Source organism: Suncus etruscus, chromosome 3 (genome assembly GCF_024139225.1).
Source record: "Suncus etruscus isolate mSunEtr1 chromosome 3, mSunEtr1.pri.cur, whole genome shotgun sequence".
Classification (NCBI taxonomy): Eukaryota; Metazoa; Chordata; class Mammalia; order Eulipotyphla; family Soricidae; genus Suncus; species Suncus etruscus.
This window is the reverse complement of record NC_064850.1, coordinates 114,585,904-114,730,082: the sequence shown is the minus strand read 5'-3', so window position 1 is coordinate 114,730,082 and position 144,179 is coordinate 114,585,904. Positions and strand designations below refer to the sequence as shown.

The 144,179-nt window shown below is 39.1% G+C and overlaps 1 protein-coding gene across 1 annotated transcript; it reads left to right on the top strand.

The window, feature by feature from the left end:
- The first annotated feature begins 78,406 nt into the window (after window positions 1-78,406).
- On the top strand, window positions 78,407-143,100 carry EDNRA (endothelin receptor type A). Its single transcript, XM_049770089.1, has 8 exons — window positions 78,407-78,478; window positions 84,039-84,528; window positions 116,974-117,101; window positions 129,800-129,998; window positions 133,789-133,941; window positions 140,049-140,182; window positions 140,597-140,705; window positions 142,842-143,100. Exons 2-8 carry the CDS (start codon window positions 84,106-84,108, stop codon window positions 142,980-142,982), a joined length of 1,287 nt encoding a protein of 428 aa, XP_049626046.1. The 5' UTR covers window positions 78,407-78,478; window positions 84,039-84,105; the 3' UTR covers window positions 142,983-143,100.
- The last annotated feature ends 1,079 nt before the right edge of the window (window positions 143,101-144,179 follow it).

Here is a 144,179-nt window from a genome sequence, read left to right as displayed (position 1 = left end):
TATAGACAGTTACAAAAAGCAGGCAGATTCACATAGAAAGCTATGATCATTTTATTACATCATTATCTAAAAAAGATTTTATTTCAAGCACAATATTCTCTATATCAGGACTTATTTTTTATTGGTTTGCCTTTAATCCTTTTTATAGAAAAAAGGAGTAAAATATTTGGCTTTATTTACATTTTCTTAGATTTCTGTCAATTTTTGTCACTGAACAGACAGAAGTATAGCTTTAGTCACTGTTGTTCATGTATTTTACATTTATTTATTCTTTTTGCCTTATTTCATATTGCTTTGTATCATGTAGGCCCCAAAGATGCCTTTTTCAGCATCCTGGAGAACTTATGTTATAGTCCTTTATAATATTATTGCTATGTGTCCTTTGCTTTGACTTTGGCATCTTGAGTTGACAGTTGGCATCTGGTTCTATTTTTTTCATAACAAAAAAAATTTTGTTTTGTTTTTCGGATCACACCTGGCAGCGCTCAGGGGTTACTCCTAGCTCTGTGTTCAGAAACCGCTTCTGGCAGGCACAGGAGGACCATATGGGATGTCAGGCTATGAACCACGGTTCATCCTGGAATAGCTTCGTGCAAGGTAAACGCCTTTCTGCTGTGCTATCTCTCTGGCTCCAGCAAAAATTATTTTTAATATTTTTAGTTCATCTACCTTTTTCTTCTCAGAAATGCACTAGTTATAACTATGGCTTAGTGTCTTAATTCATCAATATTTTAATTGAGAGGCTACTGAAAACATTAAAAAATACAACCATGGAAGCATTGGCCAAGGAACAAGTCCTAAATGCTCACCTACCCCACTCTCTTCTTGTTCTTCTCAACTTGGTCTGATAATCGCTGCACTAGGAATTACCCACAAGGAACCACAACATGAAAATAGAGAAATAGCTTCAAATAGTTTTTAATTGCCAGACTAAAACAAAAATATTAAACAACTTACAAGACTGCCAGCTCTTTTCAATTATGACTTCCGATAAGCCTACCAACCACCATTGCTTTGCTATAATCGCTGATTTATGATATTTTAAAAGCATAAAATAATATTTTCTGTTTTAGAACATATACTGTCATTCTTAATTAGTATTTTAATTGAATCACCATGTTATACAGTTACACAATTGAGTTTCAGTCACACAATGTTCCAACACCTATCCACCAGCACATTTTCAGCCACCAATGTCCCCAGTTTCCCCTCTGTCCTCCCCCCACATGCCTCTCTTCTATACAGATCTCTCTCTCTCTCTCTCTCTCTCTCTCTCTCTCTCTCTCTCTCTCTCTCTCTCTCTCTCTCTCTCTCTCTCTCTCTCTCTCTCTCTCTCCTAGGCACTGTGGTCTGCAATACTGTTGTTATATGCTGCGACACATATACTAAAGTATATGCGATACTGCATATCACTTTAACATTTTCAGCCACCAATGTCCCTAGTTTCCCTCCTGACCTCCCCCCACCTGCCTCTATACAGACCTGCCTCTATACAAACATCTCTCTCCTCTCTCCTCTCCTCTCCTTTTCTCTCTCCTTTCCCCTCCCCTCCCTTCTTCTCTCCTCTCCTTTTGTTTCTCTTTTGGGACCACTCCCAGCAGCATTCCTACTGCTCAGAAATCAGTTCTAACAGGTTCAGGGGATCGAATCCATGTCCAATCCAGAGAGCAGGATGCAGATGCATATACGTCGAACCCATCACCACCAACTGGGTTGTCTTCGGATAGTTTCCCAGGCAGACTCCTCCAGCTAAAAAAAAAAAAAAAAAAAACCAAGGGGAGGGTCTCAGAACAGCTTAGCTCCAAAGGAAATGAACTGGACCATTGAAGCTGGTTATTGAGGATGTGACCAGAAGGGGTAAGGGTTACAGAGATCAAAGAGCTACAGCTACAGAGGATGTGAGGTGGGTCAAATGGAGCCCCTTTTGGCAAGTCTGAGATGAGTAATTTTGTTACTGCTCTTTATTTCTATGAGTTGTGGATAAAGAAGGAAAAATAAATGCCATAATACAAAATCTTCCATCTTTTTTTTTTCTGTTGTCTTGGCTTTGTTTAAAAAAGACCCTGATACCTGAAAATCAACAAAGAAGGGGCATTTACTGAGAAGAGGGAGGAGAGTAGGTGGGAGGAGATTGGGAGGATTTCCAGCCCAGCTGTGGGAATAACTGCCCAAAGCTTTTTTTTTTTTAATTAATAATTTTTATTTTGATCAAAGTGGATTACAAATCATTCACAGTAGTATTTTAGACACACAGTGACATTGAATCAGGGGCATTCCCACCACCAATGTTGTCCTTCCTCCACCCCTGTTCCCAGCATGCATCCCATATCGACCCTCCTTTTAAGGAGCTCTAACAATGTGGCTTTAATTGTATAAGATGAGGGGAAGACCTATCAGATAGAAATTTAAAATGGATTTATTTTCACCAAGTTTCACTTTATAAATTAGACTGCAACTCTATGAGGTTCCAATTGGTACACAAATATGCAAATTGAGAATTTCTCCAGCATTGATTGGTTGGGCTTTTATCCTGGGCGGGGTTTGTGTTCTTTTCCTCTTGAAGATGGAAGGTCTGGTCATACCTAAGCAGGCTGGGGCTTTGTCTAGATGGGTCTGGGACGGGGGTGGGGGTGGGGTGTCGGGAGGCATGTGTCCTACCCTTAATAGCCCCATTACTCTGCTGGCTTCAAGCAGACCTAGATTGCTCCCTTTTGTTTTTCTATCTTCATTTTCTATTTCTATTAGGTTTCTTTGATAGTTTAGCAATTCTTTTCCTATTCTGTTTCCTATCTTGATCCCAAAAGTAGTCTTAAGAAATTGTTTCTATGTCTATTTAATATACACATATAATATATGTATTAATATACATCATTATGTATCAATGCATTATGTATATATTATTATGTATTGATATATTTACATATTAATATATATTAAATATAGAAAATAGAAACAAAATTAGAATGTGAAGATCCAGTAAAAGAAGAACACAGAGCTAAAATTTGGTCAAGTGACTGGTCAGCTTTCTGTTTTAGGTTATCATTCTTGGAAAATTCAGAGCTTCTTGTTATAACATGTGGCATATTCATCAATGCAGCTTTCCTCTCTGTCAGTTAGCTGTTGCTCCTATAATATTAGTGATTAATGGTAATTAATGGGGTCATTGCTAACCTCTGATCTGTCATCCTTTATTTTCCTACTTTGTCAAATGCTTTGAAATGTCCATGTTCTTACACTTACTCTTATTAATTCAACAGTATACTCTTTTTTAGTAATAATTCTTACTGGGTTCTTATTGTGTAGTACTACAACACTACTAGGGTATATTTGTGACATTGAGTGAACCAACATTTATTCATTATTATCTGCTTACATTCACAATCTTTATTAAGGTATCTCTCTTTTTGGCTCAGTAATGCTTTTTGTTGGTCTGTTCTAGGAGTCCACCTAGGAGACCAGATTAGGTTGTCACCATTGATCTTGTGTTCTCTTTGTGTTTAACAGTGTCTCAGATAAGCCCTGTTTGGGAGAAACTTAGTACTTCTGAAAAGTATTGCACAAAAACCTTTTAGAGTGTCCTTACTCTGTGTGGAATTCTTGTGTCTGTCCAAATCTTATCTATTGAAGTCCTAGTCTCTTTGAAGGCAAGACCCATTAGGAGGTAATAAAAGTTAAATTAGGCCTTAGTTTTAACACAAAGAGGGTAGTATTCAAAATATGAAGAAACTCTAGTGTCAGAAAAAATGTAAGGGATGAAGGGACTTACTCTGCACACAGACACTCAATGCCCACATTTAATGCCTGGCATGATATATGGCATCTTGAACACTGCCAGAAGAGATCCCTGTGCACAGAGCTAGTAATATGCCCTAAGCATCACCAGATATGGTCCAAAAAGAGGAAAATAAAAAATAGGAACCTAAGGTTCTCACTGCACAGTTGCAAAGCCCTCAGCAAAAATTCTTTATGGTGGGCTTCTAGTCTGAAGAACAGGGAACTTATTTTAGAAAAGTGTTTATCCTAGAGACCACATTTTCATATCTTTTCACAGTTACATATAGAATTTGAGGATAATTGTCCATGTTTAACTCATAGAAATCTTTTCTTTTTCCTTCCTTTTTAAATAATTACTTCTTTATTTCTTGTTCTTACTTGGGTTGTATCAATTTTATAGTCATTTAACTTGATGACCATATAATGATGACCAGGAGAGACAGTTCAATGAATTTCTACAGACAGTACAAAAGTTTGCCTTGCATGGGCCCTGACCCAATTCCCAACCTCAGTGGGGCCCCAAAAGTTACTTAGTAAGTTTTTTAACTGAGTTACTTAAGTAACTTAGTTACTTAATAGGTCTTTAAGTATGTCTTTAATATTTTATTCTGCCTTGCTCTGTACCAATTCTGCAACTCATCGTTTAATTTAATCTATAAACTGGGAATAAAATTAAAGCTTCTATTTCAAATATTCTCCACAAACATTTCTATACTTACTTTACTATTTTTGTCAAGCATGACAAGTTTTTTTAATAAATCATATCACTCTTTTGCTGTTAGCCACTATTTTGAACATTTTAATTTTGGTCTTGAGCTTTATGTTATTAAGTTTGTATTTTGGTTGCATCAGCATCTTCTTTTGCTATTGCAGGGGAAGTTCTACACCATTTTAGACATCACTTCTACAACCTCCAAAAGAAGGGTGTCAAATACCAGGTAATATAGACTCATACAGTTTTGCCTCTTTTTCTGTGAGAGTCGATTAATCTGTCATATTGTATGAAAATTAATGTACCCAAGGTGCTGATCAAACACCCTGAAATAGCATACAGTGGTGAAAGTAAGTAGTTCATCACTGCCCATTTATTGTTCATCTTCTATAACTGCAAAATCCTCCCAGATATAAAGGGAAACATCAGGATAGGTAAAAGATTTCCAAGGAACGTTGGCAGGTCAGTGGCAGAAGTGCTCCCCTGATATGCACGAGACATTTCCCTGCCACCAGGTGAGCAGCCCCTGACAAGCACTACAACCAAATATGTGTGCATCATAACTAGGTGTGCATGTATGTGACCTTGATTCTCACAACAGAAAAATGAGGGAAGGTTGGGGAAATGGATAGTTGCGTTAGGTCTATGCCTTTCATTTAATCACTTACTCAAGATTTATATTGGGAACCAGTAACTAGTCTGATGCTCAACTCTGACTCCTATCAGTCTGCTCACCATCAGTGGGGCAAGACTTCCATTAAATTCCCACTTCCAGGTGTGACTCACACACTCGGCACAGCCAACTGCTCCAGCTTTAAAGAACTTCCTTTCCTCCTCAGGCTTGCAGACTCTAATGAGATCTCCAGATGTTCGATTGCAAAATTTTTGCAGCTCTTTCCACACTTTCATCATGGGCTTGTAAACACCTCTCCTTTCATCTTCAAAGAGCCTCCCCAGTCTCAAAGTTTATTCCTTTTAAAAATAAAAAAGAAAGAAAGAAGAAAGAAAAGAAAGGAAGAAAGAAGAAAAAGAAAGAAAAAAGAGAGAAAAAAGAATAAAGAAAAGAAAAAAAGAAAGGGGGCCAGAGAGAGATAGCATGGAGGTAGAGCATTTGCCTTGCATGCAGGAGGACAGTAGTTTGAACCCCAGCATTCCATATGGTCCCACGAGCCTGCCAGGAGCGATTTTTGAGCATAGAGTCAGAAATAACCCCTGAGAGCCACTGGGTGTGACCCAAAAACCAAAAGAAGAAGAAGAAGAAGAAGAAGAAGAAGAAGAAGAAGAAGAAGAAGAAGAAGAAGAAGAAGAAGAAGAAGAAGAAGAAGAAGAAGAAGGAGGAGGAGGAGGAGGAGGAGGAGGAGGAGGAGGAGGAGGAGGAGGAGGAGGAGGAGGAAAGGAAGAAAGACAACAGAAGGATAGAAAGAAAAAGAAGAAAGAAAGAAAGAAAGAAAGAAAGAAAGAAAGAAAGAAAGAAAGAAAGAAAGAAAGAAAGAAAGAAAGAAAGAAAGAAAGAAAGAAAGAAAGAAAGAAAGAAAGAAAGAAAGAAAGAAAGAAAGAGAGAAAGAAAGAGAGAAAGAAAGAGAGAAAGAAAGAGAGAAAGAGAGAAAAAGAGAGAGAAAGAGAGAGAAAGAGAAAGAGAAAGAAAGAAAGAGAGAAAGGAAGGAAGGAAGGGAGAGAGGGAGAAAGAAAGAAAGAGAGGAAGGAAGGAAGGAAGGAAGGAAGGAAGGAAGGAAGGAAGGAAGGAAGGAAGGAAGGAAGGAAGGAAGGAAGGAAGGAAGGAAGGAAGGAAGGAAGGAAGGAAGGAAGGAAGGAAGGAAGATTTAACTCTACTATTCTAGAGGATTCTATATTTTTGACTCCAAGCCAGTTAGCTTGGGTCTTTTTGAGGAACTTTATTTTGTACCCTGAAGACATCTTCCGTGTACATTTACACTGACTTCCCAGCTGACAGGTCCTGTCAAAGAGAACAAGTTATCAATCTGACAAATCTTCGCCCAAAAAATATGAGGCTATTCTCACCAGAGTCCATGAACCTACTTGGTTCTATTACTGTGCTGTCTGATATGAGGTAGAATAAACAATCAAAAATTCATACAATAGAAAGTTTTTATTTATGACAGCATAGACACATGTTTGAAGTAGATTCCTGGGTTTTAAACTACCACCACACAACATTGGAAGCATAGATATGCACCAGGGGGGATTGCTTTAAAATAAATGTTAGTTAGGACTACAAAAATGTAGCTTCAGCTAAGTTCACAGTGCCTGAAGGGCATGAGCCTAATTCTAATCATCTTTGCATTCTCTTCCCCTTTGGACTCTCATGGACCTATCCCTGCCAAAGGCTAATCTACATCGGACCTCCTTGGAAACTTAAAATAGACACCTCTTCTTCATGAAAGAGTGTGTAAGTCTCTATAATAAATATTTCTGCTATAACAACACCAACAAATGTGCACACATTTTTTATAAAATAAAATAATAATGGGGCCGGAGAGATAGCTCGGAGGTAGGGCGCTTGCCTTGCATGCAAGGAGAGTGATTCGAATCCCAGTATCCCATATGGTCCTCCAAGCCTGCCAGGAGCAATTTCTGAGTGTAGAGCCAGGTGTAACCCCTGAGCAGTGCTGGGTGTGACCCCAAAACAAAACAAAAATAATAAACTTGGAATAACACAAAAGTTAATGATGTAATCACAATAATCCAGATACATGGACTGGCATAATGGTACAGCTGGTAGGATGTTTGCCTTGTACACAGCCAACCCAAGTTTGATCCCCAGCATCCTCTATGGTAGCCTTCAGATACCAACAAATAATCATGATGTCAACTAAATATTATTATTCATGTAAATAAGCAGATCTTGCTCTTTCTTGGCAAATAATTGTATCTTCCTCATAACAATACAGCAATTTCAAATTTTATTTGTAACAGTCTTATTCTATAGAAAAGATTTTTTTGCAATTTGGGGGCATGGCTTTTTTGTCATTTGATAGAACTTTAATTCACATTTAATAAGTTTGTGATTTGAGAATAAATTCTCCACTGGCATTGATAAAGAATTAAATGTTTACCAAGAGTCAAATAAGTATTTGGAATTGTGTGCACTAAATTAAAATGGCTTGATAACTCATTTAATAAGTTGTTCCTTAATACCTTCAGTAGTTCATTTCTTTCAATTTTATTTCTTCAAACATTCACCTTAAATATGTTCTTAGATTTCAAGTACAAAACAATAGGCTACAAGTCTGATGCGATCCACCATCTTTTTTTGCATGCATATAAGCCAAAAATAGATTTTTCATTTTCAAATGATTATCAAAGAATGGAAGTAATAGCTCCTGGCATGACATTTTTATGGAATTTATAGTTTAACATTCATTATGTGTTACTGGAACACAGTCATGAAATATTCCTTTGTCTATGGTGACTTTGACACTAATGACATAATTAAGCAACTAGAGACTCTGTGGTCCAATTAGCCAAAACTATTTACTATCTGATTCAGAACTCTAAAAAGACTAACATACATTTAACATTAAAATTTTTGAACATAATAATATTGTATCATAATGTAATATAATAATGTAATACTAGAAATAGCCATGGTGTTATGAGTTTATACATTAATATATATATTATCTAAGCTGTATTTTAAAATAGCTGTTTATTTTGATTGTTATAGGTTCATTAATGGTACATTATCTCTACCTATATATTTAGATATTTACCTATATATTTAGGTATCTTTAAAGGACATTTTGTTGAAGTACTCTTATTTAAATAGCAATACAAAGGTTTCAATGTACAATATTAAATCATTGCCTGTGTCTATTATGTTATATTTACCCCTAGAGCCTTGTTTCCAAAATCTTAAGACAGTACTATGGATTCCTCTAACCTTGCTTATTCAGCCCCCTTCCCCATTCCTTGTGGTAATCATTTTTTTCTTCTAGTCTAAGAAGTTTTTTCAATGATTATTGGTTACTTTTTTTTATCTTCCACTGCTTCTCTATGTCTTTAAAAATAATATTCTCTAGCTCTATCTATGTTGTTGCAAATGACAGGGGTTCGTTTTTGGTGGCTGAATAGTATTCCATTATGTATCTACCACATCTGTACTCACTCAGCCACCAGTGAGCACTCATGCTGGTGATGCTGAATTGCATCACCAGCAATTTCTTAATGAGCATAATACACTACTTCTAGTTTGGATTTTTACAAGTATAATCTCATTGATTTCCCACTACATATTTGACAAGGTGTGCTTTTTAATTTTTATATATGTTTTAATGTAGTACATTTTTTTCAGATAATACTTGGCAAGCTCTCTTAGAATGTATTTAAAATTCAACCATGTCAAAATATGACTGTATTGTTAACAATCAAATTTAAAGAACATACAAGTTAAGAAATAGAGGCTCTATGTGTAACCTGTTAAGATATAGAGATATACATATTCATATGTATATCTAGACCTTAAAATTATTCTTCCTTTGTTATTTTTAAGTAGTCTAGTCCAGAAAAAGTGGATAGATTTTTTCATTTTACAAGGCATAATTCCAGCTTCACATAGTTGGCATAAAATTGTTACTTTAAATATGCCTCTCACCCCTTTAATTGTGAAGTTATTTTTAAGTGCTATCACATCAAATCTGGAATATCCAACTTCTTCATTGACTTTGAATAATAATTAAAAGTTAAGATTTTCTAGGCAACATCACTATAGTCTTTCAGGTTGAAGACATAGTACAGTACGTAGGTAGGTAGGGTGTTTGTCTTGCATAACCCAACCCAGGTTTGATCTGCAGCACCCCATTTGGTCTCTGAGCACACCAGGAATAATCCCTGAGTAGAGAGTCATGAATAAATCCTGAACACAGCTAAGTGTTACCCAGAGCAAAACAAAACAAAATAAAAACCAATATAATCTTTTAAGCTCACAGAACTCCTTTAAAAATGTGAAAGATTGAATAACTGTATTGATTACACGGGAACAGATGTGTTGTAATGGTGAGAGGGGCACCTCTAAGATTCTAAGAAGTGATCAGTTTTGATGGTGAGACATCAGTGGTTCAGTGAGAAGAACAGTAAAAGATAATGTTTCCACAAGCACAAATTTGATTTCTTTTTTAAAAGCATTTGCAGTATTTATACAAGAACCTGCTAGAAATATACAGATCAATCCTATACTTCTAGACCATGTTAAATACTATGACATGTGTATCCCACATACACATATAATGGAGCTTACTCTCCTTTTAAAGTTGATGACTTGGCAAGTCACAAGAGAACCACAATGGTAGCAAAGGATAGTGATTGTATTGGGCAAGTGCACTTTTAGACTGGATAGAAGGGAGGCAGCTTAATGAAGACATTTCAGCATAGCCCTGAAGAAGGCAAAAGATTGAGTCCTATAAATTCTGGGAATATCATCCAGATGAAAGAATTGCCTTATAGGAGGACCAATGGTTGAAAGAATAACCTATTTATTTAACAGTGTGGTGCCAATCATGGTGGACAGAGAGGAGTTTGATTTAAAGGAGACATGAATGAGACCAAATGAGAGATTCAGTCACATGAGGGCTTCATCTCCCAGGGAGAAATAAAAATAATCAAAGGTGTGAACAGAGAAATGATAAGGAGTAAAAGTAGACTCAGGAGAAGCAAAGATAAAATATGAAATCAGTCTCCAAATTCTGGATTATAGATTATAGGGACTCAGACCAGGACCATCACAGATAAGATGGTCTTATGAACTGACATATGGAGAGCTAAATGACTTAACAACTTCCAAGTGCCTGTGAGATGTCAAGTGCTGTGCCCAGCCAAGCCCTTACATAAGCAAGCACACTGGACTGTCTTCATCAGCATGCCCAAACTATTGAAACAGAGAGCTGCCTTTTCCAAAGCTTTTCTCTTCACTATTTTCAGGTCAAAATAACCTCCTGGGTTCTGTTTCCAGACCAGTTCAAGCTGTGTTTCTTGACACAACCTGTTTCATCATCAGCAATACTGTGAAAAACCACAGAGATGAAAACTTTCACCATCCACTTAGAAGTGTGTACCTAGCTCTTCCAGACACCCAAGGTCAGACAGAGTGTGCATAGAGAGTAGCCCTGAGAGATGAAACAAAAATAGTAGGTCTACTTCTGCAGTGACAACCAAGTAATATTTGGACTTGGTCCTCTAGGATCATGCTAATAGCACATATATTCTGTGTCTTGCTTTTAAATCAGTGTAGCAATTTGTACTATACAATCAGCCTTCATTCTCCTCTCCCCTTGCAGGGAAGACTCAATAGACAATGAACTCAAGGGATTTGCCTTGATTGGCCAACAGAGTGAGGGTCATCTAGGAGAAGAGACTAAGCTGGTTCCAACTCAGGATTTAGAAGCATGATGATACTCAGTCATGTATATCATTTTTCAATTTTATATTTTACTATGAGAAAAAATTTCCCCAGGGGCAATATGAATTATACAGCAGGTAAAATTTTTGCCTTGCATATACATGACCATGGTCACTGGCATCCCAAATGGTTTCCCAATCACCTCAAGGAGTGATTCCTGAGCACAGAGCCAATAAAAAAAAACCCTAAGCACTTCTGGATGTGCCCCTAAACAAAAACAAAAAATAAAAATGTTTTCCTATAAAGCTTCTAGTCCTAGTATAAGGAGAGACATTAAGCAGAGCTAAGGCCCAAGCAGAAATCCAAACCAGTGCCTAGATCTGAAATCAGACAACTCATAACCAATTGAAGGCCACCATAGCCAATGATGCATGTAGCCAACTCATGTTCAATCCCCAGAACCACATATGCCCTGAACCCCAACAGAGATCATCCATCCCTGATATAGAGGAAGGAAGGAAGGAAGGAAGGAAGGAAGGAAGGAAGGAAGGAAGGAAGGAAGGAAGGAAGGAAGGAAGGGAGGGAGGGAGGGAGGGAGGGAGGGAGGGAGGGAGGGAGGGAGGAGGGAAAAAGGAGGAAGGGAGGGAGGGAGGGAGGGAGGGAGGGAGGGAGGGAGGGAGGAGAAAGAAGAAAGAAAGAAGAGAAAGAAAGAAAGAAAGAAAGAAAGAAAGAAAGAAAGAAAGAAAGAAAGAAAGAAAGAAAGAAAGAAAGAAAGAAAGAAAGAAAGAAAGAAAGAAAGAAAGAAAGAAAGAAAGAAAGAAAGAAAGAAAGAAAGAAAGAAAGAAAGAAAGAAAGAAAGAAAGAAAGAAAGAAAGAGAAAGAGAAAGAAAAAGATGTAGTTTTTAAATCTACAAATATTTGATATTGTGGGATCATGATGGAAGCAAGATGCTATTGATACAATATTGATACAATCAGAAAAACTACCAGTACGGGTATATTTATTTATTTGAGTGCTCATATACATACTCACACTATAAAGATATACATACATATTATATTTATAGAAGATATAAATAGACTATAACTTATACAAATTATAAATTAATATAATTCAACAAAATATAAACTAAAATGTAAAAGGTGAAAATTAGTTCAGAGTGAAGTTCTGATAATTTTTTTTCACACCCCCATGATGGTCCTAAGCATTACTTAGAATGGTGGATCCAAATTTGTTAACACTTGTGTTTAACCTATCAGATTTTATTGCTTAAACAAAATAAAAATAAACAGTATTTTTCACTGGCTTGATTCTAGAAACTAGAAAAGACCTAAAATAAAAAGTCAAGGTCACTGGCCTCAAAGAAAGTTTATGATCAGGAAAGAACAAAAAAGCATTAAGTGATACTACTTTATGAGGATGGTGATAATGTTTTTGAAACCTACCAAGAGAAGGCTTTGGGGATAACAATAAGAATGGAAGGGGAAAGAATAGCAAGGCATAAAAGTTTGGAAATAGTTTGACAAAACCCTCCAGCTTTGGAAAATTTACCTAACAAACTTTAGCAAAATATCACAATTAAGTAATAGCTTTATATATTTTTATTTGCATTCTACTATACTTTATTTAATCTAATTACTTTTAACAATAACCTTTAAGGTTGATAGTAATAGTCTCTCTGGGTAAATGAAGAAAACCAACACTCAAATACTTCTTTCCTTATATCTAAAAGGACACAGAAAAATCCTTATTCTCTCTGGACTGGGAACTGATGTTTGCCATAGAGTGAGGACCTTCATCCTGCATTTTGAAAGATTCAGCTGATCTGTATGATAAACTTTTCTGAAGAGCAACCAGCCAAAACTGTTGTCTTAGTAAAACTTAAGTCCACACAAGAGAGGTAGATCATTTGGAAAAAAAAAAAAACATATATGACATTGAAGATCTTTTGCCTTTTGTCTACCATAGCCTTCATGAGCATCAGGAATACATCTCTGAGTGTTTCATACAGACTACTCTTCCTAAGAAAGAAAGATATGTCTGTAGTGCAGGTATGTCTGTAGTGTTTTATTAAATGTGAAGACCATATCAAAATTTTCCAGTTCAAATCAAGAGAAACTATACTTAGAAATTATATTCAAGTATCTGAATGAATTAAAAAATAAGAAAATAGAATCCAGTGCCTCTGGATGAGAACAAGGCCATATCAGCTATAGCTACAGGGAATGTCATAAGTTCAAGAGCAAAAGTTGCCCAATGAAGAAGCACAGAAACTCTTACACCTTTATCCTCAAAGATTAACCAATCTTTGAAAGGTTCATGACAATCAATGAAAAAGTGCTTTGAAAATATATGTCGTCAGGGGCCGTAGCAATAGCATAGCAGTTAGGGCATTTGCCTTCCACGCGATCTATCTAGGACCGACCTTGATTCAATTTTCTGGCATCCCATATGTTCCCCCAAGCTAGGATCAAATTCTGAGCATATGCCCAGCCCTGAGCATCACAGTGTGTGGCCCAAAAAGTAAAAAGAAATGAAAAGAAAATATATGTCTTTCAACCAAGAAATAATTGTGATTACTGATATGACATGTAAACAATATATAGAGTGCCACTGTTCTCGTGGAGCTTATAGTCTTTTTTCCAAAAATTGGTCTTTTAAATGACTTACATGTGCTCTGAGCTGGACCCAAAGGATAGTGATAATTTTGATTCTGCCCCTCCACTGGCTATATTTGATGTGCTTAGAGTGCTGGAGAAATGGGACAAGTACTAATATACAAGTTACAAATTTGAGTGGAGAAGGGGGCCACCTCTATATCTCTTAATAGGAGATGGAGTGCATTTAAAGACCCCTGTGGGTAACTGAAGTGATGGAGAATATGGTGGCCTAAACATATTGTTTTATTCTTGACACGTGTCAATAACACTTAACTTCAATGTAGGCATAGTGAGAGAAAAACAATAATAACCATGAACCAAAGAAAACTCCAACCACATACTGTCATAAAAGTTTTGTGCATGTAGTCTCACTGGTATGCTTTTTCTCTCTGAGTCTCTCAAAATAGCTCATTGAAGGTCATGTTTTCAGGCTGCAGCCAACCTCAGGCAACTATGGAAACCAGTAACAAAGAGCCAGGGAGATATTGTTTAGGAATTTTACTTCCACTGAAAGACCTACATTGGTCTCACCTCTGATGGTGAAGAGGAGGAAACACCTTGAAGGAGAAGAGGCAACAGTAAAGCTTTTCAACTGGAACAATCAATGCAGAGGCAGGAAAGGTCAATTTTATGAATGGGGACAGAGAATGAATCATAAGAATTGCAATCTAGAATCATCTTGGCATCACTTTAGGTGTTTCTCACTTTATGCTAGCAACAGTGGAACTAAGTCATAGTGTCAAGTGGTGGTGGTAAATGTTGAATTATATGTCTTTCTTTGTGAAGGTCAGAGACCTTTAAAACCTTTTTTGTAAAGGTTGTAATGTAGGTATCTGGTCAAAATATTGGGAGGCAGAAATGATAGAAAAGATAGAAAAATTTTAGGTTAGGGCCAGAGAAATGATACAGAGGGAAAACTCTTTTCTTGCATGCAACTGACCATGGCTTATTGAAATCACCAGCAACACATTAGATACCCCCCAAACCCTGTAAGGAGCCCTAAGCACTTCAACATAAACATTTTTTAAAGATTTTTTTAAAAATTCTTTTAATAGTATTGTAGTATTGTAGGTAGTGATAGTATTGTAGGTAGTGTGTTTACCTTATACACAACAATCAGTATTCAGTACTCCACACTATACCACATAAAGTGATCCCAAATAACAGAGAGCTTAGAGTAAGCCCTAAGCACTGCTATTGTAGTCTAAAAACCAAAATATAAAAAGGCTGAGATCAATGAACAGTCAGAACTAGAAGTCACGATATTCGGGACTGGGTGGGAAAGGTTATGTAAAGAAGAGTTATAAAAGCCTTAAATGACAGCACTTACATGATAATTTGGACATAAAAAGTATTTCTGATGGAAGCATTAAGAGCAAACAGCTTGTTTTACTTAGGAAGCTGGATCTGGTTGTGCTCTTGACTGAGATGGAATTCCACCCTCATAGTCCTATGTGTCATCTTCTACTGTCCATTGTAATATTTAGATAAGGCCTCCAAATCTCATAAATTATTTACAGCAGTGCATCATTGTCTTAGTTCTTTCAGTCTGTTATTATGAAATACCCGAGTGGATAGTATAAACAGAAAATACCTTTTTCTCATAGTTCTAGCAATTCCAAGACCAAAGCACTGCCAGATTTTCTGGGTGTGGAGGACTCATTTTCTGGTTCATTGACAACTCTCTTCTCACATGATCTTCACAGAACAAAGGGGTGAGAGATTTTCCTGAAATCACTTTCCTAAAATCACCAATTCCATTCATGAGATCTCCATCTAGTCAACCTCCCAAAGGCCCCACTTCCTAATGCAAAGACAAGGAATTTTGAAAGAACACAAATATCCCATCCACAATGAGTAATCTTTAAGAAGGGGATATATCCATTTCCATGTGAATCTCAGAGTTCCTGGCCTAGGTGAGATTTTAAGGCCAGTGTTGAAGGACCTGTTACATTTGTATAATTTACCAAATACAGGAACTTCTTACTCTAACTCACTTTTCCTAGGAGTTTAGAGTTAGTTGATTTCTCTTCAGACAAACATAGCTTGAAGAACTGCTAGAAACTTCTAAAATAAAGAGCTACTAATAGAGAATATTACACTCAGGTTCCAGAGAGGATTATTTCCAGATATTTCCACCTATCTCTATTTGTGAGGTTGATGTTTTCACAATAAATAGTGTGTGTTAATTAGTATATTTATTTATTTTTGTTATAGTTTTTTAAATATACTTATTTAAAACTGTGATTACAATCATGACTACAGTTGGGTTTCAGTCACAAAATGAACAATCCCCTTCACCAGTGCAACATTCCCACCACCAATGCCCCCATCTCCCTCCTCCCACACCCCCTGCCTGTATTTGAGACAGACATTCTACTTCTCTCACTCATTAACATCGTCATGGTAGTTGTTAGTGTATTATTTCTCTAACTGCACTCACCCCTCTTTGAGGTGAGCTTCATATCATGAGCCAGTCTTTCCACAATAATGTCTTTTATTTTTCTTAAAAGCCATAGATAAGTGAGACTATTTTGTGTGTGTCTCTCTCTCCCTCTGACTTATTTCACTCAGCATAATAGTTTTCACGTCCATCCATGTATAGGAAAATTCCATAACTTCAACCCTCCTGATGGCTGCATAATATTTCATTGTATATATGTACCATAGTTTCTTTAGCCATTCATCTGTTGAAAGGCATCTTGGTTGTTTCCAAATTCTGGCTATTGTAAATAGTGCTGCAATGAATATTGGTGTAAGAAAGGGATTTTTTTGTATTGCGTTTTTGTTTTTTATATTCCTAGGGTATATCCCTAGGAGTGGTATAGCTGGATCATATGGGAGCTCAATTTCCAGTTTTTAAGGAATCTCTATATTGTTTTCTATAAAGGTTGGACCAGACAGCATTTCCACCAGCAGTGAATGAGAGTTCCTTTCTCCTGACATCCCTACTAGCACTGATTGTTCTTGTTCTTTGTGATGTGTGTCAGTCTCTGTGGTGTGAGATGGTACCTCATTGTTGTTTTGATTTGCATCTCCCTGATAATTAGTGATGTGGGACATTTTTACATATGCCTTTTGGATATTTGTATTTCTTCTTTGAGAAATTTTCTGTTCATTTATTCTCCTCATTTTTGATGGGGTTAGGTATTTTTTCTTATAGTATATTCTTTTGAAAATAATGTATAACTATGTTTGACCTTTCATAACCAAAATTTGGAGGTAGCAAAACAAAACTTATCTATTGCATAATGATTGTTAAGAAACATCTTGACTAATTTCTAAAATGAAAATCCATCCTAATAAAAAGTTAGAGAACAAAGAGATAGTAGAGAGGTTGAACACGTCCTTTCATGCAGCCAATTCCAGTCTGATTCCTAACACTACATATGGTTCCCTAAGCACAGAGCCAGAAGTAGAACCTGAATACCACATGACATGCTATTCCCATACCCCAAACAAAAAGAGTTATCAGGCCAAAGGGAACTACAGGAGAAAAGGCTGTTGGATTGCAAGTGGCCAACCCCACCTTGATTCCCCCACATCATATAATCTTTCAAGCACTGACCTAGTCAGTCTTGAACACAGAGCCAGGAGTAAGTCTGAACATTGCTATCTATGTTCCAAATCCTCCTTTCCACACACAAAAAAGAAAAAGTTAGATATACCCAAGGTTTTGTTATTAAAATGTAAAATTAATTTTAAGCTTATTTTTTAAAGCACAGAAGAGGTAAAACTTAAAGACAGAGAAAAGCTTTCTTTCCATACCAAAGACCACACAAGAAATGAAATAGTAATAATCAGATAAATTTATATAGAATACTAGTAAGTTATTGCTTTTTTACTGACTTCTATAAACCAGGCTTTATGTATAATCAAGTTTAAACTCACAACATTTCCCAATAGGTCGTATTGTTATTTTACCAGTGTTGTAAGAGTCTCTTCAGCAAGTGTGAAGAGAGTTGTTGTCTTTGCTCACAGAGATATCCAGGCCTGTATGTTTGTCTTAGCCCCTGCCATGCCACTGTACAGAATCTACCAAAATGTCACCAAACATTATATGTTGGACTATAGTTCTATAGTGTTTCACCTTGGACATTACAAAATGATGCTTCACCGAAGAGTCAAAGAGTTGGGGCACTAGAGGTAGGGCACTTGCCTAGCACAGGGTCAACTCAGATTTGATCCCCAGCATCATGTATGGTCCTCTAAGCCTTCCAGGTGTAATTCTTGATCACAGAGCCAGGCTTGAGCCTTGAGCATCATAGAGTACATATGGCCCCTCCCCAGCCAAATAATAAAAAATAAAGTGTCAAAAGTTGAATTGCTTCACCAAACGCAAAGAAATGGATTTTACAATGGAGAGTTGAACATTTAACATAAATAGGCATTTTATAAACTGGTAATTAAATGAAATAAGCAAAAGATATAAATATTTTAATAAAATATCTTTTTGATCATTTCAAGGTATTAAATACATCTTTTACAAGGCCCAACATTCTTTTTTAATTTATTTATTTTTATTGCTTTTTTTTATTTGGGGGAGAAGAAGCCACACCTGGCAGCACTCAGGGGTTACACCTTGCTCTGTACTCATAAATTACTGCTGGCAGGCTCAGGGGCCTATATAGGATGCTGGGGATTGAACCTGGGTTGGCTGCATGCAAGGTAAACAACACTCTACCAGCTATATCATGGCTCTGGCCCCAAAACGCTATGCTTTCTAAATAAATTTAGCAAGAGCAGAGAGAAAGATGTATGTTGCTACTTTAAGAAATAAAAAAATATGGGCTCAGAGAAATAGCATGGAGGTAGGGTGTTTGCCTTGCATGCAGAAAGATGATGGTTTGAATCCGGCATCTCATTTAGTCTCCCAAGCCTGCCAGGAGCTATTTCTGAGCTCAGAGTCAGGAGTAACCCCTGAGTGCTGCCGGGTGTGACCCAAAAGTAAAACAAAAAAATAAAAGAAAAGAAAAAAGTGAAAACACGGATTACTCTCTAAACTTTGTAGTAAAAAAAAAAATCTATATGATCCATCAGTGTAGCTCAAGAAGTAAGGTACATAGTTTTCATGTGTGAGACCCTGGGGTTCAATCATCAGTACCACATATACTCCCTTCCTAATCCAGCACTGCCAACACTGCCTTCCAAAACACTATAAAAAGGTCTACATAAAAATCAAGTAATTTAGTATTCCTGAAAAACAGTCCTCTTAAGCCCAAGATTTATGCAGTTAATTGAATATACAGTAGTCCAACTTTCATTACTCTGAACTTCTCTCTACAGGACTAGTAAGAACCTGACTTCCTAGGACATGTCCATACTCGAACTTTCTTGGCCCCTCATCTATGTCTCACTAGCCTCAAAGATTTAGTGGCAATTCCATCACGAGAAGATGAGTCACCCCATTGATGTTACAGATTCTACAAAATTCTTGAGCAAGCTGTGCTAAGCCTTATGTTATCTTTGGCCAGGCCAACTTGGCTCAAGGACACACATAAAGTTCATGGTGCTAAGAAACCACCTACTCTTCTCTGAGCTTTCTTATGGTGATATTACTTGTTTTCTTGACTTTGTCCCTATTCTCTCCCACATGGTCAAACCCAAAGACTGCCTGCCTGAGGCATAATTTTTTTTATTAACTCATTTCCATGAGAGAAAGAAAAACAGGCTGATTGTTTTCCATTGAGCCAGAGAAACTACCAATGGTATTGATTTTTGACTCCAACTATTTCAGTTGATGTTCTATTAAAAAGATCACAGGGAGTAAATGATGTTTGTTCTAATAAAGAGCAATTCCACTTTGCTATCTTCTCTATCTGGGTCAGTTGCTCTCACATTCAGGGCTTGTTTTTATTTGTCATTCATCACTCAGCCATCACTCAGGGCACCTTAGAAATTCTTCCTCCAGTCACCCCATTAGGCACACTCAATTCATGATGATTCACTCCTTCCCTCTGTTGCTATCTGTTCTTCATGGTACTTTTTGTTGGGGAGAGGTTGGGGCCATATCCAGAATCTCTCAGGGGTTACTCCTTCCTCTGCAATCAGAAATTGCTCCTGTTGGGCATGAAGGAGCATATAGGATGCTGTGGATCAAACTCCTGGTCTGTTCAGGGTCAGCTGCATACAATCCAAATGTGCCCTACCACTATGCTATCTCCAGCCCCTTCGTGGTATTTTCCAATATCTTAAATAATGTTTTTTTCTGTCTCACCCATCCTCATAACAGGCATCCTAAAATCAAGAACCCTATATGTTTTATTCATCTATACCTCTAAAGAATTGAAGGCATGCCTAGCAGGTGTATTCAATGACTATTGGCTGCATAAAAGAATTAATGCATGAATAAACATTGATAGAAGGATTTATATGTAAGTTGTAACAAAGCCACCATATCACACATAGCCAAGAGTAGAAGAAATCAATCATCTTCTATAATGGAGATAAGTAACTATGAGAAATCAATATTCTTCTACATCAAGAATGAGAGATCAATGATTTTCAGTGAAGATAAGTAACTATAGGAGCAATGTTCCTCATACTCAATGTTCATTTCTCTGTTTAGCTAAAATCCAACAAATAAAATATTGAGAAATTTCTTTCCTTTTATTGTTGTGTCTGGGGTTTCTCTCTTTATTTTTCAAAAGACAGTATTCCTGACTCGAAGCCCATAATTAGAAATCCACTGCAAAGTAAAGGGAGCCTGGGTAGTTTCCTGATACACAAGTCCAGAGTAGTAGCTCATTCTCAAACCCTCACATTTAACTACCAGCTTAGTTGGCCAAGCATTGCCAGAATTGGCCCTGGGCTTCCTGAACATACTTAGGAAACACCTCCTCCTCCCCCCCACCAAAAAAAAATCACATACCTAAAGTGACATAATAATCCCCCTTACCAAAAGTCATCTATGTCTACATTCCCTCAAAAGTAAAAAAATACATATATACATGCATACACACATTTACACATATTTATACATATATATACACATACACTTAAAACAGGGTCAAGTATTGAAATTTAAGACCAACAGCATATTGATGGGACCATATTCCAGCAGGGAGATTTCCACCCCATGTAAATATATAACACCTTTTCTTTAAAAAGGATTCAGGGACCGGAGCAGTGGCAAAGCAGTAAGGTGTCTGCCTTGCCCAAGCTAGCCTAGGACAGACCACGGTTCAATTCTCTGGCGTCCCATATGGTCCCCCAAGCCAGGAGCGATTTCTGAGCGCATAGCCAGGAATAGCCCTTGAGTGTCATAGGTGTGGCCAAACAAACAAACAAACAAACAAACAAATAAATAAATAAAAAGAATTCAGTTGATATCTGCTTGTTGTGGAATTTATGTAAAGATGCTAAAAGGGAACTCCAGAAAGTCAAAAACTGTTGAGATTGCTGTTGTCTCTAGTCAAAAGAGAATTTCTTGGATACACACTTCTGTTGTTGACCAGTCTCTAAGAGATAAAACAGTACCTCTAGAAGTAGAGTCAATTTTCATGAATAATTCTAATTTCACTGAGGTTGACAGAACTGTGGATGATTCAGGCTGTGGGTTTTACAAACATGTGCTAACAAAACATATCTCTTGCAAGTGATTTTGCTGCCAATTCCATTTCTCTTTTTTGACATCAGGAATCAGTTCACAAAGGCTCACCTCCATGAAGAGGACATGCATTCAAAAGAATAAGTGCAATAATTAAATAGGCAAGTAAAAATATTTTTTACTATCTTTGTTTTGGAATTATTTCTGGCTTGGTGCTCAATTATCATTTCTGGCATACTTAGGGAACCATATGAGGTTTCAGGATGCTAACTCTACTTGCAAGGCTAACACCTTCTAGACTGTATTATCTCTCTGGTTCTTAAATTATTCTTCAAAGTGAAATCTCAGCCTAAAGTTTAAACTTACATAACGTCTAAGGCTATGATCCAAAATTTTTTCAATACTTCACAAAATTTTATGCTTTGGAAATTTACCCTAAGTTCATTGAATTTAGTGTGAAGAGGGGAAGTGTAAGTGATAGCTGTTCTTTCTCATAGACCAGGTGATTTTTATGAGCAGATATCACAAAAATGCCAGTCCATTGAGAGCACCACCACCATGTTGTGGTTTCAGATGGTGCACTGGGCTGGGAAGTGTGGTGCACAGATGTACGTTCTGTTGGGAATTTGCTCTGTTTTAAGTTCAGTCTGACTGAGCAATAAGACAGAAGCCTCTGTCCCCAAATTATATATTTCTGTGGGAGAGGACTTTAGAGACCTAGATCTCTGGGACTCTTACCAATATTCTCATGCTTGTGTGACTGTGTTTTGATGCACATTCTACCACCTCTCTGATTTTTGCATCCTAAGGTTTTTAGAAAAATGTTATAGTAATTCAGACTGCGTTTCCACTAAAATTAAGAATTTGGACCTTCCACTTTATTGAGTGTTTGGTGTTTTTGAGTTCTTCTCACAATGGTGAGTGAGCTATATAGAGTCTTAAGCTTATAGAGATTATAAAAAGAAGAGTTTTTAAAAAGCATTATAGGGATCTAGATAAGGCATCCATATGTGAGCACATCGGGAATGATTCCTGAGTGTAAAACCAGAAATAACCCCTGAATATGTCCCAAAACAAAACAAAACAAAAAATGCATTATGTTTCTTCCCAAATAGGTTTTCATTATAAGGTATTTTCTTTCTTATATCTTTAAGATCACTTTTAGTTGCGAATTAAAGAATGTATTGGCCAGGAAAAATAACATGAAACTACCTAACATTGAGGGGGGAAAAGTGGTCTCTGAGGTTGTACTCACAAAGGGCACAGTCATTTGACTAAAGAACTTTTAATATCTCATTCAGTATTTTTCCAATATTTTAAACTATATTTCTAGACACGGAGTAGGCAAAATTGAAGTAGACAGCATGGAATCCCAATTATCCCAACTGGGAGATAATTAAAATAGTAGCAACTCATCACACATTCTACTCCTGCCCTTCTCTTCATTTTGTATTCCTACATTGGCCACTGTCCCATTCATTAATTCATTTATTCAGACAAGAAAACTTTTAGTATTGTGCTAAACCCAAAGAATTCTCCAAATGAGTATTATGGCTAAGAACCCCTTTCTGGTTTTCAAAACATATCCCTTTGGTATAAACTGGGAAGAAGCTTTTATTTATTGGTTCATGAACTTATGAAGAAAGGGATATGGTGAATGAAGGACTGTAGGGGTGATTTCTCATCTTCCTTTCTAGAAAAGTTTAGCGAAGCTTGTTCTTTATTATTATGTAATACAATACACATGAAAAGTGCCAAAGATTTAAAAAATGATTAAAATTACTCTACAACAAACACTAGTTTGTTGTGACAGTTAAAACATACAATTCTTAATCAACTCCATCATTTACCCAAATGAAAAATTTAAATATTTATGGTACTCATTTTCTTGGGTTTTTTTTTTATAGTCTAATCACACAAGTATATATTACTAAGCAGCATATTTTGGGGATCTTATAAATATGGCCTTATACTGTGTATTGTTTAGTGATTATAGATTCTTTAGTTCAATATAATTCTGGGTAATTTTTATAGTACCTAATCCAACTGAAGTTCTTTCATTTTCTTTGATATTATTGTTCTGTGTAAATATCTATATTGAGTCTAGTCTTCTTTTACTAGAAAGTTAGGATAATGCTTCCTTCTGTTGTGATCATAATAAATTTAGCTACATTCATTTCAATAAGTGTAAAATGCAAAATCAGAGACCACAGTTTCTTCTATTAAAAAATATATATAATTTGCAAAATCTATTTTGCAAGTTTTTTTTTCATTTTAACCACTAGTAACTAGTTTATTTTACTTTATATTGATAATTTTTTGATTTTTAATGAGATTGATCACATTTTAATATGGTTTTTAGATACATAATTTTAAATTCTTTTAAAATTATCTTCAGATCTTTTATGTGGTGTTCTGTGTTTTTTTTATTGATTTAGGGATCTTCAGGTGTAAGTCCTACTTGTATGCAAAGCATGTTGTTTAAATGTGTTGCAAATATCTTAACACATTCAGTGCTTTGTCACTTTCTGTTTCTTCTTTTGTGAAGCTTATATCATAAAGAGAAGTTTAAAAATGGAGTACAAAATCAAGATGAAAAGTAGTTCCTGAACACTTCTAGGTGTGACCCCAAAATAAAGCAAAGAATGAAAGAGAAGAGGGCCCTTTTGCTCTTTTAAAGAGACACATGTTAAAAATAAAGACTTAGTGACCCAAGAGATAGTACAAGAATTTAGGAGTTTGCCTTGAATACATCTCACTCACGTTTCATTCCCAGCACCACCATTTAGTTCCCCTGTGCTGCTTTGATCACAGAGCCAGGAGCAGCATGAGCACCACCAAATATGTCCCAACCCCCACAAAAATAAAAAGAAAATGAAGGCATAGGAAGCACCACCAGATGTGGCTCAGACAATCCCAAAATAACAAGATACACAAAATATTTAGAAGTAGAAGGTTGGAAAAACATACGGTTCAGTACACCAACACATAAAAGAGTTGGTGTAGTTTTACTGAAAACAGACACAGAAGAGTTGGAGACAAGGTATAGTACCAGAGGCAAAAATAAAGGCTCCTAAAATGACATGCATATTATAAAAGGGCAATACATACAAAAAGAAAATGAACACAAAGCTAACAGAACCAAAGGATAAATAAGTAAAACTGTTTATTCTAGTGGTAAATATCATTGCTTCAGTTTTAGTTAGTAATTTTTTTAAAAGAGGAAAAAAAACTGGGAAGTGAGTATTTAGTAAACTGGCATTTCTTTTTTTGTTTGTTCTTGTGCTATGTTTCTGTTTGGGGGTTACCTAGCATGCTCAGGTGTTACTTCTGGCTCTGTGATCTAGCAGGCTCTGGGGGCCATATGGGATTCTGGGAATCAAATCTGAGTCGGCCACATGCAAGGCAAGTGCCCTGCCCACTGTACTATCTCTTTAGCCCTAAACTGGCATTTCTGGACCACAGAACATATATTCAAGTATGTTTACGAGATTTGTCTATTTCTACCTAATCCATATACACTTTGCTACTCGTTGAATGGAATTCTTCGAATGTAGCACCTTTGATCGGTTGTGAAACCAGATGGTCCCACTTTTCAGGTGTGACATTTTCCCTCAGATAAAATGCTTGGTTGAAAAGGAAAAAGCCTTTCGTTTTAGGATCACCTGAGTACTGGCTGTTTGGAGCGATGTGGCGGAAGAGGAGTGAAGGGTAACTTGGGGAACTCCTTAAAAGCCTTTCCTTTTTATGTATGTGTGAATTATTTTCCAGACCAACTTCTGATTCCAGACCCGTGTCTCGCCAGTGTTCCATGGTTGGAACCCGAGGAATTAATCAAATATACAAGTACACAGCCATTCCAAGTCAGCACCACTATTAAGCTATTTCAAGCCAGAGCACTCTGTCCCCAGTTGGTCAGGAAAGTCCTATTTCAGAAATGTTTAAAAGGAATTCATTAGTAACAAAAATCATCCACCACTGGTAAGGATGTGAGCAAGAAAGCCCAGAGAAGGAGAAAGGGTGACTCAGGGTTATATAATGTCCTCAGATTCCCCAGAGGCCCAGGGGAGCCCAAAGCCTTAGCCTATTCATGCTTCTCATTCCAGCTCAGGCTGACCAGTGTCCAGGCCTGGCCAGGGTGAGCAGCCATCAGTGGGTGAGAGATAACAGGCCTGAATCTGGTCTGCAGTAATCAGGAAAGAAAAAGCCAAACCTGATTGAACACTTCGTGTATGCTGAGGTTTGCACCCCACAGTATGCCAAAGTAAGAAGTGGGGCAATAGGGGCCGGAGAAATAGCATGGAGGTAAGGCGTTTGCCTTTCATGCAGGAGGTCATCAGTTCGAATCCCGGCGTCCCATATGGTCCCCCGTGCCTGCCAGGAGCAATTTCTGAGCATGGAGCCAGGAATAACCCCTGAGCAGTGCCGTGTGTGACCCAAAAACCAAAAAAAAAAAAAAAAAAAAGAAGTGGGGCAATAACACAACGGGTAGAGCATTTGCATTGCATGTGGCCGACCCATGTTCGATCTCCAGCATCGCATATGGCAGAGCCTGCCAGGAGTGATTTCTGAGCGCAGAGCCAGGAGTAACACCCAAGCACTGCTGGGTGTGGCCCCAAAGCAAAACAAAATGAACAAGCGAAAAGAAAAAAGTGGCAGCAGGTGGGAGGAGGGTTTGAAGGTCTAGATAAGGTCAGCTCTCCTTAGATGAGCTACTCTGAGCAAGCAGTTCCCTTGGTTCATCTATAAGATCTAAGTCTTCAGGTCTCATAAAGGTTAGTGTGAGAGAGGCAGTACTGAAGGTATGCTACTCACCTTGAATCCAAATGACCACTTCTTGTTCCCTGCACTCCATATGGTTCTCCAAGGATCTCCTGTAGTGATTCCTGCAGTCATTGTCAAGAGCAAGCCCTGACAACACCAGGTGTGTAGTCCCTAAACAAATAGAGACCAGCTTTATGGGTGTGTTACAGAAGAGGGAGTAAGAAACTTGCTTTGTAGACTGTTGATCCTGGTTCCATCTCCAGCACCACATTTGGTTCCCTGAGCATCACCATAAGTGATCCCCTGAGCACAGAGCTAGAAATGAGTACTGTGAACAGCCATGTGTGGCCAAAAATAACATAAATAACAACCATAATAAATAAATAACTGTAAATAACATAAAGCCATAAATAACAAACACAACAGTAATAGTAAATGTCCCTGCCAACAGGAAGCATCTCAGTGGCCGCCAGATTTCAGGGCTCTGTCTTTAAATTCAGCAATCTCTAGAGGGCCAAATACAAGTCTCCCAGTTCTTTTCCTTCCCATTTTGATTGATGCTGTTGTTATACTAGCACATAACAGTCTGTGAGGCTCACACATAATCAACTATGAAGCACACTCATATCCAGGTATGGGTCTCACCAGACATAGCACCTGAGATTGAGGTGCTTGTATACTGGGAAAGATACTCATCAAGGCTTGTGGCATTTGCACACATGCTCACTACTGATGCCACTACTGGCTTTGTCACTTGTATGTCTTTTTAGTTGTGGTGCTCACTGCATGTCCTACCCCCTTTTGTGTTTATATATAATATATGTACATATGTATGTATATAAACAGCAGAATATGATCAACTTGGAAACCCTGGGCATTGCCAGGGACAGCAGGCAGCATGTTCAGATGTTCAAACATCTAAACTGCTATGTTTATGCTAAGCATATGTGGGGCACAAGAAATTTGAACTCATGACCACATATTTGCAAGATAGACATATTACATTTTTAGGGACTTTCTACATAGAGTTCTGAAGGTGGGATTCATCCCAATAGCGTCTTACGTCAAGTTTCATTGCACTGGCACCGAAGGTCCCAGCTGGTATCAAGTGAAACATTCCCATCTCAGAACTGGAATGTTGGACTCCTTCTTACTAGGAGTCTACATTGCCTCTGAATGTTTCATCAGTGACAGGACAGTTGAAACATAAACCCATTTTTAGAACAAAATTGGAATTGGCCTTTCATGGTGACTCAAAGCAGACCGATAGTATCTACAATTATTTGGTTCTCTGCATTTATGGAATTACAGCTCCCCAAAGCAGGTGGCCTGTAGTAAACTGTACCAGCTGCTTCCAGAATGATCCATATTTGTACATGCACTCCTCATACACTAGTATTCCCCTGCCCTTGAAAAAAAATCTAGCAGAATCTAAAAAGAAACAGGCATATGTCCAGAATAGTCAGTGATGAATTCACGTTGGACTATGATAAACCCAATATTCTATTCTGTTTAACTAAATGGATGGAGAGGGGAAGGAATAAAAGAGGGGAAGATGTTTTGGTTCATACCCAGCAGTGCTCAGAATTTACTGTTAACTCTGTGTTTAGGGATCATTCCTGGCAGGTTTTGGGGGATCTATGGGATGCCTGGGATTAAAGTCAGGTGAGTTGCCTGCAAAGCAAGTGTCTCTGTGCTACTGTTCTGGCCTTAGTGGAATATTTTTAATTCTCATCTCCCTGACTTTTTTAATGCTTTCTGGGGCGCTGACATGGCTGTGCCTTGGAAACTTGGTGGCTTATTTGTAAACAGTCTTATCCTTGCTCTCTGATGCATGTGCTCTCCTGGTTCTCTTGGCACCTCTTGGCTCCCCTGTCTCTTCCTCTTTGCCTTTGCACCCTCTCACTCATCTTGTGGGTCTCCTGGTAAGCCACACCTCCAGGAAGTGGAGAAGTTCGGTATTCATGCTGAACACATTTAATGGGGAAAGTCAATCAATAAGAACATTCCTGAAAGCATCTAAAAAATAACTGTCAAAATACCTTTACAGTGTTCATATGCCCTCCTACAATAATTCAAGTTCCACATATTAGAAATACATTGAGTATTCATTTTAAGCCATGTTCCATTAAAAATATAATTTGACGGGGCCAGCGAGGTGGCCCTAGAGGTAAGATGTCTGTCTTGCAAGCGCTAGCCAAGGAAGGACCGCGGTTCGATCCCCTGGCATCCCATATGGTCCCCCCAAGCCAGGAGCAATTTCTGAGTGCTTAGCCAGGAGTGACCCCTAAGCGTCAAATGGGTGTGGCCCCAAAACAAACAAACAAAAAAAACCCAAGAAAAAAATATATAATTTGACATAGCCAGCAATTGAGAACAACCTAAATAGTTAATGAGCTCTATTATGACCAAACAGCAACATTTTAAGTCATTAAAATATTTTTACACGACAGAGCTGAAAATTAATAGAACCAAAGAGATAGGCTGAATATGTATGTGCTTTAGTTAAAAAAGAATTTGGATTTGATCTCTAGCATTTGACAGTCCTCTAACACTGCCAGGAGAGCTCCCATAACACAGATGGGCGTGGTTCCAAATGTTAAAAGTATATATATGTATTCACAGCACAAATTTAATATACATTTATTTGTTTGATCCTATATATATATACATATAGAAACAACAAGGAAAAATTAAAAGACACAGCAAGAATTAATACTAATTATTTGTGGGATTAAGAAAATAGATTAATAAAATTTGTATTTCTTTGGCCTTTTGCCCACTAAAATAGCATGGATTACTATTTTAGAGAAAATTAAGTTTTAGGAAAATATCTCCAAGGAGAAAGAGGTCACATTAATAAACATGATAGAAACCATTCACCTAGAATACTGATTGGTAGCTCTATTAAGAAAGAGTCACAATATTATTTTTTTATCCAGATAAGTGGGAGGGAAACTGAGAGAATAGTGGTGGGAAATGTGCTCTGGTGAAGAGGTGATTGGACATTGTATGACTGAAACTAAATCATGAACAACTTTGTAACTATCTCACAGTGATTCAATTTAAAAGTTTATTTAAAAATCAAAATTAAAAAAAAAAGAAAGCCTAAATACTACTGTGAAAGATATGTAAGCCAATATGGTCAATATAAAAATTAAAAAAATAAAAATGAAAGAAGGAAAGAAAGAAAGAAGGAAGGAAAGAAAGAAAGAAAGAAAGAAAGAAAGAAAGAAAGAAAGAAAGAAAGAAAGAAAGAAAGAAAGAAAGAAAGAAAGAAAGAAAGAAAGAAAGAAAGAAAGAAAGAGAGAGAGAGAGAGAGCGAGAGGGAGGGAGGGAGGGAGGGAGGTAGGGAGGGAGGGAGAGAGAGAGAGAGAGAGAAAGAAAGAAAGAAAGGAAAGGAAAGAAAGGAAAGAAGAAGAAAAGAAAGAAAGAAAAGAAAGAAAGAAAGAAAGAAAGAAAGAAAGAAAGAAAGAAAGAAAGAAAGAAAGAAAGAAAGAAAGAAAGAAAGAGAGAGAGAGAGAGAGAGAGAAAGAGAGAAAGAGAGAAAGGAAGAAAGAAAGAGAGAAAGAAAGAAAGAAAGAGAGAAAGAAAGAAAGAAAGAAAGAAAGAAAGAAAGAAAGAAAGAAAGAAAGAAAGAAAGAAAGAAAGAAAGAAAGAAAGAAAGAAAGAAAGAAAGAAAGAAAGAAAGAAAAGAAAGAAATAAAGAAGAAAGAGAGAGAAAGAAAGAGAGAGAAAGAAAGAGAGAAAGGAGAGAAAGAGAGAAAGAGAGAAAGAGAGAGAAGGAAAGAAAGAAAGAAAGAAAGAAAGAAAGAAAGAAAGAAAGAAAGAAAGAAAGAAAGAAAGAAAGAAAGAAAGAAAGAAAGAAAGAAAGAAAGAAAGAAAGAAAGAAAGAAAGAAAGAAAGAAAGAAAGAAAGAAAGAAAGAAAGAAAGAAAGAAAGAAAGAAAAAGTAAAGTCACCCTGAGACTCAAGAGAAGAAATTCCAGAATGAAATACCTTGGATTAAACAATCGTTAAATTCTGCTTGAGACTAGTCTTAGGATAAACATCTATGTGAGAAATGTCAGTTTTCCCAACTCTGTGCAACTGACTCTAGACAGTGGAGAGAGATATAAACAGGGAGACAAACAGACAGACATGATTCTCCAAATCCTTTCCTGAACTAGAATTTACATCTTTACCTTCTATAGCAGTTATCTTCTTTTTCTTCCAGGACAACTCACTCTTTGATTACCAAACACTCTTACAAAGACAAAAACAATATAATTACAGAATTATAATTTGCCCTAAAAGCATATAGACCCTCTCTATAGGAAGTTGCCCATATACAAATAAACAAAGACAAAGCATTTGATGCTTCCTGAATTAATTACTTTTTCTCCTGCCAGAGGATACAATCATTACAACTTAAATGTTATAAATATGTAGATATACACTAAGACAACTGCCACAGTACCAATATTTCAGGAAAGAGTAATAAAATTCATATGTTCAGAAATGATAAGCCTAATACCTTGGAATGATACTGAATTTGAAGATGGAACCTTTCAAGGAGTAAGTACATTAAAATGGGGTCTTTTGAGAGAAACCTAATCCAAACTGAGCCGTGTTCTTATTAGAAATGGAGGTTAGGGCAGAGTGAGGGAAACATCAGATATATATGCACATAGGATAGGTGGGTGGCTCAAAACATACATCAAGAAGGCAACAAACTTACAAGTCAGAAAAAGATGTAGGAGAGCCCTAGAGCTAGAGCAGGAGCTAGGCACTTGCATTGCATGGAGCCAACCCAGGTTTGATCCCCAAAGCTACATATGATTCTCCTACTCTCCAGGAGTGATCCCTGAGCATAGAGCCAAGAGTAAGACCTGAGCAGCACCAGGTGTGACCCAAACCCTTTGTCCACAGAAATAAAATTGGGAAAATAGCTCAAGTGTTAAAGCACCTATCATGTCTCAAATTTATGAAGCCTTGAGTTTGATCTGACCCTGGATGGCCTCTAAGTACCACTGGCTATGGCCTATATTTGAAAAAAAAAAATAAAGAAAGAAAATGAAAGGATGATTCAGTGGGAGGAATCTGCTGACACCTTGATCTCAGTCTTCAGATCTCCAGACAGTCAGGAATAAGCTCTGCCTTATAAACTAGTCTGTCTCTGGGTTCTTGTTAATGCAACCCTATCAATCTAATAGGTGTCTCTTTTCAAAGATGGGACTTCCCCCCAATATTGCACCTTGAATGTGGACCAAACAGGAATTTGCTCCCAAAGATAACAGAAGAGAAGAACAGTAATTTAGCAGTGGAGAAACCTGGCAAACATGACAGGAACAGAGTTACAAAGCTGATATCCTCAGTGGTTAGTCATATAGATAATCTGCCCCTAATAGGATTCCATAGAAAAGGTGCTTCAGACAGACACCTGGTCTCCAGGCTATCTCTCCTGGCCTCATTTTATCCCTTTAATTACATCTTTTATTTAATCTTCTTTTTTTTTTTTTAAGAAACTTCTTTTCCTTTAGATATGTGTGAGCATATATATTCTTAGTTTTTGTTGGGAGTCTGTTTTCTTTTCTCTCCATTCCCCAAATCCATTAGCAATATAATGTAGCACCACTTCCTCCTGCAAAGACATATTAAACAAAGGGGAAATTGTACTTATAAAAACAAGCTCTTATCTACTAGGGATAAGAACTCATACTTGTTTACAACACAGGGACATCTCCCACCCTGAATGTATGTCATGTGGAAGCAACCTAGGCTCCAGGGAACTAGACATTGACCGTTCAGCCTTAACTCCTGGATCCCAGACATAGAAACGACAGAGTTCTCCACAACAGCTCCAGGAACCAAATCCCCTCCAGGGCATTTACAATGCTACTCTGACACCAACATGTGCCATTTCTAAATTGATAACCTGACAATGAGGAAATGGGAATAACTTGATCTAAGAGCAAGTTGTCCTTCCTTATCAGCTATCGATAAGACAAAATCAGAAAGCATGTCACCCTATGATCTGTGCAAAAGCCAAGATCGTTATATACAGACAACTGGTTGTTGCAACCAAGACTGGACAGTACGCATCCAGGGACCAACAACAACAGCAACAAAAAGCTCTAGCCTAGCTTTTGGTCTACGATCTGTTCAACAAACAAGAGCTCCAATTCCAGAAGTCTGACTGAGACAACCGCAACTGAAGAGGTCTTCCGGAAACATAAAGAAAGACTTTATCCCAGGCTCCATTCTAGGAGCGACCAAGAACACCAACTACAGAAGATGGATTAAAACGACACTGAAGAAGCAGAACTGCTAGAACCACAAAGAAAGACTTCATAAGCTCCTTTCCCTGAGCTGCATAGCCACCAAGATCTCTAGATACAGAGGTCTGATTTTACCATCCAAGACAAAACAGAAGTCTTCTACACACCACGAAAGCAACAAGGGGAGAGTAAATGAGCATGCAAGGAGTCTAGAGTTAATCCCATGACAGTATACTTCAGGGGTGGAGAAACCCTGTATCTCCTAGGTAAAGACTATTCCCTCTACAATATCCCCAATAGTTACTGTGCCTATGCAGGGGGAAAAAGAAAAGGGGGAAAAAAAGCACAAAACAATCATTTTTCCACATGTTTATTTATCGATTGATCAATTTTTTGACGTCTTTATTTTGGTGTGGAGATTAAGGTTGATGTCTCCAATATTATTTTATTTTGTCTTGTCTTTCTCTTTCTTTTTGCACTCGAGCATGATTTGATTTCAGAACCGAGACTATTGTGTGGTGCCTGTCTTTATTGCTGTAGTGTTCACTAGTTATTTAATTCGATATTTCTTTCTGTATTGTTGTGGTGTTTCAATTACCTTTGTCACATCCTCTCTCAAACTGAGGTTGGAAGCCTCTAGAGGGACTCCGCCCATTTTCAGCATATTTGACTTTGACTTATTTTTTATTTTTTCCCTCTTATTTTGTACCCCAATCTATTGCTTTTCTTTCCTTCAAACAAAACCACATACCTCTATTTATCTAGCTCTGCCTCTTAAATAGAGGAGGAAACAAGGGAGGGTCCCAGGATCAAACAGATATGTGATCACTAATAGTAAGCCAGACAAAGAGGGGTCCACCTACTCTAACAGCCCGGGGGGTGATGGTGGGGTATATGGGTTGTAGAAAGGAAACTGGAATGGGGGGAGGACGTATTTGGTGATGGGTATTCCCCTGATTCAATGTTAATATGTACCTAAAATACTACTGTGAAAGATATGTAACCCATTATGGAAAAAAAAATTGTGTTTTTAATCAGAAACCTTCTTTGACTTACATGTATTATTTTTATATCAATTATATTATATGTTATGTTATGTTACTATATTATGTTATATTAGTTTACCTCATTATGTTAATCAATTTTGTCTCTTGAATAAATTCTTACAATAAAAAACAAAAAAAGAAAAGGTGCTTCAGTTCTATGAAATTCCCCCAAAGCCTGGCACCAGAGTCAGAGGAGCAAACATCTGCCAAAACCAAAGTGAGGGATACTATGAAAATGATTGGCCAGTTCTGGCCAAAACTGTCAAGATCAGGGAAAAGAAAAAAAGATAAAATCTGTCACATATAATACCAGATTAAAAAAAAAGTATGAAGATTGGGTACAATATGGCGCCCTGAATTATAATTTAAAACAGAAAAGAAGGCTGGAAAGGTAATACAGTTCAGTCCCCAGCATCTCATATGGTCCCTTGTCAAGACTAATCCCTAAACCAGAGCCAGGAGTAAGCCCTGAGCAGAGCTGGATGTAACCCCAAAACAAGCAAACAAAATAAATGCCCCCAAAGCTGAGAAGGAAACTAAAGATAAACTTGTGAAATAAAGGACAGAATTACAAAAATACAACAATGTTGATTTAGTTGTGACAAACGTATCATACACCATGGTAATGTAAAATGTTCTATGGGAGATAATGTAGCTTTTTAGGAATCTGAAACTATTTTAAATGCAACATGTTTAATGAACAAGGAGAATAAGTAAGCAATTTATTACAGTAATGTAAATGACCAAAAGTCTATGAAACCTATATTAAAAAATAAAATATAATTATAAGAAATGCCAGTAGAAAGAGCTGTCATTGTTCTCCACATGTGAATAACAATGATTTACATAAGTAATAATACACAATATAGGGGCCAGAGAGATAGCGTGGAGGTAATGTGTTTGCCTTGCATGCAGAAGGATGATGATTCGAATCCCGGCATCTCATATGATCCCCTGAGCCTGCCAGGAGCAATTTCTGAGCTCAGAGCCAGGAGTAACCCCTGAGCGCTGCAGGGTGTGACCCAAAAACTGATAATAATAATAATAGTAATAATAATAATAATAATAATAATACACAATGTTTTTTCAAATAATTGGAGGGTCAGAGAGATAGTATTAGGGGCAGACTCTTTCCTTGCAACTTGCCAACTTTGATTAGATTTCCAGCACCTCATATGATCCCCAAGTATCCTCATAATTGATCTCTCACACAGAGAAAGAAATAAGCCCTGAGCACCCTCAAGTGTAGCCCAAAAGCCAAAAGAAGGAAAAATAAAACATTAAGGCTAGAGTAAAATTCAGCAATATAAATCTTTTGTTGATATAAAAAGATAATAAGGGGCTCAAGCAGTGGCACAAACAGTAGGGCGTCTGCCTTGCCCATGCTATCCTAGGATGGACTGTGGTTTGATCCCCCGGAGTCCCATATGGTCCCCCAAGCCAGGAGTGATATCTGAGCACATAGCCAGGAGTAACTCCTAAGCATCATTGGGTGTGGCCCCAAAACAAAACAAAACAAAAAGATAATAATAAAGTTCACATTTAGAGTATGTCATTTAAGCTAGACATTGTTCTTAAACATTTTCTGAATTTCATTTGCTACTTACACCAGTCATGAAATATGATTTTAAATTCCCACCTATAATTTGTTCTCTATTATTCCCATTTCCTTGTAAATGAGAACAATGGCTGCAGTTCATTGAACAACTTTCTCAAGGTCATAGAGCCCTTAGTTGGCAAGGCTGAAGGTCAGCTAATAGTCTAACCTCCCAGTAGTCAAAGTTCCATTTTCCTAACCACAGTATTATGCTCTCTGTTTCCCAAATATAGTTTTAGTTGAAAAGCTCATGTCACGAAAAGATCATGACCAGCATGATGGCATTTTGACAACAGGTAAAGAAAAAAAATGGGAGCATTTTTTTAGCATCAGTTCCTTCTGACTGGTAAGATTATGACTGACTTATTTTCTTCTATTTTTTTCCTGTATTTTCTAGTACATTTTAATGCAAATTCACAACTTCAAGCCATAAAATATTTTTGAAAGGAAGTTGGTCTATGTGCCATATTTTAAAATAATAATAATTTGAATTCACAAATACTATAAATTCTCATGTGACCTGATGAAGATTAAATTTAAATGATTAAATAGTTCAAATACTTAGTTTATCCTTTCATCAAGTGGCCATATTTAAATGTTAATTTTCAGTGTACTGAAGTTCTGGCAATGATACATTTTTTATTAACTCTCCTGGAACACAATGGACACACCTTGTGCCTGATCCTGAATTTGGCAATAATGCCAAAAAGAATTGTATGATAAGGAAACAAACAATTAAAAGTTCTTTATGGTATCAACAAATTGAAGAAATGTAAAGTTCAGGAACAAGAAAACAGTTTAATGCATACTACATTATCCACTCGACGAAAAAAGAATAGTCATTATGAATTCTGTTTTCAGAAAATATTTGATGACATGCATGATCCCCTATTGCTTTATTGTTCATTATTTATAAAGTAGAATCTGACATGGTAAGAAGTCATTACTCTTCATTTGCAAGTAAATATGTGTATTTATATATCTGTGAATACAAATGTGTCCCCCAAAAAGATTTCCCCCCACAAAATAGATATGAAATACACACCAAAAATTGTACCATTTTCTTGGGGGGGGGTTATATTTCACATAATGGCCATGGTCTTCTGAAGACTTGCCAACTGCTGAAGTGAGTCAGTGTTAGAATTAGTGGCTAGTGCTCAGCATAATAGATTCTATGAATATCCATGTATAAAAAGATCTTATGATTTCATCTCTCCTGATGGCTGCATAACATTCCATTGTATATATGTACCACACATAAGTCAGAGGAAGAGAGATAGACACAGAATAGTCTCACTCATCTATGGATTTTAAGAAAAATTAAAGACATGATTGTAATAATGCCCAGATACAATATAGATGAGGGCCAGAAGAACTAGCTCACAATATGAAGCTCGCCACAAAGAGTGGTGAGTGCAGTTAAGGAAATAACTACACTAACGACTAGCATGACAATGTTAATAAGTGGGAGAAGTAGAATGCCTGTCTCGAATACAGGCGGGGTAGGGGAGCATTGGTGGTGAGAATGTTGCACTGGTGAAGGGAGTGTTCTGTTTATGACTGCAACCCAACTACAATCATGCTTGTAATCATGGTGCTTAAATAAAGATTTTATTAAAAATAAATAGTGGGGGCCCGGAGAGATAGCACAGTGGTGTTTGCCTTGCAAGCAGCCGATCCAGGACCAAAGGTGGTTGGTTCGAATCCCGGTGTCCCATATGGTCCCCCGTGCCTGCCAGGAGCTATTTCTGAGCAGACAGCCAGGAGTAACCCCTGAGCACTGCCGGGTGTGGCCCGAAAACCAAAAAAAAAAAAAAAAAGCATAAAAAAAATAAATAGTGCATAGTGAAAAGCACCAAAATTAGTCACCATACAGGCCTGGATCTCTGGCAAGTTCTGGGTTGGAGCCACTTTTGTACACATGACTCTCAGCTCAATGATGGTTGCCAATGGATCACATGCTGGGGAAACTTTACTAAGAGTGATTGAATCCGTGGTCCATCTGGAGATCTTACAGCCCCACCATCTCAAGAAAAATAGCAAATCTCATGGTGTTATGCAAGGTCAGGAGAGTCAGATAGACAGTAGATTCCTATCAAGCTGGGAGTATCTTTGAAAAGGGCTTCCCCAGCAATGCCCCCTGAGTCTGCACAGTAGTGTTTGGAAGGCCATGCTGTGAGGGGAACAAGCCCAGAGCTCTCTGTGTAGCCAGCATCTGCTACAGCAGTCCATGAACATCTACTTAAGTTATGTTAACACTTAAGTAATTTTGGAATTGGACCAATTACATAATTTCAGCCTCAGTATCAGCTACTGGTAGCAGAGAAATGCAACATCTGGGATAATATTTTCCCCAAATCAATTGAAAAGAGGTCAAGTGCTATGCATGATACCCCTTCAATAACAATCTTGCTTGAGGAAATACAATGGTTTAATAGAGGTTGCCTAGATTACTCTTGGCCCTAGATTACAGTAAGAAGAAGGAAAGAAATAGACTAGAGGGGAGAAAAACAGATGTGAAATAACTGGACAGGGGCCAGGTGAAGGAGACACGGAGCATTGATGGAGTTCAGGAAAGACAAAGCTAATATTTAAACCATGGAGTCAACAACTAAAATCATGAGGCCCAAACTTTTACAATTAAACTTAAAAAGGTGCCTGTCAAGATGACAGGCTAGGAGGGTGAGGTATGAAAAGGAACGTGGGAACATTGGTGGAGGGAAGTTGATACTTGTGGTGGGATCAGTGCTGGAATATTGCTTGTCTAAAACTTAACTCTGAATAACTTTGTAAATCATTGTGCTTTAACTTAAATTTTAAGTTAAATTTTCAAAAATCCTATTTGCATTTAACTTTAAAAAAAAAGTTTAAATAAGGGCCAGAGTGATAGCACAGCAGTAGGGCATTTGCCTTACATGCAGTCGATCCATGATACCGATCAATGACAGACCTGGGTTTGATCCCTGGAGTCCCATATGGTCTCCCAAAGCCAGGAGATATTTCTGAGTACATATCTAGGAGTAGTAGCCCCTGAGCATCACCGGGTGTAGCCCTCCAAAAAGAATCAAGAAAAAAAGTTTAAATAAACTAAATGAATATTAAATATATGGTAACTGTTTACATCTATTATATAGAATTAGATTCTTATATTCCAGGCATACCTAACCAACCAAGGTCCCTCGAATTCTTTGTGAAAATGTCAAGACTACCTATCTTCACCTGAATTTTTATATAGAATCATAATATACAGATTGCAAGGTTACTAGATATATCTATTTAGCAGGTTCTGTTACTTGGAAGAGGCCCAAAATATTTAGGCCAAAACAAACATAGCTATTTAAAGATATGGAAGCAACTCAAATGTCCAAGGACAGATAGTTAAATGCAGGAGCTCTGGCATATCAACATAATGAAGGATTATTCCACTAGGAACAAATAAAATCTTTTGCTTTTCTGCAAGTTGGATAAAATTTGAAGGTAATATGAAAAACAAAATAAGTCAAAGGGAGGACAAACACTGAATAATCTCACTCATCTAAGCTTTAGAGTCAAAACAAGAACATAGACAGCATCTAACTATGATAAGTCCTTGGTTATGGGTTTCAAAATTACCCAAAATAAAAGGGTGAGAGATATGAGAAAAAGCAATGAACTAGAAGCAACATAAAGGGATTGGTGGACATTGGAGGCATGTTGGTGGTGGTGAGGTGCAGTAACTCTGCACATTAAAATCATAAACATTAACACTATTGTAACCTTGCTGTCTAAGCTATAATACTATCTAATACTGATAAAGAAAAGAAATCCAAAACAAGCACTGATATTTAAATGATTTTTAAGTAGAACTTAAAATTCATTCCCTCAGTTACGTGAGTGCATCTTAATTCTCCATAGCTATATGTGGCTAATACCCAGTATGTATATTGGAGAGTATGAAAGGTCCTCACTATTACCACAAGAGTTGTAAGGAACTGCTCTGGATCAGAGATTGTTCTGTCATCACACAAAAATTTGAAAATAAGGCATCTTTCACTTTAAATTGAGTCAAAGGGTACAATTTGAAATTACTATGTAAAATTCTAGTCCTCTGTACTCAGAAAAGCAAAGGAGGTCAGGACAACTCTGTTTATGACTGAAACCCAACTACAAACATGCTTGTAATCATGGTGTTTAAATAAAGAGATATATAAAAAATAACTAAGCTAAAAAAATAAATTAAAAAATAAAAGAGATAACTGATTTCCAAAAGAAAAAAAAAAACATTAATAAAGATGCTTATATTCCTTTTTCCCAGAAAAGTTCAGTACCACTTAACTTCAAACTAAATGTGACTTTAAGGGGTAAAGAGAGAACAAAGAGTAACAGAGCATCTGAAGCTTGGCCCCAAAGGCCCCATGTTCCCAAACCACTGCCATTTCCCTTGACTCTCATAGCCAAGTTGATCTACTGGGAAAGTGACGGGGAGCTCATTTTATGTTTCACTTCTATCTGTAGTACTCCATCCTAACTATTCAATATAACCAATTCTCCCCCCCCCCAAAAAAAATAAAATCAAAAGAACAATTGAGACAGTCAGTCACATGTGTATCTAGACATAGGTGTGGATATCAGTACTGAAACATTTTCATTTACTTTAAGGAATTGGTTCATACAATTTTGAGGTTGGCATATCTGGATCTGCCAAGTAGGAAAGCCAAGATGGCAGTGTAGGGCAGAACATTACTGTATTTTTGAGTCTGGGGTAAATTTTTACAGCCTGGATATCAAATTTCTCTTCTTTCAGGGTACTCAGTCTTTTTTTCTTTTTTCTTTTTTTCTTTTTTTCTTTTTTTTTTTTTTTTTGGTTTTTCGGGCCACACCCGTTTGATGCTCAGGGGTTACTCCTGACTAAGCGCTCAGAAATTGCCCCTGGCTTGGGGGGACCTTATGGGACGCCAGGGGATCGAACGGCGGTCCTTCCTTGGCTAGCGCTTGCAAGGCAGACACCTTACCTCTAGCGCCACCTCGCCGGCCCCTCGATCTTTTATTTTAAGACCTTCACCTGATTGGATAAGACCAATCCAGGTTCTGAAAATTATGTGCTTTCCTCCATCTACTGCTTGAAAATTTCCATCCTGTCTAAAAGATTTCAAGACAGCAGCAATCTACTGCCTCTACTAACCTAAGCCAAGTTGACACAGAAAATGAAATATTATAGAAGAATGAAGGTAATTAGAACCTGAAGACTCAAAACCTAGTACTGGAGCCTCCCTGCCAGCTCCTTTTCTTGCTTCTCTTGTCAAAGTTGACAACTGCACCTGAAGTGATGGTAATTGTAGGACCACTGTAACAGTGTAAAACTTAACTGAGGTGCCCTCCAGTCAACTGTCCTACTTCAAACCTGTTGAAAAAACACAAAGCCACTCTGTGTTTGGGCAATGGGTGGTTCATGTCAGTACCAAGATTGTTCTGGGATGAGCAGGGGGCAGGGAGCATAGATCTTTCTCTCTTGTCAAACTCTCCTGGTTGCAATATTTGTCAACTTCTTGGAGCATCTCAAAAACCTAAGACAAGCACTAATGGCTGGGACCAGAGAGATATCTTAAATAGCTTCACAGGTAAGGTACTTGTCTTACATAGATTTGATCCCTGGCATTCCATATAGTTCCCCCAAAATAAAAAGAATATTTCCAGGCATCTAAACCCACTGTAAATGTCTCCCTGAGTCTGGAATGGAACATAAAAGAGATGGAAACTTTCTTGTTTTCTAGAAAAACAATTTTTTAGATCATTTGCTTACTTTCTAGAAAAATAGTTCTTTCAGGCCATGGTTCATGAGAGGAATTAGTTTATACTTCCGCTTTACAAGGCTTCTTCTGCCTCTGGCTATTCCTAATTCTACATGCATAACTGGTGAATATATAGCCTGCAGTGGTGTAACTTGAACAAGAAGAAATTAAGTTATAAAGCTACAGAAAGCTTTCCTCCTACCAGGATATTAAATATGCAGATAACAGGCTGGTGTACTGATTTCCTGCACCACTTATTTCAAAGTCTAACATGAACTGTAGGTATTACAGAGAGCAAGAGTCCACTATGTTTTCTCCCTTTGTCTCCACAGAGTTCCTGAGGCATTTTTTCCCTAAACATCAGATCCCAAGTCCTGCTTTGTAACATGACACCTCTTCGGAGTCCTGCACACCCAACATTCACCAACACACTGGTAGTGAATGATTACCAGCAGCTCCCAGGTCGTCACTATAAATAAATGATCAAAAGTGCAGTTATGATGATCTTTAGCAGACACAGGTGGAGGGTGTGGTGCTAGAATACGTGATGCATGAAACCCTACTATTAACCATTTTATAAATCAGAGTGCCGACATATTTTTTACTTTTTTAGATAATCATTTAAGAGCTTGCTAATTAATCTTTTTAAAATGGAAACCTAGTCTTGACATCTTTCCTAGTACATATTTTTCTACATCTCTAAAACAAAACCCAAAAAAGAAATCATACAGCTATTTGAATTCATAGATGCAGAAGTTTACTTGAATCAATAAAGTTATTTATGTCTTAGATATAGACTTTAAAAGTCTGCAAGACCAAATCCCATCATAATTGGATTTCATAGAGAGGTAAAGATTTGTATAAAGCTGAGTGACTTCGTTTTTGATAGACAGTGTAAATTTAGAAAACTGAATTAGAAAACTCATTTGGGGGGCCGGAAAGATAGCACAGTGGTGTTTGCCTTGCAAGCAGCATATCCAGGACCTAAGGTGGTTGGTTAGAATCCCGGTGTCCCATATGGTCCCCTGTGCCTGCCAGGAGCTATTTCTGAACAGATAGCCAGGAGTAACCCCTGAGCACTGCTGGGTGTGGTCCCCCCCCCCAAAAAAAACAAAAACAAACAAAGAAAACTCATTTGGGAGTGGTGAAAAAAAGTAAAATCAGGATATATCCTGTTTATAAAGAAAGAAAATAATACAAGTTTACAGTTGACCTCTGTCCACCTTAAGACACCTTCTAATGTCCTCACCTACCCTGTCTTATATCCCATCTGTTCAAATGCATCTCTTCCCTTGAATTAATTCAGTTTATCCCCATTTTCAGACCTATCAAAAGTCATATTTACAAAGAATTTACCACCCACCCACTCATCTTCCAAAAGTCCTGCCAGAATTAATGGCTTGGCCCTTCTCTGGACTTCCAGAATTCATTGTCTCTACCCTAATTAAAACTTTGATCGCATTTGAGGCAGGGGGTGGTAGTGTTTTCTGTAAATCCTGAGATGTAACTCAAACATGTACTTATTGTGTATCATTTTTCTTTTCTTTTTTTTTTTTTTTTTTTGCTTTCTTTCCTTGCCAGAACCTAATGCATACCACATGCACAAATAAATGTTTAAAATGAAAGGGGGTGGAAAGGAATAGAAGGAGCATGTCCCCATCTGTTCAAATCCATGAGAACACTTCAGCTGCTAGTAGAGCTTCGAAGGTGCTGGGATTCTGTAAAAGGCAGCATTGCTTTCCATCCTTGCAGGGTGGAAGAAAGTCTTTAGAGAAGGGGCTGAAATTGTAAAGATGAGAGAAGACTTCAGCATGCATGTTTAAAGGAACATCTTGAGCATGCTCCTCTCCCAGATTGCAGTAAAAATGGCATCTTGGGGCTATCTCAATTTTTCTGTATGTTTGTTTTTATAGTCTCAGTATCATGTTGTTAATGTTCATGGGCTTCATTAACTTAAGTCACTTCTTGGACTACATTAGCATTTTTAATGAGCTAATATTGACTTTGATCAATGTGTATAGTTCAGGAGGATTTTCTACACCTCTTCAACTCATCACAGTACACTCAACACCAGAGTGCCACCATAGCCAGTTATTGGGGTGCACCCAGCACCCACCCACCTCACATTGCAGAAGCAGCTACACTCACACTCTTGCCAGACTGAGGTTCCGGCCGTGACTGTTTACTATTTCTACTGCAAACATGTTGGGGTGGAGGTAGGAAGTGCAGCAAATAGCTCCAGATGTGGAGGCCAGGAAGAAAAGTAGAGCAAAGCAGAGCAAAAGGAGTGGAAAGAAACATAAATTAAACCCTGGGTGTTGGGTTTCCTGTGTCAGGGAAACTCAGAAGCTTAGAATGTTTTTCTCTACAAGCAGAAACTTTATGATTCTTTTATTCCTTTTTTTTTTTTTTTTAGGTTTTTGGGCCACACCCGGTAACGCTCAGGGGTTACTCTTGGCTATGTGCTCAGAAGTTGCTCCTGGCTTGGGGGACCATATGGGACGCCGGGGGATCGAACCGAGGTCCGTCCTAGGCTAGCGCTGGCAAGGCAGGCACCTTACCTCTAGCGCCACCACGCCAGCCCCCTGATTATTTTATTCTTTTAAACACTGTGGTCTACATAGTTGCTCATAATACACTTGTTTCTGACACCAGGCCCACCACCCATGTAAAATTCCCTCCACCACTGTCCCTGGGTTCCCACATACCCCCAAAATTGCTCCATTGGAAAGCAAGAAATAATTACTTTATATTGTTTGTTTACAACTAAGTGATAATAAAATTAATTTTTCTAAACTACAGCAAAAAAATTTTGTGAATATTATAGTATCTCACAATGGGATCATTAAGTCATTGTCTGGAGGATTACTGAGTTTTTTGTTGGCTGGTAAGTCATTTTGTTTTTGGTTTTCTTTGTTAAACTTAGGTGGCTTCCATGATCTTCATCTAATTTGATGTGCTCTTACAGGTGTGTCAGTACTGAAAAATGTGGAGGTGTCAGAATTTTCCAAGAAATTCCACATTCTTTGGTTGACATGGTGACCATGGGGTATGTCTGTGGCTGCTAGGGCTTCAGGAAGTATGAAAAGGCAGGGAGAAGCTACCTGCACTCCAACAAAACCCTGGAGATCTCAATCCAATACCGGCATAACTGGAGTTTTGGCGTCTCTTCAGAGATCAGTGATAAGACAGTGAATTTTGGCCATTGGTAAGGCACTTATTTGAGTTGTGGGTACAATGGCTGTGGCTGAAGCAGGGAGGGGATTTGGCCTGTACCTCTTCCCCAAGAGTGCCCTAGTTTTCAGCCATGAGACTGATGTACTCATTGTATTTCATGACTTGGTTTATATCTCTTTCAAGAATAAAAGGAGTTACGGAACTCTCTGATGAACTGGCCATGACAGAAGCTGTGGGGCATGTCTACTTTACAATTATAAGATGTAAAGTTCTTTAAGTATATTGGTGACAGTAAATACATAACATCATCCACAGAATCTTGGAAATTGCCACTGCAAGCTAAATGCTCTCTACGCAAAGCCATCCTGAAATAATTGTGTTTCATGTTGCCTGAAATTACCTTTTCTCACCTACATTCTAAGGAAGTGACATTGAATAAAATGATATGATTTGAGGGTCCACTCAGGTGAAAATGATGGAGGTCAGGTGAAAAGACAGCAGTCTTTTCTGGGGTGTAGACAAGTGTGTACCCCCTAGAAACTCCACAGTAGTCATTGTCCAATGAGAACAGAGACTAGACATCAGTTCTTGGGGGGTAAAAAAAAGACACCATAGTTCTTTAAACTGCATTTTAAACTGCATTTGAGAGAAACTCAACCTTAACCTAAAAGATCCAAAATTTCCTCCATAGCCACCATCTCTGGGCAAGATTCTGCTGACAAGTATGACTAATTAAAGTTATGATTCTTCATGGGAATTATCCAAATTCAATGATTCTAGGTTAATGAGAGGATGAATCAGACAAATGTTTCAAAGTGCAAGGCAAGGGAGTTTGTGAAAATGTTTGACACTGAAATGGCTCAAAGAGCTCATCACATACTTTACAATCTGAAGACCAGAGTTCAATACCTAACACTGCAGGGGTGACTGCTAAGCAGAGAGCCCAAAGCAATCCCTAACCATTAAAAACAAAGCAACATTTTTAACTCTAGCATCTGGTAAGTACTGAGGGGTGGGGTCAGGAGGAAGCCCATGTAAATTAAGCCCATTTGGAATAAACTATAATTGATTCAGTTGATAACATGAGAATGTTATTTCCACACAAGATTTCTAGTGTTGTTAATTTTCCACATGAGTGAAAGAAAAGAAGACAGAAGGTAAAATAAAAGAAGACCTCAAGAAAGCCTGAGGTTGACAGAAATAAAAAACCAAGGCAAAATGATAGCAAGAGTTGAATGAGAACTGGGGAAAGGGGACTATCTCTGAAATTTTTTCATTAAATTCTTAAAGTCCACTTCAAAATACAAATATACAGTCATACATTTATTTTAGATATTCTTCCAATCTGCTTCACTAGCTCTAAAATATACCTCTCAAATTAAATTTTAAGTAACAACTGTTAAAATATATTTTATGAGGCCAAAGCAAAAATCACAGTGGTAGGGCATTTGCCTTCCACTCAGCTAACCCAGGATGGTCCTGGGTTCGATCCCAGGCATTCCATATGGTCCTCCAAGCCAGGAGCAATTTTCTGAGCACATAACCAGAAGTAACCCCTGAGTGTGACTGAGTATGGCCCAAAAACCAAAAACAAAATATATAGATATATATGTTTTGTGTATTTAACATATACATTTATATATACATGAAGATGTAAGTCTACAAGCAATATTTAAATTTAGATGACTTTAATAATATTTTATACTTTTATATTTGCTATATTCTATATATAAATTAAATTGAACTGGACAATTGTGAAGTTTAGACAACACTGATGTTTGAAATAGGTATTATATGTGATGTACATAATGTATAATAATATAAAATGCACACTATGTATTTTATATAAGTAAAAATCTAAATATATGTTTCTAAAAGAAAATCACTAAGGCTAGAAAAGGGTGAGAAAGACAGTAGAGCAAGAAGAGGAATTGCTTTATATGTTGCAGACCCAGGTAAATTCTCTGAGCACCACCAACAATGATTCTTGAGAACAGGGCCAGAAATAAGCTCAATCTGATACCTTAGCTAAAGAGTTTAATTATTAAGAATAATAAAATAAGTCGCTATAAGAATTTTCTCCAGGCTAGTTCAGAATAAAAGATTTCAGAGATGATGGTAAATGGAATCTTGCCCTATTCCCTCGCCCCACCTCCACTCCTCCCTATTCCAGCTCCCTTCTGTCAGGCCCTAAGAAGTGACCTAGAAAGAGTTCAGCCTTTGGATTCTCAAGAGGGGCCTTTGAAAGGTGAAAAGCTGTCGTTAATTAAAAAAGCCAAGCAGGAAAACCACACTATGTCCTTTCTGAGAATGGAAGAAATCAAAAACTGTGGGCCGGAGCAATGGCACAGCAGTAGGGCATTTGCGTTGCACAGGGCTGACCTAGGAGGGACCGCAATTTGATCTCTCAAGTCCCATATGGTCCCCCAAGCCAGGAGTGATCATTAAGCATCACCAGGTGTGCCCCCTTCCAAGAAAAAACTGTGTTACATGGTTAACATATCCATCTATGTTCTAATATAGAATTCAAAGACTAGGGCTAGAAAGATAAAACAGAGTACAGGGGACTTGCTTTGCATGAAGTTAGCCTGGGTTCAATTCCTGGAACCCAATATGGTCTCTGACACATTATCAGGAGTAATCCCTGAGCCAGGAGTAAGCCCGAGAATATCTAGGTGTGGCTAAAAACAAAACAGCAACGAAAATTAGTTACTCAAAGATAATTAGAATCTACAAGCAAATTTTTGAGTATGGACAAATGGAGTATGAAATTGTACATGATGTTATTTAATATTACTTCTTGCCTATTAGAAAGAAGATGGAATGGAATTCTATATAGATTTCTGTTAGTTGGGCATAAAGTAATAGCCTGAAACTCAAAGTTAAAAATCAACAAAGGAGAAAGAAAGAAATATCCTAACCACAAAAGATAATAGTCACTGTGACTGATTCTTACCCTCAACCTAGCTGCTTGGCAGTGAAGCCAAAAACGAAAACCTGGTGAATAAAGAAAGTGGGAGGAACCTTTGTTTCTGATAATAAATTTTCAAAAAAGCATTCATAACTAGTTGAACAGTAATTGATAACAGCTGAAGTCTCATAGGAGTTGCTTACGCATGTACTTCTTAAAATATTCTATTGTTTCTTGGTATGAATTGATTATTAAACTTTTACTTCTGAGCACTTAGATGTATTTTAGTGATGTTGCCATTTTACTACTGTAGAGTTGTGAATGCCTAAGAAAAATGGATTAGAGCATGGACAATAAGTTGCTTTTCTTTCTAATCATTTTACTTTCTAATAGTTATTTATAAGCAAGCTTTCCCATTTTAATCAAGACCAGATGCCTGTCCATGGTGGCGTCCAGTAGAATCAGTTTTAATCTTCAAAGCTGTTTGGGAATATGTGGCATTAGCTCTAGATTTATAAATAAGCGAGAATTTCTCCTAAGAATAATAATGTCAGTGGGATTGAGGAGAAATTGGTTATTTTTTTATATCTCATAGCCTATTGGAATACACTACATTTGTTTTAGTATCAGAAGAAGGATGACTTTATTCTTCTCTCTTGAAAAAATAGCAAGAGTGTCTGCAAAAACATTAATCATAATGGAACATGGATAAACGTTATGGAAAAGAATAAGAAGTAGAAGATTGAATATAAGATGTCTTATACAAACAAGGATGTTTTGGTACTAGTATATACTATATGCCAACCAACACTTATAAAAGACAAAAATAATATTTGTGAGTTAAAGGTGAATGCTCTAAGGCAATTGATAAAAGTAGTGTTTTAAAAGTAGAACTCAGAAACAAATAGGAAGAAAAAAGCTACAGGACTACAGAAATTCTGGAGATTCAGGGGTTACTTAGAGTACAAGAAGTACGTGTAATTCTAGAATATATAATCTATCAACCTTAGGTAATGAAAAAACAAAATAATTGTATGCACATGAAAACTGAAAGCCTGTAACCATTGCTAGCATACCACAAGGAAGAGAAGAGAAACTTCTCATACAGATCCAAGGAAAGAACAGAGAGAAGAGATGAAAAGCAGCTGCAAATACAGAGGGGCATTGTAGAGTTGCAGTCACTTAGATCTTAATCAATCCCTTTTTACTACTTATTGGCTGTATGATATGGAAACATGTGGCAAACCTTCTCTGAGTCTGTTCATTTGTTTTTGTTTTGTTTTTAGTAAAATAGAGATACCAACAGAATTGTGAGGAAAGTTAAATGAAATAACCTGAAAGTACCTAGTCCAGTGTCTTCCATAAAAAATATTGATGCCTTTATAAGAGAGTCAGAGAAGACAAGAGTGAATGGCAGCAAGAAGGAAGGAAGGAAGGAAGGAAGGAAGGAAGGAAGGAAGGAAGGAAGGAAGGAAGGAAGGAAGGAAGGAAGGAAGGAAGGAAGGAAGGAAGGAAGGAAGGAAGGAAGGAAGGAAGGAAGGAAGGAAGGAAGGAAGGAAGGAAGGAAGGAAGAAGGAAGGAGGAAGGAAGGAAGGAAGGAAGGAAGGAAGGAAGGAAGGAAGGAAGGAAGGAAGGAAGGAAGGGAGGGAGGGAGGGAGGGAGGGAGGGAGGAGGGAAGGAGGGAACGAAAGAGGGAGGGAAGGAGGGAACGAAGAGAGGGAGGATGGGAGGGAGAAAGGGAGAAGAGGGAGGGAAGGAAGGAAGGGAGGGGAGGGAGGGAGGGAAGGGAGGGAAGGAAGGAAGGGAAAAAGAAGAAGGAAGGATGGAGGGAGGGAAGGGGGGAGGAAGGAAGGGAAGGGAGGGAGGGAGGAGAGTGAGGGAAGGAGGGAGATAGGGAGAAGAGGCCAGGAAGGAAAGGAGGAAGAAAGGGAAGGCCAGGAAGGAAAGGGGAATGGAGATAAGGAGATGGGAGCAAAGGAGGGAAGAGAGAAAGGAAAGAAACCCTGGCTTTTATAAATTATTTGGATGTCTTAGAATAAAAAAAAAAACCCTTGAAGATTGTGATATATAATTTCAAGTCTAGAGATAATTAAACTAAGACCCAGAATGGTACCAATTCATGGTCATGGTGCAAGTTTAAAATCAATCTATTCTCTAGATGGTGAGGATTGTTATGCTTGTTTTAGAAAAGAAAATTAACAGTAGGCCAGATCGGGGTTATTTATTTATGGCCATGAATAAAAGATGAGTATTAGTCCTGGCTAACCTAAGTTTTCTAAATGCATGACTTAAATTTTTACTTGCCTATGGCCTAGTCACTTGAAGGCACTCTCCTCAGTTTAATGTTTAGGATTTCATTTTTTAATTCAATATAAGCCTAAAGAATCTATTGAACTTTGGTTCATTATAAGATGCCAAGACTGAGCATGTAGCTCTTTGGAGTAAATAATTATTACCTCGCTGTTGCTTTAACCACTGACTCTGATGGCAGTTCAGTCCAGACATGTCAATTAAGACTAGAATCATTAGTTCTTGGCAGCCAGTGCCCCTTGATGCCTTCTCCATTCTTCTAGCCAAATCCTAGCAGCTATAATCGCAAAGATCTTTTTCTAGGCCCTACAACCTGGTTGTTAGTTTTAAATTGTAGCCAGAAAACAAAGGATTTCTCAAAGAAATTTTTTCCCCTTAGAGAAAGAAACAATATTCTCCAGCCAAGCAGGCATATTGTTGCATATTTGTAAAGTGCAAGTGTACATTTTAATTCTTTCATTGTATCAAATCTAAACCACATACACACACAAAAAAAAATACTCGAAGTGGGACTTTTCTTTTGTTTACTTCTTCATATTCACATATATCATTAAGTTTCTCATTAAAAAATGGTGGAGATGGGGCCAAAGAGATAGTACAGTAAATAGGGTGCTTGCTTTGGTGCAGCCAACCTGGATTTGATCCCTGTTACAACATATGGTCTCCTGAATCTTGTCAGGAGTGATCCCTGGAGTCAGGAGTAAGCCCTAAGCACTAGCAGGAATGACCCAACACCAAAATATAAAATAAAATAAAGCAAAATGACTAAGATACTTGGACCAGATTTAGTGACTTATTCCCATCAACTTCATTTCAGTGCACAAGTACTACCTTCAAGATGTTTTTTAAAGTCTCCACAGAAGAAAGTCAAGAAGATTCCCCTATCTTGAAAAAGCTTGGCATATAAAAGAGAATACTTAGATGGTCTACAATGTAAATACAACAACAGAATAGTTATAACAACTACTAAATGAGTAATTTACCCAATAAAAGTTGAGATAAGAGGATAGCTACAAGATGATCAGAGAAAAGTTATATTATCACATAACATCATGTAAATGCATCATCAAGCGTATTATCATTAACATCACTACCACCATATTTATCATAATATCACCATCACCATCCTCATTATCGCCATTTTCACATTACTATCAATATCTCTTAATGCCATTATGTAACATACATATTAAAATCTTATCACATGCCACAAACTAGATTAAATAATTGGTTTTGTTCTATTTGGGGGGGGGGGAAATCACACCGGCAGTATTCAGGATTTACTCCTGGCTCTGTAGTCAGGGCTTACTCTTGATGGGACTCAGTGACCATATAGAATACAAGGGGTTGAATGAGTGTAAGAGAAGTAAGTGCCTTTCCTGCTGTACCTCTAGTCTAGACTATCTTCCTCCTCCTAGGTTAAATATATTTCGGGCAGCAACTTATTGAATGTCAACAAAAACCTGTGGTCTGGGTTTATATTCTCATTTACAAATAAAGCCATTGAAACATTAAGTAACTTCCAAAACTCAGTACTTAACAGTGTTGAAATTGAAAACCATACATTTGAGTTCCAGACCATACACTCAAAGAAAGACTTAAAGAAATAGGATTTTATCTGGGGCTAGAAAGATTAATAATATTCAATAACTGCAGAGGAGATTGATGGGAAGGGATCTAAGTAAAAATCAAAGTATGGGAGGACAATCACTATTTTCCTGGAATGGAAGGATAAAAAATTGGAATGATTGGCTATTTATGTGAAGAACAAAATCATTGGGACTTATTAACCTAAAATAGATAAATCAAAGTTATAATTTATAAAAATAAAACTGACAAATATAAAAAAGTTGATTTAAGTAACCAGGGTACTAGTGATCGGACCTTTGTAATAAACCAGATTTACAATGAACAAGTGATAATGGAAAAGAAAAAAAGAAATATCATAACTGACAGATTTTACCATGGAGGGATCAGAAAACAATGAAGAACAAAAATTATCTCTGTAGATAACCCATAAATATGCCATAATAAATAAATAAATAAATGCATAAGCATTTATTTAAAGCATATAAAAACATTAGTCTGATACATATATGTGCATCCTTATATTCACAGAAGCATTGTTGACAATAGCTAAGACATGAACAAACTAACTTCCCATCATAAATACTGGATAAACGAGATGTGACATAGTTCTGGAATACTACTACTTTGATATTTAAAATGCTAAAATCTTGCCTCTTGAAACAACACGGATTAAGCTTGCTATGATTACACTAAATGCCATATTTGGAATGTAAATAACCAACACAAAGGAAAACAAGCCACAACAAAAATTATCCTTAGATTCTGAAAAAATAAAGTTGATTACTAAAGATTAAAAGAATGAGCAGAAATTTCAATTGATAGTAAGAATAGCACTGGAACATTGGTGACAAATGAGTGAGGTTATACACATACAGGGTGTGAAGTTGTAATCCCTCAATTTATAGAGTATTGTAAACTAATGATGGGAATGTAATTTTAATTAAAATAAGTAAATCTTTGAAAATAAAACAAACTAAAATTTAGTACACAAAAGCATTTTATCTTAAAATTAAAAGTACTCATGTATTTTCAGGGAGTACCAAACCTGTTAGTGCTCAGGAATTACTCCTGGTTCTACTCTTAGAAATGACCCCTGGCTAGCTCGGGCACTATATGGAAAGATGGTGATCAAACCCAAGTCAAACACATGCAAACAAGCATCCTACCCACTGTGCTATATCGCTGCAGTCCCACATGCATCTATTTTTTGAGTACCAAAGTATTCTCGATAAAATATCAAAATGTCAAATCACTTAGATGAAATTTTGGTTGAATTTTCTTTTTGTTTAACTATGCTTCCAAGATTTCTACTGAAACTGAATCACTTGTGGAAGCTGAAGTTATTAAAAGAAAAGAAAACCCAAGTAGATGACAATAAACCTATACAGTTAAAAAAAAACGATATTACTATTGGCAGAAAATTATAGGGTTGATATCATAAGACAATAATAAATTTAATTGATCACTTTCTTGAAGTCATCAGTTTTGCACAAATTGTGCTCCATTGCCATTGTGTTTTTCAAGGTTTAATCTTTGTCTTTCTTGTTTTCCATCCTTTGTCCTTATCCAGCACATTCATTTTCACTGCTATCATGTCATATTTCTATTCATCATTCTTTTTTTTTTTTTTTTTTTTTTTGGTTTTTGGGCCACACCCGGTGACGCTCAGGGGTTACTCCTGGCTATGCGCTCAGAAGTCACTCCTGGCTTGGGGGACCATATGGGATGCCGGGGGATCGAACCGCGGTCCGTCTCCTAGGCTAGCGCAGGTAAGGCAGGCACCTTACCTCGAGCGCCACCGCCCGGCCCCTATTCATCATTCTTAAATCCCATTTCAATCTCCAGTTGCAATCTGTAAATTTTATCTCTAGTCTAGTGAGCTAAGGTTTCTCAGTGGAGACGCATCCACCATTCATAGTTGTACACCCTCAACTAGTAGTAAAGTAATGGCACAATGAATGGGCAATGAAGTTGAAAAGTCAAGATCTTACCAGCTCATATATACAAAAGATTTTGATCTAAGAATATTAAAATAAACCAATTAGAGTCACTTAAAATTGCCCATGGTCATTCTATACTCCAAAGTATATTGCAGAGGGTCATGACCTTCTTGCTTAAAAGCTTCCATGTGTCCTTCTTTTCTCAACCAAAGTTAAGAATTATTAGCTTGAGCAATAGAGCTATAACTCAAGGTCTATAAAATGGAAATACAATAATGGAGTTAGATTGCAAAATAGGGCTAGGTTTCTTGTAAAAAGCAAATATAGCCAATGTCATGAAGTGCTAGGAATAGTAAAGCTCCCCTATATTGAACTATAGAAATGGACCATTGAGCCCAATACTGGTACATAGAACAAGAAAGTAATGAGATAACAATGTGAATGAATGAGGGAAGTAAAAAGCCTGTCTAGAGTGCAGGCGGAGTGGGGTGGGGAGGAGGGAGATTTGGGACATTGGTGATGGAAATGTTGCACTGGTGAAGGGGGGTGTTCTTTACATGACTGAAACCCAACTACAATCATGTTTGTAATCAAGGTGTTTAAATAAAGATATTAATTAAAAACAAAAAGAAAGTAATGAGAAAGAGAAGAGGCATTATGCTGTTCCTAGTTCAATCGCAGACACCACATCTGGTCCCCAAACCATTACCAGGAGTTATACTTAAGTGTAGAGCCAGGAGTAAACCTAAGTATAGTCAAATGCTGGGTGTGGCCCAAATTTCTCCATTCCAACCCCCAAATTAACTTGAGACAAAATGGTAAAGCTAAATAGTGATATTTTAACAACAGGTGGGTACATCATAGGAATTTCATCATTAGGCAAGTGTATGGCATATTCTTCCATAAGCTTAGAAGATATTGCCTGCACTGATTGTTCTCATTCTTTGTGATGTATGCCAATATCAATGGTGTGAGGTGGTATCTCATCGTTGTTTTGATTTGCATCTCCCTGATGATTAGTGACGAGGAGCATATTTTCATATGCCTTTTGGCCATTTGTATTTCTTTTTTTTTTTTTCAAACTGTCTGTTCATTTCTTCTCCCCATTTTTTGATGGGATTAGATGTTTTTTTCTTGTAAAGTTCTGTCACTGCCCTTATATTTTGGATATTAGCTCCTTATCTGATGGGTGTTGGGTGAATAGTTTCTCCCACTCGGTGCTGGCAGGGATGTGGAGAGAAAGGAACTCTTCTCCACTGCTGGTGGGAATGCCGTCTAGTCCAACTCTATGGAAAGCGATATGGAGATTTCTTCAAAATCTGGAAATTGAGCTCCCATTTGACCCAGCTATTCCACTCCTAGGGATATACCCTAAGAACACAAGAATACAATACAAAAATCCCTTCCTCACACCTATATTTATTGCAGCACTATTCACAATAGCCAGGCTCTGGAAACATCCAAGATGCCCTTCAATAGACGAATGGCTAAAGAAACTATGGTATATATACACAATGGAATATTATGAAGCCGTCAGGAGAGATGAAGTCATGAAATTTTCCTATACATGGATATACATGGAATCTATCATGCTGAGTGAAATAAGTCAGAGGAAGAGAGAGAGATGCAGAATAGTCTCACTCATCTATGGATTTTAAGAAAAATAAAAGTCATTTTTGCAACAATCCTCAGAGACACTGAGAGGAGGGCTGGAACTTCCAGCTCACTTCATGAAGCTCACCACAAAGAGTGGTGAGTGCAGTTATAGAAATAACTACACAGAGAACTACCATAATCATGTGAATAAATGAGGGAACTAGAAAGCCTGTCTGGAGTACAGGTGGGGGTGGGGTGGGATGGAGGGAGATTTGGGACATTGGTGGTGGGAATGTTGCACTGGTGAAGGGGGTGTTCTTTACATGACTGAAACCTAATCACAATCATATTTGTAATCAAGATGTTTAAATAAAGAAAAAAGTGAAAAAAAAATAAATTTAGATTGTTTAAAAAAAAAAGAAGATATTTCCTAATGCACACGTGGGTGATATACAAAGACCACTCTTCTATATGTGGACTGTCATTGAAGGAGCATCTGGCTTATAGACTTGAAATCACATAAACAAAGCTTCTTAAAGAGAAAACCAGTCTAAAAATAGCATCACTTGGGAACTTGTTAGGTTCTCCAGCTCTACTCCTCTCTCCTGAATCAAAAACTCCGAGGGAGAGACTAGCAATCTCCCTTTTAACATTCCTCCAGAAGGTTCTACAACTGCTAAAGATGGTAATGTCCACACTATACAAGAAGTGACATTTTGGTTAGTTGACTGATTCCTCAAGTAAGACCAAGGTTCTTGCTGATAATGAATACAAGAACGACTTGAATGGATGGCATTAGTGATAGTCATAGTAATGCCACTTGTAAGGGTGATGGTATAAAAGTCAAGTTTTCGATTTTTAGCCGGCACGGGTGGGCAGCTGGCAGGCCTCCACATGTGCCAGCGGCCTGTTGGCTAGGCCTAGGGTAGGGGGGCCTGGACCTGGGTCACCCGACCCCCCTCTCCCCCATTCCTCCGGATCTCCAGGTGGGTTCCTGGAAGGAGTTGACGGGACACCCTGGGTTTTCCCCACTCCCAGGCCGGGTCTGTCCGGAGACTGGCCTAGGGTGGGGCTGAGGGGGTGGAGTTTGATCTGGTGGGTGGCAGATAGCAGCTCAGCTATACTCAGGCTGTCACTGGCAATTTCATACCAGTCTACATTTTGCAAACTGCGCGGGGGCACTAGCCCCCGCGGGAACATATGCTCCTCCCAACCATCAGTACCCAGATTTACCCTTCTTAACTTCAGTAACACACAGTTCTAATCTCTGACCTAAGACGTACAGTAGATCTAACACATCCTAGAACTATTTAGAAGGACACAAATTGAACACATATTGAACACATATATTTTTTGTATATTTTATGGGTATTTTCTTTAACTGATATAACTCTCTATATATTCTTCTACCATGATGTTTCTATCCACTTTTCATCTTGTCTTTTCTTTGTAAGCTGTTCAGTAAGGATTGTTGTTGGAACTGTCCCTCAGTTTGATGCCTATGATTGAACTATGTCATGGAATTTGCTGGTCTTGTTCCTATTGCCTCCAGATGCACCAATAACGCTTGATGGCATTGATCCTTGTTTGCATAGACACATTAAAATGGGAAAACACCATACATACAGATGTTCTTATCTAATAAATCTCAGTACAATGTACCTTACACCCTGAACATTGATATAACGACCTGGCACAGGCCTCAGAAGAATGGGCATCCTCCATTCACGCCAGAACCAGGCAAGCTATCTACGAAACATCCAAGAGCTTATATAGCAACAGCTGGAAGCAGTCCTCTACCAGGAAAGACACTACCAAGGGTCTGACATCGACCTCCTAAAAAGAGACTTCCGTTTACACTGAGAAGACTTGACAACAACAATGACCTGCTCTACAGGACATGGTTCTCTCTATTGCCCCTTAAGTGTGAGGTGAAACGAGAGGATGCTCTGCACCATCCTGACTGCAATATGGGATATGCAGACTCCAGGATCTTTAATACAGAAGCATGATACCAACAACAGAGACTATGTGAGGAATGGAGGTGTATTGCCACTACAGACGATGACTTGAATCGGACAAACTAGTTTGCCTGGAGCCTAGAGTCAGTCCTGTGCCAGGAAACTTCAGGGGTAGGGTCTCCTTGTATTTAGAGCATAATTTGTCTTTCCATGTCCCTTATGTTTTGGTGGGCCTATGCAAACAAATGCCACTTTAATACCATTTTTTACTATGTTCCCTTGACTCCAATCCTTAAGAAAAACAACCCACTAAAACTTTTGAGGTTAACTTAAACTAGTAAGCATGTGCATGGAACTAGAGAAATGTACTTTGCCCTCAATGTTTAAGGAGTTACATAAGTCTAATGTCTTTAGATTATATTGTGTGCTGCTAAGAAATAGTATGTACTACAACTGGGGATTTGAGGGACAAAGTAATTGTATTGTACATGGGTTCAGTTTTGTTTTTCTTAATGTTCTTTAGCTGAAAGTTCAAGGCTGGGATATCATCGATGGGACTACCGAGAATTCTGTTTATGGGTGATTGGGCTTCCACTGTAACTTTACCCTGTCCTCTTTCTTTGCATCTTTGTTGTCATAATTAAAATAAAGTAAAAAAAAGAAACAAAAAAAATACAAAAAAGTCAAGTTTTCCCTACAGACTGTACACTGGAGTATGGTATCCTTGCCAAGATGTCTGATGGGACCTGTATTCTACATAGAATTCCGGTGATTTAAAAGGAATTTCTACAATATCTTCACATTTGACTCTCTTGTTTCCTCCTGTGCCCCCTTGTCAGCTCAGAAAGGTTGAGCATTTGCTCTGCAATTTGCCATTCTTACAATAGCATGATAGTGAGAAGGTAGAGGTAATCCAAACCCTACTTGCCTCTCTTGGAAGTTACCTTAACATGCCATGAAGAATTTTGGCTGGGCTTGTTGACACTAGGTGCATTTAAGAAAGAGTGGAAAGAAGGAGATAGGGGAGACAATGAGTAAAAATACAGTTTTCAAGGAAGTTTGTAAATGAGCTGGAGGCTGGAGCTATAGCACAGTGGTAGGGCATTTGCCTTGCATGCAGACAATCCAGGAAGGACCCAGGTTCAATCTTCAGCATCCCATATGGTCCCCTGAGAGGAATAACCCCTAAGTGCTACTGGGAGTGGCCCAAAAACAAGCAAACGAATTAACAAAAAGTTTATAAATGAGAAGAGATATTTTGATCCAAAACTAGTGAGAAAAAAGAAAGTTAACAAGGATTTTTCCATCCATTTCTCTAAGTAGTAAATAAAAGAATCCTCCTATGGCTTCTCCTTTAAAGTTTTTTTTTTAACTATTCTGCCATACTGTGAAAAATATCCCAAAGGGTGGGAAAATGGAATGGGTATGTTCAGAAAAACAAAAAAAAGTAAATTAAGGTGTTTTAAATTAATTCACAGTCTTAATTTATTCTACTCCACATCTGAATGCTGCACATATGCCATCTATTTACCAACCCGAAGAGCTTGGCAAATTAGGAAGTACACTTAGACTAATAAAATCAGTTTTTAAATGGCTAGCATTTTAGCCACTGGAAAACAGTCTGATCTTTCCATTCAGCATCTGTTATTCTGTTCCACTTCTCTGAACACCATTCCCCTTCACCCGCTACAAACAAAATTTCAACAGTATTTGTTCTCTGGAGTGTTTTTTCTTTTTCCGTAACTGCAGGTCACAAGAAGGTTGCATGGAAGAGATGGGTTATTGTAATGAATTCTTCTCTTTTCCAAGGCTTAATCCTGATCCATTAGAATGCTTTATTTTTCTCCTGCAAGAAATATACCCCAAGGTTATTTTCCCTGCTGAATTAGCTGGGCACAGATTATTCCTGAGTTTTCATGGCCTGACTTCAACAACTTTTTCTTTTATAATTCCCTGCCTGGCAGAATGCTTAAGTTAAAGACTGACTCATGCATACTATCAGGTTTTGATTAAAAGATGAGTCTCTTCAACTGACACTGATTATTCTAAGGCACTAACCACGGCAAGGTTAATTCTGATACCTATTCTAGAGAAACAATTTAGCCAGCCAAAATGAATTAGGTGCATGGAGACCCAGCACATTCCTAATATTTCCCACCCACTCTCCAGATGTTTCTTTAAAGACATTTCCAAATTGGCTTCTCTTGGGAAGCATAATTTGGAAATACTGATGAACAGCAACCTCCATTTTCATTAGAACAAATTAATTGCTCTACTATCTTGAAGAATTTATTCTTCTAATGTTTTTTTTTCCCAGTGGTACAAAGGGCTTATTTCTGACTTTGTGCTTAAGGATCGCTCCTGCCAGTGCTCAGAGAACTGTATGGGATGCCAGGGATTGAGCCTGAGTTGACCGCATTCTAGGCAAATGCTCTAACTATTGTATTGTAGCTCTGGTCCAAGAATTTATTTCTTCTGTTATTGTTTTTTGCTCATGCAAAAATAAAAAGTGACTCATTTCAATAATGTAACTTATTAATATTTGAATTAAAATTGCCTTCATCACTAAAGAAGTCAAAAAGTCTCTAAATTCTTTTTCTTCTAATTTTTGTCTAATATGAATCACTGGTAAAGTGTGAGCATACTTAGCACAATTTTACATTTCCCTAATTTTTTTTCCTTAAAGGGCTTTCTTGTTCCTTCTTTTAAAGCCTCTGAGATTGATTGGGCCAGGCATATTTTATTGTTATAATTTTTCAGAATATAATGTTGAGTTCAGACAGTTAAGATCAATATCTAACAAGTCTAAAAGCGAAACTAATCACTGGGCCTCAAAGTTCTAAGCCAATAATTCTTTCAAACTATCACTTACAATGTATCTGAGAAGTAATAGGAAACAGTGAATCTACAAATACAATTCCTTCTCCAAAAATTCACCTAACCACCGTTTCTCAATTGATTTTTTAGAAAATAAAAACATGCCAAATTTTTTTTGCAAAAATAAAATTAGATTCAGGGTAGGGCTCTAAAGGGAAAAAAGCAGCTTTGAAAGAAAGGCCCATGGTAGCCATGAATTGAAGACATTCCCCAGGGAAAGCAAATCCACGGTAAAGGCAGAACCTTTGTTTTACTGTGCCTTTCTTTGGTGACCTCCTAAATGACCTTGCAGATACCCTCGGGTTAACTAAGTTACCTAAACACAGTATCTTCTGACCTGGTGGAGGGTTACTCAAATGAAAAACTTGCTAGGTCCTTAATATATATTCAGGAAATATACATATGATTAGTAAGCTAGTATTATTAGTATACATGTTATTAGTAAAATTTTCTTCTTTTATCAATTGGCCTCATGGCTGTTTGTTCAACCTCTCTAGAATACAGAAAAGTACAGAAGGGATTTTTTAGCATTTCAATAGTTTCATGTTTAAATTCACAAAAGGTGAGCCAAAACTCCATAAAGTTTTATTAAAGAGAGAAGTATCTCAGCATTAAATAAGTTTGGAGTAAACATAATAAGAAGTTTAAAGACAGAAATGATCAAAAGAAATATATTTAGTGAATTTTACACTCTTACCATACTATTAATCAATTTTAAATACATATTATTTTATCAATAGCTAACAAAAAGATAAAAGTGTTTAAATGTTAGAAAAGAGATAAAAAAAACACTGATAAAGTAATAGTAATTACTATACAGAGTCCAGAAAACTTTCTACTCAAGATGCCAGGCAAACATCCATGTTTGTGTTTATTCTTTTCTAAATTCCATTTGAGATGTTAAAGGCATTTTTTAAAAGACAAAGTTTCTAAAAATTCTGGAAACAAGAATAAGAATAACCAGCAGACCAGAAATATTGAGGAAATAAAAAGCATATGTGATCAGACTGATGACAACTCCAAAGCAGAGAACACAGATACCTATTCTCATGCACTCCAAGGCTCCATCAGAGACACACACTACAAGCTGTGTCTGAGGGGGCAGAGGGCATGGCAAGGAGAAAGACAGGCAGCACATTACAGAAATCCCCGGAGAAACTGAGGAGGCTCTATCCCTTCTCCCTGTTACTGAAAATCTTCTGAACAGTTCACAAAAGACATTATTAAAGATTAAAGGAAAGAAGGAATGAATATAAAGACAAATCAGCCCCATATTCAGAGTTATGATGAAAAAACCACAATGGGCCAGATTCACAGTTTCACAACTAATCTTAGAAGAGATGCAAGCCAAGCTACTAAATATCATGGGTCCTCTGGTCTTCAGCTGAAAATACTGAGGCCTGTCAGGAGGGAGACAAGAAGAGTCCCCCACCCTGTCAAAAGCCCTGGCAGCCACACCCACAGCCCACAGCCACCACCATGCAAACTTTACTGTTCCATGATTAATCTCTGCAGAGATGACAAGCAGATGAAAATTCCAGCTATACCAGTTTTCTGAAAACTTGGGTCTGCTCAGAGTGGAGTGGGCAGCTTCGCCCACCCCCACCTCAGACTGTCAGAAGCCCCAGAAGTCATACTTTCATCCCACAGATACTGCCATGTAAACAATGGCCCAGCTTCACAGCTTCTCAACTAATCTCCACAGAGATGCAAATCCAGTAGAACCAAGCCACTAAAGATCACTAGCCCAGTTCTATAGCTCCTGGAGTTCCTGGGTAAGGTGACATTTATGGCCAAGAGAAACCTCCAAATTCCACAGTACTGAAATCCCAGGAGGAATACAGTAAAATAAATGGGAAAACATCATAGAAGCCAACTAAGCTCAATAAACAAAAATAATAACACAGAAGGCTCAATTAGCAATAAACAGTAAACCTTCAGATAACTTTAATGACCCCATTGTGTGATAGAACAATTTCAACAAATTTTCTTTAACTGAAGTAATTTTTGATAATTCCATTAGCCATTTTGTTGTAACAACAATAAAAAAATAAATTATTTGGGGGACCAGAAGGTCCTTACATTTGCCTTACACACAGACTCAGGTTCAATCCCCAGTATTTCATGTAGTTCCCTGAGCCTGCCAGGAGTGATTCCTGCGCAGAGTCAGGAATAATCTCTGAGCACCACTGGGCATGGCCCAAAAGCAAACAAACATTTAATAAATAAATAATTGGTTTGTGCTTGCTAAAGATGTGGAAGCCTTGTGGGTAGGGTCGATGCTGGGGAGAATGTTACACTGGTGGTGGGATTGGTGTTGGAACTTGAAAGCCTAAAACGACCATATTATGAACCACTTTGTAAATTATCATATTTAAATAAAGATAAAAAATATACATGGTGTTCTTAGAAATTGCAATAAGTCCCCTCCACACACACTAAGAAGTGGTTCAAGAAAATCTATTAAAATTTTTGGAGTAAATGAGAGCTTCCTGAATCAAAATGCCACCATCAAAAAATAATTGCATAGCAATCACCCATATATATAATGCAAATGCTACTTACAATAACAATTGGAAGTTTTAGTGTGAATAATCAAACAAAAAATGTCTAAGAAAATTATGTAACCCTTCTAACAACCTCAAAAACTTGAACATATATAAAAATTCTCAAGTTTAGGGAAATAACTACATAACAACTAACATGACAATATTAAAGAATGAGAGAAGTAGAATTCCTGTCTCGAATGCAGGCAGGGGTGGGGTGGTGGAAATCTTGCACTGGTGAAAGGAGGTATTCTGTTTATGTCTGAAACCCAACTACAATCATGTTTGTAACATGATACTTAAATAAAGATTTTGTTAAAAATATATAAATGAATTTTAAAAATTCTCAAGTGTTGGGGCTGGAGAGATAGCACTAAGGTAGGGCATTTGCCTTTCATGCAGAAGGACTGTAGTTCAAATCAAATATGCATCCCATATGGTCCCCTGAGCCTGCCAGGAGCGATTTCTGAGCATAGAGCCAGGAGTAACCCCTGAGCGCTGCCAGGTGTGACCCAAAAACCAAAGAAAAAAGAATTCTCAAGTGTTAATACTACTAAATTAACATGATTTAAAAATGCTAGATGGGATGTACATTGTACACCTTAAAGCATTAACATGAACACATCTGTAAATCATGTGACCCTAGTAATAATTTAAAAATTATTTTTAATATTTTTAAATTCAAGAACTCTGAGCAGTGTGTGTGGTCTCTTGTTGGCTGTTGCTATCACATGTCTCTGCCAGTTCTCTGCTGTCTGGTGTTCTAACCATAAATGAGTCTTCCCCACACCCAGACACCAGGACTAGAGACAACAGTTTTACTCAGACCATCCATCTTCAATTTCTGCTCATGACTTTGCATCTACTACACTGAGAAAGTAGGAATGATCTGAAGCTAGCACTTTAATTGTTCCACTGTGCATGTGGCCATACCTGCACTCAATTTGTCATCTTGACACAATGAGTCCACTATAAATATATGCCCAGAGATAATAAAAATGTCCATTAAAGTTATAGTCTTAAATAAATTTTAGTTGCCACCATGTATGACATATGCACTGAAGATACAGGTACCCCACACACACCTTTAGAAGGTTTGTGTTATACTATTTCACTTTTAGAAAGAGCAGTGTTAGTACCTATGCCCACTTCTGCTGCAATGTGCAAGTCTGTTTCTACATCCTTTTTTTTTTTTTTTGATTGTTTGTTTTTTGAGCCACACTTGGTGACACTCAGGGGTTACTCCTGGCTATGCACTCAGAAATTGCTCCTGGCTTGGTTGAACAAATGGGATGCTGGGGATCGAACCAAGGTCTGTCCTGGGTCAGCTGCTTGCAATGCAAATGCCCTACACTGCGCTATTGCTCCAGCCCTAGTTTCTACATGCATTTTGAGGCTGCACTGTGAGAGGCAGTAAGAATTCAGAAAGCCAGAGGGACCTCAGCAAGTTCCTTCCCAGAAACTGTTTCATACAGAACTGTATGCACCAGAGCAGGCCTGATTCTAATCTATGCATGTGATTTTTATATGTAATTTTATATGCTGCTATTTATTTAGTATGTTCTTTATTTAGTGTGTTCTTTTGGGAGTCAGTAAACACTCATAAAATTTTCTATATGAATGAGTATTAATGGCTTCTTCACATCATAACAGATGAAAGGTCTCAATGAAACACTGATAATAGCCATAGAGACAACTTGGGCAGTCTGATGCTCCACAGTGTTTGAAAGTTAAATGATGAAAGTGTTCAAGTCATTGAATCATGTTCTTTCCCCCTTTCCCCTACCATTCTCTGTTGTTCTCATGAACAGGGATGACCCACTCTGGTCTGGGACAGTGGTGATGAGTCCCCACAGCTGGCCCAGTACTCATAGAAATTTACACTCTCTTAGTTGCAATGATGGCACATGTGCTCTCCATGAATCAATTTATTATCAAAACTGAGTGGCCAAAATTGATCACTGGTCATAATATTGTTACAATAATAACAAGGTTATTCCTACTTGAGTTTCTGGCATATGGTGTTCCAGCACCAATCTCAGCATCAGTGTCAACTTTCCTCTATCAACATTCCCAGGTTCCCTCCCACCCCCAGCCTGCCTCCTGGATAGACACACTGATAAGTATGGTTGTTGGCTAGAGTTGTTGGCTCTGTGGTTTAAATATAGAGATATTTCACATCTCTACACCACCAAAGTGCCCATGGACTCTGACCCCCATCCTTGTTACAGCCTGTCTACATCTTACTTCCGTAACTTGATTCCTTACTTCCCTGTTCTCCTCATTTCTCTGCAAGGATTGCCTACCTACTCAGGGGACAACGGTCATGGCAGTAGTAGCGCTTTCTCTTCCAGGGTGCTTGGTCATTATCTTCACTGTGATACTCACCCTGGCCATGCCCTTCATGGAGCTGTTTACACAATACCAGTGACTTGTGACACTGAGGTCCCAGACATTAGAATGCCAGGGCACTCCATGCATATGGAACATCAGAGATTCACATTTATAACTATATGCTTTAAGACAGGCATTGCTTTTAGCCCATGTCTATTCCTCCCAGCCCTAGTATTTATTTTTAGGAATTCTGCCAGTGAGAAAAAAATGGGAGGGCATTTTGTCAAGATTTTTATTGACATCCTACTATACTGTTTTAGCATCTAAATGTAGATGGAAACTCAAATTTTAACATTTCCTTTTGGAGTAAATAGAATCCTTTTACAAGATTTCTCTTCTGGGGCAAAAATGAGATCAGTCTATACCTATCATCCTTTTACAGAAATTTTGAATTTTAAGGTGGGGGAGGAGTAGAAAGAGCTAGTACAATTGTTAAGACACTTGTCTTGCATTTACCAACCTTTGATCAATCCCTGACAATACATATGGTCTCATGAGTACTACCAGGAGTGATTCCTGAGCAGTCAGAAGTAACCTTTAAATCCTACCAGATGTGTGTTGCAGAAAGAAAATAGTCAACAAAGTTAGAGTAGTGAATCCATAGAGGTAGTACAGGGATTAAGATACTTAAATATTTATGTGACTGTCCCAGGTTCTATCTTTGACATCACAATGGTCCCCTAGACTAGCAGGGAATGATCCCTTAGCTCAGTACCAGTAGTAAGCTCTGAGCACTGCTAGGTGTGGCCCACAAACAAGCAAGATAACATTTGAACTTGAAAAAAAATAAAGAAGTTGTGCTGTGTATACACTGAGGACTACTACTAGCCATCTACAAGCAAAAATGAGATCTTGCCTTTTGCTACAACGTGGATAACATTGGTGAGGGAAGGCATGTTATGTTAAGGGATATAAGCCAAAAGACAAACACTTAATGGCCTCATGATTAAGTGCTATCTAAAGCAGCAAAGCAAGGGAAGAGACGGTATCTTATAATAACAACCCCTTAGATCTTGACCACAAAATTTAGGTTACTAAGCAGTTGGTGGAGGGAGTTTGGGAAAGAGAAAAGGTCAAACTGGATGTGATACAAGAACAATCTGATGCATGAAGGTTGGAGGGTCTCAGCATGTTGGTGGTAAAGAAGCTGCAGTAATATTTTCTACCAAGAGCACAAACACTAACACCATTAACTTCAACTCCAATCCAAGGAGAAAAGAAGTATTGTGGAGTCTCAGAGAAGCCTAAAGTAGCAAATACCTACTGTGGATGATGTTGATTTTTCCTACATATTATACAAATTAATTTCAGCAAAAATGTTCCTACTCACAACTTAGCAATGTTTCTGCATTTGTTATTGCCCTGTTTCTAATTACCCAGTTATTTGAATGTGGGTAAAGCAGAAGATTCTGCCTAAAGGCGAGACAACATGCTTAAAACAAGACTCTATTGTACTTCTGCATCTCCTGCTCTCTCTTCATTCCCTCTATCTTCTCATGACCACCTGGTCCTTCCTGTAAGTCCTTTTTTTCTTGATGTCCCCAGACCAGCTCCTAGTGGTTCCTTCTCTAACAAAATTCTTGGTACAAAGTTCCTGCTGGTTTCTTAGAGCTTCACTTTTTCACCTTCTGCAACCCACTCTTGGCCTCCAGTACTACTTACTGTGCTCCTGTTTGGGACCTGAAGCTTTTACTGTCACTCCAGACTTTATAGGAGTTCCAGCTACCCAGAGATCTCAGTCACAACCTTATGAATATTTCCTAATCGTTTAAAATTGAGCTTCTCTTCTTTCACATAAGCTCCTCTTGAACCCAAATCTGGCTTCCTATTCAGGGACCCAAATCAACTATCAACTTCTTTACCTGGTCACTTTCCTTATACAGTGTCAACTGGTGGTGTATGACAACTGACTCTAGTGGATGTGTCAGAATTGGAATGGTCCAGAGTCACAGATGTTTCCTAGACTGCCATTTATATAAATGTTTTCTGGTCTGCATCTGCCAGATGATCTCTCCTATGACTTTGAGAGCTGATGAGTTAGAAATATCTTGCCTAACTTCTTCAGCATTTGACTCCAGTTTTCTTCAGGAGAGAGTGATGTCACATTCATTGTTAGTTTGGTTTACTTTTATCTCCACAACTATAGCACAGACACCTGGTGCTCAATATTTACTTATAAATATTTTCAAATGTCCTACACTCCTCTATGACATCTTTTATTTTTAACATTTTCTAATATTGTTTTCATTATTTTCCTCCAGGACTTTTTATTTGGTTTGGTTTGGTTTGGGTACCATACCCAGTTGTTCTCAGGGCCTACTCGTAGCTTTGTGCTCACTGATAACTCCTGGTAAGGCCAGGGGACAATATGAAGTGCTGGAAATCAAACCAGGAATGTGTGTGCTCACAAGGTAAAGTCTCCCCTGTCCCTCTCCAGGATGCTTTTCCATTCTTATTGCCTCCTCCTCTAGGTCTAATATGCCCAGATTGCAAAACATTTTCTGATTGCACTTGATTGCAAAAAGGTTGAAGTGATTTCATTCCCTCTTCCTTTCTCTTGGTTAGTCTCATGCAGGGCTGACTCTGGGCTTGGTCATGTGACATGCTTGGTCTAATGCAAGGAGATACTTGAAGAGTACTTCAAGAAATCTCCCTTCTTGATGCACTTGGAGCCCTAGTGCCAACAAAGAATGAGAGAGGCTCACTTGTTAGATGATGAAAGATGCATATTTTGATAACCCCTTACTCTCCAGCCAAAATCACATCTATGAGTAGATACTAAAGTTCATATTGGATTGAATGTAGGCTGATTTCAGATACAGTAAGAAATCAAACTCATGAGGAAATCTAGCCAAGACCAACAAAAGAACCAAACAGCTAAGACTCACCCAATTTGATTAGTCATTTTTTTTTTTTGGTTTTTGTGTCATACCCAGCAGTGCTCAGGGGTTACTCCTGGCTCTATTCTCAGAAATTGCTCCTGGCAGTCTCAGGGGACCATATGGGATGCAGGGATTCGAACCACCGTCCTTCAGTGTCTAAAGCAAACGCTCTACCAACTGTGCTATCTCTTCGGCCCCTGATTAGTCATTTTTTAAGCTAGTAAATTATAGGATATTTGAGGGTGGGTGGTGGAGGTTATACAGCACAAGCTATTTGGTATATTGAACTTCTCTATTCTAAATCACTCTAAGATTTTTGCCTTCAGCGTTATCTACAAATCACCAACACAGTGCCCATCACCACTTTATTATCTCCGATTTCAAACTAAGATAACATCGCAATATTTCTTTCTGCCCTAATTTCTATTCAAGGTTTTTCTGAAACCTTTTTCTCACCATATTCTTATCATTTGTAAATAATCATACCTTATTATTTTCTCAACATAAAGTAAATTTTATACATAAAATATCTATTCTAACCCTAAATCATTGTCAGGTAAACTCCAGGAAAGATGAATCATGGAATCACAAAACATGATAAACCTTGCAGATATATAATCCTACAACTTCCTCTTACACATAAGAATACTGCCTCTCCTGAGTCTACACTACCATTGTTCTTTGGAAGCACATAATGTGTCTGTTTTCACAGGTTCCAGCTAGAAAATGCGGCCTCTGGGTGACTCATCCCTCAGAGTTCACCCTGTCTGTTGGAGATGATATTTAATGAGACTTTGGGATGTAGGCTATAGAGTTGATGCTGGCATAAATGAAGTCTTCTTGAGTAGTGGGACTAAATGAATGTATTTTCATGCAAGAAGGACAAGGATGTAGAGGAAACACAGGGCAACATTATATGAACTGACTATTTAGCTGTCCCAAAATGAAGATTTGGCTTCCTTTATGACAGTATCTGAAGATAGAGCCTTTGGGAGGCAATATAGTTAGAGTTTAGTGATTGTACAGTCTTTCTGATGAAATAATAAGAAATAATCAATGGGGCCGGAGAGATAGCACAGAGGTAAGGCATTTGCCTTGCACAAAGCCAACACAGGACAGACCCCAGTTCAAATTCCAGTATCTCATATGGTCCCCAGAGCCTGCCAGGAGCAACTTCTGAGCACAGGGCCAGAAGTAACTCCTGAATGCCATTGGGTGTGACCAAAAAAACAGAAATAATCACTCTGAATAAGAACTGGGTGCTGAAAGAAGATAAAGCAAGATGCATGATACCCTTTCAATAACATATTGCAAACCACAGTGGCTAAAAGAAAAGAGAGAGAAATGCCATAGGGGCAAGTAGGGGGACGAGAGGACTGCAGGTAACTGGGGATATTGGTGGCAGAAAATATGCACTGGTGAAGAGATGAATATTGGAATATTGCATGATGGAACTGAATCATGAACAACTTTGTTACTGTGAATTTCATGGTGATTCAACTTTTTTTAAAAAAATTAAAGTAAAAATAAATAAACAAAAATACTAAGCTGGCTTCTGTAGGTTTGTGTATATTATACATCCACCCATCCTTTCTAGCTATTATCTATTCTTTTGTCTATCAATCCCTTTATTCATTCAGTCATCCATCCATTATGTTTATCTATTAACTTATCCATTATATCCTCTCTGTCTCTCAATCTTTCTCAAGCAGGTTTTACCACATGATGACATGGCAAGAAGGCAGCCATATGCAAGCAAGTTGAAGAGCACTTTCCCAAACTTGAGTAAGTGGTGCCCTGAGCATCCAACTTCCAGAGCTGTGAAGAAAGAAACTTCTGATGAGTTCATGACCAGGCTAGGGTATTTCACTAACTAAAAAAAGTCGTCAGTATCCACAAGACAAAAATCACTTACATTAAGTCATTGAAACTTATTTTTGTTTCAGGGGATAAAAATTGCTGGTGCTGCTGCCCATTTTCTGTGGCACACAGTACTGTGTAAGAGCTTCCTGGTGAGGAAAAGCACAGCGAAACCAGAAGAACACAATAGCCAGAACTTCTAGTCCTCTTCCTGCCAATTTCAAGGTTTGTCATGAGTTTCTCTAAATCAGCTAAACAATCACCCAGCATGTCCTACTTTCTGAACTTCGCCTGCTCTGCTGTCACACTACACACAGGAGCCCAGCTCACCTCTTCTCTTATTCCCCATCATTTAAATCTTTTCTCTGTCTTTTTTTCCCTGCATATGCAGCCAACAGTTTCTAAACCAGCCAAAAGAACATTCATGAGGAACCAAACTCCTTGATGCCATTGTCCCTCCCATCTGGGTGTATCCTGAGCAAACTCTAGAAGTCTGTGGCCTCACCTCCCCTGATAAGAGACTCCCAGATGCTATGTTCTAAAGCTGTTTCATGCATGACAGTCCTCAGATACACTCCAGCTTCTATCCTGCAGCTCTTTTAGTGTCACTGACCTCCAGGCCTTGGTCACAGTGCTGTAACATCATCCTGTGGTCACCCATATCATCATGCAAAACTGTTTAGCCCCTTTGCACAGCCAGTCACCTCACTAACCACCAGAACAAATGAAAGTCCAGTGGTATTATTGACTAAGATTGTTATACCAAACTTTTAAGTACTTTTCACATTCTTTCAAATTCATGTCATTTTTGTTTGTTTTGATAAGTAAATTACATCTCCCTTGCAAGAAAATAAAGGGCCAGAATGGTAGTACAGCAGGTAAGGTGTTGTATGTGGATGGTCAGGGTTCAATTCCCAGCATTCCATATGGTCCCCTGAGCACCACTAAGAGATATTGCTGAGTGCAGAGTCAGGAGTAACCCATGAGAACCTCTACGCATGGCAAAAAAAAAAAAAAAAGTGGGGAGAGAAAGTCTTTAAAATATGAGCATTCTATAGCGATTAGGCAAGAAAAAGATATCAAGGGAATCCAGATAGGAAAGGAAGAAGCCAAGCTCTCACTGTTTGCAGATGACATGATACTCTACATATAAAACCCTAAAGACTCTACCAAAAAGCTTCTAGAAACAATAGACTCATATAGCAAGGTGGCAGGCTACAAAATTAACACACAAAAATCAATGGCCTTTCTATACACCAATAGTAATAAGGAAGAAATGGACACTAAGAAAACAACCCCATTCACAATAGTGCCACACAAACTCAAATATCTTGGAATCAACTTGACTAAAAATGTGAAGGACCTATACAAAGAAAACTATAAAACTCTGCTCCAAGAAATAAGAGAGGACACACGGAAATGGAAACACATACCCTGCTCATGGATTGGCAGGATTAACATCATTAAAATAGCAATATTCCCCAAAGCATTGTACAGATTTAATGCGATCCCTCTAAAGATACCCGTGACATTCTTCAAAGAAGTGGATCAGGCACTTTTGAAATTCATTTGGAACAATAAACACCCTAGAATAGCTAAAGCAATTATTGGGAAAAAGAATATGGTAGGAATTACTTTCCCCAACTTTAAACTGTACTACAAAGCAATAGTTATCAAAACAGCATGGTATTGAAATAAAGACAGGCCCTCAGATCAGTGGAATAGGCTTGAATACTCAGAGAATGTCCCCCAGACATACAATCACTTAATTTTTGATAAAAGAGCAAGAAATCCTAAATGGAGCAAAGAAAGCCTCTTCAACAAGTGGTGTTGACACAGCTGGCTAGCCACTTGCAAAAAATTGAACTTAGACCCCCAGCTAACATCATATATGGAGGTTAAATCCAAATGGATGAAAGACCTTGATATCATACCCGAAACCATAAGATATATAGAACAACATGTAGGTAAAACACTCCAGGACATTGAGACTAAAGGCATCTTCAGAGGAAACTGCACTCTTCAAGCAAGTGAAAGCAGAGATTAACAGATGGGAATATATTAAACTGAGAAGCTTCTGCACCTCAAAGGAAATAGCACCCAAGATACAAGAGCCCCCCACTGAGTGGGAGAAACTACTCACCAAACACCCATCAGACAAGGGGCTAATCTCCAAAATATACAAGGCACTGACAGAACTTTACAAGAAAAAAACATCTAATCCCATCAAAAAATGGGGAGAAGAAATGGACAGACACTTTGACAAAGAAGAAATACAAATGGCCAAAAGACACATGAAAAAATGCTCCACATCACTAATCATCAGGGAGATGCAAATCAAAACAACTATGCCACCTCACACCCCAGAGATTGGCACGCATCACAAAGAATGAGAACAAGCAGTGTTGGCGGGGATGTGGAGAGAAAGGAACTCTTATCCACTGCTGGTGGGAATGCCATCTAGTTCAACCTTTATGGAAAGCAATATGGAGATTCCTCCAAAAACTGGAAATTGAGTTCCGATACGACCCAGCTATACCACTCCTAGGAATATACCCTAAGAACACAAAAATACAATACAAAAACTCTTTCTTACACCTATATTCATTGCAGCACTATTTACCATAGCAAGACTCTGGAAACAGCCAAGATACCCTTCAACAGATGAATGGCTAAATAAACTGTGGCACATATACACAATGGAATATCATGCAGCTGTCAGGAGAGATGAAGTCATAAAATTTTCCTATACATGAATGTACATGGAATCTATTATGCTGAGTGAAATAAGTCAGAGAGAGAGAGAAAAACGTAGAATGGTCTCACTCATCGATGGGTTTTAAGAAAAATGAAAGATATTCTTGCAATAATAACTTTCAGACACAAAAGAGAAAAGAGCTGGAAGTTCCAGCTCACCTCATGAAACTCACCACAAACAGGGATGAGTTTAGTTAGAGAAATAACTACATTTTGAACTATCCTAATAATGGAAATATACAAGGGAAATAGAAAGCCTGTCTAGAGTACAGGCAGGGGTTGGGCGGGGAGGAGGGAGATTTGGGACATTGGTGATGGTAATGTTGCACTGGTGATGGGTGGTGTTCTTTACATGACTGAAACCCAAACACAATCATGTATGTAATAAAGTTGTTTAAATAAAAAATATGAGCATTCTCCTATTGATCTTAGATAAACATATTTAATCAAAATACTAATTTTATCAAATTCCTAATGCAAACCTAATTTTTTTTCAGTTGTCCAGAAACAATCCTTTACAGGATCTAGAGTAGGACACCCTCTGCCCTGCTTGAAAAAAAAAACCCAGTGAGAAATTATCTACTCTAGATTCCTTTGGGTGCCTCTGTGTAAGAGAGATGAAGGGTATTGCAGAGGGTTGCACTGAGACAAATTACAAGCTAATAGTGTTTTTGTGTTTGGGGGCTGACTTATTGGATCACTCTGCTGACTTATTGGAGAAACAGAAGTTGTACTATAGCATACTTAATATCTCTAGATTTGTTTATTTGCTTCTTCATGGTTTTGAAGAATTTATGACTAAGAATTCTATGGCTGATTAATTTTTCAGTCCCTTCACTAAAATCATCAGCACTTTCCAAGAACTTTGACTATATTTTGCCTAAGTATATTTTGGAGTATGAAATACCTTGACATTGTGCCATGAGAAAACACATCAGAACCCTCTACTACAATCTCTATATCAATCATCATTTTAAAATGCAGATTTTTCCCTACTGTTTGGAATCAGAGAACTCCTATAAAATCTTCCATAGGCTAACTGGAATAAGCAAAGAAACAATCACATTCATTCACACACCTAATGATAATGAAATTTATATTGTATATCTCAATAATCCTAAAATTCCTGTCCCACAGAGTCAAAGCTGGAACATACACAGCCTGCATAAAGGGAACTTGGGAGCTGCCTCCAACTTCCTCTAAAAGAGTTGCTGCGAGGCCGGAGAGATAGCATGGAGGTAGTGGGTTTGCCTTACATGCAGAAGGTCGATGGTTCAAATCCCGGCATCCCATATTGTCCCCCAAGCCTGCCAGGAGCGATTTCTGAGCATAGAGCCAAGAGTAACCCTTGAGCACTGCTGGGTGTGACCCAAAATCAAAAAAAAAAAAAAAAGAGTTGCTGCAAAGCAAGTGCTGATGCTACTTTACTCCTCAACAGTTTTAGGGAAGAAAGAAAAGCAGTGCTCGAGGAGCCCAGGGAAAACCTAAAGTACCCAAAGCCCAGTCACTGGTGTAAATCACCAAAAGCAAAACAAAGAAATCCACCCCCACTAAAAAATCAAAAACTTTCTTGTTACACTTCTCTCAGTTGTCAACCACAGATGCTAACGGAATGCTTCCCCCCAAAAAAAATGTTACATTGGTGCCTGAGTAATAGCACAGTGGGGAGGGAGTTTGCCTTACATGTGGCCAACCCTGGCATCCCATATGGGCCCCCAAGCCCAACAAGAGTGATTTCTCAGTGCAGAGCCAGAAGTAACTCCTGAGTATATGGGTGTGGCCCAAAAACAAACAAAAAAAGTGTATAACCAAAAAATCTTCCAAAAAAGCAGGATCTACATGAATTACTTTTGGAAACAAACTGTCTGTGGTGAATTGTAGTGTTTTACAGACAGACCTTCAGTGCTGTATAGAACAGTGAGAGAGAACATGTGTTGCATATATAAGAACTGAGTTTGGTCTCTGGAGCACAACTATGCACACACACACACACACACACACACACACACACACACACACACACACACACGAAGTTAAAATGTACCTTCAACTCACATAGGTTCATTTTACTTCTCCCAAGTAAAGGTCTTAGTGTAGACCAGGTTCTGCTGTAACATGTCCCCACACTCTCCAGCCTTTCATAATCTGTGTTCTTCCTTTCTTCTTTTTTTATTTTTTGGGGGGTCACACCCAGCAGCGCTCAGGAAATACTCCTGGCTCTACACTCAGAAATCGCTCCTGGCAGGCTCGGGGGATTTGAACCACCTTCCTTTTGCATGCGAGGCAAATGCCCTACCTACATGCTATCTCTCAGGCCCCTTGTGTTCTTCTTTTCTGAACCCTTTATGTTTACTTTCCCCACCACCACCCCAAGTTCAAAAATGACCACAAACACAACATTGCTAAGGAATATTGGAAGTGGTCAATGCACTATGATATTTCAAGTATGAGAATCTTTGAAGTTCTCAACAGGAAAATGCTTTCGCAGCGTTGAATCAAGAACTTAGATTCCTAATCAAAGTTACCCTGAGGAGGCATTAAAAGTCAGCTTTTAAGTGCTATGTGGAGTACTTCTCAATCTTTAGCAGTTATTGTTCAAGAAATCAATAAATATAATACAATGCTGAGAAGAGACTGTAAACATCATTACAGTAATCTTCCTCCTAATGAGAGCCTTAATCCACAAGTCATGTGTGATTCTCAGCACCCCAGATGGTCTCTTGTGCACCTCCCTGAGTGATCCCTGAGTGCAGAGTAGAGAGTAAACCCTGAGCACTGCAGGGTGTAGTTTCACAGCAAAAAGAAAAAATAATAAACTCCCTTAAACCCCCAAACCCTGCAACTCTCTGCTCAATTCATTTCAGCTTCCAGGGAAAAGAAATAGCCTTTGGAAGCCAAGCTGAAAAGTCAGATATATTGTCAGTGTAGTTATTTCTCTAACTGTACTCACCACTCTTTGTGGAGAGCTTCCTATCTTGAGGTGGACCTTCCAGCCCTCATCTCTATTGTCTCTGAGAATTATTACAAGAATGTACATAACAATGTGAATGAATGAATGAATGAATGAGGGCAGTAGAAAGCCTGTCTCTAATACAGGCGGGGGTGGGGTAGGGAGGTGGAAGATTTGGGGGCACTGGTGATGGGAATGTTGCACTGGTGAAAGGGGGGTGATCTTTATATGACTAAAATTCAACTACAATCATGTTTGTAATCAATTTGTATAAAGATATTAAAAAAAGAAGTCAGGTATATTAATTACATGTCCACTGAAAGTATGAAATGGAGATAATAGAAGTGACATTCACAGAGGAAACTTGGGTTTGGGGAAGAGGTGTTCTACGAGGTAGCTAGTTTGCTTGAAATCCATTTTAAAACCACTAAAATCTTTTCCCCTAAAGTAAAGCAAATAAAAATAAAAATATCCAGTGTCTAAAAGAAGTTTTCCTTACCTAAAAAGAAAGCAATTAATCCGAATTTTTTTTTTACAAATGCACACCAATGCATGTGACTTGTGTCATAAGACACTAACTTAAGGTGTAAAGATGTTGCAGGAATTAGAGAATAAGGGACCCTGGTTCAATCCCCCTACTTCATAGCACCCAAGAAGTACTGCATCCTGATCCAGGGGATTGAACTGACCCAGGAACAACTCCAGGGACACTGTGCACTGCTTGGGAAGTCCCAGTACCATTATAAAGCATATTTCTTTATATTTGAAGGCCTTTCTTAGAAGACACAGTAATTTCACTGCACAAACATACAAAGAAGATCAACAGATAATATTACAATATGACAAAGGAAGCAGATTACATCTCTACACCAGGTAGAAATTTTAAAGGTATCTCTTGTTACCCTACCCCCATTCTTCCTGTAACATTACCTACAAGAAAGACCCTCCCATTTCTGGGAGGGGTCTTGGGGAGGTTATAAGAGGTTTGGCCTGAGGGGCCAAGGAGGATTTTGACCTGGATGGAAAAGGAACAGGAGGAGAGATGGCTGAGAGACAAGTTAGGATGCAAGGCGGAATAAGAATCCAGACTAAATGGTTATGATAGGCCACACATGTGGTGTACAGGGATGAATAAAGCTGATATCTCCCGAAGCCTGCCTATGAGTGAATTTTCTCCCTGCTGCCACCCCAACAGCTGAAGGGGGTTGTAGGGCCACATGTCATGGGCTGGAGAAGAAAGGCCTCCATCACCATCCACCACCATCCAGGCCCATCTTAAGAGCTTAAAGCAACATCTCTCACTGGTATACTCCAGTCACTGTGTAGCTACCATCACCATCCACCACCAGGACTTTCCTATCAGCCAAACCCAAACCAGAAACACATTGTTCCTTTGTTTTTCCTCCTCACAAAGCCTGGAATCTACACTTCTCCTCACCAAGTATTCCTATTCAGTTTGAATAATACTCTGGTGTGTGTAAACGTACCACATTTTGTTTATTTATTTATCCATAGAAGACATTTGCTGTTATCTTTTAGACTATTGAAAATAATGCTCCTATGAATATAGGTTTAACAATATCTGAGCATCTGCTTTCAGCTCTTTCAGATTCATACCTAGAAGTGGAATGGCTGGATTGTAGTAATTTTCTCTTTGTGAGGCATACCCAGTGATTCTCTGGGATTACTCCTTGTTCTGCACTTGGAAATTCCTCCTGGTGATGCAAAGAGGACCATAAGGGATGCTGGGATCAGCCACATGCAAGGCAAGTATTGTTGTAGTATTATAGTATTGTTCTGATCCTAGAATCAGAAAGTAATTCTACACTCATATTTTTTCTTTTTAAATTTCATTTTAGACCAACCCTATTATTTCATATTTCTACCAGCAATTAACAAAGGTTTTTATTTCTCTACCTACTTGTCAACATTTATAGATTCTGCTTTTTGTAAAGAGCCCCTCTAGCATGAAGGTAGACTTTATTATTTAGACTTAGACTGTTTCCAGCAGTAAGGACCGATGGAAGTGCTCTTTCAAATACTAATTAGATTAATATGGCCAGTTGTGCAAGTTGTGCACTGCCCAAATGTCTGGTCATGGGTGCATAGAACCTGGAGTCCAGTACATTTTACATATATGCAAATGTGAACTTTGATGTAGAACTTTCTCTTCTTAGAATATGTTTTCATGCCTTGAGAACATCAGATCACAAGTGTGTTCCTGAAAGAATACTTTTATTGCTGTTTTGTTTTGTTTGGGGGCCATATCTGGCAGTGCTCATGGCTTATTCTTGACTTAGTGTCAGGGATCATGCTTAGTCATGCTCAGGGGACCATATGTGAATCACATACAAAGCAAGTTCCTTAAACACTCCTCTGCACGTGCACAGACGCACACACACTCACGCTCTATCTATCTAGTCCAGGAATATCTTTTCTGTAATATAAATAAAACACCAATAACTGTCTGACTGGCTCCCTTGGGAAAGTTAGAGAGAAAGTTTTTGCAGAGCATGACGGGCAGGCTAGCTGGGCTAGACCAGTGCTCTTCCCTGTCTTTCCTTCCACCTGTGGGTCAGTAATGTCCATCACAGCAGTCCAAGGGATGGCCATTAGAGTCCAGGGGACAAACAGTGGTTCTTGACCTTTCTCCCCCTGCAGATCAGTCTCAGATTGTGCCCCAGGGCTAGTGATGCTTCATTAAGGTCCCTTCCAAAGGAACAGTCCTGTGGTGACACTGAGGGTTTTGTCAATCAGTCCCCAAATCCCATGACAATCCTGCTCTGAAGTCCCCTATATCTGAGCCCTGACATCTGTGGCCACTGGATTGGGGGGGGGGGGGATTCTGCAGAAGTGAGACTTCCATTCCCAGCAGTTTCTGTTTTCTGTTTCTCAAGATAGAGAAAAAGAGAAAGAGAGAGAGAGAGAATGAGAGTGAGAGTGAGAGTGAGAGTGAGAGAGAGAGAGAGAGAGAGAGAGAGAGAGAGAGAGAGAGAGAGAGAGAGAGAGAGAGAGACCTCAACATTCCTCACCAAGTAATGACCGCCGCTCTTGGAGATGAAGCCCCTAGACAGACAGACAGACAGACAGACAGACAGACAGACACACACACACACACACACACACACACACACACACACACATATGAGGAGGTCCCAGCAGACCATATCCCCAACTACTGACTGATAAATCAGGGCCAATGATAAGTGAATTGTAAACCATCAGCTGTGGCAAAGCCTCAGAACAGTCCCTCCCATATAGACACATAGAGGGAGAAGCCAGAGCCCAGATCTCTTTTCCTCAAGGACTCCAGGCGGCCTTCTTGGAGGAATCCTCTTCACTTCTAAGTGTCATCTGTCCCTCATCTCCTTCCCACTGCAATTTAGAATAAAGTCTATCCTGGAAGGAAACTGAAAGCCGCGTTGCGGGGAGGAACCCGAGGTTTCTGGAGCCCCATATGGAATAGCACTTGGCTGGTCTCTGCAAGGCGACTCTGGAGGGCTCAGGCTGGCAGGGTGCAAGGAGGCGTCCAGTGGGTCCAGTTAACAGCTCTGCGTCTCCAAGGGATTCTTGCCTTTACCCTCTGCTGAAGAAAGTTCTAGTCGAGCCAGACCCAGGCGCACGGGAAGCCAGAGGACTTCTTTGGCCTCTTGGTTTTTGCGTGCCAGTCTTCTAGACCCATCCCAGATGGGCCGTGCCAGCCTTGGCTCCCAGCCCCGTGCTCCTCTCTCTGCCAGGCCTTCCAGGGTTCCGAGTCCCGTCATTCACCCCCCACTCCACCCCCCTCCCGCTGCTGGCAAGATTTCGCACCCTTCAGGCAGGAAAGAGTTAAAAGGTTCCTGCCCTTCGGGGGCCGGAGAGGGGGCGGCAGCTCGGCGCTTTGCTTTGCAGCGGTGGCGTCCTGGGAGGGCTCCTGGGTCTTTCGCCCGCGCGCTCCTCCCGAGGGCCGGAGTGTGCGGAGCTGCCGGAGCCCAAGGGGCGGACAGCCCGGAGGCGTGTTCCCCCGACTTGGCTTTTCCCCCGCGCCCCCCGCGCGCGCACAGTCCTGCCTCGGGTCTGTTCTTTGTGGATCGGCTGGCTCGCAGGCTCCATCCCACCCGGCGGCCGGGGGCGACCTCCCCCGAGCAGCGAGAGGCGCCCAGGAACTTTCCCGAAGCCGACTCCCTCCCCAGCCAGGGACACACACTCCCGCCTCGCCAAGGTCCGCGCTGCGCACCCGCCGCTGCCCAAAAGCCGAGCTCCACGGTGGGTGCATCAGTTTGCTTCGGGGGTGCTGGGAAAGGCGGGTGGAGTTGGGAAGACTTCGTCTGGACCCCCAAAGGGTGGGGAAGAGGAAGAGGAGAAGCTAGGCTCGTCGTCACCCCGTCGTCGGTGGCTTGGGGGACCCTCAGCCCCCGGATTGGCACCCACCTGCCCGGGCGCGCCAGGCGGGACGGGTGCCTTCCCGGCACGGAGTGCGCGCGCTTTGGAATTATTAATTAAGGGGACTTGTGGCTCTGATCAAAAGCCGGGGAAAGGCATGCATCTCCGTCTCCCCGAACAAAAATGTAGTCAAGGGAAAACAGGACTTCTTTCCAGGACTTCTTTCCCGGACTCCCTGTATTCCCCCGACGGGCATGAGAGAACTTTGTGTGGCATCGCGCCCTGGTACCGGCTGCAGAGTCTTGCGAAGTAGCTCGCACAGCTTTGCCCAGCTGGCCTGTCTCTCTCTCTCTCTCCTGTCCCGCACGGCCGGGCTAAGCCACGGGCTGCTAAGGGTATTGGGTGCGAGGGACTTGTGCATTGCGGATCGTCCTTCCCCACCAGACACTGTGAGTTTGGAAAACCTGCCTTGGAACAGTCTGGGCGCTGCGTTCCCCGCTTTTCCTTTAAAGGCACTTGTCGCCTTTCACGTGTGGAGAATCCAGGGCTGTTTCCTGATAACCCGCCTCTGTTTACACCAGCCAGAGTGGCTCGGGTTCGGGTCGAGTTGGCCTCCAAAGGGAGGTGGAGCGGGAGGTCTGATAAAATCGTGCCTGTCTAGAAAGAGAATTGCTAAATTCTCACCCAGCCAGAAGAAAACACAGAAAACTTGTTTTTCTTTTGAAAAGTTCCCATTTGTTTCTCCTCTTGAAGACTTTTGTGCCCAGTATACACACGCACACGCACGCACACTTATACGTGCGCACACATACATTTGCCCACACACGCACACATACATACACACAGCTTTGTTTTTGAGTGTCAACTAATTGGGAAACACCTTGGCCTCTGTCCTTTCTTGTAAATTACTGGCTCAAACCCATGTCATTTGGGTAAGAATGGAATTTCCAAATTACTAATTACAGGTGAACTTTGATCCTGAAAGTAGGAGATGCAGCTGGGTCCAATGAATCTGGCCTAAGCCTAAAGATTCCATCCTCTTCCTTACTAACAGCCTTTAAGCCCCCAATATGAAGGGTGAATCTCTGAATCATTCCCCCTTGAACTCGGGATGGTTCATGGGATTGTGACAGATGCATAACTAGGGTAGATGAAAGGGAAGCACAAAGGGTTTTAGATGGTTGGAAGTGACCTGGAGACTTGTCCTTGGAGAAATATGCATTACAGGGAAGCCCTTCAATTGGTTTGGGTGGGTTTTTTTTTTTTTTAACCAATTGGTACTATGGTTTGCCTTAAGCTTGACCATACCTGCAGCTTCATGTCTAGAGAGTTGACAGAAAATGACAACAGAAACTATTTCAGCGGTGGTGTCCTTATTGAAGAAAAAGGAAAGTGCTCGGGCTAGCACAGGCCTTGTTAAGAAAAGCAGCTGAGTCCTGCTGCAGTTCACCAGTCCCATCGTGTGCAAATACTAGCTGTGCCCTCCAGAGTGTGGTCCTGCCACTCCAGCAAGGTCAGCTTGCTAAATATGCTCCTGGTGGGCTCCGAGGGCCAGAGCTGTTCCATTTCTGGAAAAGGCCTCACTCACTTTTCATTTCTTTCCTTTTTTTTCTTTGAATCTCTGATTTTAAAAATTGTCTAGTTATAATTTAGGCAACATGGTTACAGTATGTCGGTTTGTTTTGGTTTGGGGGCCACACCCATAGATGCTCCGGGATCTCTCTCCTGGTGGTACTCAGAGACCATATAGGATGATAGGGGTCAAACTTGGGTCAGCTGTAGGCAAGGAGAGTTCTCTATCTTCTGTGCTATATAGCTCCAGCCCTAATGTTGTTGTTGTTTTTTTTTAAGATTTTTTGTTTTTTTTTGGGGGGGGGTGGCAACACTCCTGACTATGTGCTCAGAAGTAGGCCCTGACTAGGGGGACCATATGGGATGCCAGGGAGATCGAACCCTGGTTCGTCCTAGGCTAGCACAGCCAGACACCTTATCACTTGGCCACTGCTCCAGTCCCATGTTCTTCTCTTTTTCTTTTTTTTATCTTTATTTAAACAGCTTGATTACAAATATAATTGTAGTTGGGTTTCAGTCATGCAAAGAAGACCACTCTTCACCAGTGCAACATTCCCATCACCAATGTTCCAGACAGCCCCATGTTCTGATGTACAAAATTATAGCATCACCACCAAAGTGCCCATGACCCTCAACACTGTTTGTTTTTTATTGACTTATTATGGTTCAGATCATAGTGTTGGCATTTAAGGTTTTAGTATATTCAGTTGCCTCACCTCACCATCACCAAACTACCCAAGACCCACCATCAGTGTCCTTGTGTCTCTTCATATCCACCTCTTCAAACCCTCCCTTCCCCCCAACTGGAACTCAGTTCTGTAGTCTTCCTCCAAGGATCTATCATTGTTCATTACTATTGATTCCCTTGATTGGTCTCTCTCTATTCCAGGATCATCCAAGTATTTGTCTTTCTTACTCTGGCTTATCTCACTTTCTATAATTTCTTCCAGTTTCATCCAAGTTTTAGTGAATTAATTGCATGATTTTGTGGGGTTGTATTTTCCTGTGGCTGCTAAAGATGTCATACTAATTGGGAAATACAGAGATTTTTATCATTAAATAGTACAAGGTAGGCCAGAGAATTAGTACAAAGGGCAATTTGGATTCAATCCTGGTATCCCATATGGTCTCCCTCCCATATGGTCTCCCAAGTCTGCCAGGAGTGATTCCTGAGTGCAGAGCCAAGAGTAACCCCCGAGCACCACTGGATATAGTCTCCCCCTCCCAAAAAAAAATAGCACCAACTTGTATATATGATGTCTAAAGAGCAGAAGGACAGGACCCTTTATTTCTGAAGTCCTGGTCTCCACTGAGTAGTGAAAATTATGATGTTTTATCTTTATTGATACTTTGTTCCTGTATTCTGAACTTTGAGCAAGAGGGGGAAATTATAATTTTTATAATTACATCCAGGCAAAACTGTCAGCCACATTACCCAGTTTAGAAAATAGAAAGATTTTTATCATTAGCCAGAGTTTAATCATGTTTGACAAGCTAAGTAAGTGTAGCACAATATGTATACTACCATTTTTCTCCTTTTCTTCTCTCTTTTTTTCTTTTTTGGTGGAGGGGGATTGTGGTGGGGGCAGAGACACTCAATGGTGCTCAGGGATTCACTTCTGGCTCTGTGTTCAGGGACCCTCCTGGCAGGGCTTGAACTTTATATGGCGTTGGGGTGGAATCTGAGTCATGCGTGGGAAGAGCCTTACCAACTATCCTACTCCTCTGGCCCTGGATCTGGCCCTGGATCCCTTCTTTTTCTGGCTTTGAAACTTCCATCAGACCATTTAATACCTTCTAGACACCATTATCATGAGTGAAGTGGGCTCATTGCCCTAGCTTGCCATGGGGTGGAAAGCTTGGGTCATGGAGGCAATGCATAGCAATTGTATACCGGGTACAGTATCTATGTCTGGTCTCTATACCTTTCATAGAGTTTGATAAGTTTTATTTTATCTGCTCAGTGATAAACCCAAAGTTTTATTCATTTCTAAAAAGACCCATGACAAGTCTTCAAAGTGCTTAATACCAACTGTGAATAAACTCAGAGAAGAGATATTATCCTTGAGTTTTCAATAATAACCAAGAAGCATCATCACAGACACACACCAACCTTCCCCATAAAAGTACTTAAGGTTTTCACTTGGAGATTCTTAAAAACACACGGAAAGGAAAATATTATAACAGAAAAAAACATTTGTAGCTATTTTTTTAAAACAACATTGAAGTTTTTGAGTCCCCTTCTCTAAATAGTGTTTCTTTAAGCACGAAAGTAGAAACAGAGACGCTGGACAAGAGAGAATTCTTGTTGTTTACAAGTATCTCAAAAGAAACAAAAACCCTATAGGCTTGAATAATAGTACAGCAGGTAAAGTATTTGCCTTGCATATGACCAACCTGGTTTCAATCTCCAGCAACCCATATGATCCTGTGAGCACCATGCAGAGCCAGGAGTAACCCCTAAACACTGCCAAATGTGATCCCAAAACAAATAATCAAAAAAAGCCTTGAGTTTCTGAATAAATGGATTCCATAAGTCCACAAAGTTGGCATGCTCCAATTATCTATGGGTGTGTAGAATCTGTCAGTCTTTTTTGGAGACTTTTTCTTGACACTACAACCTAACTGTGGTATAGCCAAGCACTGATAGATGCTAATAACTGTATTTAAATGGAAAAAACAAGTGAAGGGGTGATCACTGGACAATCACAAGAATAAGGGATGAGTCACAGCATGGTTGATCATCCCAAAGACAGATGAATCTGACCCTGAGCCAAGGCACTGTCACATACCACCTGTGGCTTGATCGTCTTGACTTTGCTAGGCTTCTGCTTCTGTGCAAAATGGGACTGTGTAGCTGCTGCACTTAGGCCTGGTGTGCATTAGACAAAACCTGGCTTCAGAGGTCCTCAGTACAGGAGCTAGTCCTCAGGCATGTAGCTCCAGTTCTATTTAAGAGACAGTAAGAGAGCTAAGCCCTGGACAGCCAGGAAGAGAACATTAGCTAGCTTGGGAGAGAATAGCTCTCTCTCTCTTTCTCTCTCTTTCTCTCTCTCTACCTCTCTCTCTCTCTCCCTCCCTCTCCTTCTCTCTTTTTTTCTCTCTCTTGTTTTCTCACTTTTGCTTATTAACAAATCTGTCATGAGAATAATTTCTGAGGAATAAAAACACCAAACATTCCTCACTCAAGATACAATATGCATTCATTCTCATTGAAGTTTATAATCAATAATTCATCATTTGTCAGGAAATAGTAGTAACAGTCTAAGCGGATTAATTGTATGAACAGTCTTCCTATATTTTGATTTTAGGTTGCTATTTTGAAAGAAATTCAGTGGTTACTCTGCTATGTTTTAAGCCATGGTTATTAGTCACATGGGAATATTGAAGTGTTAGAGAATTTGGACATTTTATACTTTAACACTATATACCTTTTATTTGTATGTAATTCCTTTTGTCTCTTATTCATAACATTTTATATCTCAGCTTTTGGTTGTTTTTATAATTCAAGTATTATTATTCTTGGTGCACTGTAGAGAAATAAACTTTCTGTTAGTTGAAGGAAAACTAGCATATACTGTCCATATTACAATTCTTCTAATCTAGATACAAGCATTGCAAAGGGTTATGTGTTAGAGAGAGAGAGAGAGAGAGAGAGAGAGAGAGAGAGAGAGAGAGAGAGAGAGAGAGAGAGAGAACCTGCTCTAGTCTTGTTCTTTTCTAAATTTCTTTTTCCATGAGGGAACTGGGCATAGTGTCTATCTTATTTTCAAAAAGATCCTACTTTTTTGTGAAAGAAGTGAATAACCATTGACAACCATCTTATTAGCAACTGGATTTAACCAAATGTATCTTTTCCTCTTTTTCTCAGGTGACAGACAAAGAAGGGCAGGCATCCACACAGCACCTCAGAGACATTTCCTCACATCTGCGTGGGGATGGGCACTTTTGGCCTCAAGGTGCCCTTGTGGATGGCACTGGTGGGCTGTGTCTTCAGCGACAACCCAGAGACCTACAGCTCAAATCTCAGCAGCTCTGTGCTGGGTGAGGTCACCACATTTCAGGGAACCGAGCTCAGTCTCCTGGCTACCCCTCCCAGACCCACCAAACTGGCCCTTCCCAGCAATGGCTCCATGCACAACTACTGCCCCCAACAGACGAAGATCACGTCAGCTTTCAAATATATCAACACGGTGATATCTTGTACTATTTTCATCGTGGGGATGGTGGGGAATGCGACTCTGCTCAGGATCATCTACCAGAACAAGTGTATGCGTAATGGCCCCAACGCACTGATAGCCAGCCTGGCCCTGGGCGACCTTATCTATGTGGTCATTGATCTCCCTATCAATGTTTTTAAGGTAAGGAGGTGCTACCAGGGCACACGTGGGTTTGAAAGTGGGTTCGGATTCCATAGTCAGAGAATGGCCACACTTTTCAAACCCCCATAGTTGTGGCCTGAGTTTTCACTGAGAGCCATTTCTATTGTCCTAAAACATGGGGTTGGTATTTTTCTGTGTTACTATCATGTCATCACATGATAGTTGTGAAACAACTAGAATTTGAGGGATGCTCACAGTTCCAGTCTCTCCTCACTGGAGTTCTCATGCTAGTCCTGTGCTGTTGGAGTGAAAGGGAAAACTGTGAGTTTTTCTGAGATTCATTTTCCAGGCTGGGACCTCCTGAGCCCTCCAAGTATTCCCAACGAATAAATGTCTAGGACTAAAGTGATAATACAGTGGGTAGAGCACTTACCTTGCAAGAGACCAACCTGGGTGGAATCTCTGGCACCCCAGATGGTCTTTCTAAGCCCTGCAGGAGTAATTATTCCTAAGCACAGAGCTAGGAGTGACCCTTGAGCCCCCCCTCCCCCCCCCCGCCCAGTTGTGGCCCAAAAACAAACAACAAAAAAAGAATGAGAATAAATGACACTTTGGTTTCACCTACATTTTTCAAGGAACACATAGGAAAAAACAGACGTCTGCAGGATAGGTGGAAATTTTTTTCCTTTTTTTTTTTTTTTTTCCACTGTCTGAATCCAAGGAGAGGGCTGGGCTTTCCTCCGTTATCTGGTTTCAGAGATAAAGGGATCCATGTGATGGGAGCCAGTGCTGACCTCGGGCTCTGCTACTAAACCCATTTAAAATTGGCTTCTATCCTTTGTGTCTTCAGTCATCTGAGAACTTTGTGTCCAGCAGCAAGCTAGAAACTAAGGCTTGATGGGCAAATCTGGCCACAGGTCAAAGTGGCAAGGATGAGAGCCAGTTCCTGGTCATAGGGACTATCAGCTCTAAAACATTCCAGAGCCAATAGGAATTAAGTATTTCATCCCTACTCCAGTGTCAATAGGAATTAGGTATTTCATCTCCGTTCCAGAGCCAGTGTAGAGATAATGGCTGCACGAATTCAAGTAAACTCAAATTCAAATAAAATGACATGATCTATGCCAGATGTCCAGGAATATCTTTATTCCCAGGCCCAGGAAAATACTTTCTGCATCACCCCCCTTTCTGCATCATCCACAGAAACAAAACTATTCAAGGCAATGATTTTCTAAAATATGACTTTAAGTGGCAAATGCTCTCAATTAAAGAATGATAAATTGAACAGTAGCCTGTAAGTTTCCAAGATCCACACATTTAAGCTGTGCTGAAATGACTCTACTCTAAGTGGAAAATCTTCCAATAATGAAGATAAAAACAATAATATAGCAGATATGTGTGTGCATGCAGCTGACCTGTGTTCAATTCCATATGATCCCTCAAGCATCCCATATGGTTCCCTGAGCACCTCTAGGAGTAATTCCTAAGTGGAGAGCCAGGAGTAACCCCTGAGCATCACTGGGTATGGCTCAAAGGGGGGGGGAAGGACAGAAGGAAGGAAGGAAGGAAGGAAGGAAGGAAGGAAGGAAGGAAGGAAGGAAGGAAGGAAGGAAGGAAGGAAGGAAGGAGGGAGGGAGGGAGGGAGGGAGGGCGGGAAGGGGGAGGGAGGGAGGGAGGGAGGGAGGGAGGAAGGAAGGAAGGAAGGAAGGAAGGAAGGAAGGAAGGAAGGAAGGAAGGAAGGAAGGAAGGAAGGAAGGAAGGAAGGAGGGAGGGAGGGAAGGAGGGAGGGAGGGAGGGGAGGGAGGGAAGGAAAGAAGGAAGAAAGGAAGGAAGGAAGGAAGGAAGGAAGGAAGGAAGGAAGGAAGGAAGGAAGGAAGGAAGGAAGGAAGGAAGGAAGGAAGGAAGAAAGAAAGAGAAAGAGAAAGAAAGAAAGAAAGAAAGAAAGAAGAAAGAAAGAAAGAAAGAAAGAAAGAAAGAAAGAAAGAAACAAGAAAGAAAGAAGGAAGGAAGGAAGGAAGGAAGGAAGGAAGGAAGGAAGGAAGGAAGGAAGGAAGGAAGGAAGGAAGGAGGAAGGAAGGAAGAAAGGAAGGAAGGAAGAACAGAAAGGAAGAAAAGTAAAATTATCATAATTTTGATCATTACAAATAAAAGTTTTCCCAAAATTTTTCTAGTAATAATTTTTCAAAATTTTGGATGATAGGCAACACAAAGTTTAAAAATTGTTTCATACCATGTTCTTTACATGTGTTTTCTATTTGACTTGAAACAGGATTTGAAAACACAATTATGATGCAAAATTGAAAATATGTAATTCAGTTTCAATGTGTAGCATATGCTACAGAACTGTAATTTTTTTCTTTTAAATGTTAATTTTTTTTTCTTCCTTGGGAACTGGAGTGATAGTACACAGTCAAGGGTCTTTCTTTGCATATGAATGACCTTGGCTCAATCCCTGACAGGCCATATGGTCCCCAGAGCCTATCAGGAGTAATTCTGGAGTGCAGAACCAGGAGTAAGCCCTGAGTATCACCAGATGTGAACCAAAAAAACAAACAATAATAACAGCAGTAATAATAATTTTCTTTTTGTGATCTGCCAGATTTCAACCCTTAATTTCCTCATACTCTCTTGATAGATTTAAAAATAATATCACAATGTTGTGTAAAGTTGAATCTTTAGAGTATTGGGTATTGATCATTAACTCTTAACTTGTTAGCCAACTTTGATCTCTGGAGCTATGGTTACTCATCTCTGAATTTGTATGTCCCCATTTCACCATGGCCAAAGCCATTTCTTGATCATCAATATATGACTGTGTTTCTGTCCCTGAGTGAGACTTTCCAGTCAGCAGACTGGGTATTAGGGCTAGCTTATGCCAAAATGTTCAGTCAGAATATCTCCAAGTTTGATAAAAATATAAATAAAAATGCTATCAGGGGATAAAAATGATTATGGCCCAATTTGACCACAGTCATCTTTCCTCTTGGGAATTTAAGACTTGTTATTCCTAGTTATAGTTCTGAACCATGGAGGCAGTTGTGCTTCTTCTCCAGCACAGAAGTACTCATGTGTGAGTCCTTATTCTCAAAAACTTGTGTGATGAGTCATTGAATGATAATTTTAAAAAGTAAACATTGGAGTTGCAAAGAATATGTGAGTGTGTGAGGTTGGGGGAGAGAGAGTATATATATGTATCTGTGCTCTCTAGTTATTTCAAGCTTCTTCTAGATGAAAATAGTAAGTTAAAAACCCAATCAGCATTTTGGGGATTGCATCTGTTTCCTTCCCAGTTTTTTTCCTCTATGGGAAGGTGACCATGATAAGGCAGCGCGACACAACACATTGCTCTTTCTGCAGCCTCTACCCAGGATGGTCAGATGAATTCTTCTAGCTATCATTCTTTTCCTTCTGCTGATAATCTGATGTTCTGGAGTCTTAATGAACTCATTTGAGGGTTCCTCTGATTTTCTTTCTATCATGTAGGCAAGGTTAAAGCCACCCATTTTACTTGACCATGATGGGGACAAATCTCTGGAAAGAATGTGTAGGCTCCTGGAAGTTGCATGAAAGTCTTTACTGTTTACCGTTGTTGGAATGAGAGTTAAAGAATGGCTGCAAGTAACTACTGTGCTCTTAAGAAATATGAGTTTTCCACTCACACGGATAATTATGTTGACCAAGTCAATGGATTTCTCTAAGCCTGTGCTTCTCAATTATTGTTTGTAATTCCCCCCTAGGAAGAAAAAAACTTTTTTGCGCCCCCCTGCTTGACTGTAAATAGTACCTTTATTTAAAAAAAAAAAAACTTTAACCTGCAAAACAAAAATATATAAAATAATTTGAGTTGATATTTTAATCAAAGGTGATGTCTGGATTAATGGCTACAATGAGCAAGTTTTGCAATGCATAGCTTTTCAAAGCTGGTTTGAAGCAGGACTCAGCAACTCTCAGCTCCAGAGACACACAGAGACATAAACATAGGGCTTAGCTTGTTATGACAATGTTTGCTGAGGTTAAACAACTCCCCCCCTTTTCGGAGCCTCTCACCCCCTCCCCCAGAGGGGCATGCCCCACTATTTGAAAAGCACTGCTCTAAGCTATCTCCTGTCTAAAAACATTGCGCAGTGCCATATCTGAGCTATGGGAGACAGAAGCAGACAGGGTGAAGATGTTGTCTTCAAGTGAGCTCATCCTACTCATTAGACTGGAGTGATGTCCCAAGTGAGATGAGCAGTGGAGCCTGATAGGTAGCTCAACTGTCAAGCACTTGCCTTGTATGTGTGAGGCCCTGGGTTTCATCCCTGGCACTGTTAACATGGTCTGTTTACATTTTCTTCCCTTTGTTTCACTCTGGAAAAGATTGTGCTAGAGCTATTTCATGTGTGGAAGCTATGAGAAGCAATGTAGTGGGTGTCGGCCAGCAAGGCTGTTTCTGATCCTCATCCATGAAGTCAGTTCCTTGTGGTTCTGGTTGAGCTGGGAGCAGGGATGAGGGATCATTCCACCTCCAAATCCCCAAATGTTTCCTACATGATCTTCATGGTTTTGGGATTTCTCCCTCCATGCCATGCTGGACTGATGAAGTGTTTGTCTGTTCACAAACACCCAGAAACTTCCATGGTCTAATCATCAGCGTTCTCCCATTCTGGTTCTCTCTTGCTTCCCTCCTCCCACTTCCTAGTATCCATGTTCAGCTCTTGCTGGAATATCATCACTAGCCTAAGTGACTTTCTGTGCCCTCAATAACATTCTCAAAGAACCTGGGGAGAGAAGGCAATATTCTTATATTGCTGCTACTGAAGTGTTAGCATCCTAAATTGGGTTGGACTTAGACATGTTTCACAGAAAAGTAAACCCAAAAAAGAAATTCCTATGAACCTTGATTTTATATACATACACATCTATGCACACACACACATGAATGCATGCTCTCTGGTGACAAAATCAGACTATATAATATGTATATATCATACATACATATATACATATGTATATATGTAATATATATGTATATAATATGTATATATCAGACTAGTAATATATAAAGCAGGAAGTTTACAAAATAAGCAACTTTATGACAGTTACCTTTTTTGACTTTCAAACTAATCAATCTTACAAATAGTGGTGATGAAAGTTAGCTATTACTGTTTTTCCAAACCATCTCATTTTAATTACTAAAAAAAATCCTACTAAATGGACGAAAAGACTGAAAAAAATAGGAAAGAAGAAAAGAAAGGAGTCAGTAAACTCATTCAACTACCCAGGCTTATACCCTAAATTTATTGTAAGAGTCAATTTGTCAAGAGATGTCATTATCTGATATCACAGGTTTTAAGAACGGCAAAACCTTAGGCAGGTCAATAGCTTGTACCTAAACTATTTACATTCATTACAATGATAAAGCAATTAGAATTATGTATCTGATTAGAAACTATCATCCTACTTACTAAGTAGTGAAATAGATGAGAAGTACTAAGTTGAATCATTATCTTTTTTATTTTTTTAAATCAAAACATTTTTATTATTTTACATAATTTTCATGTTTGCATCCTTAATTTTTGTCAACACTACATGCAATTTTAATTTATATATAAATAAGGTTGGTTATCATCAAAGCAATTAACTGACAAATGAATTAAAATATTAGAATGAGAACTCTAGATATGAAATACAAATCAATTTGAATAATAATTTATCCCTAACTTATAAATATGAAAAAAAAAACAATAAAATGGCAACAAGTATAATCAATTCAGATTCTATTGAACTTGTTGGCATTGCTGACCCTTGTGACATTTTTTTATATCTTTATTATATATTTTATATCTTTATTACGAACATGATTGTAGTTGGGTTTCAGTCATATTAAGAACACCTAGCTTCACCAGTGCAACATTCCCATAACCAATCCTTTTTAATAATTCTTGAAATTATGCTTATGTTATGTAGTGTTGTGGATAGAGGTCAAGTATCGTTTTTAGTAGAGAGCCTAGAAGTGATACCTGGGCCAAAGCCTGGTCAACAAGTTCTTTCAGAATAATCCATTGGTGCTGGCAGGCAGGTCTGGAAAGTGCTGAACCTCCACCTCATAAGCAGCAATGTGGGGAAGCAAATATGTGAGCCACGTAAAGGGCTTCACAGCAGAGGCCATGGGAAGATGGACCACATTGAGTCCAATGCTTGCAATAGAAGTTTCTGACATGTGTATCAGGAGCCCACACCAGTGATGCTCTGTGCAGCATTTAGGGGAACATTGGTCTCCATGTAGCATGATGTGTAGCTGTGAGAACCAGCTAAACGACTAGGAACAGACTCCCCAAAACTGTTGGTTACTAAGTGAGTGCACGCTAAGCAACCATCCCCTGTTGTGAACAATAGTAAAAATGAAACAAATACAATTTCTGTACAAAATTATCAAGAATATTTTGCAAAGGAAAGTCAAAAGTTTCAGTATGTTGTTCTGGCAGCAGATCTGAGACGTGTGGCAAGCAGAGACACTAGAACAGAGCCAGTATCTCCACATTCACACAGTCTCTGACATCTTGGCAACTGGAATTCATCCTGCTGGAGCAAGCAGAGAAAAGTGGTGTCTTGACATATCCAAATCTCCCTGGAAATTTCTATCTCAGAAATAAATTGCCACCATATTCCATTGCCCCATTACATGCAGTAAATAGTAATTCAACAAGTGCTTCTTGATAAGATTGAATTAGAGTAATATCTTTATTATTATTACTATTATTATTAACTCCTAACCAGATTTCTCTGAGACTGTCAACTGAAAGTATTGATGGTGATGATGATGTTGATGATATATATATATATATATATATATATATATATATATATATATATATATATATATATATCAGAAGGATGTTTTCTTTGTATGGAATTTAGGACCAAACTCAACTGTGCTCAGGGCTTATTCCAAGGCTCTGTGCTCAGGGGTCACTCCTGACAGGACTTAAGAAACCATATATAGTGGTAGAGATTGAACAAGAATAGGCCACATGCAGGGCAATCACTCTCTAGTATCTCTTTTATATATCAAAGAGGCACAGTTTGAACCATGGCATTGTCTGCACATATTATTCCCCAAGATGAAACTACACTCCAGATTCTTTTTTTAAAATAATATTTTATGGGCCGGGCGGTGGCGCTAAAGGTAAGGTGCCTGCCTTGCCTGCGCTAGCCTTGGACGGACCGCGGTTCGATCCCCCGGTGTCCCATATGGTCCCCCAAGCCAGGAGCATCTTCTGAGCACATAGCCAGGAGTAACCCCTGAGCGTTACCGGGTGTGGCCCAAAAACCAAAAAAAAAAAAAATAATATTTTATTTTAAACACCTTGATTACAAACATGATTGCGGTTGGGTTTCAGTCATGTAAAGAACACCCCCCTTCACCAGTGCAACATCCCGTCACCAATGTCCCAAATCTCCCTCCTCCCCACCCCACCCCTGCCTGTACTCTAGACAAGCTTTCCATTTCCCTCATACATTCTCATTGTTCGGATAGTTCTCAATGTAGTTATTTTTCTAACTAAACTCATCACTCTTTGTGGTGAGCTTAATGAAGTGAGCTGTAGCTTCCAGCCCTCCTCTCTTTTGTCTCTGAAAATTATTGTAAGAATGTCTTTCATTTTTCTTAAAGCCCATAGATGAGTGAGACCATTCTCTCTCTCTCTCTTTCTCTCTCTCTCTCTCTCTCTCTCTCTCTCTCTCTCTCTCTCTCTCTGATTTATTTCACTCAGCATAGTAGATTCCATGTACATCCATGTATAGGAAAATTTCATGACTTCATCTCTCCTGGTGACTGCATAATATTCCATTGTGTATATGTACCACAGTTTCTTTAGCTATTCATCTGTTGAAGGGCATCTTGGTTGTTTCCAGAGTCTTGCTATGGTAAATAGTGCTACAATGAATTGGCACACATCACAAAGAATGAGAACAAGCAGTGTTGGCGGGGATGTGGAGAGAAAGGAACTCTTTATTCACTGCTAGTGGGAATGCCATCTAGTCCAACCTTTATGGAAAGTGATATGGAGATTCCTCCAAAAACTGGAAATTGAGCTCCTATAAGATCCAGCTATACCACTCCTAAAAATATACCCTAGGAACACAAAAATACAATACAAAAATTCCTTCCCTACACCTATATTCATTGCAACACTCCAAATTCTTAATGTTAATAAGGATTTCACTTCTCTTTTACTCATCCTCAAGTAGTGACATCCCTTTCAATGGCATCCAGTGATGGTATGTATTGGCATCCTAAAGTTAGGAAGGGAAACCCTAGTCCCTGGATTTGAAGAGAAAATAGGTGTCTTGACCAACAACTCCATCCCCCACCATGTTGGTTGGTGCTTTCCCAGCTAGAGATATTCCTTCTACAGAGCTCAGCTCTGGCCTCCACCTCTCCAGGTGCCTCTCTATACTCGCTTTTTTTCTAACTCCAACTTCTAACTCTAACCAACCAACTAAACTCAGCTGACAATATCAACATGTTCTTTCTACTCAAAGTACTGCACCTCTCCTGTCTCTTCTCCTTTATAATACTTCATCTCTCTATGTCCACTAAAGCATCTCTTTGTCTGACAAGTATCCATGACCCAGGCTGGGTTAGTGCCTTTTCTCCTGTGCTGTCATGACTCCATTAACCCTGAAGTAACACTGAACACAGGCTCTATTGTATTTGCCTATTTGCTTCCTCCCCACGGCTGGAAGTTCCTGGAGGCAAACTATCCCCATTCTGTTGTCTCTAATGCTTCCCCCATGTGCCTTGTGTTAGAAGAGTTGGTGAATAAGTAAAATAAAAACATGCATTATATGAGCCCCCACAAGGTTTTTCCTTCTCAAGACAGAGAGATAGCACAGTGGGCAGTGTACTTGCATGGCCTGTGGCTGACCTAAGTTCAATCTCCAGCACCCCTTATGGTTCCCTGATCCCCACCAGGTGTGCCCCCCAAAATAGAATGTAATTAATTTCTACTTTCATCCTTGCATAGCAGCTGTGTTTTGGTGTTCCATAAATCTGAAAAATCCACTTTGAAAGCACAACAGCACATAATGACAGGATTGATATCTCCTTCCCCTTTTCTTTAGTGGTCGTGTTCTTTTTCTGTGGTTCAGACATTCTCTCTCCCTCCCTCCCCCACTCTCACTAGCTTGCTCACTTGATCTCCCCCAGATTTCTGTTGCAATATGCATTCTTTGAAGACAGCTGTTATTGTGTTTTACAGTAAATGCACAAGAGATTTGAGATATCAAAATGAGCCTCAGCTCACGAGTAATTTTCCTTGCTCCTGAGAGAAAAGGAGATTCACTCCGTAGCATTGCTAAGACATATTGCACAAGTTCTTGATGCTAACTAGTGCTGGGAGACCCTGGGCACATATACAATGACAGTGATCCATTTATTGCCCAATTGGTTGTTTGTTGTAAGGAAGTCACTGTCTGGAAGGACTTCAGAACCCTTTCCAACTCTACCTCCCCTCCTGACTCTTCATTTCCTGTGTCTGGGAACTTCATTGCTTTCTCTCATGTTAAGTAATTATTCTCATGTGAGGTTCCCCTGCTATCCCTGAGCATTTGGCTCACAGTAGAATGACTCCTACTATAGGGACATGAGATGGAACTGCACTGGGCCAAGTACTGTGCCCCTGGCTGAGCAGAGAAGGGTGGGAGGGGGAGACATGATTTTATTTCCATTCTCAGGAAGGTTCCAGGCTGATGAAATAACCCAGAGAAGAGTATGCCACATTTTAAATTCAACATACAATAAGAATGCTGCTGCTACAAGTATGACCTAAAAGAACAGAATTTTGACAACAGAGTGTGTCTGTCTGAGTGTATATGCGCAGCACCAATTTCAGTATTCTGGTAACTGGAAGCAAAAAGTCTAGTTATTTAATCTTGAAATATTTCTCTAGTGTCGTTATCTAGTGAGTGTTATGTCTATCATCATACTAAGTTTATACAGTAAGGATAAAAAAAAAAGTTGGCAAACGAAAATGAAAGAAAAGGGGAATTGAGCTGTCTTTAAAATTGAGCCTATGGCTAAAATGATAAAATACCAAAGGTTCCAGAAAATCCTGTCAAAATTAATTTGGGTTATGGCCAGAAACTTTATCATTCCTTTTTAGTGTCCCATTATTCTCCTCGGAGATAAGGTCACTGATGTCTATAGCAACACGCTTATTTTTAACTAAGGTCTATTTTATTCCTGGAAAAACGAAGTTATGAAGAGAGGGGAACTGGAGCAATAGCAAAGTGGGTAGGGTGTTTGCCTTGCATCCAGGTGTGATCCCCAGCACCCGATGTGGTTCCCCGAGCCAGCCAGGAGTGATTTCTGAGTGCAGAACTAAGAGTAATCCCTGAGCACCACTAAATGTGGCCCAAAATAAAAAATATATATATGGATGTAGAAGTCAATGGAAGAACAGAACATATGTATCACACTCTGTCTATGCTGAGTAGCCTTACTTCTAAATCAGAACCTCAAAAAATGTTTCAAGATTCCATGTTGGAAATATTTGTTTCCAGATGCAAAGTCCTTACAAGTCCCCAGAAGTCTGAGCTTAGGAAGCAAAACTCAAGTGTGTCCACGGGATAGTTTTGTGTTTTTATACAGGGTTGACTTCTTTGACCTATATGTGGATGTATTTATTTTATCTATGCCCCTTCACTGTTGTTGAAATGTGACCAGTGTTACACACATACACACACGTGTACACACAGAAACCCCAGGCTGCAGCACTCATGCATTTTAAGCTGTGGCCTTGGCTGGGTACTGCACAACCAGTTGCAGTGCTGTGCTTGCACACGTGGCCATGGTGCTCACAGACACACAAGCTCCTTATTTTGCTGTATTTGCATATCTGCCCTTACCCCAGGTCTCACCTCTTCGTTGTGGTCTTTCTCCCCTAGGGGCCACTGTGGAGCTCCTGTGTCTCCTTTTCAGAAGAGGCAATCCTGGCTGTTTTAGCTGGCGTTTTCTGGTGTGGCCATTAACAGAGAAAGTTATCATGGTGCACACTGCTTGCCATGGTACCACTGGATATCACTGTGGTATCAGGGATCCCTGACAGCAGATCAACTCTTTGGCCCAAACCACAGAGCTGCCAGGATCGCCCCTCAGCACAAGTAGACCCAGGGGCTTAAACACTTGGACCAGCAAAGTGAAAGGCAGCATGCTCAGACCTGAGCTGTTTGTTCCTACTGGCCATTTCATATGTGTAGAGGTACAAGTTCAGAGGCCACTGTTTAAAGTGAAAAGCTCTCTCTGGGAAAACACAGTTTGCTATCATATTTGCTTACTAACAACAACTTAACTGAAGAAGATCTGTCAATTCTAGAAGCTGCTCAAATCATACTACTTTTAACTCATGTCTTAAACATGGGAATTCTATATTTTATATCAAACTTTATATGGCAACCAGTTGGCCATTAGGTCACATAGAAAGGCAAGAGCCTCTCTAAATGTTTTTTTCTATCCATTCAACATGTATTTGTTGAACTTTAACTCTAGACTGGTTACTAGGGAAACAAACAGTAATGAACCAAATTACATACACATCCTTACCCTTGAGGAGCTAACATTCTCATCAAAGAGCAAAATAACAAACATTGAGCAAGTCTGTCCTGGGAAAGATCAGTGCTAGAAGAATATGGTGAAAATGAGTAGAGAGAATGAGGAAAGGACATTTATTTTAGAGACAATGTCTGAGAAAAGCCTCACTAAAAGGAGACATTGTCAAAATTCAAAACAACAAAAATGAAGGAGAAAACCATGCTATAGTCTAAGGCAAGAGCATTGCAGCTCATGAAAAGGCTATTGCAAAGGTCCTGGGACAGGAATGTGTTCTGCAGGGTCCCAACCACGACAAGGACTTGAGAGGGAGGAAGAGAAGATAAGAGGGATGTGGCAGAAGATGGTTGGCAGAAAAGAGAGGCAGATAACATAAAGACTAAAGATGGCCATATAATTTATTGTCCAAGTCAGGAAACATGGTCCTCTGCCTGTACACTTTTATAAAAAAAAAACAAAAAAACAAAAAAAAAAACCTTTAGCTTTTCTTGGAACCAGAGAGATAGCACAGTGGTAGGGCATTTGCCTTGCATACAGCCCAATCCAAGACAGACAGTGGTTCGAATCTCAGCTTCCCATATGGTCCCCTGTGCCTGCCAGGAGTGATTTTTGAGCATAAAGCCAGGAGTAATCCCTAGTGCTGTTGGGTGTGACCCAAAAAAACCCAAACCATTAAACAAACAAAAAAACCTTTAGCTTTTCCATCTGAGCAACAGAGAAAACTTAAAGGATTCTGAGCTCAGAGTAATATGATTAAATTTGTATTTTAAAATAAGCATAATCATGCTAGTGAGTTGAGTAGAGTTTTATAAATCAATGAAGACCACATACTCTGGAATGATGCTATGTATACCACGTCTGACCATGAAATACAAGATAATAGTATTACCTAAAGATAATAGTATTACCTAAAGTTTAATCCATGTTTACCCGGTACACAACAAGGTTCCCATGATCCATCACCTGTGTTCCAAAAGCAAGGATACTGAGGTACAGTAATGAAGGCATTTCTTCCAGGCTAACACCACTAGCAAAGGGCAGAGGCAGAATTTGAAGTCTGGTCTCAGAGACATGCTCTTGGCTAATCTACCAATCTGCTTCTCTTCCATCAACCTCTTACAGCCAATTTTCCAGTTACCCACTTATGCCTCAGGAGAGCAGTATATTTCCAAAGATTCTTCCAAACTCATTCTCCTTTACTCTCTTTCTCAAAGTCCAGCTGCTGCTCAGGTTGCTCATTTAGTACAGAAGCAACACATGGTACAGAGAGAAGAGTGTATGAAAATGTGCATAAAAGATGCCACCCCCATTGTAGCACTGATGCTGTCAATGTTGCAGATTACATTGGCACATCTGGTGCACAAATTCTTGTATCCCATACTCATTGTCATGTTGGTAAGGCCAGTTCAAATGGCAGCCAGAAAAATTAAAAGTACATAAATAGAAATTAAAAAATTGAGTTATTTGATCAGCCAATTGCTAGCATGTGACCTATCTGTGTTCACAGAAATATACCATGAGGGTGTTTTACCCCATTATCCCTGAAAAGCCTGGGTCATTTATGAAAAATGAGTGTCAGTGGAATACTATGTAGCTGTTAGGAAAAATGAAGTCATGAAATTTGCTTATACATGGATATGGAGAATATTATGCTGAGTGAAATGAGTCAAAAGGAGGGGGTAGACTTAGAATAATCTTATTTATGTAATAAAAAATAAAAGATAACTGGGGATGGAGAGATAGCATGGAGGTACGGTGTTTGTCTTGCATGCAGAAGACAGTGATTCGAATCCCGACATCCCATACGGTCCCCCGACCCTGCCAGGAGTGATTTCTGAGTGTAGAGCCAGGAGTAACCCCTGAGCACTGCCGGATGTGATCCAAAAACCAAAATAAAATAAAAAATATATAACATGATAATAATATCCAGGGATAATAGAGATGAGTGCCAGGAGGACCAATCTATGGTAAGACGCTTGCCAGAAATAGTGGGTCGGTTAAGTTAGGGCAGAGAAGGGACCACTTTGACAATGATAGTTGGAACCTATCACTCGACGATAACTGGGTGCATGGTACCCTCTCATTAACAATAGTGTCTAAAAGAAAAAAATAGAAAAAAGAGAGAGATCTGAATAAAATGCCTGCCTTAGGGGCAGGGAAAAAGGAAAAAATGAGTGTCAATGGTGAGTGCAGAGTTCAGTTGGTGAAAAAAACTGCTAAAACGAGGGTCAGAAATGTGGCTCAGTGGCAGAGAGTACATACTTCTGCTTATAGAAGCTAAATCTTTGCCACTGTAGGTAATGTGAGGTCATGTAAGAGCTATGTTACTTGGTAGGATTTTTAAAGATCTTATTGAACTACAATATACATAAACTGTCATCCCAGTGCAATTCACTCCATGACAAACCTGTGCAAGCCTAGGAACACTAGGATATTGCCAGCCCCACAAAGTCACTCAGTCTCTGGCTCCCAAAGTGGCCACCATTCTGATGTCTGACTGCACAAGTTTGACTATGTCTGTTTTCAGAGCCATGGAATCATGGCTCATCTCTTCTGTCTGAATTTTTTTTACTTCTCACCATTTGTGAGCCTATAAATTATGCTCATTGAGCTTCCTGTACCCATTAATCATGCTTCTATCCTGACCTCCAGTATATCCATCTGCTCCACCCTATGGAGACATTTACACAATCGGGGAATGAGCTACTAGGAATAGTGCATCAACAGATATTCTCTTGTGCATCTTTCTGTGTGCACTAATATAAGGCAAAAATATATAAATACTTTTATGTGACCTATATATATGCATAAAATTTATTTTTAATAATGATGTATATAATTATATGCTATTTTTCTAAACACAAATATAAAAACAATATATTTAGGTCTTTGCATATATTTATCATGTTATATAAAATTACATATGCAAGTTTATTTCATCATCAGTTACTAAATTCAAAGTCAATAAAGATATTGACGCAATGCAATATCACTTATAAATATAATGTGAATTATATTTTATATTGACATAAATGAGTATAAACATATTTTAACATAAATCTTGATCAACCTTTTATGTTTAGTTAATAATTCTGGATAACTAACTGTACTAGGGTGCAGTATAGTATTAGAAATTGGGCAGAATTTTATAATCCAAAATTTTTTTTAATTTTATTATGACCAATGTGAATTTCAAGTCTTTCACAGTTATATTTAAGGTACATACAGATAGTGAATTAGAGGCATTCTCTCCACCAGTGCTGTCCTCACTTCGCCCCTTTGTCCCCTGGACAACTGTGAAAGACTTGAAATTCATCCAGACATGCTCAGTGTCAAACCCCAAGGTTTTTTTTAATGGTGTCAGGAAACATTCTGCTCAGTTGTGATTGTCAAAATCAGTCCTCTGGCATTAGAGATCTTGGTTTTTGCACAGATCCTGGAACGAAGTCTAAGACAGAGTTTTGCTTTATGGTTCCAGAAGTTCTGCTCCATCACAGTTGTTGTGGTCAGTCTTCTATAATTAGTGATCTTGGTTTTTGCACAGATCTTAGGATGAAGCCTAGGATAATGTCTTTATTTAGGGTTCCAAAGTTCTGTTCAGTCATGGTTATCAAATTCAGACCTCTGGAATTAGAGAATTTGGTTTTTGTACAAATCCTAGGTCAGAACCTAGGCTAGGGTCTTTCTTATTGGTTCCAGGAAAAAGTTTTGCTTAGTCATGATTATAACTGAATTTTTTTTTATTTGAAAAGCTCTAGAGACTTATGTGGCCTAAGTGTGTGCTTTGTTCATTCTAATTTTTCACCTTTCAAGCAAATCTATTCTTGACATTTATAATGGAAAAACTAAATTAATTCATATATTTACTAAATGTAAACAACACAGAAATCTAGTTGAAGGTTGACTTATAGTGACTCCTTCTATAAGGCATTAGAGGACCAAGGTATTGATGGACTCAGTGATTTAGGGAAATTTTAAACTCAATATTTTGTTGTTGTTTTTCGGCCACACCTGGTGGCACTCAGGTGTTACTCCTGGCTCTGGGCTAAGAAATTGTTCCTGGCATGCTCAGCGGACCATAGGGGATGCCAGGGATTGAACCCAGGTCAGTTCGGGGTTAACTACGTGCAAGGCAAATGCCCTACTGCTGTACTATCACTCCGGCCCCTAGACTCAGTATTTTTATGAAACATTTTTAACACACAAAATACCATTCTAAATATGACACACCAGCTAAATGATTTCTTTAAAGACAGGAAGACTATTATCACATATCACCTATATATTACTTTCCCAACATGATATATAAATTTTAATACAATTCAGTAATCTGAAAAGAGAGATAAAATTGGACTTTATTATTTTTCATTAGTGCTATAAGAAATGGTTGTTTATTTTAAACTATACCACAAAACATTGCTGAAAGATGATAAATGATATGAGTTCAAATAATGTTGATGAAATTTCCTGGATGATCTCTGAGGTTATTTTTATTAAGTGATTGTTTCTTGGCTGTGCCAGTTGCTTGGTAAAAATTGGAGGTTTTGTTTGTTCTCATTTCTGTGGAATATTAAGGGAAGATTGGTTCAGAAAATTGACAAGTTAAAGCTATAAAGACACATTGGCATATAATGGAAGTAGAAAAGATCATAGTGAGTGAAGACAGAAGGAAAAGGACAGACACAGAGTGATCTCACATATATGGGACTTAGACACACAGGGAGGCAGTAACTAAGACCCAAAGGCAACATAATGGTAGGACTGACTCACAATACAGTTGGGGAAGGAGGAATGAAACTCTTTCGGGGGAGGGAGATACATTCACTGGTAATGGATATAGTCTGGAAATTATGTCCTTGAAAGGCCATTATTAATAAATTGTAAACCAACCAATAAAAAAAAGAAGGGGCCAGAGAAATAACACGGTGGATAGGGTATTTGCCTTGCACACAGCCAACCCAGGTTTGATCCCCAGCATCCCATATGGTTCCCTGAGCCTGCTAGGAGTGATTTCTGAGCACAGAACCCAGAGTAACCCCTGAATGCTGCCAGGTGTGCCTCCCCGCCACAAAAAATAAAAAAAATAAGAAAAATTTCTTCTTAAAAGTATAAGAAAAGTTAGACATGCAGCAACCCTAAATGAGCTAACAAGCCTAAACCAGCTAACAAGCTAATCTAACCCAAGTTAGATTATAAACTGCCTCAAGATGCAAATAACACATGCTCCCAATGAATGTTAGAGCAAAAACAACAGAAACCAAAATGACAACAACAACAAGAACAACAATAAAAACCATAAGAGTGCTCTCTAGACCTTAAAGATAAAATCTTCACATACTTGAAGTTACAAAAAGTCATGACCCTTTATACTTCTTTGGAGACACCAATTAAGTTATATTATCCTTACTAAATAAATTAATTTTCTTATCTTTGGCCTATAAAATAATGAAGGTATACTTCTTTTATACACAGAAAGATTATGTCATAGATAAAGGGGAATCAAGGAAAAAGCTAAGAAGTTCCTAATGACACTGTTGTTTTTGTTGCTGTTCTGTGAATCAAACCCAGGACCTTACATTGACTGTGCTGCTGAGCCACATCCCCAGACCCACTATCATTGATTGCTTTTTCTTTCTTTAACACTAAACTTATAGATATAGAGAGATATAAAATGTAATTTTGTAATTCCAGTATATGTTTTGTCTATATTTCTAAAATGGGGGGAGGGGAGCTACAGCGGATAGAGGAGAAAAGACTAAGTAGTGAAGATGAGTCTTTGGAACTTAGCTCTCAGACATGATGTAATAATTCTGCAATGTCACAGAAAATAATTCTTTCTCTTCCTTGGTCCTCCTTGCCCACATTCTCCGACTGCTGGTTATCTCTACCCATAATCAAAGACAAAGGGTTTACCATCATTTGATAGTCTATATTCCTTTGTTTTGTTTCTCTATATTTTACAAATGACTGAGAAGATTCGACATTTTTCCTCCTCTGTCTTAGCACACCTAAAATGATACCTTCCATTTCCATTCTTGTTACAGAAAATTGCAAGATTTCATCTTTCCTTCTAGTTTGCATAGTATTCTGTTATGTGTATGTGTCATAACTGCTCTATCTATTCATCTGTCATTGGATGTTCAGGTTGTACCCATATCCTATTGTGCTTAGCAGTGCAGTCAACATATTTTTTAAATGAATGTTTTGTGTTCTTGAACTTGACACTCATCTCACTCACCTGTCAAATACAGAGAAACAAAACAAGGGGAGGGACAGTATTAAATGATGATTAAACCATTTGACTTTGATTTCAAGACTGAGATAACCAAGTAGAATCATGAGATCATATGGAAACTCATTCTTAATTTTTTGAGTCATTTGCCTATCATTTTCCTTGAAAACTAAACCAGACAATATCCAATATCCCCAAATATTCTTTGTTTGGAAGATGTTTAATTACTGTTTCAATCTCCTTACTTGTTCTTGGTCTGCTCAGGTTTTCTTTCTTCCTGATTTAATCTTGTCGGTGTATGATTCAGAAAATGCCTCCATTTCTTCCAGGTTTTCCAGCATAGTGGTGTAAAGGACATCATGCTAACCTCCTATGATCATTTCCATTTCTGAACTATCAGTTGTAATTTCTCCCCTTTTGTTTCTGCTCTGATGTACTTATATTTCATCAGGTTTCTGCTCTGATGTACTTATATTTCATCAGGTTTTTCCCTCATGAGTCTAGTTAAGGGTTTGGCAGTTTTTTTTTTTTCTAAAAAAACAATGGTTTTATTTGTCCTGGGAATTTTTTTTCTGATTTATCATTGATTTCAGCTCTAATTTTTGGGGGGTTTTTTGTTTGTTTGTTTGTTTTTCTGCCACACCCAGTGATGCTCAGGTGTTACTTCTGGCTATCTGCTAAGAAATCACCCTTGGCTTGGAGGACCAAATGGTACACCAGGGGATCGAACCTTGGTCCGTCCTAGGCTAGCACGTGCAAAGCAGATGCCTTATGCCCTGCGCCACTATTCTGGCCCCTCAGCTCTAATTTTTATTGTTTTTTATCTTATTTTTATTACTTATTTATTTATTATTTGTTATTTCCTTTATAAAGTAGAGACTTTATGACTTATCTGCTCTGCTTTTTCTAGTTCTTGGGCTATGAGGCATTGTTGTCAATGGGTTTTTTCTTGTTCTCTGGTATAAACCTGTATTGTTGCCCATGTTCTCAGTACTCCACTTGCTGTTTCTCAGATGTTTTTGTATCTTCTTACTTGTTCATGTCAAAGAATCCTTTAATTTTTTTGATGCCCTTTTTGACTTAGGGGTGGTTGAACAGAATGTTCTTCTATTTCTAAATGGCAGAACTTGTACTGACTTTTTTATAGATACTTTCTGCTTTCATAGCATTGTACTCTAAAGAGATCCTTGATCTGATTTCTACTTTCATGACTTTGTGGACTCTTCAAACTTGTTGATTCTCTGATATCAAGATTTTTTTTTTCAAATTATTGAACTTGTTCTCAAGTTATCTTCTGGCAATGCAAAAAGATTTGAAAAAGTGAGTCAAAGAGAGAGTACAGAGAGTAAGTTACTTGCAGGCAGCTGACCCAGATTCAATCCTTGGTTTACTGAGCATTATCCAAGAATTATTTCTGAGCACAGCCAAGTGGTGACAATAAAGTGATCTAGGTGGGGATTTTCCTGGATGTTTGTCACCATCCACTGTTGTGACTGAATTCCATTATTTTTTTTATTATTTCTGAGAATCTATAGGAGTTAAGGAAGTATCACAGCTGTTTCAAGCAGCTATTCAATACTGTCCTATGTTGGCATGGTGAGATATCTGCCTACTGGCATCTTTGAGTCTAGGGGTACCTCTGTAGTCAGGCCAGGCTCCCTGCCAAGGACAGGGGTTCAGGAAGAAGCCCTAATAGTCAATCTACAGTTGTGGTAGTGTGGATACAATTCCACTATCTCCATACACAGGGCATCTCTGCAGTATACCCCCCAAATCTTTGTGAACTGATTGTTCCTTCTCCACACAGATAACCGCAACTACATGGCATATATTTGAAGGAAGAACTAACTCCACTTCTTACCACTTTATACACTATATCCTTCCAAGCTGCCTACTTTCCCATAAATGATTCATTTTTCCCCTTTTCCTACTATATTACCACCTACACAAGACTTTTTTGGAGCTAGACCCTAAATCTCTGTGTGATCTATGACTTTTGTTTCATTTGTTTTGATCTTTGGTTTTGTCTGCATGTTTCCTCTACAGAAGTGCTACCATAGAGACTGCTGATTAGAACACACAATAAAAACCTTTTTAGTAGTTTCCAGGCCTTGTTGTAGTCCCAGGTTAGAGCATCTCTTGCCCATAATTTTGTCTGTATTTTGTTACAACGAAGTGTAAAGCTCCATTCATAGCATATGTGTGAAATCAGATTGTTCTGAATAGTTCTGGCAGTGACATGGGGCAGGCTTGACTGATACACAGTATGTTCAATTTCCCTGATTTAAATAAAATTGAGTCTACCATCCTTGGTTTTGTGCAGTTAGAAGTTTCAAGTTCTCGTCAGAATGATAGATAGTACAGCAGGCAAAGATAGTATTGCGAGCAAGCCTTGCATGAACCTGAGTTGGGTTTGATCTCCAGCATCTCATATGACCCCATGAGTAGTCCTCTAGGAGTGAGTCCTGTATGCAGAGCCAGGAGTAAGCCCTGAACACCACAGGGTGTAGCCCAAAAAAAGGAAGTTTCAAATTTCTCCTAGTTTTCTACCTTAAAACAAGCAGAACTAATAAAAACAGAGACTTATTTTTTTATTCTTTGCTCCCCAGATTTCAGGTGACATAGATTACTAAGAAGAAGCCCTATTTTTTGACACTCTGTGCTTCCAATGCCATTAGGTTCCTCATGCACATTACTATATTATATGTGTCCCAACACCACACCCATCACCAGTGAACCCATCTCCCCCTCTCATGGACCCCGATACCTCCACCTTCTACCCATCCCCAAACTCAACTGTGAGATTCAATTCTCCCATTATTTTGTCTTTTGTCCTTGGTTGCTACCTTGTTGTATATCTTTAACTCCAACATATGAGAGACTAATGAAGAACTTCCATCTTGAGTGAATATCTTTCTTAACTCTTCAAATTTGTTGATTTGAAGGAAAGGGCCTGCAAAACTTTCAAACTCTGATTTTAAAAATGACTTCCCTCTGGATTGTTGGACTTGTTCCATCGGTCCCATATGCACCATGAGACATTGTTCCACTTTTGCATAGGCACATTAAAATGTGAAAATACTATACATACAGGCAAGTTCTTATCTAATAGAGATAGGAGCACACAAATCTTGTAATGCAGTGGGATCTTACACCTGAACATTGTCATAATGGCCTGGCTCAGGCATTGTTGATAGGCTATTTGGGGCGCAAAAGTTTCCAAAAATATCCAGATGTATAGTGGTAATGATGTTTCTAATCTCCCAGAGTAATTTTTCATGTAAAGATGTCATCATTTTGGAGTGACAGGAAGCCTCTAATCTACCAAAGCAGCTACCATCACTGTCTTCTCTTCTAAAATAGGAAACTGAGGATTGTGTGTCCCACCAAACTGCTCAGGTCATGTGAAAAGGAGCACATTGATTTCAAAGATTGCAGCTACTTTCACGTTTTCATGTCCCAGCTGCACATCCCTAAAGGTTCGCAGTGTCTGCATGGAGAAACTCTCATGGAGGTCTTGCTTTTGCTCTGCATTTGTCATATGCTCCAACTTGGATCAGGAAGCATGAGGAGCTTTGAAAAGGGAAGGGGTGTGGACTAGGAGGAAGCCATGGTTTTTATTCAATTTGTTTCTATGAAAGTTAGCTTTTTCCTTTTTCAAATTATTTCAGGATTAAATGCAGTCCTGGAGCAATTAAAGCAGAAGGGAAGAGCAAACTCTATTCTCTGTCATGCGAAATGATTTACTGGTTTTATTGTATTTGACATAAGATTTGCACCAACAAGAGACCATGTTTTCATTAGAGGCCTGTCCTGGACATCAGAGCGTTTATAATCATTTCCGTCTGTGCTGTCAGGAGATGCTTTTGTTTGTGCTGATGTGATTATGGACCAATTTCCCCATTCCAGCCTAAAAGAAAACCCCAGGACCCACTTTCTAAAGCTTGGCACCTGATCCCTCACATCCAATTCCTAGTGACCTCCAATAATTCAGATTGAGGGAAAGAAAATATTTAATTTTCTCAGAGGTTTTTAGCCATTACAGGATGTACTCCTAACATCCTCATCCGTGTCTGGGATGGTTGGAACAAGATAAAGGTAGGAAGAAAATTTCTTTGCTTTCCCCCAGATGTGGTGGAAGGAAAATTAGCACAAAGAAAAATGTGCAATTCATTTTATTTCATTCCATTATTAAGATAACCTGATGATAGCAAAACTAATGTCCAAGTAATGGCATCCAAAGTGCAGCAAGCTTAACATCTGGACTGGATTAAGAGAGTGAATTCATTGGACTTCTCCTTTATTTATTAAGTCATGCAAAAATGGTACCTGCCAGTTAACAATTTCAACTGTGACTGTCCAAATAGCTCACATTTGTGTGGTGTGTAATCATCAAGCTGCAGAATTTTCTCGCATACCTGGTTCTATGTCCATCTCCAAATAGTACCAGGCACTGTAACTGGCAACAGATCATGCTACTTAGCACATAAAGAAATGAGACTTGGGGCCGGAAAGGTGGCGCTAGAGGTAAGGTGTCTGCCTTGAAAGCGCTAGCGTAGGATGGACTGGGATTCGATCCCCCGGCATCCCATATGGTCCCCCCCAAGCCAGGAGCAATTTCTGAGCACATAGCCAGGAGTAACTCCTGAGCGTCACCAGGTGTGGCTCAAAAACCAAAAAAAAAAAAAAAAAGAAATGAGACTTACCATGGGTCTCTTGGCCAAGGCCTCACAATTAATCACAGGTCAATATTGTCCTTGAATCTAAGTCTTATAAATTCATAATCCAATTTGAATTTAGGGAAAGGTTAACTTTGGTTTGTCATGTCCTATTAGTGAGACTGAGTATTTTTCTATACCATGATGGATACATAGAGTAAATACTCTCTTAATGTCCTCTTTACTCTTCAAGAGAAATTATAGATAATAAAACCAATTTGACTAGAAACCAATTATTATAACAAGAGTTAAGTTTCTATCTCCCATTTCTTGTCATGAAAAAAAAAACACTGAATGTTAATAATGACCCAAATATTTCTACTATTACCTTTCATTTGTGCATATATTCATTTGGTTCCAACACAGTCATTTCACCTCTAGATCAAGGATGGTCAAGCACCTAAGAGTCAAAGCAAAATATTCTTCTTTCATTAGACACACACACCACCAACACCATCACCACCACCAACATCCCACTCCAGCCCACCCCACTCCACACAATCTTCTGAGTAACACCAATAAACCTTCATGTTGGCACCATGTAGTCAAAATCGGGATTCCTACAAAAAATCCAAGCAGAAGGAGCAAAACATATAAACATAATATAGAGAGTGGTCCTCACTGGGAATTGACTTGTGTCCTCATCATCATTATAGACAATTCAATGCTGAACCAAGCACCATTATTTGATGATTTTTTTTGTACCAGTTAGGCCACTAGTTAGTGCTTTTGAACCTTTAGGTACTTTTAGGCCAGAGCAGTAGTACAGTAGATAGAGTGCTTGCTTTACACACAACTGACCCTTGTTTGATTTCCAGGGTCCTATTTGGTCCCCATGATCTGCCAGGAATGATCCCTGAGCACAGCTAGGTGTGTCAAAAAAGAAAATAATGTATAAACAGATGCCTCTCAGACCACAGAGGTGAGAAAGTAATGGGGTACACAATAGTGCTGGCCCCAACACTGTTATTCTTTCTTTTCTGAATTATTTCTTTCTGCTATATTAGCTGACTCTTGGCTATCACATATCATCTTGGAATTGCCTGCAAACTTGATAAAAATGGCCAGTTTTAGGCCCACTCAGGATCATCTGTGAATGGGGCACAGGAATCTATTTGGACTTTCCCCAAAATGGTTTTTTTTGCTGCAGCACATGAGAGCTCCGGCTCTGAAGCCAGAATGACTAGCCTGTGCAGTGCAATCATCTGGGGGTCTCAAAGACAACTGAATCATGCCAAGGAGAGAGTTAAATGAACATGCAAGAGATTCCGGTTTTATTCCTATCACAGAAAAGTGCCCCAAACACATCCTTGGGTTGTTCCGCAAACAAAAAGTTTTTTTTGTTTTTATTTTGATAGAAAGTTAATGGTTTTTATTTCTGTTTTCTAATTATCTAATTATTATTATTTGCATTATTTATTCTTTTTAATTTATTTTTATAATATCTTTATTTAAATATCTTGATTACAAATATGATTGTGATTAGATTTCAGTCATGTAAAGAACACCCCCCTTCACCAGTGCAACATTCCCACCACCAATGTCCCAAATCTCCCTCCACTCCACCCCATCCCCACCTGTACTCTAGACAGGCTTTCCAGTTCCCTCATTCATTTACATGGTTATGTTAGTTCTCAATGTAGTGATTTCTATAACTGCACTCACCACTCTTTGTGGTGAGCTTCATGAAGTGAGCTGGAAGTTCCAGCCCTCCTCTTATTGTCTCAGGATTGTTGCAAAAATGACTTTTATTTTTCTTAAAACCCATAGATGAGTGAGACTATTCTGCATCTATCTCTCTCCCTCTGACTTATTTCACTCAGCATAATAGATTCCATGTACATTCATGTATAGGAAAATTTCATGACTTCATCTCTCCTGATGGCTTCATAATATTTCATTGTGTATATTACCACAGTTTCTTTAGCCATTCGTCTATTGAAGGGCATCTTGGATGTTTCCAGAGCCTGGCTATTGTGAATAGTGCTGCAATAAATATAGGTGTGAGGAAGGGATTTTTGTATTGTATTCTTGTGTTCTTAGGGTATATCCCTAGGAGTGGAATAGCTGGGTCAAATGGGAGCTCAATCCAGTTTTGGGAGGAATCTCCATATCACTTTCCATAGAGGTTGGACTAGATGGCATTCCCACCAGCAGTGGGTAAGAGTTCCTTTCTCTCCACATCCCTGCCAGCACTGATTGTTCTCATTCTTTGTGATGTGTGCCAATCTCTGGGGTGTGAGGTGGTACCTCATAGTTGTTTTGATTTGCATCTCCCTGATGATTAGTGATGTGGAGCATTTTTTCATGTGTCTTTTGGCCATTTGTATTTCTTCTTTGTCAAAGTGTCTGTCCATTTCTTCTCCCCATTTTTTGATGGGATTAGATTTTTTTTTCTTGTAAAGTTCTGTCAGTGCCCTGTATACTTTGGAGATTAGCCCCTTATCTGATGGGTATTGGGTGAATAATTTCTCCCACTCAGTGGGTAGCTCTTGTATCCTGGGTACTATTTCTTTTGAGGTGCAGAAGCTTCTCAGCTTAATGTATTCCCATCTGTTTATCTCTGCTTCCACTTGTTTGGAAAGTGCAGTTTCCTCCTTGAAGATGCCTTTAGTCTCAATGTCATGGAGTGTTTTATCTACATGTTGTTCTATATATCTTATGGTATCGGGTCTGATATTGAGGTCTTTAATCCATTTGGATTTTACCTTCGTACATGATGTTAACTGGGCGGTCTATGTTCGCTTTTTTGCAAGTGGCTAACCAGTTCTGCCAGCACCACTTGTTGAAGAGGTTTTCCCTGCTCCATTTAGGATTTCTTGCTCCTTTGTCAAAAATTAGGTGTTTGTATGTCTGGGGAACGTTCTCTGAGAACTCAAGCCTATCCCACTGATCTGAGGGTTTGTCTTTATTCCAATACCATGCTGTTTTGATAACTATTGTTTTGTAGTACAGTTTAAAGTTGGGGAAAGTAATGCCTCCCATATTCCTTTTCCCTAGGAGTGCTTTAGCTATTCGAGGGTGTTTATTGTTCCAGATGAACTTCATCAGTGTTTGATCCTCTTTTTTGAAGAATGTCATAGGTGTCTTTAGAGGGATCGCATTAAATCTGTATAATGCTTTGGAGAGTATTGCCATTTTAATAATGTTAATCCTGCCAATCCATGAGCAGGGTATGTGTTTTTATTTCTGTGTGTCCTCTCTTATTTCTTGGAGCAGGGCTTTAGTTTTCTTTGTATAGGTACTTCACATCTTCCAAACAAAAAGTTTGAAAGCAGAGAGCTAGAAAGAGTGCAGGTGTTCACATGCTGCTGACCTCAGCACAATTTGCAGCACCATGTGTGATCGCCAAGCACTGCTAAGAGTGACTCCAGGAGTACAGCCAGGAGTAAGCCCTGAGCTCAGCCAAGAATAAGCCCTGAGCACAACCTGGTATGGCCCAAAGCAGTCCTGAAGACTCTGGTTTATTGATTTTGTTCATAATTTTCAGCCTCAACATTGTTGACATTTGGGACTGCTTGATTGTTCACTGGAATTCCTTCCTGTGCTTTGCAAGATGCTTTCTATAACTCTAACCTCTACCAACTGAACATAGTAGCCTCTCTGCCAGCTGTAATGGCCAAAAAATGTCTTGATTTTGTCAAATGCCCTCCAGGAACAAAATCATCCCAAGATGAAAAGCACCAATCAAAGGGTCTAGCCCAGCCCTGGGATTTTTTAAGTTCCCTAAATGACTAGTTTATAGCCACAATTAAAAACTATGACTCTTCCGGGATCCTATTAATGAGTAGCTTTGAATGTGCATTGGGCTAAAGACAATAAAAGCTCAAGTTTATAGCACTGGGTGTAAAGTTAGAATAAAGAACATGCTGTGACCACTCAGGCAATTGGCCCAGGAGCTAAATATATATGAGCTTGGGGACACAAATTGTGCATCAACCATTGGGTTTTGTTTTGGGGGGTCTGTTTGTTTTGGGGTTTGTTTTGTTTTGCATATTTTGCTTTCTTCCTCATTGTTGTCTATGTTCTCAAAAACATAAAAAGGTACAGAGAACATAAATACCAAAGATCCCGACCACATAGCTATTACTTTACTAGTAATAAACACACCTTGCTTTGGGATCACGTTCTTCTAAAGCCAAGGGATTCTTCATGTAGCCTGGGACTGAGTTCTCAGGTAAATAATCTGGTTCTTATTGGTTTAAAAAAATGCAGCCTATCTATTGTGCGATTCCATTTTCATCTAATCTAAGCCCTTTACCATAAATGATCATATGTTGCCTGGAGCACTACCAGGGATCATCTCTGAGCCCAGAGAAATAACCCTGGAGCATCCTTGGGTATAACTCAAGTCCCACAACCCATTCCAAAAAATACTGTTCTTCATTGTTAGTGAGGTTTCCATTGCTACCAGCTGATCCCTTCTTCTGTTTCTGGACTGCAGTAGGCTGTGCTATGTGATGGTGATGCTGTCTCAGTTTAAGCCATTGAACTCTGCTGCCCCACAAGAGAAACATGGGACTTTCTCTCTATCTTGGTGGCTCATCAGTAGGTGGCTGCAGTGTCTGCCTTAACCTGTGGCCTTTTGTAGCACTTTGATTTTCATGTGGGGACCAAGGACTTCCCCTTTCTTCTAGAGAAAAATCCCTGCATTTATGAGCTGCTGTCAATCTCCTGGTTGCTCAGGGCTTTCCTGTGTGATTTTGGGAGGGTGTGTGGAACATGCCATGTTGTGTTCCTTCCAGTGGCTAGATGGTTCCTCCCTGTAGCAGCGCCTGGGATTGAACCCAGATCAGGTACATACAAGGCAAGTGACTTACATGCTGTACTAACTCTCTGACCCACAAAATAAATGACATTTAAATATAAAGTAAACTACAAGAGGATTAGGAACAAAGTGCCCTTATTAAACTGGACTCATTACTTTACACAAGACTTACTATGTGCTGTGTGATACCTGCAGAAGTTAGAAGTAAGAGAATTGTTTAATGTACAGGTCCTTTTATAGCAAAAAAAAAAAAATAGAGCAATAGAGATCTGGCTGTGTCAAATGCCATATGAACTCTTAAACCATCATTTCTTCTCATACTTAATTGATTTTCCTTTTCATTGAGAGTAACATATTAACATAAAATTGATCTTTTGTCATGTGTTGGATACAGACTCGGGAGTGACTCATCTTTTCCTATCCATTCTAAATTATTTAACTGATATGCTTTGAAAAATAGAAAACCAAGCTGGATGACGGAATGCAATGTTTGAAAGTGGGGGTGCCCAGACTACCCTTGGTCTTAGGATACAGAGAAGAGAAAGGGCAAAAAAGGAAAGAAATTAAGGTATTGAAGGAAAGGTAGATGGGAAACAATGAGGAACAGGGATAGGGGATCCAAGTCCATGAGTATATAAAGGAATGTGAGTTAAATATCCAAATCACAGAGTCCATGACACTGAGGACCAGAGATTCAAACTTCAACACCCAAACTGAAATACATGCCAGTCAAGGTGGTGGCCAGAGTGAGAGGGGACCTGGACACTAGTAGAGGAAAGAAACACTGGTTGTGGGATTGATGGTGGAACACAGTATGTCTAAAACTCAAATAGGAATAACTTTGTATACTATGATACTTTAATTTTTTTTAAATAATGTGTTAATGGGGCCCGGAGTGATAGCACAGCGGCGTTTGCCTTGCAAGCAGCCCATCCAGGACCAAAGGTGGTTGGTTCAAATCCTGGTGTCCGCCATGCCTGCCAGGAGCTATTTCTGAGCAGACAGCCAGGAGTAACCCTGAGCACTGCCGGGTGTGGCCCAAACACCAAAAAACAAAAAAAATGTGTTAATGTACTTACCAAAAAATAATAATAATCAAAGCCTTTGAATCAGGTGATGGAACTGTCTACCAGTATAGTGCTCCAGGAAAGAAAGCTCACAACTGTCAATGACACTATTACTAGCACTAAAAGCAGATAAGATCATCTGCATTATTTCCATATGCTCCCACTTGTTTTCCAAAGTGGCTGAGGCTTTCATGTCCTGCAGAAGTTCTCTAAAAGAAAACTTAATAAAAACTTAAAAATGGGGCCGGGAAGGTGGCGCTAGAGGTAAGGTGTCTGCCTTGCAAGCCCTAGCGTAGGACGGACCGCAGTTCAATCCCCCAGCGTCCCATAAGGTCCCCTCAAGCCAGGGGCGATTTCTGAGCGCATAGACAGGAGTAACCCCTGAGCGACAAATGGGTGTGGCCCCCCCAAAAAAAACACCTTAAAAAAATTAAATGTGGTTGCCTTTTGTGTGGAGAATTTAGGGTCCTTGATTAGAAGGAAAACTTATATTTTCATTATGTTTTCATAGTTTCTCCTTTTTTGCCACATTATAACCTGCATTTTCCATGTTAAATGTCAGTAAATAACAGAAAAGAGGCATTCTCTCTCACTCTCTCTCTCACTCTCTCCCTCTGTCTCCCCTCTCTCTCCTCCCTCCCCCCCTTCTCTCCCTCCCTCCCCTCTTCTGGTTTCCTTTGTGTTTCATTGTTGAAAGGAGACGTTGGCCAAGTGAGATTAACAAATAGGGCCTACCTGAGATGGGAACATGAATAAGGTTCTTTCAAGAAAGAACCTTACAGCCAAAGAAAGCAGAAAGTGGTCTGCCAACCACACATAGCCTAGCTTTCCTGGAAGCCCTAAAACTGTTTTTCTTTTAGTTTTTGGATCACAACCAGTGGTGATCAGAGTTGATTATTCTTGGCTCTGCTCTCAGGGATCACTCCTGGCAGGCTCAGGGGACCATATGGGTTGCCAGAGATCGAACCCAGATCAGCCATGTGCAAGGCAAGTGCCTTCCCTGCTGTACTATGATTCCAGCCTGGCTTTTTCTGTCCTTTCATTCTTTCTGAAGGTGACAGCTATAGATTCAGGAAGGCTCCCTGAACACTTGCTTCAGTGATTTCATTCTTTATTGTTTCTAGAAACCAGGATGAACCAATGTTCATTACTAAAGGAAAGCAAGTAACTAGGAGTGGGAGATAGTTCAATAGATAAGAGTTCATGCTTAGCAGGCAACCTATCAGAGTTTCATTCCTGAGCTGTGCTGGGGACCCCCTGGGTATACAGAGCCCAATAGTACGCATCTTTGGGCTCCTGTGTGGAACCACTGCTCTAATGATTAAGAATCACTAGTGGGGTCCCCAGTTATCCTGAACACCTGTTTGGAAGTCTCCAATAAAGAAAGACAAAAATAACCCAAACAAAACATCATTTTGTGTCAAAGAAAAGACTGTTCCTATATTCTCTTCATTGCCCCCAATTTCAAAAGCTCTTTCTTTCTTCTCCTCTCTTACACCTTGCTAAAGTTTAAAAGCTTAGGGCTGGAGTGGTAGCCAAGCGGTAGGGCACTTGCCTTGCATGCAAGATGGACCTCGGTTTAAACCCAGGTGTCCCATATGGTCCCCCAAGTCAGGAACAATTTTTGAGTGCATAGCCAAGAGTAACCCCTGAGTGCTGCAGGGTATAGTCCCCCCCCCCAAAAAAAAAAAGCTTAAAGAAATGTAAAATGGGAGAGGAGAGATTTTAATATATCAGAAGGGCCTAGAACAACACACATTGAGTTGTGCCTTTCCCTGCATTATTTTCTTAGCTCTAGCCTCCTCATAGGATTTCAAAGTCTCCCCTACCAAGCCAGAAGCATCCATTTCTTTTCTTATTGGATGTATGGCCTGGGAGATCCACCATTATGGATCCATTGGGAATGAATAAACCATAATAGAATCTTAGCATGAATCATCTTATATTTAGAAGAGAATTATAGATCCCAGCCACAATAGTAAAAACTCATTCTATGCAAAGCCATTTTCATTATTAAGAGGGAATGATTCACAGCCTAAATAGTGTTTAATGCCTTTACTTGCATCAAACATTAATGACCAGCAGTCCAGCCCTTATATAATTATTTGTTAGCTTCATGAACAGTCTGAGTGAAGGGTAGTGCTTCTGGAGAGAATCTCACAGATTGTCCTTGAACAAAAACTTCTGAGAAGTTCTGAGAAGACACCCATCAAGCTTGGTCAGTGTGAGAGCAGAAAAGCGACCAAAGGCAATATTGGATGGAAGGAAACAGCATTTTAGAAAACTCCTCCAAATGATGAGCAGTAGCTGCAAAACTACAAAACAGGAAACTTCAGAAATGAAGTAGTTCATGATATTAACCACAGGAATAGAACTAAAATGGGCCAGGGAGATAGAACTGCTGCTAGATCCCTTATCTTGCACAAGTTGAGCCCAGTTTGATCCCTAGCCTCCCATATCATTCCCCAGACCTCACCACCAGGAGTGACTGATTGGCACAGTCAGGAATAAATCCTGAGCAATTCCAGGTATGGCCAAACACCAAAATAACAATAACAGTAAGAATAAGAATAGAATAGAGAGCCTTTGAGTTCTGTGATTTATCAAAAATCTCAGTCCTGATTTTTATCTGTGAAATCTGACTTCTACCCAATTTCAATGAATTCATGTCAGCATTCACTCTTTCACTTCATCTTTAAGAAACAGTAGAGCAGAAATGTAAAATTCAGCTTAGAGTTATTATAGCAATACATAGTGAGCCAAAACACACACACCACACCACACACACACACACACACACACACACACACACTCACACCAGACAGCATATCAAGTTAGAGGATAGTATTTCCTATTGAGTGGAGGAAGTTGAAATTCTGACTTGATAAGCACAAATCAGAAAGGAAATCAATACTATTTCTGCTTTTGAAAAGGCACCATTGATTACAGGGGCACTTTCATCTCCCTGAAGGCAGCCGAGTTCTTATTGAAAGTCCAGCTCTGAGCAGAGTCCCTGATTAGATCAACATCGGACCCTATCAGACTTATGTTTCTGTTCAGGATGATTCCTGGTTCCCAGCACCCTGAGTGTTCTGCCTGCTGCAGGGGAGTTTGAGCCTACACTGAGATAAGTTTCTCTCCTCATCTCACTTGCCAAAGCCAGCAGCAGGTCCCCCTTCACACAATCCAAGGGATCTGCAGGTGTTTATCAGCTGGCAAACTCAGCTCAATTTCAATTGCTTTATTTTATTTTTTTTCACATTTACTGACCTCTCAGTTCCGGCTGCTTTCTAGACAATATTAGAATCTTGCAATGCCAAACTTTGGAAATGACTTGCTTAACTTCGGGTTAAGAAAAGATGATATGATTGCCACCTCTCAGCTAAGCTGTCATCCTCTGGGGGACTCTTTGAAAAGCAGTGATGTGACTTCTTGTGCTAGCAAAAAGTTTATCAAAGTGGCTGGAGTGATAAAACAGCAGAAAGGTGCTTGTGTTGCACACAGACAACCCCAGTTCAATCCCCAACATCCCACATATTCCTGAGTAATGCCAGGAGGAAACATTGAACATTGTCAGGTGCAACCCAAAGCCCAAAAAAAAGGGGGATGAGTTTATCTCTTCTATACTTCTGTGTGTCATTCACTACCTCTTTCCAAATAAAACACTGAGGCTCTCAATGATGGAGAAGAGCATTGGGAGAGAGCTCTTAGGCTGAAATGGCATGACTTGTATGAGCAAGGCTGAGTGTGGTCACCAGTAACTCAAGCCTCTCTGGATACTAATACTAATCCTGATGCTACCCAGTATTGCTGGAGTCTGAGTAGCACCATATGGCCCTGACAGAGACATATGAGGAGCTGTCTCACCAAACTGACTGAGGATTAGCCTCCAGGTCTCTTGAACATTGCTTGGAAAATCTTAAGCAAAAGGTAGGGAATGGCATTTTAATTGTTGGAGGAAGGATGGTCAGACCAATTGCTATCAGTGGGAAGCATCCCTGGGCAATGAAAGTAACACTGAGGTGGTGCAAAGTGGAAGAAAAATAGAAGTGTCTGTGTTTCACCCCACACCCACTCCTCTCACCCTGCTCTCCCCTGTTTTCCAGCTGCTGGCTGGACGCTGGCCTTTTGATCACAACGACTTTGGGGTGTTTCTCTGCAAATTGTTCCCCTTTCTGCAGAAGTCCTCAGTGGGCATCACAGTCCTCAATCTCTGTGCCCTCAGCGTGGACAGGTAATGTGTCTTTTTCCTTTTGTTCTTCTGCTGGGTTTAAAAGTGTATTGTTCAAGAGAAATGGAGAGAGAAAGAAGAGAAGGCCAGGAGCTTGAAGATTTGGTGTCTGCTAACAGCTTCGATTTTCCAGTGGATCAGTGTTAGTTTCCTGTTGAGAATTGCTTCCCATATTTTGGTTCTCAGCTACCTTTAGCAATTCATATCAGGAGCAATTGACCAATCAAATCTATTTTTATATGATGGCAAAAAAAGAAAAATAAACATGTTCAGAGCAAAAGAGAGAGTTCATTGGACTTTGTATGCTGGAGGCCTGGGTTCAGTTCCAGACACTGTTTGAGTCAATGATGAACAGAGACCCCTGAGCATCCCAGGTATGGACCAACAACCAAAAATAGATAAATAAATAAATAAATAAATAAATAACATATTCAATAAAATTAAAGGAGACTCTAGAACATGCAAACCCTGTGGTTTAACAGTAAATTTCTCACTCTGTACCACAAAAAATGAAGTATTCCATTCTACTCGGAATGCTTTGGTACTTGAGCTGACTGTTCTCTGTGCATTTTGGGATGTTTAAATGTCCTGTAATATTTTTAAAAAAGGACAAGAGGAAAGTAAGATCTTAATCCAAGTCTAGGAAAGTTATCTCTGAGTTCTGCCCAATTCTCTTTAAACATAGAGGCCACTTCTTTAAAGAAGTCCTATCAAAACCCATGAATTTCTAGGCTATGTTCCCTTCACTTTCTAGTTTTAGTAGCAGGAGTTAGAAAAAGTGAAATAGAAACTTCATTCGCACATTCTAAGGTGATCTTCTGCATTTAATCTAGTCATTCTCAAAAACTCATATTCTATTTCATGGGCTTCCCTACAATTGAGTTTTCATTGTTTTTTCTCTTATAGTAACTTTATCAAAGAGCACTAAGAGTTTAGCATTGTAAAAATAAACTAGATGCTGAATTAGAAAGAAAAATACAAATGTTTTAAGTATTGGTAAATTTTCTGACATTTATCATTTACAATTAATTTTCAGGCCCAAGTTTTTCATTATTGAAACACAAAAATATCCCACTAGGATTGGAAATAAATATCTGATTGTAAGGACTGTGAAATATAAAACAAGATATTTAGCAGTGCTATTGAAAAGTTAGTATATTGCTAAAATTAAAAGACAAAAAATAGGGGCCAGAGCAATAGCACAGTGGGAAAGGCATTTGCTGGCTGACCCCCCAGTATCCCATATGGTCCCCTGAACATTGCCAGGAATGATCCCTGAAACCAGAACCGAGCATCACTGGGTGGGCCCCCAAACCAAAAATAAATAAGAGATAAAATATAAATTTCCATTAATAGCTTTTAATGCTGTTGGCACAGCTGCCCCCTTGCATAGACAGCACAGACTAGAACTGTTTCGTCACATAGTAATAGATTGCTGGAGATTCTACTAATCACCAAGAAATAGTAGAATCTTAATTCTAAATATTAATTAAAACTTAAGGTCTACACTAGTTCTTTCTATCTATCAAACTTCAAAAGCTAAAAACATTTCCTTACCATAGATGGCCATACAATATTTCTCCCATTTTATTAAAAATAATAATAGATTTTATCATATGAGATCATTTTCTTAAAAATTCAATGAGTATTTATTACTTATTTATTATCTACATTTAATTACTAATAGCTTTCATTTTTATGTTCCCCACTTACAGACATTCCAATAACACCATGTCTTCTTGATCCAAAATATAAATTATCTAAAAACTAAAGCCTTTAAATTTTTCCTCGCACATTGCTAATACATGTAAATTTTCCTTGTATTTTTCAAGTTGCTTATTAAGCATTATAACTAAGTGTCCTCGTTACAATAGCCAATTCAAATTTCTATTATAACACAATTCTAAAATCCATGTGGAAAAAATAAGAAAAAATCATGACCATTTAAGAAAGAATTATGAGCTCTTTACAGATAATCTTCCTATGGAATATGTTTGTTATAAAGCTACAGTATTTTAGATTTTTAATTTTTTTGATGATGCTAAAGATAAAATTTAGGATCTTATACATGTAAACTAATTGCTTGACTCCTAAATCATATCCCCCAGACCTAACAGTTACAATATTTCAAATTATGTCCTAAATATGCTTGCAAACCACTGGGAAAACCAAACACAAGTATGTGTACAAGTAAAGACCTGAGGTGGAAATTGTGTAAAAGGAATAAAAACTTCATCAATAAATAATACTAAAAGGGAGGGGGGAAAATGTGAAAGTTTTATCTTGTGCTACATAATTAGTAACATTATGTTTAATGATGATCATCAATTGATTACCACTATGTCTAAGTTTTGTTTACAATGTAGAAGCTGTTTCACCTAATCCTTGCAATAACACTTCTTTGTGATGTTGTAATTATCCCCATTTCTCTGCTGAGAAAGCTGAGGTTAGCAGAGGCCAGTCAAGTCTACTCAGCTACCAAGTGCTGGAGCCAGTAATCAAAATGAGTAGTCTGTGTTCTGAACAGCTATGTTCAGACATGTAAAAACTCAAACCAGAAAGAAAAAGAAAATTGACTTATCTTTGTGAATTCTGAAAATGAAAAGCCTTTTTAAATTTAAAAGAGGTGGTAGGAATTTCAACTAAAATCATTCGTGTATTTTAAGTTATAAAATGTTAAAGCATAAAAAAGCATGCAGGATTTTTTATATAAAGCAGGAGTCTCAAACTCAATTTACCTGGGGGCCGCAGGAGGCAAAGTCGGGGTGATCCTTGAGAGCAAAGTCAGTAGTAAGCCTTGAACATTGGGGGATGTGACCCAAACAACTAAAACAAAACAAAAAAAATTCCTCTAGGGCAGGGCCACAAAATGTTGTACAGAGGGCCACAAATGGCCCATGGGCTGCGAGTTTGAGACCCCTGATATAAAGCAATAAATTGGGTAAATATTAACAGTAAAAGCTACATTTACTATTCTTAGATTTTTTAATAAAAAAAAAAAAGCTATGCAATAGTAATTGAAACCTTAAGACTTCCAAATGAAAAGGGTATGATTTTTATAAATCACCAAAGAAAAATTAAAATGACTAATTTGCACATAAATAGTGTCCATGTAGTCAAACAAATACTAATTGAAAAACATATTTCTCAATATCTGATGGGATTAGAGATTGAAACAGCTCTTTTGGAAAGAAACCGTTTACAAATGTTTTGGCTTTCTGATCCAATGATGACATTATTTAGGTTGTCTTCTAAAGAAATTTTCCAAAATTTGAATAAAGAATGAATGCACAAAGATCCTTAGAACAAAGATGTTAATAATTTGCGGCAGTAAATTGAATGTGCCTTTATTACCCCTTAAAAGAGAAATAAATGAGGATTTTAATATAATTTTAGCACATAAAACCAAAGTTCCTTAAAGTCATGTAGTTAAGATCAGTAGTAATATCAAGAGTTGAGGTGATGAGGCTTAGTAATATTCTCTATGGGAAAAAAAAAGGAATTCTAAAAGTGTACTTACTTCTATTACTTATCACTCATTTTCCTCATATACTTTATGCCATCCCATATATTTTTTTCTCATTTGTACTGCTTCCCCATAGCCGTAATCATAAATTATCACTAATTTTCCAAGACTGAGTAGCTCGAAAACACAACCCATATGGACACATAAGCACAAGGCTGAGCTGTATGGAGAAAAACACATGCTTCTTTCCAACTGTATTTCCATCTCTGGTTGCCTTTACATGCAGCACCATGAAAGTTAGCGAAGTGTCATTTTATTTTAAAATAATTAAACTTTGTGCCAAAGGTTGGTAACAAATTTTAGGAACCACTGAGCCTAATTAAAGATAACCACACCTTTTAGAAACATGGAACCAGAAAACCACAGCCAGACAAGAACAGCATATAAAAAATTAAAATAAAAAAAAAAGGTGAGAAGTAAAGGCACACAGAAGGTGCTTGGCTCCTGTGGACAATAAAACATTTTACAAGCTATCATGCTCTGACAAAAGAAGCATTGATGTCAAAGAGAGGCCAGAAAAGAGGAGAGAATTTTCTCAACTGGGTAAGAAATACAGACACATTTTCATCCCTGCACTGTCTTTTCACAAAAATGAAAAAATGTTCTGTAGATAACATGTGGCAGTTTGGTGTAGTGCTTCCTTTTATACTTCATCTAAATCTCTTTCATACATTTTTTTACAAATATTTTAAGATACTTATTCCTGAGCAATAGTCTGTGTAATAAAAGATGTTAAGGTGGAGAAATAGGAGTCATCACTTCATTAAACAAAGAAACATGAGTAAGATGGGCTGGAGCCATAGGACAATGAGTAGGGTGCTTGCCTTGCATATAGCTGACCAGGTTCAGTCCTTGGCATCCCAGATGGTATCCTAAGCATCACCAGGAGTAATTTCTGAGTGGAGAGCCAGGAGTAAGCCCAGAGTATTGGAGTATTGCTGGGTTTGACTTAAAAATAAACAAAAATATTTTAATAATAAACTATTTTGGGCCTGGAGAGATAGCACAGCGGTGTTTGCCTTGCAAGCAGCCGATCCAGGACCAAAGGTAGTTGGTTCGAATCCCGGTGTCCCATATGGTCCCCCGTGCCTGTCAGGAGCTATTTCTGAGCAGACAGCCAGGAGTAACCCCTGAACAATGCCAGGTGTGGCCCAAAAACAAAAACACAAAAAAAATCTTTTAAAATCAAAAATTGTGCAGTTTGGAACATTGTTTAATTTTTATGAGTTGAATTGAATTATGACAACCCTTGAGATGTTCCCATACATTTAAAAATATTTTAATCTGGGGCCGGGCGGTGGCGCTGGAGGTAAGGTGCCTGCCTTACCTGCGCTAGCCTAGGAGACGGACCGCGGTTCGATCCCCCCGGCGTCCCATATGGTCCCCCCAAGCCAGGAGCGACTTCTGAGCGCATAGCCAGGAGTAACCCCTGAGCGTTACCGGGTGTGGCCCAAAAAAAAAAATATTTTAATCTAATCACTTTTGGTGTAAGTGTTTTTTTGGGGGGATAAGGAGTATAACTATGTATCCAAGTTTGATCCAGTTTCCTTTTTATTCCACTAGTTACTCATAAATTCAGAGTGCTGATAAATAAGGAAAGTTCATAATAACATAATAATAATTTCTCATTATTCCACTAGTTACTTATAAATTCAGAGTACTGATAAATAAGGAAAATTCAGAGCATTGATAAATAAGGAAAGCCCTCATTATAAGTTTCTAATCTGAATAAAGTCAAGTAATGATTCACCAAAAATCACTTTCCTTATTCATTTTGACCAAGGCCTTGTCCTGTTAAATTTTTTCACCAATTCCTCCTCAACCCCAAATTTTATATATTTCTTTTCATTTCTCTTAAGAGAATAAAACAGGGATCTCAGAAATAAAAAGACTTCAGGGAGGGGCCAGGGTTGTGGTGCAAGTAGTAAGGCATTTGTTTGCATTGCACGCAGCTAACCTAGACGGTCTGCAGTTCGATCCCTCGGAGTCCTATATGGTCCCCTAGCCAGGAGCGACTTCTGAGCACATAGCCAGGAGAAACACCTGAGTGTCACCGGGTGTGGCCCAAAAACAAAAAAAAAAAAAAAAAAAAAAAAAAAGACTTTGGGGAACTTAGAAACAAATTTGACTCCTTTATACTTCACCAAGAAGTTTGCTCCAAAAACAAGTAAATTTTCTTCCAACAAAATATGAACCACCACACATTACTGAGAATTATTCTTACATGCCATGCAGGAAAAGTTTTAGGGATTACTAGGAGTTGGTTTGGGAAGATTTGGAAAGAGGGGAGGAAGGTAGATCAGTGTCAGTTGAAAGTGGAAATGGAAATAATGGGAGAGTCGAAGCAGTAAAAATAAGTCTGGGGACTGATACATCATATAGTTCAAAATAGCTGGAAAGTAAGCTGTAAAAAGATGAAATGTTCAACAGCTCCTCCAGAAAGCCATATCCTTCCATACCTGGACACTATGATGATCTCACTCAGGCTATCCTGTTGTCTGTGCCCTAGAAACACCAGACTACGTACGTCAGCTCTTCATCCCAACAAAGAAAAGCATAATCCCTCTGTGGGAGTTTATGGGTTCAGCCTAAGAATTTTGGAAGTGATTTTTTTGGACACCTGGGAATTTATGCAGCTGGGGACTGGGTTTCTCCTTATTCTCCTGGTTAGTATTTTCATTGCTGTCTGATAGTCCAAAAGCAAGACACTGAGCCAGAGAGCCCAGTGTCAGAAAATCCAACTCATCCCCCTGGGTTCTGCAGTGTCTTTTCTTCTTTTATATCAATTCCAATAGACTGACATCATCATTCTACATTTTTTGTGGTTTATTTATTGCTGCTGTTTTGCTTTTTTTTTTCTAGTAAATACCCCAGATTTAATCAACTAAAGAACCACTCTTTTATTATCATTGTCATTATTGCTATCATTATCACACCATGTGTAGAGCAGGAATTTGCAGAATTCAGCTCCAGTGGCTTTATCTAGAGTGTCTCAGTGAATGTCAGCGAGGATGGGGGAGGCTGAACCAGTCTCCTGAAACCAGGACTCATGTAACTATCCCCCTGGTAGAGCCCCAGCTCTCTGAGCTCCTCTGGAGTTGGGGCCTCTCCAGATATCCCCTTTCTCCTCAGGCTCCAGCACTTAGCACAGACAACTAGGGCCCATCCAGTCCAGTGTCAGCCTAACTCTGTCTATCCAGCTGAACTCATTTGAGTAGTCACAAGCCAATCCAATGGATGGGGAAGTGTGGCAGGCATGAAACTGTCTTCTCACACTGCCACTGTCTTTAACATTCTGCATAGGAAGGAATGAGAGATAGATAGCACAATGGGTAAGGTACTTCTGAATCCGGGTTTAATCCACAGCATCTCTGAGCACTACCAGGAGTAATTTCAAATGCAGTCAGTAGTAACCCCTGAGCATCACCGGGTGAGGCCTAAAAACCATCATCATCATCATCCATCATCATCATCAACAACAACAACAACAACTCCTACACCTGTTGCTGCTCTCTCCAAACCTTTGTCTATTCAGCAAGCATCCATTGTCATAAACAAACCCTGCAAGTAGGCATGTCAGATCTGCAGAGTTGAAGGTTCATTTGTTTGCCTTTTGGCATGGTAGCACTGATGTGGAAAGAAACTAGTTCTGCAGTAGACAAGTGTTGGCTGACACCTGGTGGAAACCTTTCATAAGCTGCTTAAGCTGTTTTCCTTTCCCTTCATTCCATAATCGCACTCTATATCACTCACCCAGAAAAAGCATTCCAAACCAAACAAATATCTGAACATGCAGATTTCTCTAGGCATGTTATTCACAACTTTAAAATGCTACCATGATATAACCTTAAGAGATGGAAGTAAATTATATAAAAGTTTTAGTATACAGTGTAGCTGTTAGATTCATAATGGCCTCACCTATGAAAAAAACATGAATTGTTTTGTTTTTTCCGTTTTTTTTAAGTGACCATTGACAGGATCAAACTCAGGGCCTTGAATACTTCAAGTGCTCCACCACAGAGCTACAGCCTCAGCCAAAACATGAGTGTTTTTATAATGAAAGAGAATTTGAAAGGCCAGAGAGATAGCACAGAGGTAAGGTATTTGCCTTGCATGCAGCTGACCAAGGAGGGATCTGGTTCGATTCCCAGCATCCCATATGGTCCCTCAGCCTGTCGAGGGCGATTTTGAATGCAGAACCAGGAGTAACCCCAGAGCGCCACTGGGTGTGATCCAGAAACAAATCAACCAATCAATGAATTAATAGATAAAGTTTTAAAATATATTAATAAAAGAAAAAAGAATTTGGCTAAAAATAAAATATGTGAAATATTGTAATGAATATAATTATTTTAGATATATAGTATATGTATGTATAATATTCAAACTATGCTTGTGAGAATAGAAGTAAGCAAAGACTACCAAGAAATAAAAATAGATTTGGCTGAAATTATATTTTTTGAAGATCAGTTTTTATTTTCTACAGTTTTCAAATGCATTTAATAAGAGTTTATTTTTTCATGTAATGACCTTCGCAGACCATACACTTAAGGTTTAAAAAAGTGCATTAAATTCCTCTTGCTTGGAATTGCATGGAAAACCATACAAAAATAATGGCCAGCTTCTTTCCAAAAGTGTCTGACTTTTGGAGATGTGTCTAACTTTGACATATCACATGACAGGGTCCAAGATGATGTCATGGGAATAGACAGGAGCCCTGGATCAGTCTCCCCAAATTCAGGCTGTGAACTTGGAGGTATGCCAAGGCTCGAGCTCAAAACCAGAGCAACAGGAAAGGAAGATCAGTCTAAAGGTTCTTCCTCGTTTACAAATTATTTGATGCTAAGATTCTCCAAGAATTCCCTTTTCTTTTTCTGTGATCTCTTTCAAGAGTGGCTTGGAAAATGCAGAAAATGTTCAGAATGTATCATACTCTAAGCTTTGGTCAATAAAATCAAAGGCAAGGGTTGTAGCCATACATAGTACAGTGGGTAGGGTGTTTGCCTTGCACGCAGCTGACCTGAGTTTTATCCACAGCATCCAATATGGTCCCTAAGCCTGCCAAGAGCAATATATAAGTTCATAGCCAGGAGTAACCCCTGAGCACCGCCAAATGTGACCCAAAAACCAAAAAATAAAATAAAATCATTGACAGTTAGGAAGCAAACAAGAATGTATAGTTTCACATCTATTTCTTTTGGCTCTATTTATTATGACCACGTGCAGATGTGTTGAGGGAGGATCAGATTCTACAGAAAGGAGAGTATATTGATACACACAAAATAATATGTGAGCTACGAGTTAGAAAAACTTGTCTTGCATGTGACTATTTCAATCAGGATCCTAGTTCAAATACCCCACCCAACCTAGGGTACCCAAGCACAGCCTGTGGTCATTCCTGGCCAAAGAAACAGGAATAGCTCTAGCACCGTCGGATGTAGCCCACATCCTGCTAACCTCCCAATTAATATATGAAATAATGGAGTTAAACATAATAAATAGGAAGTATTCAAATTCTCAGTCACAAGTGAACAAATGAGCAGACTGACTGAATCATTTGCCATTCAAATTACTTCTATTTATTTAAAATATTGGATTAACATTAAAATATATATATAAGCTTTGGGAACATTATAAAATGAAGCTTATCTGTGAATATTTTCACCCTTAAAACCATGTCAACCACATTTTCTTTTTTTTATTTTTAAAAATGACTTTTGAAACACCATGATTTACAAGGTTGTTCATAATACAGTTGCTTTTATCCACAGATACAAAATTGTTCATAATTGTATTTCAGTCATACAATGTCCAACACCCTTCACCAGTGCACATTTCCAGCCAACAATGTCCCTAGTTTCCTTCCCCTGGCCTTGCACTCCCCTCCCTTTTTCCCCCTCCCTTTTTTTTAACTTAGACACCCTTCCACACCATTGTCTAACCTCAACCATCTTCTCTCTCACCAGAGAACTCTGTACTTTTGCTCTCTTGAGGGTGGGGGGACTTTATTTACATCTACGTCCCTGGTAACTTACCCAGGCAGGAGAGAAGACAGATAATCATCACCAGCCGAGGGACACAGACTTCCCGACTCCGTGCCTCTTAGTTTTTACTGGCCATCAGGCTGCCAGTCTAATAGGACCACAATGAAAAGAAAACAGTAATGGAAAGCAAAATAAATAGCAGACTTGATCCCACAAGGAAGGACCATAAATTTTAAAATGCAATCTTGGCTGTGTAGTCAAGGGATTTTCTTGGTCTGTTTGCATAGCTGTATTTTATTTTGTCTGAATTGTGCTGGTCCTCGGAAGCAACTCTTCACCGATACTTCTTTACTGAGAAATCGCCTGCAGAAACCTGTACTTTATCTGGGCAACTGTGGCCCAAAGTTGTGCCCACCTGCAAGCAACTCCACCGAAGAACTCAGAAGTTGAGTTTTCACCGTTTGTCTGTCCCACTATGAGGACATCGCAGTAAATCTAAGTGATGAGGTCCATCTTGGAGAATATGGGGGAACAGTTGCCTGCTTTAATTGTATTGCCAAATCTTCCCTGTACCCCAAACACATGTATCCCAGTTTTCAGCAGTATGAAGATGGTTTGTTTTACAGCTGCCTTCTGGCACTAATTAATACTATTTTTCAAGTGTTTCCTCCCTTTTCTCCCAGCAGCAAAAATTTCAAGAATGAAGCTACTCAAGTACCCAAGCACATTATGGTTCCTTCTTCCCAGGTCACAGAGCAATGAGCGTCACACTGCAGGTCAAAGAGAAAGAAACCAACCCTACTTTAGACTTCTAGTACTAGTGGGGTTGTTTTCATGGAAATACAGAGTAAAAATTAAGCACAATTTCTTCATGAGTTTGACCTTTTATTGCAAGTTCTTCAGATTCATTGGTGGCCTCCAACTACTGCATGCACCACTCTTTTAGATTTAAAACACAAAGATTAGAAACCATTGAAGTCAAACAAGTTGCTGCTTCTTGAATGGTAGAACTCATGCAAAATAAAATAAGTCAGAAGAAAAAGGAAAAATACCAGATGTTTTCACTTATCTGTGGTGTACAGAGAAACGAGACAAGGGCACGGAATGTATCAACAAATACAAGCCCTTGGTTCCAGAGCATAGAACTGGGAATGCCAAGGAGGAGGGCAATGGCATGAAAATGAAGAGGCTGACTGACTATAACATAGGGCATTGATCAAAAATCTTGGACATTTTGGTGATGACCAGTGTGGTCACTATGTGCATCACAACCACAAAAGTCAATGCTGCTATAAGAATGTGCCTGACCCAAACTATAAGTAAAAAGATTTTTAAGGGCCCGGAGAGATAGCACATCGGTGTTTGCCTTGCAAGCAGCCGATCCAGGACCTAAGGTGGTTGGTTCGAATCCCGGTGTTCCATATGGTCCCCCATGCCTGCCAGGAGCTATTTCTGAGCAGACAGCCAGGAGTCACCCCTGAGTACTGCCGGGTGTGGACCAAAAAACAAAAAACAAAAAAAGATTTTTAAATGCATTTGCCAAGGGGTGTAGTGATAATACAGTCAGTAGGGAGCTTACATTACAGCAATTGACCCTGCTGTAATCCATGGCATCTCTATGGCCCCTGAGCCCTTTGTGAGTAATTTCTGAGTGCAGAAGCAGGAGAAACCCCTGAGCATTGCTGGTTATGTCCCCAAAACAACAACAAATGAGTTTGTCAAGGTGGCAGGGTGAGGAGAGGGAGAAAACCTTGGACCATAGAAGAACGCTGTTACTGGTGGTGAATTATAAATTAGAAAACTATGAGCCAGAGCAGTGGCACAAGCAGTAAGGCATCTGCCTTGCCCTCACTATCCTAGGACGAACCGTGGTTCGATCCCCCAGCATCCCATATGGTCCCCCAAGCCAGGAGCAATTTCTGAGTGCATAGCCAGGAGCATCACTGGATGTGGCCCAAAAACAAACAGAAAAAAAAATTAGAAAATTAAATGTCTGAAACTCTGTTATCAGCAGCTTTTTGAATCACCATGCTTAAGTTATTTTTTTGAGAATGAAAAAATAAAAATAAAACAGGCTATCTTTTAATTCTATTTTATACTCTGGCATAATTCCAGAATGAGAAAACAAAAATGTCTATTTTTAACATGCATCAAGTGTTACCAAAATATGGAATACACACTAACACTGCTACCTGTGATCATATTTTGAAGTCTGAAGAGAGAAAATAATAAACTATCGCTATGCATTTAACTCCATAGTCCTTTTACCTACTATATAAGGAGAGTACAATACTCCTCACAAGTGCCATCAGCCGTTTCTGTCCCTGCTATTATCTACTTTTCCCCTAGCTTAAAATCCCGGGGCACTGATGCCGATGGTGCCAAATTCTAAATACCAGGTCCCAGATGGAGATCTCAGACTGGGCCCTACCTACCAGGCAGTTGACTTCCAAATACTTATAGCCCTGAGTGCCCCACTGACTTTTCCACCAGAATTCTCTTTGATATCATGTTAAGCCAGAAGAAGGACATTCACAGGATGATCTCACTATGTGACCTGTAAAAAATCTGAATGAGGAAATGCAATGTTTTCAAGAAGGAATGCCTGGATCACCCTTGATCCAGAGTATAGAGAAGAAAAGGGCAGAAAAGGAAAGTAATTAAGAGTGGAAAAGAGGTAGATGGGAATCAATGGCGAGTACAGCTCATGGGGACCTCAGTACATTGGTGCTGTAGAGGAGTGATAGAGTGAAATAACCAAGCCAGAGTCAGGCCAGAGCAATCAAACAGCAGAGGGGTGTTTCTTTACACATAACTAACCTGAGTTTGATCCCAAGCATTCCATATGGTCCATTGAACACTGCCAAATATAATTCCTGAATGCTAAGCCAGGAGTAACCACTGAACATGCCATATAAGGCCCTAAAACTAAACCACAGCATCAACAGCACTAAAAACATGAGGTCTAAACTCTAACACCCAAATTGAACATGTGCCTGTCAAGGAATGGGGTAATGAGACCTGTTACACTGGGGAAGGAAGCAGACACTGATGGTAAGATTGGGGTTGGAACATGGTATGTCTAAAACCCAACTAGGAATTACTTTGTAAATCATGAGCTTTGGTTTTAAAAAATATTTTTAATTTTCTAACCCCTTGGTTCCATTCCCTCTCCCTTTTTTTTTTTCCAGGTACAGAGCAGTGGCCTCCTGGAGTCGTGTGCAGGGAATTGGGATTCCCTTGGTCACAGCCATTGAAATTGTGTCCATCTGGATCTTGTCTTTCATCCTGGCCATCCCTGAAGCAATAGGTTTTGTCATGGTGCCCTTTGAATACAAGGGTGAACAGCACAAAACCTGCATGCTTAATGCCACATCCAACTTCATGGAGGTACAATGAGTTGGAAGGAATGTGAGACGGGGTGGAGGGTGTTTTCTTTTATAATTATCTGGCTTTTTAATTTTCCTTTGTGAGTTCAGTTAGATAGTCTTCAAATGCATGATGAAAGAACATGAAACTAGAGTTTAGATTTTGAATTAGAACAACTTTTCTTTTTTACTCTTGTATTCTACCTCTACTATAGACCCACTAAGCAATTTTTAACTCGAAAACACACTTGGACTATAGGCATTATATGTATTTATATGTGTGTGTAGATGGTGGTAAGAAAAGGAAGGAAGGAAGGAAGGAAGGAAGGAAGGAAGGAAGGAAGGAAGGAAGGAAGGAAGGAAGGAAGGAAGGAAGGAAGGAAGGAAGGGAGGGAGGGAGGGAGGGAGGGAGGGAGGGAGGAAGGAAGGAAGGAGGGAAGGAAGGAGGGAAGGAGGGAGGAAGGAAGGAAGGAGGGAAGGAGGGAAGGAGGGAGGGAAGGAGGGAAGGAGGGAGGAAGGCGGAAGGAGGGAGGGAGTCGGAGGGAGGGAGGGAGGTGGAAGAAGGGAGGGAGGGATGGGGGAGGGAGGGAGGAAGGAGGGGAGGGAGGGAGGGAGGAAGGAAGGAAGGAAGGAAGGAAGGAAGGAAGGAAGGAAGGAAGGAAGGAAGGAAGGAAGGAAGGAAGGAAGGAGGGAGGGAGGAAGGAAGGAAGGAAGGGAGGAAGGAAGGGAAGGAAGGGAAGGAAGGAAGGAAGGGAAGGATGGAAGGAAGGAAGGAGGGAGGAAGGAGGGAGAGGGAGGGAGGGAGGGAGGGAGGAAGGAAGGAAGGAAGGAAGGAAGGAGGAAGAGAAGGAAGGAAGGAAGGAAGGAAGGAAGGAGGAAGGAGGGAAGGAGGGAAGGAGGGAAGGAGGGAGGGAGGCGGAAGGAGGGAGGGAGGCGGAGGGAGGGAGGGAGGTGGAAGAAGGGAGGGAGGGATGGGGGAGGGAGGGAGGAAGGAGGGGAGGGAGGGAGGAAGGAAGGAAGGAAGGAAGGAAGGAAGGAAGGAAGGAAGGAAGGAAGGAAGGAAGGAAGGAAGGAAGGAAGGAGGAAGGAAGGAAGGAAGGAAGGCAAAACAGTAATTTCCATCTGAAAGATTTTTATATAGTTCTCATACATTTGTTTGTAAATATAGTGTTTCAAAGTAGGAAGCCATCCATACATGTGCTTACGTTGGTACAAATTCTATGTTTAATTGCCAATTACATACTTGCAGAGCATTTTTCACAAAGCATTGCAGTGTAACAAGCTCAGTGGTTGTTGATCCCATTAATGTTGCTTTGCAAAGCTTCATCACAGAACTGGGTACATTGGGAAGCATGTTTAAAATGCATATTTCCTCTGCATAACTAGCTGTGTGTGGGCAAGAGACAAGCTAAACTTAAACGGATCACTATTTTTCTGAAACCAGCATAATCTGGTGCTTTGACTAAGTTTCATGCAGCTCAGATTCCTCTTTAATCATTCACAGACATCTCAAGGTATGGTTTCCTAACTTGCAAAGTTCAACAAATTTGTGGCTTTACAGTGGACTGGTTATCACGCTTGGACATTCTTATTTTTAAGTTAAAAGTTCCAATGAATATGACACACTGGCAGCCTCCAGTGAAGGTCTAATATTTATGCAGGCTTTTTGTTTTTCTGAAGTTGGTCACCACAGTGAAAAGCAGAGACAGACAGAAAAGGAAAGAAGAAATTGAGAAAATTCGAATCAACAATATGAATGTTCCTGATGAAAAGCTTCCAGTGAAGAATAGCAAGAGCTTATTATAGCAAACTAGCTCAAATAAACTGGGTTATTTCCTAATATCCAAGTCTCCCTTAGACTTATGTTGTCAAATGGAGATGATGCCCTGGAGTAGAGAAACAAGCCAGAGTATGAACCAGTCAGTGATTGTTCAGAATCTGTCTAGATGGAAGCTTTCCACCTTTTCTCCCTCCTGTTCTTTCTTCTGTCTTTTCATCTTTCTTCCTTTCTTTTTTCATTTCTGCTCCAACCTAGCTGTAAACCTTCATTCCAAAGAAATATGTGACTTCATTTCTGCAGACTTCTGTCAGGGTCTCCAGTCTCTCCCCTCAGGGTCAGCTTCCAGACCCTCTATACTTGCTTTGGGGACAGGCACCCTCTGGCCAGCACTGCCAGGAAAGCCAAAGTTATTCAAAGTGGTGTTTGTATTGCTCCTTTGAAGACTTCTTTTTATTTTTTTAAAGTTCAGGACTGTAAGAGTTCTACATTGTGATGTCAATAGTGAAATATTTATGTAAACAAAACTGAATAACCAATTCCATAGGGACCATGTTCTTGTCCTGAGGACAGAATTCAAGAATCTGTAAATTTGGATGGGGCGGGGAGTACTTGTTTATTTTCTTTACTTTTAGCTGAAATTGTTCATTTTCTTCGGTTAGGACTGTAGACAACCACAATAGTATCGAATGACACCTTTTTGTTTTCATTGATTGAAATAACAGACTACATAACATTTGGGTAGCTTCTAAATATCACTGATACTCAGGATTGCTTCAGTGTTGAAAGTTATTAAAACTACCATTTGATGTGTCATGTAACTTGATAAGAGAGACATGGATCACTTACTAAATCAGAATTTCTTTGTGATATTTATATCTGTTTTCATGTGATGTGTTACCGCAAAATCTTTATTTTATACACGTAAAAGATTTCTCTTAAAAGGGATTTCAGATAAATAGCCTTTACTAGACTGCCAACTAACCTAAATAGTTTAGCCCTACCCAGAACTTTCCTCAGATGCCATTTATAGCTTATTGTAATAGACATGTTTGTTATAAATGTAACCCACTGGACCTCTTTCTATATTCAGGAACTGAGAAACATGGTTTTTATTTCTTTTACTGTGGGAACTGAGAAATTATAGGAAACGGAATTGTCCTTAGTAAATAAACAAGCTGGTAAATAAAGGAAGAAAAAGCATTTCTTCCCAAATTAGTAATTAATCTAGTGAGAGAGAAACCGCAGATGTGATTTCCAGTTTTATTTTATTAAGTTTTCTTCCCCTTTAAAAAGACATGTATGAGAACCCATTATTAATAGTATAGTAAACCATAGAATCTCAATAAAAAATAGTTTAAGACATAAAACTGAATAATCCCAGTATTTACAAATCTTATCCACAAGGAGATAAGGCTAAGAATGCTTTCAGATAAGATCATCTGCCACTATGGTTTCCAGGTGGTACATATTAAAAAGGCAAAAAAGAGTATGGTTTTGATGGCTACAGATTCTTGCTCCAAGGTCACATAGGGCAAAGGGTTAACTCTAGCAGCCAGAGCCACACAGACAAGCTATTCATGTTTTCTCTATTTGCAAACAAGATGTGCATGTTAGCATGTTTGACCACAGGAACCAACAGTAAGTCATCACAAGCAAAATGCTAAGGCTCATTAATAAGTAAAGACAACATATCTTTTGTACAAACCTCTGTTCCATGAATATTGGAAGGGATTTCTTTTTGGTGATTAGGGCTCTTCCAACTTGTCATTAAAACAAGCTTCATTCTCTTTATAAGTCTCTTGGCCAGGAGCATATCTTTGTAGATGCAGTATCTTTGTGTAAAGCCAGAGAAATATCTGGAGTTTCCAGTCACACAATGATCAGCACTACTACCATGTCCTTACCACAACCAGAAAGCAAGTGTCTACATAGAACATTGCAGGCAAAGGAGCTTAAACTGCTGGAGTCACATACCATTTATATTGACACTAAGGGCTCTCTTCTTTGTCTCTCTTTTCTCTTTCCTTCCCAGTTCTACAAAGATGTGAAGGACTGGTGGCTGTTTGGGTTCTATTTCTGCATGCCCTTGGTGTGCACTGCCATCTTCTACACCCTCATGACTTGTGAGATGTTGAACAGGAGAAATGGTAGCTTGCGAATTGCTCTGAGTGAACATCTAAAACAGGTAAATATGATAAGATTTTAAAAATCTGGATGAAAGAGCCAGAGTGATAGCACAATGAGTAGGGTGCTTACCTTGCACACAGCTGATCTGGTTCAATATCTGGTATCCCAGATGGTACTTGGAGCCCACCAGGAGTGATACCTGAGTACAGAACCAGCAAGTAACCCCTGAGCACCACCAGGTGTGGCCCAAAAGACAAAAAAAAATCTGGATGAGGCACTGTTGTCCTGAACAGGAGCAGATTTATAAATACTGTGCTGAGAAGTAACCCGGTCTCCTGAGAATAAAATTGCTTTCTGGGGATTGTTTCCTTTTGCAATGTGGTAGACATCTCATCTATGAAATGAAAGTTATAAAATAGGGTCAATTTGAATTCTAGGTCCTAAGAGAGAAAGCAGTAGATATTTCTGGTGTGTCAGGCACTATTGAACATGTGTGGTGTGGGACTTATCATTAAAATGAGTTTGCGAGTTGTCAAACACACAAGAAGCATACACCCCCTTTCTCCTTCTGCCAACATTTCAGGCTTGTTGTAAAAAGAAATTGCAACTATGAAACTATGAGAGAATGGAATCATGAACTTATGGTCAAAGGAGCTTGTGCCAACACACACAAACGAGAAGAGGAGACCCTGTTCCTGGAAGAGGGGGATTGAACTCTTTATACAGATGATGGATTGGATGGGAAGAAAGCTAGGACATAGGGTTGGGAGAACAGGATGACCTTAGAAATTGAAATGGGTTGGGGCCAGTGTGATAGCACAGTGGGTAGGATGTTTGCCTTGTGCACGGCTGATCCAGGTTCGATCCCCGACATCCCATTTGGTCCCCTGAATGCTGCCAAGAATGACCTTTGAGCACAGAACCAGAAGTATCCCTTGAGCACTGCTGGGTGCAGCAAAAAAAGAAAGAAAGAAAGAAAGAAGAAGAAAGAAAGAAGAAAGAAAGAAAGAAAAGAAAGAAAGAAAGAAAGAAAGAAGAAGGAAGGAAGAGAGGAAGGAAGGAAGGAAGAAGGAAGGAAGGAAGGAAGGAAGGAAGGAAGGAAGGAAGGAAGGAAGGAAGGAAGGAAGGAAGGAAGGAAGGAAGGAAGGAAGGAAGGAAGGAAGGAAGGAAGGAAGGAAGGAAGGAAGGAAGGAAGGAAGGAAGGAAGGAAGGAAGAAGGAAGGAAGGAAGGAAGGAAGGAAGGAAGGAAGAAGGAAAGGAAGGAAAGGAAGGAAAGGAAGGAAGAAGAAGGAAAGGAAGGAAGGAAGGAAGGAAGAAGAAAGAAGAAGAAAGAAAGAAAGAAAGAAAGAAAGAAAGAAAGAAAGAAAGAAAGAAAGAAGAAAGAAGAAAGAAAGAAGGAAAGAAAGAAAGAAAGAAAGAAAGAAAGGAAAGAAAGAAAGAAAGAAAGAAAGGAAAGAAAGAAAGAAAGAAAGAAGGAAAGAAAGAAAGAAAGAAAAGAAAAGAAGAAAGAAAGAAAGAAAGAAAGAAAAAAGAAAGAAAGAAAGAAAGAAAGAAAGAAAGAAAGAAAGAAGAAAGAAAGAAAGAAAGAAAGAAAGAAAGAAAGAAAGAAAGAAAGAAAGAAAAAGAAAGAAAGAAAGATAAGAAAAGAAAGAAAGAAAGAAAGAAAGAAAGAAAGAAAGAAAGAAAAGAAAGAAAGAAAGAAAAGAAAGAAAGAAAGAAAGAAAGAAAGAAAGAAAGAAAGAAAGAAAGAAAGAAAGAAAGAAAGAAAGAAAGAAGAAAGAAAGAAGAAAGAAAGAAGAAAGAAAGGAAGAAAGAAAGAGAAGAAAGGAAGGAAGAAAGAAAGAAAGAAAGGAAAGAAGAAGAAGAAGAAGAAAGAAAGAAAGAAAAGAAAGAAAGAAAGAAAGAAAGAAGAAAGAAAGAAAGAAAGAAAGAGAAAGAAAGAAAGAAAGAAAGAAAGAAAGAAAGAAAGAAAGAAAGAAAGAAAGAAAGAAAGAAAGAAAGAAAGAAAGAAAGAGAAAGAAAGAAAGAAAGAAAGAAAGAAAGAAAGAAAGAAAGAAAGAAAGAAAGAAGAAAGAAAGAAAGAAAGAAAGAAAGAAAGAAAGAAAGAAAGAAAGAAAGAAAGAAAGAAAGAAAGAAGAAGAAAGGAAGGAAGGAAGGAAGGAAGGAAGGAAGGAAGGAAGGAAGGAAGGAAGGAAGGAAGAAAGAAAGAAAGAAAGAAAGAAAGAAAGAAAGAAAGAAAGAAAGAAAGAAAGAAAGAAAGAAAGAAAGAAAGAAAGAAAAGAAAGAAAGAAAGAAAGAAAGAAAGAAGAAAGAAAGAAAGAAGAAAGAAAGAAAGAAAGAAAGAAAGAAAGAAAGAAAGAAAGAAAGAAAGAAAGAAAGAAAGAAAGAAAAAGAAAGAAAGAAAAGAAAGAAAGAAAGAAAGAAAGAAAGAAAGAAAGAAAGAAAGAAAGAAAGAAAGAAAGACAGAAAGAAAGACAGAAAGAAAGAAAAAGAAATTGATATGGGCCCCAAGCATTTGAGGAGTTGAGAAAGGCAAGGAATATCATTAGAGTGATGTCCAAGGTAAGACTCTTAATAGGAAATAGTGTTAGGTCAACTTTTGGAGAGCCCAGACTTTCAGAATCTGTGTCCATAAGAAATAATTGTTGGTGCATCCCAAGTAGCCCAGAACAGAGAGGCTGTGGTCTTTAGAGATCAAACTGAGCATTTATGTCTGCTGGCTGTGTGACACTAACTAGTCTGCTTACTCTTTCTGAGCTTCTGTGGGATAATGTACATAAGGGTGCATGAAACTTTCCAAGGGGTATAATAACTCTCTTGCTTATTGTCTGCTTTCCTCAAGATGTTGGTATATATTAATGCAAAGACTAATTGTAGCACTGCAGGTAAGGTCTTGGGCTCTAGAGCATACTCAACTACACAGGAATTTTATGGAGGCTTCAATATACCCCGTGTAATTCATTATACACAGCATTCTTGTTTATCTTTTTTTGATCACTGAACTCATTTTTCTGAACTTCAGCTTCACTGTAAAACTGGACTTAATATTTGAAGCGATGTCATTAAAGAAGTCAAGGGAATGAGTGGGCAAACATGTACTTTGTAAACCTAATACCATAGAAATGGCAGCTATTATTGTTTATTGAAACTTAACAGGTACATTAGATCGAGACATTTTATTGTAATTGTGTTCAGGCATGCATACTTCAAAGTATTTCAAATGTGAACAAAGTATGCCCTTGTAACAACTCATTTCTATAATAAAAGTAATTTATTTGGGGGCCGAAGAGATAGCACAGTGGTAGGGTGTTTGCCTTGCACACAACCAATCCAGGACGAACAGTGGTTCGAATCCCAGTATCCCATATGGTCTCCCATACCTACGAGGAAGGATTTCTGAGTACAGAGACAGGAGTAAACCCTGAGTAGTGCTGGGTGTGACCAAAAAAAAAAAAAGAAAAAAGAAAAAGAAAAAAAGTAATTTATTAGAATTGATATGTGGAAATTGGATTTTTTTTAAATGTTGAGTTTTGCCTTGCCACTCATTATTTAAGCAAAATATGGAAGATGACCTAAAAATAATAAAATAGAGACTAAAACCATCAGAATGGGAGACTGTTTTCCTTTTATGGAGCATTTTGTAATTTGGGGAAGAGCATTTCCATTTATTTTCTTCTTGCATACTTCCCATAAGATCAGCAGCACTTCCCTTTACTATCCTGTTAAGAGATTGGCTTCACCTGGGAACAGAGAGAAAGTACAGGAGTTAAGGCATTTGTCTTGCATGAGATCAACCCCAGTTCAACATCCTGCACCATAAATAGTCCCTCCACGCACTGTCAAGTGTACCTCAAAATACAAAAGGATGTGAGAAAGAGACAGAGAGAATGGCTCCTCCACATGGAGAGAACTGAGTACTGGGCTTTCTGCAGCAGAAGCTCCCTTGCATCACAAAACAGTAGCCTGTGGGAACATTGCAAAAGAGGCTGTGACTGGGAGATCTTCCAGGGCTGGATTTTCCCTTTGATCTGACTAAAACCCTCACGGGCCCTTGGTCTTGCTTCTTACTTGGTTTCTCAAATGTCTCTTCATTATAACTGTCAACCACTATCAGTTCATGTTTGGTTGCTGATAGCAAAATAAACATAAAACAAAATAACATTGGGTAGACCAAGATAAACCCTCACAAGGGGGTTATCTTCCTTCCACAGCAAGAAGTTCAGATGCCATTGGTTCCACGGTCAGTGGACTTACTTGGAAGCCAGTAGTTTGCTGGTTGAAACATCTCCAGCTTACTCCAAGAATTCCTGACTTCTGGGCAGCAAGAAGAGAAAGAATAGAGCTCTCACATGAGGGGGTGTGCACTCAGGGAAAAGTTTCCACTTTCAAGTAGCTTTTCCAGAAACTTCTATCATGATTTCTACTTAATTTAGTGGTCAGAATTCTGTTGAGTGGCCAAGCACCCCATGCCCCTGCAGTAATTAAATCAAGGAACATAAGAGAATGGACACTTTTTCATCAAGTGACAGACTGTACTAGCAGCATGCCACACCTGAAAGGGTGGTGGGAGGATCTTAGCAGGGCAGGCATATTGGTGCTTTAATGGGATCTTTCATGTGGTCACATCCACTTTGAAGAGACCTGGAATGAGATTTCCATCCAGTTGTATAAACTAATATCTCCATGTTTAAATTTCTATTAAAGTAAATTTGGATTAATATTAACTTCCAAAATGTTCTTGTCTCTGAGAGCAAAATAGGAAATAATCCTTTCCCTCAGACCCTTCCTTTCTAATGTTCTGGCCACACTGTCTTTTCTTGCATTGTTGTTTTTTGGTTTGGAGCCACATTGGGCTGTGCTCAGGGTTTACTCCTGGTTCTCTGTTTGAGATCACTCCTATGGTGCTCCATAGGAGCATGTATTGAACCCAGGTTGATAGCATGCAAGGCCTTATCCAGTGGACTCCAGCCCAACATACTATTTTTTTTTATATGCACAAAGAGAGCTTCTAGAATGGTCCTTCATTCTGTAGATGAAAACTTGTCGTTTTTTTCTCTGTGGAAGCTCAGTTGATGGGCTCTCTGAAGTCATAGCCCAGCCACCAAGTAGCTCAGAAAGATAAAAGTGCACTCCAGTTTTTTGGGTGACCTCTGCACTCCAGTCATCTTAAGTGAGCATCACTCTCATTTAAAGCTGAACTCTGTCGTGTTACCATTCTTGCAACTGTGTGCTTCCAGGAGAACTAGTCTGATACTTCCAACCCCTGTTTTCCATCAGTTTTATTTTGACACTAGCCTATTCCAGTTTACAGTCACGTTGCATTTTATGTTTCAAGTTAGGCTTCTAAATGCATGAACTGCAATGCTCTAGCTTAATGCACACCCAGGGCTACTTGCAAATAATCCCTAACCGAGAGCCTCTCTGATCCCACCTAGACTCTAAATTGGGGAAACCTGCAATTAACTCAGTCTGAGGTCAGCATGTCCTGCTGTTCTAATCACCATTGCTGATAATCTTTTACTGTCTTGGACCCTTCTCCCTCTTTTTGCAAGCTATATATCCTTGGAGACTCCATATTATTCGAAGAAGAATTTGAAAACAGCTCCATGCTGGCTTTCTACAGAATCAGAAAGTGGAGGAGAAAATTACCTACTGTTGCTTTTCACTGGGGTTTCTCACTCCTGGTTTGTTTCCCGAATTAGTTGCAGACTTGTTCTTTAGCATTCTAGGGTTAGTCCCCCTCACTACCCAATCTTTATTAATGCTAGATCTTTCCCTGTTACGCTTTTAGCTAATGCTTCTCCCCTCAATACATGTCTCTCTCTCTCTCTCTTACACACACACACACACACACACACACACACACACACACACACACACACACACAAATATCCTGGTTCTAATCACTAGCCTGAGCCCTTGGCTTGCAGCGGCAGAACCAAGTTCAATCTCCTGTATCTGGTATGGTTCCCCCAAGAACCACCAGGATTGATTCCTTACTACAGAACCAGGAGTAACCTCTGAGCATTGCTGGGTGTGACCCAAGAACAAGCAAATGAAAAAAAAAAAAAAAAGGATTTTTCTGCTTCTTTATCCTTCTTGTATTTCCTCATCTAATTCAAAAACATTCAACTTAACTTTTTTCTTCCTCTCCCTTTCTTCTAGCGCCGAGAAGTGGCCAAAACAGTTTTCTGCCTGGTTGTCATTTTTGCTCTTTGCTGGTTCCCTCTGCACTTAAGCCGTATTTTGAAGAAAATGGTATATGATGAGATGGACAAGAACAGATGTGAATTGCTTAGGTAGGAGCCTGTGTACCCAGCAAGAAACTGGCATTTTTCTGATTTTCATTTGTATTATTTGCTTACAAAATCATCTTAAGTCTACACTAGTCCTGCAAATTTAAATTGCAGAGCCATTCTTCTCTTTAGCTGACTCAGTTCACTGCTGATTTTAAAATTGTTGGAAGCCAGGCCTATTATCCCTCCTATGGCCTAGCATAGTGGTTTGAGCTAACCTTACAGAAGATAAATTTGTTGCCTTTCTTCAGAACTGAAACTGCCAGTTAAACAACCACTTCAAAAATATTCCTGAATTCCACCTAGAAGAAATGGCTTCCGGGCAAGAAAAAATTGCTTATCCTAGGGATGTATTCTAGTTAGCAGATTTTTAAATATTACATTCTAATTATTCAACTCATTTTTCTCTTGCTCTAGTTTCTTGCTGCTCATGGATTACATCGGAATTAACCTGGCAACCATGAATTCATGTATAAACCCAATAGCTCTCTATTTTGTGAGCAAGAAGTTTAAAAATTGTTTCCAGGTAAGATACTTTGCAAGCATTTTCAGTTTTGCTGGGAACCAACCGGGGTGAACGGGACCTGAAGAGGGGAGTGCCTTGAGGATTAAGGAAACAAGACAGACATAAGAGGAAAAAGCATGGGGTCAGAGGGCTCCCGGCCTCGTGCAGTGAGAGCTCTGACTTTCCTTCCACATACAGTATTTATAGTTCAGGGCCAATAAACACAGAAAGAAGGGCAGCCTCTAACAGGCTATCTAATCAAGCCTATGTGGGTCTTTACATCTCCAAAAGGGATGTGTATCAGAAGAAGAAGTTAATGCAAAGTCTCTCAGGATTGTCTTCTGGGAGAGGCAGACAAAAGAGTGACTACAGGATCCCACTATTAGAGCATTCGTTAAAGGGATCATGACTACAGGATCCCACTGTTAGAACATTCGCTAAGGGGATTATGACTTCAGAATCCCACTGTTGAAGCATTTGCTAAGGGGGTCATCATTCTAGTAATTAGAAATCAAGAGTCTATACATCACCTTTTTCCATACCTCTCTCCAGACTACCAATTCTCTAGCTCAATTTATTTGTTCCTTGGATGTTTTTATATCCAGCAAGTTTGAGACTTAGTGTTTGTTCGTTTTGAGATGTGGGCCACACACCAGCAGTGCGCATGGACCATTTCTTGCTCAAACTCAAGGTCTACTCCTGGCAGTGTTCAGTGGACCAGGGTGTCTGTGATTCAAACCCAATCTCCTGAAAGCACAGCATGTGCTTAGTCCATTGAGTGCTCTCTCCTGTCTCACAAGAATCTTTAAAGATAACCAAATGTGGAGCCAGAGAGACAGCATGGAAGCAAGATGTTTGCCTTGCATGCAGAAGGACAGTGATTTGAATCCTGGTATCCCATATGGTCCCCCGAGCCTGCCAGGAGCAATTTCTGAGTGTAGAGCCAGGAGTAACACTTGAGCGCTGCCAGGTGTGACCCCCCAAAAAAAGATAATCAAATGTGAGGGGTGCTTAGAAAATGACCAACTTGTACATGGTCAATTCCTACCACCACATAGAGTTCCCAGGGTATGCCAGGGAATAAACCCAGAGCATGGGATTTTGTAACCAAAATCACAAATCTCAAAGTGCCTTGAAACAATAATCAATATTTTCTATGAACTTCCTCATATTAGAAACAGAGAAGAGGGAACATATAGAGACGATCCTCATGGAATGCCCCATATAAACAGACACCAGCATTTAGTAAACAAAAAAAAAATTACACAGGGGGCTGGAGCAATAGTACAGTGGTAGAGTGTTTACCTTGCACCCATCTGACTTGGGACAGACCCAGGTTTGACTCCTGGCATCCCATATGGCCCCTCTAGCCTGCCAGGGGCGATTTCTGGATGCAGAGCCTGAAGTAACCCCTAAGCACTACCGGGTGTGACCCAAAAACAGGAACAAAAAAATCACACAAGGGGTAGGAGAGATAGCATGGAGGTAGTGCCTTGCATGCAGAAGGATGTTGGTTCAAATTCTGGCATCCCATATGGTCCCCCAAGCCTGCCAGGAGCAATTTCTGAGCATAGAGCCAGGAGTAACCCCTGAGAGCTGCTGGGTTTGATCCCAAAACAAAAACTAAAACACACACACACACACACACACACACACACACACACACACACACACATGTAGATGAAACTTAGAAAGAAAATTCTACTGAATTCTTTTGTAATTTGCTTGATGTTTATCAGTCACAAAATGCTCTGCCTCAAAAAAGATCAACCACCAAACAATCATAATTCGTCCATTATATAGGTTGCAGTTGGCACCACTTGATACTTATTAAGTCAAAAAGAAAGAAAGCTCAAGGTACTAACCCTTAGACCAAGCACTTAAGATCTTCCTCACAACTAATCCTCAAGGCTAGAGATAGTACAATGGCTAGGGCACTTTCCCTGCACACATCTGACCCCAGTTTAATCCCCTGCACTGCATATGGTCTCCCAAGCACTACTATGAATGCTCCCTGGGCACAGAGCCAGGAATAACCCTTGATCACTGCCAAGAGTGACCCACAAGCCAAGTAAATAAATAATAAGAAACCGGAGTTCTGGTACTTTCTGGGAATAGGTGAGGTTCCTGGTGTTTAGAGTATGTTCTTCCCCCCAGTCTTGCCTCTGCTGCTGTTGTTACCAGTCCAAAAGTCTGATGACCTCCGTCCCCATGAATGGAACAAGCATCCAGTGGAAGAACCATGAACAGAACCACCATCACACGGAAAGGAGCAGCCACAAGGACAGTATAAACTAGACAAGGCAGAGCACACCTCATCCCTGTCTTCATTCATGTTGAGACAGTATCACAGCCTCTGTGGCTCCTGAACTTGTCCCATCCTTGTTGCCTGACTTTGCCCCAGCCCTGGAGAAATGACTTTCACATCATCGGAGGGTGCTCTGACTATACTCGCAAATTCTATGACTCTTACTTCTCTCATAGACTCCACTTATATCCTCTGCATGTTCTGTTCAGCACCAAAAAAAGAGTGGGAACTGGCAGAGGGGACAGGATGCTGTTACATGAGACTGAGATATTGACTTATTTTGGCACAAAAACCCAGTTTCAAGTGTATGACTGGTCTTCATGGTAGTTCCACCCAATGACGAATGAAAACTCATCACCATAAAAGTCTAGAAAGACGAAGACAAGGACGATTTCTCTTGTCAGGTGATTTCTTTTTGGCCACAGGTGTGTGTCAGATTTCCCTGAAATATCACTAAGTGCCGCTAATTTTTCAGCTGTGTAGTAACCTCAAAATAAGTAGTTGAGCTCATTTAGACATCTTTCGAGAAAATAATGAAAACTAGTATTCAAATGATCAATTTGATTAACATTTCATGAGACAGTTTGGTTTTGAAAACCTAAATACTCCAGCCATAACAAAGACAGGTACAAAGTAACAACAGAACTGCACTTTGAAGGACTTTTAAGAATCTCTTTTTGGTGTGCTATTTTACATTCAATTTTAAAATCATGCTTGAATCAAATAGTTGGTTTTTTTTCCCCAAATACAGACCTTTGTAATGAAATTTTATGTAAACTGAGCACCACATATCAAGACTTAAATGTATCTATATCATTTAATTGTGCTTAAGACTCAATGCAATGCATAGAAGTCTGATGCATACCTAGGACAAAAAAATGAATTTTTTCAGAGATTTGAATTTTTTGTTTTTAAATAAAAACTTGGTAATGGTACCATGTATATGTGTTTATATACATATATACACACATATGTATATGTGTGTGCATGCTTATATACATGTGTATATAATGCATGTTTTCTATATGTACATTATACATATCACTTCAGATTTTCTCAATTTCTCTGAAAATTTTTACTGGCAGCAAGGTTTTTTTTGATCAGTCTCTTTTCCATATAGGAAGCAGAATGTCAAAGTGGCCAGCTGAGAGTGTCCTGTAACATAATGTAATTACATCCAGTGACAT

Excerpts from the sequence above, each read along its gene's own strand:
- EDNRA (XM_049770089.1), top strand. The coding sequence starts at position 84,106 with ATGGGCACTTTTGGCCTCAAGGTGCCCTTGTGGATGGCACTGGTGGGC. Across the intron at positions 140,183-140,596 it reads AACAGATGTGAATTGCTTAG|TTTCTTGCTGCTCATGGATT; the intron begins GTAGGAGCCTGT and ends CTCTTGCTCTAG. Across the intron at positions 140,706-142,841 it reads AGTTTAAAAATTGTTTCCAG|TCTTGCCTCTGCTGCTGTTG; the intron begins GTAAGATACTTT and ends TCTTCCCCCCAG.